The sequence below is a fragment of the Ictidomys tridecemlineatus genome, chromosome 6 (assembly GCF_052094955.1).
Source record: "Ictidomys tridecemlineatus isolate mIctTri1 chromosome 6, mIctTri1.hap1, whole genome shotgun sequence".
Lineage (NCBI taxonomy): Eukaryota > Metazoa > Chordata > Mammalia > Rodentia > Sciuridae > Ictidomys > Ictidomys tridecemlineatus.
In genome coordinates this window covers 174359936-174489482 of record NC_135482.1, presented here as the reverse complement: position 1 = coordinate 174489482, position 129547 = coordinate 174359936, and the positions used below count along the sequence as shown (strand labels likewise).

General features: G+C 46.0%; 2 long non-coding RNA genes across 2 annotated transcripts; both read right to left on the bottom strand.

The window, feature by feature from the left end:
• Window positions 1-60704: 60704 nt before the first annotated feature.
• LOC144365177 (uncharacterized) lies at window positions 60705-105206 on the bottom strand. Its single transcript, XR_013423449.1, has 2 exons — window positions 103775-105206; window positions 60705-62531 (listed from the first exon to the last, which is right to left on the bottom strand). It is a non-coding gene; the product is annotated as an uncharacterized LOC144365177 (long non-coding RNA).
• On the bottom strand, window positions 88584-95706 carry LOC120888487 (uncharacterized). Its single transcript, XR_005732157.2, has 3 exons — window positions 95481-95706; window positions 94230-94387; window positions 88584-93844 (listed from the first exon to the last, which is right to left on the bottom strand). It is a non-coding gene; the product is annotated as an uncharacterized LOC120888487 (long non-coding RNA).
• Window positions 105207-129547: the final 24341 nt, after the last annotated feature.

The window sequence follows — 129547 nt, the reverse complement described above, 5'->3', positions numbered from 1 at the left end:
CTGAGGTCCAAGAGCTAGGGAGTAGCACGCCTGGAATCCAAAGCCTGTCTTATCTCAAGCCTGTTGTGAATTGAGAGAAGATAAATCCATCCATGACTCCTGCGTTTTGGGGGGGTCCATGACAACACAGGGATGTTGAAGTCTGGACAAATTCTCCCCCAAACACACACACACACACACACACACACACACACACAATTCCCCCCCCCCCCCCCCCCCCCCCCCCCCCCGGAGCAGATGCAACAACATTCCTGCAGAGGCCCAACCCTGATGCCCGAGGGTTGGCATTAGACAGTCCTCTGAACTGGCGGCTGGTCATGGAGTTGTTTGTGAGCGCTCTCCCCTCGGCCTGGTCACAGGCCTCACTGGATGTCTTCCGCCTGTCTGTGCACAGGTGAGCAACACCTTGACAATATTTTAGGCCTGTACCAATGTCACCATTGAGAGTCTATTTCTGGTAACTAAGACTGTGACTAGCAAAGCCTCTCACTTCACCCATCAAAACCCATTTCTGACACTTGTGATGCTAATTTTCAAAGCCTTAGGGGATGACTGAATTCCAAAGAGCATGCCCTTCTGATATCATCCCAGATGAATGCTCTAGAGAGTGAAGTTTCTATTAGAGCAACTAAATGTCCCTAGAGGTGAGACTTCCACAAATACAAACTCATGATTCCATGCTCAATGTCTCACAGTTCTAAAGTAATTATGGATGTATAAAGTAAATCCCTACTCTTCACTGCTATCCCATAAAACCCATAATTGAGATTGTTTCATTGAATTGATAGAATAAACTATAAAATACCAATATTCTTTTTGACCAGGGAATCTTTTTTTTTTAAAGAGAGAGAGAGAGAGAGAGAGAGAGAGAGAGAGAGAGAGAGAGAGAATTTTTTAATACTTATTTTTTTTTTAGTTTTCAGCGGACACAACATCTTTGTTTGTATTTGGTGCTGAGGATCCAACCCGGGCCACACGCATGCCAGGCGAGCGTGCTATGGCTTGAGCCACATCCCCAGCCCCTTGACCAGGGAATCTTAAACTCATAACCCAAATGGGAAACTAACCAATGCCCTAAGAATGGCCAGCTTTTATGATGGGCAAGAAATTATACCAAGTGCTTAGACACATCTGTTTCTTTAATATTTCAAACAAAGTTATGAGCCAATATTTTAGTTCATTTGTGTTACTATAGCAAAATACCAGAGGCTGGATACTTTATCCAGAAAAGAGAGAGGTTTTTTTTGTTTTGTTTTGTTTTGTTTTGCTTTCTCACAGATCTGGAGGTTAGATCTGTGGCCACATCTGGTAAGAGTCTCATGCTGTATCATGATGATGGTGAATGGCATCATATAAAAGGAGCATGTTGGGCAAGAAGAGGAAACAAACCCGTGAAGAAACCAATGATATGGAGTGGCCTTACTTTATAACAACATCCTTTCGCATTCACTAATCCAGTCCTGCAAGATATAACCTATTTTTCCAGAGACAGGCATTAGTCCCTTATGAAAGTGGTGCCCCATGACCGAATCACCTGCTTCTGGGTTCTGGCACGTCTCAGTATTGTTCCATTAGAGACCAGGCTTCCAGAATATCAAACTGTTGGGGACATATCCAAAGGAATGCAGCCAGGGGCCATTATCATACACCCAGAGGAGGAGGTTGAGCTGTGAAGAGAGAGCAAATAATTTGTCCCAGATCACACAGCTAGGAGCTGATAGAGAGGCCATCAGGGTCTGGACTCAGGGACAGGGAGGTGTGAAGCCCCTGAAATCGCCCTCAGAACTGTGTGTGTTAGAGGGGGGCATCTGTGTTGTTCACCTTGCTTCAGCCAGGGCATGGGGAGAGTCGCGGTCAGGCTCTGTGACTTCTACCAGATTTCAAAGGTTTTCAGCACCACTGTCTACACCACTGTCTACACCGGCAACCTGGGAATCCAGAAGCCTCCCCTGACAGCTGCCTGTCCTAAGTCCTCCTCTAACCGGGCCCCAGGCAGGATGCTTCATTTCCTTTCTGCAGACAGACATATTGAGCTGGTCTATTCATTTAAAAGCAGAGCAGCATTGCTCTAATTTATGAAAAACGCGTCAGGTAAGAAAAATCACACCCGCGAGAAAATCAATTGATCCTGCGTATTTGTCATTTATTTTTTTCTGGTGTTTCTTTGGAACTGGACCCAAAGAAAACAGGATGGTTTCACGCTGTGAAAAATAAAAACAGGTCTTTCTGTTCATTTGTTAAACAAGAAGAAGAAGAAGAAAACTTTAAGGAGTTTTCCTGATAACCCCCCCACACACACACACCCGGCAAGCCATTAGGATTTGTGTGTAATTTCCAACTCTGGAGTCCTTTGCCATTCGAACAAATAACTTACTCCCATAAGATTTGCACCAAAGCAAAATGATCGTGTTTCCTTTGACTTTGGCATAGCGTTGACAGAAAGGAGAATTGAACTATCTTACTGGTGCTAAAGCAAACTGACTTGAAAAGGGAGGAGAGGGGACAGAGGAGGGGGACATTTTCTTAAAATACGTTACCTTCTATCTTCCTTCCGAGGTATCTTGTGTTTTAAGAGAATATATTTCAAGAATTAGACAAAAAGAAAATGCATACATATTTTTTTCATTTCCTACTCATTTGCATTTACCTTAAAATCTGCTAGAAATTTCTAGAGAAAAAGTTATATGTATACTGTAAGTTCTGTCCAGCCCATACTTTAGAAACTAGGCCAAGATGAACAAATGCCTGATTACCCTTCAGGGTCATTCCCCCCCCCCCCCATCGGCTTTTTAAAAAGAGTTTTTCTTGAGTACCGAGGCTTTGAGTGTAATGTGAAGATTTGCTTATATTATGCAGAAATTCATGCACTGGCCCCTAGAATGCTCATGTATGCAGAATTGAGAAGTATTTCGGGTTACTGTATCCGAACTGAGGGAGAAATTGGTGTGGAAATTGATTTTTCCAAAGTCTCCACATTTCGAATGCAAAACCCCTTTTTATCTGGTCACTTCTGGGGAGGTAACAGTCAGGAGCTAATGAATGAGAAGAGAGACCAAGACGTATCAGCTCCATGTTGGCCCTAACTCCACTTCCACCTCCAGTCCCGGTGGAAGCTTAATCATGGAGCTGAGCATCTAGGAAAAGCCTTCTCTTACGGCCAGTGGGTTGTCGGGGTGTTCTGGGGTCCCTTTCTTGGAGGCTGTCTTGGTCTTATGCTAATATATTCATGTCCTCTTGCCAGATCCTCAACCTCCTTGAGCGTTCCATTTTCCCATGCATGCGTAAACCACAGGGAAAGGTAGCATTTCAGGCGAGAGATCAGTAAGAGGAACTTTCAACATGAATGATTCCCTTTTTCTGCAAATGCCTGGTGCATTTACACTCTGCACGGTAACTATGCCTTTATTCCTACTCTAAATATTTCTTTTGAATTGACTCCAGTCTCCCCAGCTAGATTGAAAATCCATGAGAGGAAACAGCTTGTCTGACAGTTCTCTTTTATATTTTCAGCAACAAGCAGAGAGCTATGAATATAGCAGACAATGAGTCTTGATGGATTAATTCCTTCTTTGGAGGTTGCGGAAGCTTTTGTGGACGGGGTGTTTTCTCTGAGAGGAAGCTTCGTGAGGACAGGAGCTGTGTATTAATCACTTTTGCATCTTGCACAACATCTAGCTCAATTTATTGCTTAGAAATACCCAATAATTACCCCTGACGGAATCACCCTGTTTTATTCAGCTTTTTTCACTGCTGTGACTAAAAGACATGACAAGAACAACTGTAGAGGAGGAGAGTTTATCTGGGGACTCACGGTTTCAGAGGTCTCAGTTCATAACGGCTGGCTCCATCCCTCGGGGCTCCAGGTGAGGCAGGACTTCATGGCAGAAGAGTGTGGTGGAGGGAAGCAGCTCACAGGATGATCAGAAAACAGAGAGAGATTCCACGCACCAGATACAAAATATATACCCCAAAGGCACGCCCCCCCCCAGTGACCCGCCTCTTCCAGCCACATCCCACATTTCTACAGTTTCCATCCAATTAATCTCTATCAGCAAATTAAGGCACGGATTAGGTTAAGGCTCTCATAATCCAATCATCTCTCCACTGAACTTTCTTTCATGGTCTCACACGTGAGCTTTTGGGGGACACCTCACATCCAAACCACAACACACCCCTAAGAGAGGCTGAAATCCCTGGAGAGATGGTGGGTTTATTACTGAGCAACGAGGTTGCTATCAAGTGAGTCTACCTCCACGCACCCTCTTCCTTTCCGTTGTGAAGCACGGCAGCATGAGGCCACCACTAGATGCAGTGGTCTGACCTTGGACTTCACAGCTTCCTGAATGAACCAGGTTGTGCCACTGCCACCCTGGAGAAACTGGTCATTTGAACAAACAGGGTGGTGGTGGGATTCCGATTTTCTTCCTGGCATGGTCTGATCACTCCCTCCTCTTGGAGATTCAGCCTTCATTCGGCCTCCTGCCCTCTTCCTGGGCTTGTCTTCTCTTGCTCGTTGGTCTCCAGTCTCCACGATGGGAGCTCAGGCTTGCTGCAGGTATGTCTTCTATTTGCAGAGCCCCCAGGTGATCTCCTTCACCCTTGACAATTTCTAAATGTTATCTCCTACAAAAGAGACCTTTCTCTTTTTTTTTTTTTTGACCTCCAGACTAAAATACCCAATTGCCCTTATTTCCACTTATTCCATCCAAAACAACACCCCCGATTTCCCATCCCCACCATCCCTTTCTGTCCTGGAGGTTCCATCTCAGCGCATGATAACTCAGTTCCAATTGCTCGAAGTGAAGCCCCGGGGTTGACAGACTCCTCTCCTACTGCAGCACTGTCCTCAGCAAATCCTGGCAGTTGACCAGATGTTTATAAAATCGGATTATTCTCACCACCCCTGCACTCCAGGCTCTTCTTGGCTTCCACCATCACTGCCACACAGAGCTCCGTGAGGGCAGACACCTTTGCCTGGTTTAGTCATTGCTGTGCCTCAGTTCTGGGACTGGTGCCTGGCACCGCCTAAGTGCCCAGAAGCTAGACAACAAGTGACTCTTGCCTTGAAGATGGCAGTGATCCCTAATTCTGGATTTCTCATCCCTGGCATTATTCACATGTAGGGCCCATAATTCTTGGTGGCAGGAGCTGTCCTCTGACTGTAGGATGACTAGCAGCATCCCTGGTGCCAGGGTTTGAGCATGTCTCCCAGAAGTTCACATGTTGGAACCCTAATTCCCCAGTGGGGCAGTGTTGGGACCTAGTAGTGATGTTTGGGTTGTGGGATGGAGCCTTCGTGAATGCCTTTCTCAGAAGAGTAAGCTCTTGCTCTTGTGGAACTTGGCTTATTACTGAGCAATGAGGCTGTATAAAGTGAGTCTACCTCCATGTGCCCTCTTTCCTTTCCCTTGTGAAGCACAGCAGCATGCGGCCACCACTAGATGCAGTGGTCTGACCTTGGACTTCACAGCTTCCAGAACATTAAGCCCAAACGAACTTCTTCATAATTACACAGTCTTGGGCATTCTGTTATAGCAATGAAAATGAGCTAAGACACCTGCTTCAACCCACTGGATGCCAATAGCATCCACCACTTTCCCCATTTGGGACAACCAAAATCTTCTCAAGAAATTTCCAAATGTCCACTAAGTGGCAGACCTACTGCCATGGCTGGTTTACTCTTCACACTTTTGTTCCCATAATCTCTGAGTGGCCAGAGTGACAGTCTGCACATGTAAAACAAGCCACGGCTTCCCATCCACTGAGAGTAAAATCCAAGCACCGAACAGTACCTATAAGACCCCCTCCCTCCTCCTCTGACCTTAGCCCTCTGCACTTGCTGTCGCAGGCCCGCTTCTTGCTCATCCTTGGAACACTCCCTGCACCTGCCTGCCTTGGGCTTCTGTACATGGTCCCTCTGTCTGGAGCGTCTGGTTCCCAGATGCCATGTGGAAATTCCGGCCAATCTTCACACTGTCCCTCCTGTGGAGCGGCACCTTCCTCTCCGCCAACGCCCATCCCTACCTCCCTCTGTCTCTCCACCGTACTCACCACCTCTTGGCTGATGAGTGTGTCTAGAGTAGTGGGCAGCTGGGTGTTGGTTCTTGCAAACTTGTGGAGTGATTGACAGACGGATGGTGGGTGTCCATGGAAGACTGCAGAGGCCTCCACTCACCTCCTGCATCCTCTCTTCTTGGTTTTCTCTTGGTCCTATTCTAACACTGAACAGATGAGCAGAAATCAACCAATAGTATAAAACAAAGCATCACAAACAACCAAAAGCCTCACAGGGGAATATCTTCCAGAAACCAGTTTGGACCAGGCCCCTTCACATGCTAGGATTTGGGCCTTGGTTGGGGTGATCACAGTGCAGTGATCAGTTGGGGTTGGATTGCCTGGGTGCACCCCCTGACTTCACTGCTTACCCTGTGGGATTAAGAGCAAGTTACTTTTCCCATCTGGGTTATATTCCCTTGTCTCTAAAATGAACAATAAGAAGACACAATTTTCAGGGCTAATTACATGTGACTTATACTTGTAAAGTGCTTGGGCATGTAGTAACCCTGGGTCAGCGATTGCTATCATTATCAGCAGCTGTGTGGACACTGTTTTCATGACGTTTTGATGCCTGGTGATGTGGTGAAGCTTGGAAATTTTCTGCATCAGATTCATTAATTCATTCCTCATTTATTGACAGCCTACTGTGTGCTTTTCTAGGGACTGAGGACATGGGTCAAATTAGATAAACGGATTTTTAAAAATGTATTTGAGGATAAAGATAGTATCTAAAGAAAGAAAAAAACAATCAAGTAGTGGCATGTACCCTGATAAATGGGGGATAAGGTGGGGAGGCTGGGGAAGGGGGGCTGCTTTGGGTTTCAGGATCAAAAGTTGTTCTGAAGTGGGGGGGGGGTGGGTGGGAATGGGAAAGACAGTTGAATGAACTGGACATAACTTTCCCATGTTCATGTATGAATACACGACCAGGGTAACGCCACATCACCTACAACCACAAGGGTAGAAAGTTGTACTCACTGGAATCACCAGAAGGTTAAACCAGGGGAACGGCATTTTACAAAGCCCTCCCTGGTGCTGGTGGAGCATGGCCCACAGAGACACAAGCATGTAAATAAGGACACTGGCCGAGAGAGAGATGGTTAGTGACACATGGGGGAAGTGGAGGTGACGGTGATGGAGGTGCTGCTGTAATGTGGGGAAGCAGTCATCCGTTCTGTTACTGACGCTGGGTGTCACACATTTGCCAGGAATGGTGGCAGGGAACAGGACTGTCTTTCACCTGCCCTGGGAAGAGGGGGTGGCTGATCCCTTCAGCCCTCTTGTCCACTTTCTTTTTTTCCTTCTCTGTGGAGGTTTAAAAGTCAACTTATGATGAGTGCAGGAGGAAAGGGGGGAGGCAAGATTTCCTTGACTTCTAGAATGTTCTCCCATGGCTCCTGGACATATGAAGAAAATAAGCTTAAAGTGGTGTTTAATTTAAAGAGAGAGAGCAAGGCACCTGTGCTAGGGCTGACCAGGACTCCTGTTGTGACAACCATCCGATGCTCCACAGTGACAGTCACTGCATGTGAACATGTTTGTTTTAAGAATCCTGGAAAAAAAACACATGAAGACTTTCTCCAAAGGTTCAAAGTAGAAAGGCCCTCTGTGCTCGAATTCTGCAAATCCCATTACAAATGAAACTTTATGTTTCACATTTAATAAGTAGTCGCTGGGTTGGATGGTTTTCTTTTGGGATCCGGTGGACTGAAGGCCAAAGGCGTCTGTGTGTGTTTTTGCCACTCTAATTTACACCACTATTTATAGACCTGCCACATTTGGCACCCAGAATCCTTTCTATAATGAAGGAAAGAGGTGAAAGCAGTTGCTGGAGGTTTCTTTCTTCCTGGTCTTTAAGACCTGTCCCTGACAATAGGACATGAGTCCTCGAAACACTGGTCTTTTATGTGCCAGGATTCCCCCCATCTGCCTACACCAGGTCATTTACCGGGTAACCTGGTTTAGAGTTGTTGGATCAAGCATAGTGTTCTCAGGGAACTTTAATTTTAGGTGCAAGATGAACCATTTTTTAGTATAAGAATGTCCCAAATATCACAAGGGCAGATAGTCATTCTACAACTAAAATCCAAATTTAATTTAATTCAGATTTAACTGTGTTTTCATTTGCTAAGGTGGCAACCCTAGCATAGGTGGAAGGCTGTCCCAAAGCAAAGGCCACTTAGGCCATACATCTGCTAAGTCCTGGGACTGCCCATTTCTGGTCTCCTTCTCTTTTCTACAAAACTAAACTTGTCAACATTTAGCAAGAGGATATGGTCACTGGAGTGAGTAACTCTCTCTCCTTACCTGTTCCATAAGTGTCTCTATTGTACTCCCATGGCTCTATTCACACATCCATCTATCCACCCACTGACCAGCCTGTGTATCCATCCATCTATCCATCCACCTACTCATCCATCCATTTATCCATCTACCCACCCATCTGTTCAGACAAGTATTTATAGGACACCTTTCAAGTTCAGAAACCATGTAGCAAATCCATGATCTCCCTAAAAACATATTCTGTGAATGATTCATGTTCTGTCTTGGGGGCCAACTTTTTGGGAATATCGCCAGATCCCAGGAAGCAGCTGCGGTGATCAACAGTATAGCTCCAATTCCAGCATTGCCGGACATGTCCACCTCTATCATATGTAAATCACACGCCACCAGTTGCCCTGGAACCAATGTCAATCTCTGAGATGTGGGAAACCAAAAGCTAGATGGGACTGTCCTCCTGTACCAGTTAGGGAAGGATAACTGGGGTCACAAATAGACCCCAGTAATGTGCAGAGTCCCACTCAAAGTTCATTTCCTGCTTAGGTTATAGTGCTGAACTGGGGAAGGGCAGCCCTCCGCAGCACGGTCACGCGGAAATTCAGACTGGCAAAGACTCTGCCATCTTGAGAAGGTCATTCCCAAGTCCCCAGGGGTCATGGCCATTTCAGCCTGATAGAAGAGGACGAGGGCATGTGGAATCCGCAGGTGATGAAGACCGGCCTGGAAATGGCCTGCATTGTTTTTTTTCTCACTAGAAAACTCACAGGTAGCTTTCTACCTACCTGAGAAAAAAGATACCATCCATGGGTGTTTTAGTCAGTTTTTTTTTTCACTGCAGGGACCAAAAGGCAGGACAAGAACAAATTAGAGGAGATAAAGTTTATTTGGGGGCTCATAGTTTCAGAGGTGTCAGTTCACAGATGGCCAGCTCTGTTGTTCCGGGCCTCAGGTGAGGCAGCGCATCATGGCGGAAAGGTGTGGCACAGGAAAGCGGCTTGGGACATGGCACCAAGAAGCAGAGAGAGACACACAGCCCCCCTTACCATGGACAAAATATATACCCCAAAGGCACGCCCCCAACGACCCACCTCTTCCCATGACACCCTTCCTGCCTACCGTTACCACCCAGTTAATCCCCGTCAGCAAATTAACGCACGGATTAGGTTAAAGCTCTCATAACTCAATCATTCCACCTCTAAACTCTCTTTCATTGTCTCACACATGAGCTTTTGGGGGACACGCCATATCTAAATCATAGCAATGGGTCTAGCCACCATGCAACTCCTGGTTGCCAGGGAGACCTGGCTTTGCACTCCCAGGAAGAAGATAAGAATGTGGATTTGAGTAGCTTTCTGGATATCCGTTTCCTCACTTGTGAAATGTTCTATTGATTGCCTTTCAAAGCTGATTGGGAAAATCCTGAGTCCTCCTCATCCTCCTGTTTATGTCCTCCTTGTAAGATGGGATGGGATCCCCCTGCATCCTACCTGAATGCTGAGCTCACTCTCTAGGCTGGGAGCCCTGTCAGTCAAAGGCCAGTGGCTGGATCTTTTTCCCAGGGTCCCAGTAGCCACCACAGTGTTTGGCTTGCAAATGCTCAAGAAGTGTTAGCTTCCAGGAAATGGAAACAGAACAATTTAGGGCATGTCAGTGCTGCAAATATCCCATCTCGATCGATGTTCTGCTCCAGGCTGCAGACATGGACAGTTCCAGGCTTCCAAACACTGAGCTTCCTGAGAGCTTCTAGCCTTGGCTACTGGGTTCCTGGCTGTTGTGGAGGCGCCTTGCAGTTGCCATGGGAACTGGCCACTCACAAAGCGCCCTTCTCTTGGGCCCCTGAACTCCTCCCCTCCTCCCTGCTGCCTGTGCCTTCTCAGATGCTGCCATGGGAACTGCCCAGGTGCCAGCACCTCCCTCTAGCCCACGGGGGGGGCGTGGCCCGGGCAGAGTGCCTGGGGCCACAAAGTGGGGGCTGGGCTGCTGGGGCAACTGAGCCACCTTACCTATGTACGGCTGCTTCTATGGAGAAATGCATTCAAGTTCCAAAATCGATCATCCGGGAAATGTGCTACTGGAGCACATCCCAGCTAGTTAGAGAATAGTGAGAACCCAGGGAGCAGGCAGAATGGGAAAGCGAAAGAGGGATCCGTTCTCTTCCAACCTCAGAGTGGCTTTTTGGGTGGAGGGGTGATAATGGTCAGTCAAATGCTTTGACTCCATCTCTGGGATGGTGCACGGTTGGCAGGGTGATCACCATAAAGACCCCAGATTACGTCTTGGTCCCTGAAGCATTCTCAGATGGGAGCGTCTGCAGAAGATGAGTCCACCTGTGCATGTTTTCAAACATTTAACTAGTTTTAGATTTCTTGGATTCGTAAAAAGAGATGAAAGCCCAGGAATGTTTCTTTAACCTTTGACCAGTCTTGCCCAACAGCCACTTCTGCCCACACCCTTCATTGGTCCAAGTTGTATCCTGGCCTGGAGACTGAACTGAGGATCCCTGAGAAGCAGAAAACTTTACCTTTACTCTCGACACGGTTGACAAAGGAAATTTTGACCCTCACTGTCCGGGAGTAGGAGAGGTATGCTATGGCTTGTCATCGCGCCGACGGGGTGTTCTCTCCCTTGCTCCATGCGACCTGTGTCCACTCTCTAAGCCTTGGCCCACCATTATATCCACCTGTCCATGAGAGGTGACCAGCCGTCTGAAGATTCCAGGAAAACCATCCATCCCAGTACAAAGAGGAAAGACTTGGCCAGATTGACAGGCAGGAGCTGGCTCTGGAGCCAGGCTGGCCAGCCAAGACTTGCTGCCTCTCTACTCAGCTGCAGGATGATGAAGTTCACATCTTTCAAGCCTCCTTTCCCTCATCTCTTACAGGGAGAAAGGGATACCTATCTTACGGGATGAGAAAGAATGTGAGTTAAGCCCTTTCACACGGGAAGTGCTCAATCAATGACAGTTACTTTCTGGGGGCAGGCATTTCAAGAGTCACGATGTAATGGGTAAAAGCTGTATTGAACGTCTATCTGAAATGCGGAGGGCCCCAAGGAAGAGCATGCCATCACCTAGGGTGGCCACGGAAGTTTTCAAATTGCTCCCAGTTACTTATAGGACTCCCAGGTGGGACTCTTCTGCCTCTCACATCCACTGGAGGTGTGAGGAGGTGAAGGTAAGGTAGACTGAGACTGTACGGAGGAGCAAGAGAATCTGAGATGTGACTGTCAAGGAGACAGTGAGCACCCTTCCTCTCAACCCCAGTCCAGTTCATGTGGGAAGAACCTGGAGACGGAGGTTGTGAAGCCTCCAAGCGCACTGAAGCCGAGAGCTGGGCTGCCTAATAGAAAGGTATAGAAACTTCTGGAATATTCTAGTGTATTCTGGAGTGCTTTCCCTGTGAGTGAAGCCAGAGGGTAGGGAGAAGTATGCAGGATTCTGCTTGTGAGGAAAACTGGGGCTGCTGATGCATCTGTCTGTAAGGTGTCCCTCTGAGGAGGCCACAGTCATCCTGTCACTTTATCTGGATAGATTGACACCTCCAGAGAGGCCAGGAGTCCAGGCAGAAGCAAACCTCCTCCCAGGAAGGGTCAGGCCTGCTCTTTACTGTGATTTCTTCCCTGGAAACTCTGAAGAATGTGAAATGTGGAAAATTAGAACTCCCCCAGCCCCCAGCTGCTGTGTCCTCTTGGAGGTCATCTTTGGTGCTGAAGCTGTGGGAATGCTTTTCTTTCTTGTTCATGAAGCATGGTTCCTTGACTCCTGGGTTGTGTCAAGATCCCCGAGAAGCAAGCCCTGTGCTGAGAGCATCACATCACCAGCAATAATACTGAGCTAGAGTTGGGATGAGCAGGTCCCGACCACTCAAGAACATTCCTTCCTGCAGGACCCATGGCTCTTATTATGGTGCTGGGGATGATGCACATGGGACTGCAAAATACAATTATGCTTTTAGGGAACAGCTGATCCGGTGACACCAACTCTTCTATCATATAAAACGGTAGAGAATTAAATACCAGCCACTTCCTAGAGCTTCCTACCAGCCTCCTCCTAGAGGAGGAGACTTATTAATAAGGCCGTTCTGGGTCTATTGTCCTTTGGGAACCAGAACAGATATTCTGCCTTCATTCTCCATTGAATCATTTTCTACCACTCACCCCAGTGGGGGACTGAGTGTCGTCACTTGGGCCTTTTGCATCTTCTTTAATTGTTGCCCTCCACTTTGGGGACACTGATGAGTGACGATGACCCAGTGGCATTTATCTGAGTTCTTGAACACTGAAACTTCCTTAGCAGATGCATTATGCCAGAGTTTTATCTCACCAAACGTGGCCACTTGGCAGAAGGTGGACAGTGGGTTTATATATTTTGCATATTTTAATGCGCAATTTTTAAGTGTTTGATAAAATGGTAGATTCCTAAGTAGGAACCAAATATTCAATTCCGTGCCCCCCAAAATGGGCTTTTGTTACAATGGGGTAGATGAAATGATCAAACGAGTCTGCTGTAGAGGGCAGGAATCAATACCCCTCACTTTCTATCTAGCTGTGCCTTATCACAGAAATTCAAAATGTACAGAAAAAAGATATCATTTCCATTAAATATAAAGCAAAATTTATCTACATTTTGCAAATGTGGATATTGTGGTAATGAGAAAGAAGGTGTCTGGGACAGAGATGGATCATGGTCTGAGCTGGGAAAGGGGTCCTGGGACAAGCTTAGATGTTTAGATGCTGTGACCCACATACTACCATCCTTTTTGTGTTACCCACACGAGGCTTCATGGACGGGGATCAGACGGACTCTGGTGCACACTTACGAGCCCTAGGGTCAGGCAGTGGGGTGCTGGGGCAGGGAGCCCCTCAGAACAGTGCTTGCCTCCACTCTCCAGGGGCCTGCCGGGGCTTCTGGATCTCATTAGGCCACAGCTGCTCTGCAGCCTGGACCCCAGAGTGTGCGCCTGGTTTCCATCACTTGACTGTTGATTTGGCCTGTAATCATCATCAGAGGGCACATTCCAGGTTCGTGGTTTAAGAGAAAAGCATACTTGAGCCTACAATTGAGGAGGCGTTCTGCTTTGAGCATTTAATGATTCTCTGAGGCTCAGCAGCGCCCCTCCTTCTGTCTGCCTCTGACAGCCTGTAGCTTTCATTTCAGAGGCAGGCGGGCGGGATTCCTGGAGGCCACGTGACCCCCTCCCCAATCTGGATCCACCTAAGAGCTGAAAAGTGCAAACTGTGGCCAGATGAATGTGTGCTGTGTTATTTGTGACGGGGATCCCCAGGGAGTCCTTGGGCTCTACATCTTTGTTGGAAACACCCAATAAACCGCTGGCCTGAAGGCTCCCTGTTGTTTTAGTGCAGGGCTTTCAATGTAGTCTCCTCAGGCCGTCACCATTCCTTTGACCATGCTGCAGCTTGCAACCCCCCACCCAATGTGGCTTCTGTCCCCAGCCTGTACCCACAGAACCAGCTGGGCTCTGGTTTGCTCCCTGGGTCCAGGGATGATTTCTCAGGTTACTAACTCACTCTCCTCTGTCCACAAAGACGACACGGTCATCAGGGATGGAGGATCAGCTGGGTCCAGCCAGGCCCCCAATCTCCCACATGAAACTTTCAGAGTCGGCTGGCCAGGGCTCAAGGGGTGCTCAAAGCAAAAAGGCGGCTGGTCCTGGAGTGAATCGAAAGCCCTCCATGTTTCTCCAGGTAGCCACCAGCCTATGCAGGAACCACTAGCATCTGATCCTCATGAAGTGGCAGGATTTCTATTGGCCAGATAACCAGAAAATCAAGGTCTCTGAGTTAAACCGCTTTATAAGAGAGAAAATAATGCGCTGTAGCTACAGGGAGGCCCAGTGGTTGCTGAAGGCCAGAGGAGCCCACTGACTCACAGTCGGAGTATGCCCTTGTGGCTGAGCTCAGCGGAACGCAGATGGGCTCAGTGGACACATGCACAGAGGACCAGCGCTGGCCGTGGAGGCCGGTGACACACAGGGCTGGCTCCTGGCATGCAGGAATCTGGGGTCAATTAGGGATCAGCGGTGCCTGAGGATTTAAAACAATTGCAAGCAGCAGGATGAGATCTGGTTGCAGGGTGCACAGATTCAATTGTAATGTCCCCGAATTAAATCAGTGTCCCACCCTTGGCAAAGCCTTTTTCTCAACCAACAGGATGACCCATAGCCAAAGCTCAACCGCTGGAGGTGGTGATGGCCGATGACCAAACCCTAGTGATTGGGGGAGGGGCATGTATGTTCCGAATTCTGAATCTAATCTAATCTGATTCCACCCACACCTCACATTTTCAAGCTGCAGGTTTCCTTAATTCTTTGACTGACAAGAGAGTTAGGTCTTTAGATATTCTCTCATCATTTCTTATTGTTGTGTCCGCTCCACACAATGTTCACTTGATGGGAAGGCTGAGTTTTGAACTGCAGGCATCAGTGACGTCAGAGAACCCAGCAGAGAGGGGAGGAGAGGACGGGGTGGAATTTGACTCAAGGAAGTGGAAGAATAAGTGGGGTCTCTTCGGCATCAGGAAACCCAGGCAGGGGCACCGTGAGAGTGACCGAGCCCTGGAAGTTGGCATGCTCGCCCTTCAGTTGGTTTCCTGACTCAAGAGTGAGTCCTCAGTGTTCTTCGGCCTGACCCTCTTCTTGAGGGGAACTGCCTTTGGTCCCCCAACTCCAGTCATGTGGTTCAAATGGGGACTGTCATCCCTTTCCCAGTCTCTACTTCCCTGGCCACAGTCCAGTTGGTGGAAGAAACTTGATCCAGTTATGCTATCCAGGGTCCTTCCCTGAGATTTATCTGACCTGTAGCTAATGGGAACAGGGTGTCCTTTTCCAGGGAAGGAGAGGAATGCAGAAGCGGTTGAAGGTTGCAATAGTCAGTTTTCTGTTTCTATAACAAATGCCCAAGATGATCAATTCATAAAGAAAAAAGGTTTGTTTTAGCTCACAGCTTTGGGGGTTTTCAGCCCATGAACTCTTGGCCCTGTTGCTTTTGGCCTGTGATGGCATATCACAGTGGGAGCAAAATGAAGGAGGGAAACTGCTTACCTCATGGCCAGAACAAAAGGAGAGGAAGAGAAGCTGAGGTGCCATTACCTCTTTAAGGACACCCTCTCAATGACTTGAAAACTTTACATTAGGCCCTGCCTCTTAAAGTTTCTACCACCTGCCAGTAATAATAATTGTTCCCCAATAAGGCCTTTGGGGAACAAGTCAGATCCAACCATAGTTGTGGTCATGATTCCTGCATCTCGGGAAAAAGGGTCCACCGTGCTTGGTGAAAATAAAGCCAAAATGCAGAGGGAATGCATGTGGACTGATGCACCCTCTTTTTACAGCACGTTCTTGATATCACACTCACAGTTTCTTAGCATTCTACATTAGAATAGCACTACTGTTATTTCTGGGCCACAATTTTTGGCACTTGTTCAGTTTAGCAGCTCTGAACATGTCGGGTAGGCTTGGAAAGAAAACTTAGAAGACTTGACTATGAATCGTCCCAGACTTAGCAAGCTTCTGAGGCGGTGCTAAGGCTCAGACAAGTCTTCGCTTCATACCATCACCCACTTAGAAAAACAGGAGCAAGGAAGTGCTAGTTCCATTGGCACTTATTGCAATCCTTACCGGGAAAGGCTAGCAGCATCAAAGAGAGATCAACTCGAGATGACTTCATAATCTTTGTGAAGGCTGGGGTTTGTTGTCTTTATGGGGGTTGGCAACCCATAACCCCATCTCCAGGGAAAAGTAACCATGGGTGGTTCAGACCAGATCAGATTTCCTGTTCTTTCCCTTCCATCTTACCAGTCTCAATTCCATTCAACGACAACGATTGAGAACGTTGACCATCTGAAGGTGAGTTTCAATCTTCCAGACTTGTTAGCATCCCTAACACATGGGCTGCATCCTACTGTTCAGAAACCCTACAACAGATGCCCCCTCCCACAAAGGCCCTCTGACCTAGTCCATTTTTGTGTTGTTCTAATAGAATATCACAGACTTGGTAATTTATAAAGAGAAGAAATGGATTTCTCATGACTCGGGGGTCTGGGAAGTAAAAGGTGGAGGACTGGCATGTGGTAAGGGACTTCTTGCTGCATCATCTCATGATGGAGGGCGGAAGGGCAAGAGAGGGCTGAATTTGCTTGTGAAATGAGCAGCCCACCCTTGGGACATTTGATCCTTCACAAGGGCAGACCCCTCATGATCTAATCACCTGTCATGGGGTCCTACCTCCCATCACGGTTCCATTGAGAGTTAAGTTCCCAACACATGAACTTTGGAGGACACACATAGATCAGAGAGCATTTTCAGAACAAAGTGTTAACCGGAAGCAGCTTTCAAAGCCCTGTGTGACCTTTGGCACCTAGACTGCTCACCCTCACTCTCCCTGGCACCCACAGGGAGCTCACCCAACGAGCCTCCACAGTGAGAAGGTCCTACCATAGGTTCCAGCCCAACTATATCTGACTCACCTATTAAATTCCCACTCAGGTCACTCCTCCTTAAAACCTCCACCTCCAACTAACTCCACTGCACATTTTCGTCGCCTCTGTTTTTAAACTCTCTGGAGTAGGAACTCCCATGATTGTTTTAAACTGTAGCCCCACTGTATATCTGATTGTCCCTACAAAGACTGTAGACTTTTGGAGTCTGCCGGCAGATATGTCAAGGGTAGAGTGTCCCCAGTGAAGCAGAAAGGGCGAGCTCTCAGCAAGCTGCTCCACCCCCTGCTGTGGAGGCCACTTTTGGGCACTGCTGCTGTCTCCTCTGGTCTGCCTGGTGGCCTCTGCTGTCTGCCTTCCTTAGCTCAAAGCTGGCCTCACCAGAGGGCCCTCTGCTCACCTCTACTCCCCACCAGTCTTCCTCTGAACTCCCCTCCAATCCTAGGCATGCCTCTTATCCCCGGGGCTGTCACCTGTCCTTGCTGAGATGTCTGCTCCCCGACCTGCCAGGTGCTCCTAAGGTCAGGTAGGCCATTCATTTCCTCTTGGGCCCCCGCGAACCTGGTGGATAGCGAGGTCTTTACACTCCTTCGAGTAATGAATATAGGGATGAAGCAGACGTGCCTACACCCCAGGACAGGGTCCCCACACAAATCCCAATAAAAATAGAATTCAGCAGTAATAACACTACTGGCGGACAGCTTGGCGGGGTGTCCAGCCCTGTTCTGAGCTCTTTGTGATCCGCTCATCAACAGCACCGTGCATGAGGCAAGGTTGGTTATCGGCTCCATCTCAGAGTCCAGTGTGCTGGCCATGGTGCTCTGGAACCGCTTGCTACCAAGAGGTTTCTTCCAAGATGAATTAGCTCACTATTGTGGCTGTGATACATTATGGCATATTAGTGGCTGGAGTCAACCCAAACTCTTTCTTACAGTTCTGAAAAGTCTACAATCTGGCTGTTAGTGGGGCTGTATTTCTTCCACGGCTCCAAGTTCATGGTGGATCAGGGAGAATCCCCTTTGTGGCCTTTTGCAGCCTTTAGAAGGCCCCTGTTCTCCTTGGCTTAAGACCTCTGCTTCCTTTATGCATCCCTTATGACCAGCTATAACCCTCCAGCCTCCTCTGTCAGGCCCCTTGGATAAGTGGACACTGGGTCCACTTGGATAATTCAGGATGATAGCGTCCATCCCCAGACCTCCGACTTAATCCTTCTACAAAGTCCCTTTTACCATGCAAGGTGACACGCTCCCTGGCTTCTGGGATTAGGACATGGACGTCTTTGTTCTATGATAATAAAACTAGAAATACAGAAGCAGTTCATGTGGAAACGTGCTGAGAAGTATAGATCACTTTATATGTAGAAGATGCTAATAATTTTCCCCACCGTCTCCAGCCCTTGGTTGCTGCTCCATAAATACTTTTGAGTTATTGAAGAGTTATGAAAAGTAAGATGAATTGTCCCAGCTACCAGTTAAAATAATCTGCTTGGAGATTTAAAAATGCACTTGTTTATTATCTCTGAATTCTGTGAGTCCCCTTATTCTTGTTGGTTTATGATCTCATGAAGATATACATCGGAGTATCATGGAGTCGTTAGTTATCCCTCAGATGATCTCTATGACGCAGTATAACCATATTTACTATCTGAGGAAACAAAGTCATAGCGACTATCTTTGACTGAAAAAGTGTTGCTTTAAGTCTGCCATAAAAACAATGCTCAGATGCTTCCTGTCACAAAATGTGAATTGGAAGTTTGAAGTTTCGATTCCCTGGCCAGTCTTCATCCATTCAGTCACCAGGTTGGCATTTACAGAGTGTCTTCCGGGGACCGTGTCCTGGGCACATCCTGGAGGAGCGTAGGTGAACACAAGATTTATCTTCTGGAGAGCCGTAGTTCACAGAGGTCCAGGTAAATGAGCAGACGGTTGACGCCAGCCAGAAAGAGTATGGACTCGGTGGAAACAAGAAGGTCATTCCTTTTTTAAATGAGCTTTTGTGTTGCTGTGGCCAAAAGAACTGACAAGAACAACTTAGAGGAGGGAAAGTTTGTTTGGGGCTCACGGTTTCAGAGGTGTCAGTCTGCAGGTGACCGGCTCCATGGCTCTGGGTCCAAGGTCAGCCAGCACGTCCTGGGGGGAGGGCCCAGTGGAAAGGCAGCTGCTCATTTCACGGTGGGGTCAGGAAGGAGAGGAGTCAGGGATGGGTCACAGGGAAGAGAAACCGTCTAGGGCAGGGCCTCGGGGACCCACCTCCTCCTGCCACACCCCACCTGCCTACAGTCACCACCCAGTGAATCCGTTCAAACCAGGACGGACAGATTAGGTCACAGCTCTCCCAGTCTAATAACTTCAGCTCTGTGCATTCCCGCATCAGCATAGGACTATCTTTGGGGGTACACCTCATATCCAAACCCTAACATGACCATGGCCCGGCAGTGTGTAGGGAGGAGAGGTGTCCTGAAGCTGCAGGACTCTGAACGGATCTTTTAACCTGCACAGGACACTGATGGACCGTAATGGCCAGGCTGCTCTGGTAAGCCCCGCGGCCCTGCGGGGAGCAGGGGAGAATGCCCGGAAGGACCAGGAGATGAAGGCCAGGAGTGGCCTCGTCTCTGCTATAAACGGCTTCCCGGGTCCTGTCCGCTGCAGGCAGCATCACTCCATGCTGTACCTGTTTTCTGTTTCACGTCTTTCCATCCCCTTGGGTCTTAATGAATACAGAATGTGAAATAAGACAGGATGTCTTTCCCCAGCGGGTATCCGCGAGGCACCAGGCCTCGCCTCTGCCCTCGTATTGGAACCCAGAGGCATTCCCTGTGAACACCAGCCCTCTCCCTGCTCTTACGGGCACTCAGTCTTTGAGTGACGTTGCCAACAGGGTTCTGGGCATGGAGTCCCTTTTTCTCCAACCCTGGCTTCATCCCTACCTCTGACACCGAGAAGCTATAGAACTCAGAGCGGATCATTTAACCTCCCTGAGCCTCCCTTTCTCGGTGACAGTAATAGTCCCTTCTCTGGCTGTTGTAAGGATTAGAAGCCTCAATGTATGTAAAGTTCCCAGCATAGCTCCTGGAGCTTAACGGGCACACGAGCCCCGGTGCCAACTGCCTTCACTGGAAATTCTGCCCAAGGGAAGCTTTAATTACAGTTGCTTTCTTTCTCTCCACTCAAGGATTTGCTTCCAAGACAATTAACAGACCAGAGAATTCTGCTACCTATCAGCCGCTGGTAGCCAACAGACTCCCAATGTTGGCACAAACACCGTCTCTCGGAGCCGGGACACTCAGGCAGGTGCCAGCTTGTTGCTCGGTGGCTCCTGGTGCATCCAGATCCGTGACAGTTACACGAGACGTGTGCTTAAATATTTACCATGCTCAGAGCCACCCCAGCACGGCGGGGCTCAGAAGAAAATCTGAGAAGCAAGATGGTTTTGGCACTGGCCACTCCTAGCTTGGTGGAGCATATGCCTGGATGGGAGGTGTCCTCGGCAGACTGGGCAACCTGTTGCTTGAAAACATTAACAATAATGGTTTCCACTCGACTCAGGAATGAATTAGGCAAATCCGACTCCTTGTCAAACTCAGACATTTGGAATGGTTCCCTGGTAACATTTTTCCCCAATTGTTCAAGTATATGCCTACATTCCCGGTTGGATATACCTGCAAAATGCTAGAGGGGACGGGAGCAGACACACTTTAGTCCTAGTTAAGCATCTGACACAAGCCTTTTTTAATCTAACAAATGCTGCAGGAGCATCATCCCACCGTTCTTCTTATTTATTTTTTTGGTACTGGGGATTGAACTCAGGGGTGCTTTACCACTGAACCTTATCCCGAGTGACCCCCTGCCCCTTTTTAAAACTTAATTTTTATTAGAGGCAGGGTCTCACTGAGTTACTTAATGCCTCGCTAAGTTGCTGAGGCTGGCTTTGAATTCACGATGATCCTCCTGCCTCAGCCTCCAGAGCCACTGGGATTACAGGTGTGTGCCACTGCACTCAGCTGCTGCTTATTATTTTACACATAAGAAAAACTGGCACAGAGAAGGTAAGCAACGTACCCAAGGCTACACAGCTACAAGAAGCAGGACCAAGATTTGACTCTTGTCTCCTGACATGTAACAGCAAGGCCTGGTGGAAACACTGATCCAGAAATGTCCCAGCACCCTTCCAAAAGTCTTTCCAAGGAGATGGGCCACGAAAGGGTCCCACAGTGGCCATGATGCCCTGGCTTCATTGTCAATGGATGGGCATTCCTTCCAGTCAAGGAAGCCTCAATCCTGAACCTCCCCATTCATTTCCTCCACTGAAGATGGTTCAGGGTGGTGCTTGGCTAAGGATATAAACAGGACAGAATCAGATACCAAATACCAACCAGGCAGGCAGGGGAGACCGAGGCCCTCTCCAGGCCTTCACAGAGGGGTTCCACTCTCTTGGTGAATCCTTCCCAAGAACAAGGTAAGAAGAGTGGCCACTGACACAGGATTTCCAGGCCTGGAGCTATGGGGTAAGCCTGCTCCATGGGGAGGGGTCCCTGTGGCCCCCTGTGGTCTCAGGTGAGCTCCAGGTCCTGTGGAGTCCAGGGCCTTCACACCTGCAGTGGAGGTCCTCATCTCGGGGGGCAGAGACAGGCAAAGGATCCCTTTGAAGTGCCTTTCCAGGAATGAAGACCCACCTCCCCTGCTGCAGTTCAGAATTCTGATTTCACGGGGCTGGATTTGTGGTGTGGAGAGAGACGGCATTTTTAACAGGTTTTCTCGGCCTGAGAACTTTGGTGCGGGAGGTATGGGGGGCTGCATTTTGAAAACTGCTTCCCGGCATCTCCCTGTGGGGCGGCAGCAACGTGGCTGATGGCTCTTTGGAGGCCCAAGTCAATAAGCGTCTCATCTGGGCCCATGGTCACCCTGCGGAGGGCACTGAGGCCTCGGGGAAGGGCTGCTTTTGGACAGTGTCCAGAGAACATGCCTCAACCTCTCGGCTGTCCCCAGAGCCCAGAGGAGGTGGCTCCTAAAGAGAAGGATGGCCAGGTGCTCAGAACAGGACGGCTTCCTGCAGCTCGATGCCCCCCCAAGGGCTAAGAGTCTCCCTGGAAACCTGGAATCCAAGGAGTAACTTGAGTCCTTGAGAAGCAGGGTCTCCAGGTCAGGACTGCATTTCCTGCGCACCCCATGACTCTGCCTCTGGCCCTAGGGGCTGCCACCCTGGTGGTGTCTCTCCCTGCAGTAACACCTGCCCTGGGAGTGACAAGTCTCAATCTTGAGGACAAAGAACACCATTCCCCTGAGAAATACAAAGGAGGAGGGGAGGGGGAGGGGGAGAAGAGGGAAGGGGGAGGGAAAGGGAGAGGGGAGGGGGAGAGGTGGGGAGGGGGGAGGGAAACCTTAGTGAGTCCGTACATTTCTGAATGTCCCGAAAAGGAAAAAAACCAAAAACAAAACAGTGATACACAAATGCCTGAGGGAGTGATCCAAAGTGTTTCCCCTTAAAACGGGAGAAAGCTGACAGCTGAAAAAGAGCAACGACTTGCTGTCCCCCTCCCCACCCCCATTTCCATTTAGATTCTTATTTCTTTCTGGGTCTTTCAGGGTTATAACTGCCATCTCACTGACTAATAGAAAACTCCATTAGGCCCTTTCTTTATGAAGGGAATTAATGACTTTGTAAATTTAGTGCTTTGTAAACACAGGGAAAGCATTTTCCCAGGCTTGGCGGTCCCTTGGCCCCGGGGAGGCTGGAAGGGGAAGGCAGGGTTTCCCCCTGGCCTGCGGGAGGTGGCCCTACTTCCCCCCAGATGGCTGCTTCCTTTTGTAGAGCCAGGTCCCTCAGTGTCCCCAAATCCTCAAGAGAAGGCAGGAGAGAGACCAGAGCCAGGGAGAAGGAGATGCATCTGCTGAGCTGAAAACAACATATACACCACCTGGTGAAATTTTCAATTATGAAGGCATCTTTAAATTAAAAAGGTGAACCATAGGAGAGTCCAGCTTTGTTCCCGGGTTAGAGAAATGGGTTGCTGATAACAGCTTCAGCTCCCAGACGGATGACTTTCTTTGTTCTTTAAAGATGTTTAGGCCTGGCCAATGATCTAAAATGCTTGAAAGTAAAAAACAAAAACAAAAACTAAAAACTAAAAGGAGACACATTCAGGTGGAGGCCTGGGAATGGGCCCCAGAGTCAGGATTTTGGGTTTTGTGGCTGGTGTGAATAAGGAAAGTCACTCCTGTGTGGGAAAGCGAGGCTGGTGGAGAGGGCTCTTTTAATAAAGTCATGGCATTTCTAGAGGCTTCTGAGATCAGCTGGTGTCTTCCCAGTTCTTTTCTCCTAGAGAAAAACCACAGCATCAGTTTAGCAAATCCTCACATCTTCAGATCAGCTCCACCTGGAGTCTTGGGCTCTCAACTGTCATGGACTCACCCAGTGAATCCATTAATCCCTCCCAGCAGCTTGGCTTTAACGTTTGCGTTCAGTAAATAGTATCGAGACCTTTACTGTGGTCTTAATTTGGAGGCGAATCTTTGAGATTCAGGAATGGAAGACTTCAAAAAGTTTCTCAATGCTAGTAATAACTGCAGCCCAAGTATGTTGTGTTGGGAATAAATGAGTTTTTGAACCATCAAGCCATGACTTTCTCATTATTTATTGGTAGAGGTTTGAAAGCATTTGCCAGATTAGGGAAATGGTATTGCTGTTTTGTGTTTGTCCATTTTTTTGTTATTGTGACAAAATACCTGAGAAAATCAATTTAAGAGAGGAAAGATTTATTTTAGTTCATGGTTCCAAAATTCCGGTCCATGGTTGCCCTGGTTACTTTAGGGCCTATGGTGAGGTGGTACATCATGGCGGTGGGAACATGTAGTGGGGGAGGCTACTCACCACATGGCAGCCAGGAATCGGGGAAAGAGAGAGGGGGGGGAGGGGGGGGCTGGAATCCCTTTGAGGGCATGACCCCAATGAACCAACTTCCTTTCACTAGACCCCACCTCTTAAAGTTTCTACCAACTCCCGATAGTGCCGCAGGCTGTTCACCGAATCGTTCACAAGTAGGACTTTGGGAGACATTCAAGATCCGAACCATAACAGTGATACTTAGGCCCCTGGACCAAAAAAATTTCAAATTTGTAAACCTCTCCACCCCAATAATCCATTTAAGTTCTCTGTGAAATTAGGATATATTTCCAAAAATTAGAAAATCAGGAAAATAAGGCTTTGTGTTCAACATGCAGAAGTGAAAAATCTAGAAGGCACTAGTTAGGGTGCCTGAGTCAAAAGTGAACCAAGATTTAGAGAGAGAATAGAAAATGTCACCACTTGGGAAGCCTGGCAGAAAAATTGAAAATTCCCTTTTGCAGAAAAGACTTCAAATGCTCAAAAGCACTTTGACCCAATGCAAGGCCATAGACAGGATGTCTCCGATGTCTGCTTTATTTTATGTGTGTTCTACTCTATTCCAGAAAGGACTTAAGGTAGTTTCCAAAGGAGGAAATGCAAAAATATAGGTTAAATATTTTCTAAAAACAGTAGCAAGAGAAAATGGAAAGGCAAGTATGTTCACATAGCAGCATAGGGCCTGGGTGAGGTGAGGAAAAATGAAGGATGCATCATGCAGCTTTACATACTTCCTTCCAACAGGTCATGAGTTTGACTCTGTGAGTTAACAGAGTAAGGGAAACGGATGTGTGTTTAGCATAAAAGCAGATCAATTGATCTGGAGACCACTGTTTTTGGAAAGAGAGGCATTTCTCCTGCAGGCCTCTCCCCACTCTCTGTGTAATGAACTAAGCCACAACCCTAATGGCATCCTGTATCTGATGTGGCCTCCAGAGTTTAGAACTGTGGGTCCTACTTCGGACTTTAGTTTTCTTTTCTTGGTGCATAGTCTGTCCCTGACCACCCCCAATTCCTGTGTAGATTCTTATTCAGTTCTGGTCTGCTTTGGTCCAGGTCTTTCCGGGCAGCGAGCGTCCCTTTTCTGCAGAGGCCTCTCTACTGCAAACCCTAAGTAGACAGTATAGAAAAAACATCACCAGGGAACAGATGTTTCAATCTGCACATTGTAACTTGCATCCTGACAAGTATAAGTATCCACCTAAGTTCAGTAAAACAAAGTAGTATGAGGCGAGATCACCTGAAGTGACTCAATATCTGGGGACTGTACCTCTTCCAGTGCTGGGGATGAAACCCAGGACCTCAGGCATGCCAGGCAAGCTGACTACCACTGAGCTACACCCCAGCCTGGGACACTCAACCTTTGGAAGCCCGCCACCCTCAGCCTGTCCTGGGCGAGAGTCTACTCTGCTGGATCTTTGCAAACTTAAGACCTATCCCAGGTCTATCCACACAGAATGGGCAGTTTACTTGTAAATTGCAAGCACTCTACATTCTATCCTAGATATTTTTTCACTCTGCTCACACTCACACTCCATATTTGATGCTATGTGGAAGATTCTTCATGTGAAAGAATAAACAGGCTATTCCCTTTGACAGGAGCCTGACGTTTCCCCCGCCACGAGGACATATGGGCAACAGCCTTCTCATTCAAGGGCAATTAAAAACCTGGTCCCCTCACGCGGTGCTCCCGCACGGTGCTCCTGAGTAGGCAGGGTGGACGCGCCATCTAGTGGCTGCTCCTGGAATGTCCACACGCGACTCTATGGCGGGCTCCCGTGGCCTGGGGGTGGCGAGCACAGGTATGCTAGAGGTTAACCAAGCATCCCCAGGTGAATCTTTCCGTGAGGGTGGTTGCAAAGGTGCCTGGGCTGATGGGGGTGTCGAGCGTAGGCAAGAAACCCTTTTAATTAGGAGGTGACATAACCTTCTGGACAGAGCCCCTTTGTTGCAGGGTCCTCTCTGCTGCAGACACCTTGTCCTTGAAATCCTCCAGTGAGATGTGTCTCTACTCCCCAGAAGCCCTGGGACACCCCTTCCTGCCTAGCTCCCTACTTAGGTACTGCCAAATTTAATCTTGTCTCCTGTTGTCCAGCTTCCACTTTTGCAGATTTCCCTGGGCAAGTCAGAGGGGCCCTGGGGGTGACCCTCTCCAAGACCCCAGGATGACGGCCCTGGGTCAAGTTCAGAACCTGGCAGCTGGGGAAGGGGCACAGTTTCTAAGTTGGTGATGGGGGACTCCTGGCTTGACTTAGCTGGGCCATTAGTAGTATTCAGACCTGCTCTGGCAAGTGGGATGGGCGGCCCCTGTTGCAGGCCAGAGACCCTCTTCCTGAAAGGAATCAGGCCTCACTCTAAGGAGCTGAGCTGGCTGACAGCTTTCTGCTGTAGGCTCCTCAGACTAAGCCTCAGCTTCCAAACAGGGCTGTTCTGCTTAGGAGGGCCCAGGCCAGCCTCAGAGCAGGGTAGGCGCCCAGGGGCCTGCCACGTCTGCCCAGCGCAGACCTCCTCTGCTGTTGCTCTGTGCTCCTGAGTTCCCTGCTGGGCTGTTGGCTTCTCCCCTGTCCCTCCCACAGGAGTTACTCAGTTACACACTCTCTGTACCCTCTGCACCCTATCTCCATCTCCAGGCCTTTCCTTGAGGACCCTACCAATGGGCTGACTCAACCTATGGAAGTCAGGATCGTGAACCTTGTTAGGGAGTAAGACGAGAACTAGGGGTTCCCAGGATTTGCACACCCACTGTCATGGAGTGCAGACCTCCTGGCCATCCCAGGAGTCTTTGTGTCAGGTTTAGAGCCTCTGACTTGAGCCAGGTGAAGAGGATGTGGGCCGGGGTGAGGAATAGGGGAGCTGGGGGTGAGGGGATAGTAACAGAGCTTCAGACATCTAGAGACGGGGGTAGTTCTAACTTCTACTTCAGAGCTGACCCACAGCCTAGTACCCCACCAGCTCATAAATTTGGAGAAAAAAACCTAGAAGTACGCTGAGGCCCTTCAGGCAGGCTGCCCGGCTCTGGCCCTGTGTGGGCCTACACAGTGACGCCTTCAGAAGACAAAGCGACTCTACCTTGGCCATGCTGATCGCCTCGGCAGCAGGGGTGGTGCCCAGTTGCCCATCACAGAGGCTGGTGGGCACCACGCTATCTACAGACGGTCACAGTGCCCTCCAGGCACTGGAAGCAAGACCTTCCTGAAGGCTGTGGACACCGCCTAAACACTGTCCACCTAGAGACCGCAGCAAGGAGGTAGCCTCCTCTTGGGCCAGGATGTAGCTCAGTGGTAGAGCATTTGCCTAGCATGCGTGAGGCTCTGGTTTCATTCTCAATACTTAAAAAAAAAAAAAAAAGTGGGTGTCTCTCTCTCCAGTGGAACCCCCCCTTCCAAAAATAATTGGCCCATGTTTTCAGAGAGTTGACGTTTTCCATTAGAAGGTGGAGACAGGAGCCAGCAAAACAAGATTATGCAGGAAGGAGAGGTAGACCCAGAGCACTCCTCATATACCCGGTGCTGTTTTACTAACTCATCTATGTACAACTCCACGCTCAAGGTCTCATTTTTATTCTCATTTTATATTCAAAGAAAGGGATTCACAGAGAGGTTTAGTAACCCGTTGAAGACATATGGTTAAAAAGGAGAATTGCTGGCTTGGAGTCCAGCGAAGGAGGTACAAAGGACTGTGTTCTCTACTTGCGTGGGGCTGGCTCTGTGCTTGCTAATGCCCAGGAACTAAGACCCTGGGGTCTGGGAGCTCTGGGTTTATTCTCCTTCTTACTAGTTATATGATGTCAGGTTTCATGCCTCTCTTTGACTCAGTTTCCTAAACTGAGTGTAAAATGCTCATGAGCCTATACGATGGGATGTACCAGGTTTCAACGAGCTAATGGTGTCAAGAGTTTGGCCTACAGAAAGATGCTCACTGCGACATTGAACCAAATACGAAATCTCTGCATGTGTGCCATCCACAGAACTCCAAGTGGCTTCTTTATAGGACTTTCTGCCTCCAACTCCCCAGGCAGGCCAGCCCACACCAGCGCAGCCACACCAGGCCTTGAGACAGGAGACCTGCGTCCAGCTGGGGGGCTCTGGGGAAGCCCGGCAGGAGGTATTTTCTTGTGGGGTTTTGCTGGACCTGGGCCCAAGGCTTCCAGCGCTCCTGGTTGCCCTGTATTCTATTTTCGAGAGGTTTACATGCTGGCAGGCTGCCCACACCCCTGAACATTTCCACCAGTGCTCGAATCAATAATGCCCTTGTTTTCCTCAGAGGCAGCAGGCAGGCCGTGGGAGAAGGTTGAGGGCCTGCTGTCACCCCGCCAGGCAGTCTGGAGAGCCAGAGGGAGCACGAGCAGCCAGGTCTGCCAGGGAGGATGCGCGGGGTAGGGCCGCCTGCCTGACATCAGCTGCACCCTGGCACGCACCACGGACTGATGGGGAGCAGCAGAGCCCGCCTTGGAGACGGGTCCCTGCCAGTGGGTTAAAGCTCTGAGGAACACAGGCCCAGCCAACAGGCAGCGCCTCCGCTCACTCACGTTCACCAGTGCTGAACACCCGTTAGAGAAAAGCATTCCTCAGGGAGAAAGAAGAGGGAATCTCCGTTCTGGAGACAGGGAAGGGAAGAGGATGGTGGGTGAGGGCAGGGCCTGGGAGGCGGTAGAGAGTAGGTGGGAGAGCTTTAAAAACACGACAGGGGATAATCGGAAGCACGGTGTAACTTCATTATACTTTGAGTTCTGTTACGGTTAAGACGTGAGGTCCCCCAGGCCCCCCAAGCGCCTGTGACTGGACTATGAGAGCTGTAACCTAATCATCCCAGTTTGAATGGATGGACTGGTGGGAGCTCTAGGCAGGTGGGGCACGGCTGCAGGACATGGTCACTGCCACTGTGCCTGGAAGGGTGCATCTTCCCCGAGGCCCCTTTCCTTCTCTCTCTCTGCATCCTTCCTGGCCCTTAGGATTGTCCTCCGCCATGATGTTCTGCCTCACCTCGGGCCCAGAGCCATGGAGTCAGCAGACTGTGGACTGAGCTTCTATAACTGCACCAAAATAGACTCTTCCTCCTCTCAGTTGTTCTTGTCAGGTATTTTGGTCCTAGGGCCCGGTGCTGTAAACCTCACTGGCACGTTTCATTTCATGGGATCAACAAATACTCTAAGGCCTGGGGTGGAAATTTTTCTTTAACAAACCTAGGGCAAAATAAACACATATATACACACACGCACACATACACACACCCACACATATGTATGTATATGTATAATAAGGATATAATATCTATATAGGCACATGTGTGCATATACAGATTATATATATGTTATTAATATTATATACATTTTTATTATTCTGCAATATTGGGCATTGATCCCAGTGTCACACACATTCTAGATGAGACTCTGCGGCTGAATCACATCCCCAGTCCTGGTCTCTTCATCTTTATTTATTTATTTCAGTTGTCCATGGACCTTTATTTTATTTATTTATTTGTGATGCCGAGAATCAAACCCGGTGCCTCACACGTGCTAGGCAAGCGCTCTACCACTGAGCCACAACCATAGCCCTGGTCTCTTCATCTTAATGAACTTTCTAAACCATGATTTCCTTCATTCATGTCTGAGTGGGAGGCATGAGCCACTTCTGAAGACTAAAAATAGTCGCGAAGCCCTGACTCTCTGCAGAATCAGAACTCAGGTCACTTATGGTCTTTCCCAGAAACACACGCCTTACTGTACAAGTTCCTTTTTCTCAAAAAATGAATTTGCATAATTTTTCTTAAATGGTATTCTAAATGCACTAGAGAAGTTTGTTTTTAAAAACCTCCCTCCAGCTAATATTCTAAATTTTATTCTTGTTTCACTGAATAGACATTAAGTGTTTATTATATGCCAGGCATCTGTCTAGCCACGGGGTTAGAACATCAAATGAAATCGACAAGCTTTCTGCTTTTCTGGAGCTTTGATTTTAGATCAAGCATATTATTATTATTATTATTATTATCATCATCATCATCATAATCATCATCATTGGTGCTGGGGATGGAATGGGGGGCCTTCCTTGCATGTGCTGGACAAGCACTCGACCAGTGAGCTCTATCCACAGCCAGTTGGGCATATTTTTAAAAGGAGCCGACTAATTTTGTAGTGCAAAGGTGGAAAGTAGCTGAGGTCAGTATTAACCAGAGATGGACTTTCTGAGGAGGCCTTTCGGGAGGACATCAGAGTTGAGCCAAGGCAGAGCCAGCCACCTAAACACGGGGCAGTAAGTGACCTCAGCGGCAGGTGAAGGTCCTGTGGAAGGGATGTGCTCAGTCCAAGGAGCAGAAGGGCAGCCATGCCAGGAGCAGAGCGTGGGGACGCTCCAGAGAGGGTGACAGGGGCACTAGTCAGGCAGGGCTGAGCGAGTCAGGGTGAGGGCTTGGGTCTCGTGGTGGATGCCTCCTGGAGCTGCTGGAGGTTTGTAAGGTCAGAAGCGACTCCATCTGTCAAGGATGTGCTGCAGAGTAGTGTGGACAGAGGGGAGATGTGGGTAGGGGTTTAGTTCAGACGAGCCTGGTCTCCAGTCAGTCGGCAACGGAGCTGGGCATTGTGTTCTTTTTTGTTCGATGTGTACTTGAAAATGTCCGTACTGAAAGTCTACAGCCTGGCATGGTGGAACCTTCCTGCAATCCCAGCGGCTCAGGAAGCTGGGGCAGGAGAATCGCAAGTTCAAAGCCAGCCTCAGCAGGCAACGGTGGGGCACTAAGCAACTCAGCGAGGCCCTGTCTCTAACTAAACTATAAAAAAGGGCTGGGGATGCGGCTCAGTGTTTAAGTGCCCCTGGGTTCAATCCCCTGTACCAAATAAACAGATAAATAAATAAAAATTAAAAAAAAGAAGAAGAAGCAGCAGACCTGGGCTAACTGGGAGATGAAGCCAGCTGAGGGCCTGGATGTGGGGGTGATGGAAGGGAGTCACCATCTCCAGACGGGCCTTTTGCCACTAGATGGGACTGTCATCTATTGAAAGGCAGCAACTGGCTTGATTACTTGGAGAGAATGTATTAATTGTGTTTTTAATTTTCTGATGTTTGGCATCGTGGCTGCTGAACATGGAAGTGTCACATGAAGGGAGGACCCTTGAGCCACCCAGGGAAGAGAACTGCGTGACCCCGAACATTCAGACTGGCGGGAGAGAGAAGACATTTTTACTGAGTCAATGTAAGCTTCTGAGACCTGGGGTTATTCGTTCCGGCAGTTGGTCTATTCTGACTTTGACAACTGCCTTCTCTGAGTGGACAGAAGTCTCGTGGATAATTGAAATAATAAATGACCCCTAAATGACAGTGTAGCCAATGATTAGAACCCTGGCCAGACCAAGTCCCATGTGGGATCAGCTAACGAGAAGCAAATTGCTCCTTCCGCCCACTCCACGGTAAGAGTTGTTAACAAGCATGAAAATGACCAAAGACCGAGAACACAAGGAAAGAGGAGGAGGAATGAAGGGTGTTGAACAATGAGTATATTCCATAACTGAGAACATCACTCACCTACTGTATAGAGGAAACTGACGATAAGAAATAAAAGTTAACATAAGAAGTAAGATTTAAGAAGGTAACCCCCTGAATCAAGTATGCTTTGTTGAATAAACATTTAGTGAGCATCTACTATGTTGAGGAGAGCTTGGAAAATAAATTATACAAGGTGCCTCTGCTGAAGGAAATTATAATCTGGTTGTGGGAGATAGACAAAAATGAATGAATAAACCATGTGCAATGGCACCTGCCCATGATTCTAGCAACTTGGGAGGCTGAGGCAAGAGAAATTGCAAGTGCAAGGCTAGCCTCAGTAACTTAGAGAAAACCTATCTCAAAATAAAATGAAAAGGGCTGGGGGTGTAGCTTAGTGGTAGAGGGCCTCTGGGTTCAATTCCCAGTACCAACAACATGCGTGCATGGGCACACACACACACAAATGAATAAAGCAATAAGTGAAACAACTATAGGTTGGATCAGGGATGTGTTAATCAGCTTTCCATTGCTGTGACAAAATCTCTGATATAAACAACTTATAAGAAGGAAAAGTTTATTTTTGCTCATGGTTTCAGCCCATGGTTGCTTGATCTTGTTCCTTTGAGTCTGTGTCAATGCGGAGCATCATGGCAGGTAGCCCATGGTGGAGCAAAGCTGTAACCTCATGGCAGTCAGGAAGTAAGGAGAGTGAAAGGGACTGAGGACCAAATATCTCCCTCAAGGGCACACCCCAAAAGACCTAACTTCCTTCCACTAGGCTCCACCTCTTAAAGGTTCTATTACTTTCCAATAGTTCTACAGGCTGGTGACCAAACCCTTAGCATATGGGCCTTTAGTGGGTATTTAAGATCCGAATCTTATAATAGGGCTATCCCTACTGCTGAGGCTTTAATGGGGAGCAGAGCTAGGAAGCCCTCTTCCAGGGCCCCAGGGAGGAGAAAGGGAAAGCAGCAGCAGGGGCAGGGTGGCGGTCAGGCCTGGGAGAGTGAGTGGAAAGTGAGAAAGGGGGCCTGCCATGTTCCAAGCAGAAGGCATAGCATGTGTCCAGGCCCTGAGGCTGTGGGGCTATAGGTGTCTGAGTAGCTGAAGAGAGAAGAGCAGGGAGAGGGAAAGGGGCCTGGGGAAGGTGCATAGGAAGACAGAGTCCAGATCACGCAGGGCAGGGTCACAGTAAGAATTTTAGCTTTGTTCTGGTTTCGGTGTCTCACTGGTTCCTGGACTTTCTGGCTCAAAGGTCCCACCTCCGCCTTCCCCAGCCTCTCTGGAAGTTTTTAGACAGCCTCTTTCCAGGCTTGCCTGAGGGGTGGCCCTCTGCCTGAGGCTGAGGGGAGCCTGGGGAGGGGGGTCCCCTCCACCTTCCCCAACACCCGCTGCAGGAGGCAGGCCGGCCCAGACACAGGAGGCAGACGGGCCGGGTGCCTGGACCTTGTTGGGACTTCTGGAATTTTCCAGCCTCTTTGCCCCACGAGCCAGGCCAGCAAGTTGCTGCCCGGAATGTTCACACTCTGTGCTTTTGGGATCTGAAGGGCTATTGGCACTCACAGCAGCGGTGACCCTTCAAGTCCTGGAAGGAAGCCAGCATCTCTGGGAAGTCACCTGTCCTGGAAAACAGTTGGAAATTCCCCAGGCATATGGGGTATGAACCTGCCTCGGGGGTGGTCAAGGTAGTGGCCCTGTCAGGGGGTGACAGAGGGGACACCACGGCATGACTGGAGCCTGCCTTGGGACACTAGCTGGCAGCTGCCGCACCCGCCACCCTTAGGATCCCTCACAGAAGCCCCAACTTGTAGTTGTCACACAAGCCCCGTTGCTTTCAACAGGTCACCACCACTGGGCAGGGCTTGTCATTGGGCAGGTGCAGAGGTCACCATCCTGTGGCTCCTCTCTGAAGGCACAGCGTTTTTCTTCCCCACTGAATTAACTTCCCAGAGACCCATCCCGAGGGACCGGGTTTGCCCTGAGGACTGACAGGCTGGCTGCGGGAGCCACTGCGTACTCTGTCCCTGTTTCCTGATGGGTCATCTGCACAGTCGGCCTGACTTCAGCAGAAATCTGCAGTGGGTGACCCAGAGCCGCGTGAGCACCTGCAGCAGAAGAACTCGGAATCACACGTCATGGGTCTGGACTGGCAGGCTGGCACCGAGGTCCCTCCAATCTGCAGCGTCGCGGCTGCCACGGGTCACGTAACATGTTTGTAGCTTTAATATACAGCTTCATTTGCTTGAATATGAGCTTGGGTGCAGACAATCAAAGAATGGCTGGAGGTGGAGAATTTAATATGAGAATCCAGCCAGGGCGGCCAAGCCATATATGTGCTAATATTGCAATTTCAACCTTGGACTTAAGGTCAAGATTAATTTAGTGAAAAATATTATTTTGCAATGTAATAGACACCTTCTGAGTTGGAGATCGGGGAAAATTCAGGAAGATGGTGAGGTGTGAGGAGAGGGCAGTCCAAACAGCTAAAGTGAGGCATGTATTAAGGCAGGGTGCAACGAGAAGCAGTAGTTTTCTCTTAAAGAAAGTCAGAAAAAAATGTCTTTGTGGGTGATCTGTGTGTCCCTCTCAAATGTTAGTTTATGAACATTTAAGCACTTTTTTGTACCAAGGATTGAACTCAAGGACACTGTACCACTGAGCCACATCCCCAGCCCTATTTTGTATTTTATTTAGAGACAGGGTCTCCCTGAGTTGCTTAGTGCCTTGCTTTTGCAGAGGCTGGACTTTGAATTTGGGATCCTCCTGCCTCAGCCTCCAGAACCCCTGGAATTACAGGCATAGGCCACCACACCTGGCCCATATTTGGGTACTTTTGAGAAATAGCCACACAAGCATTAAAAAAATAAAATAAAAAAAACACCTTTTTGTTGTTGTTGTTGTTATGGAAAATGTCAGACACACATAGACAATGGTTCAAACTTCTGATTTTTGACTTTCTAATGCTGCCAAAGTGATATGCATTCAGTGGAAACTGTACTTGGAGTTTTGAACTTGGCTTTCTTCCCTGGGCTGCTATGCGAGACACTGGGCAGAGGCAGCGACAGCAGCTCCTAGTCAGCCCTGAGGTCAGAGGGTGGCCACTGAACTCTACAGGATGCTGTCTTGCCCAGCTGGGATGTTCAGTGGGTTAGATGGGCTAAATGAATTTTCAACTTGACAATATTTTCAACTTTGGTGGGCTTATTGGGTCCCACCGTAAGTTGAGGAGCAATTATATTAAACGTGAGAGAACAGAATAGCCATTGGAACACTCCACTTGTGAAAAGCCAGTTAGTAAATATTTTAGGTTTCTCAGGCCAGATGGTCTCTGCTTCAGCTATTCAGCTTTGCTTTTGTGGCACAAAAGCATTTACAGATAGGACCTAATGAATGAACAGTAACATTTTATTTGTGGACATTGACATTTGAATTCCATATGATTTTTACATGGTATACAAAATTACTCATTTTGCATTTTTTACCATTTAAAAATTTTTAAAAATGCCTAGCTGTCAAGCCATGCACAGAGTAGACGGTCCATGGTTTGCCCCCTCTGACATCCTATAAGGGAACCCTCTTGCCATCACTGAGTTTTAACAACTCATGGCTGATCTTGTTTCATCTGTCTCTCCATCCCTTCCTTCTCTTTCTGGATTCTTTGAAACAAACCCTAATCAACAAATTTATTTTATCCATATCCATATTTAGTATTTGTCTCTAAAGAAAGACTCTGATTTTAAGTATAAACTACAATATTATTATCACATCTAAAAATATAGCAACAATTCTTTAAAATCATCAAATATTCAATTAGTATTCAATTTTCTATCAAGAGGCACATGATGTGTGACTGTATCTCATTTGTGAGGCTAGCCGCTATGCACGATTATTCCCAAGAATCATTGGTTTTGATAAAAATCAATAGATTTGATTTTTATAGAGATTTCAGATTTATAAAAAAATTAAACAGATAGTATATAGTTCCTTCTCTACAGGGATCCCTGTAGAATGAACATAGTAGAGTTGTTGCTATTGAGGAAACAATATTGATACTTTTTAAAATTGAAGTCCATAGTTTGTATTAGGATGGACTATTTTTGAACATGTCTGTGGTTTTTATTTTTTTTGTATTGGAGATTGAATCCAGGGCACTTAATTACTGAGCCACATCCCCAGTCCCCCTGTTTTTGGAGACAGGTTCTACTACACTGAATTGCTTAGGGCATGGCTAAGTTGCTGAGGCTGGCTTTGAACTTGCGATCCTCCTGCTTCAACCTCCTGAGCTGCTGGGATAACAGCAGTCTGTTTTGATACGTGTATAATGTCAGGCATCCACCCCTCCGGTATCACACGGAATGGTCTCACTGCTCTCAGAATCCCTTGTGTTGCACCCACTCATCCATTCTTGAATCCCCAGCCCCCTGGAGACCTCTGAACTTTTTGCATTCTCTATAGTTCTCCTTTTCCAGAATATTATATGGCAGGAATCATGGAGTAACAGCCTTCAGAGGGACTTCTTAGAGGCGTGCATTTGAGATTCTTCCATGTCCTTTTGGGGCTTGAGAGTCCTGTTCCTTTCTGTTGTATGGAACAGTTTATCCACTCACCTAATGAATGATACCTTAGTTAGTTTCCAGTTTGGGGAATTCTGAATTAATTACTATACACATTTATAGGCATACTTTCCTGTCGGCATGTTTTCAGCTCAACTGGGTAAATATGAAAGGGATCAATCGTCAGATCGTATGGTAAGAATATGTTTAGCGTCTTAGGAAATGCCAAACTATCTGAGTAAGTGGCTGTGCCAGTGTACATTCCCACCAGCTGTGAATAAGAGTTCCTGCTGCCCACATCCTGGCTGGCATTTGCTATTGTCAGTATTTTTAGATTCTGGCCATTCTGATGGATGTGTAGTGTGTTGTGGTGTCTCACGGTTGTTTCAACTCGCATTTCCCTAATGCCATATGATGTGGCACATCTTTTCATGTATTTCTTTGAAATCTGTCTGTCTTTGATGAGATGTCTGTTCTGATCTTTTCCCCATTTTGAATTTTTTTTAATTAAAAAAAATTTGGGGGAGAGTCCTGGGGATTGAACCCAGGGGCACTTGACCACAAAGCCACATCCCCAGCTCTATTTTGTATTTTATTTAGAGACAGGGTCTCACTGAGTTTCTTAGTGCCTCGCTTTAGCTGAGACTGGCTTTGAACTTGGGATCCTCCTGCCTCAGCCTCCCAAGCTGCTGGGATCACAAACGTGTGCCGTCACGCCTGGCTTTTAATGAAAATTTAAGAGTTCTTCATATGTTTTCAGTGTAAGTCCTTTATTGGATAGATGTTCTGCAAATATTTTCTCAGTCTCTGGCTTGTCTTCCATTCTCTTGGTAGTGTCACAGAGAAGTTTTTAATTTTAATGTAGTCAAACATATCAATTTTTTTTCATGGACCTTTCATATTTAGTTCACTTGGTGTTGTGTCTAAAAAGTCACCCCCAAATGCAATGTTGCCTATATTTTGCTGTGTCATCTTCTAGGAGTTTTGCATTTTACATTTAGCTCTATGGTCTAGGTTGAGTGCACGTGAAATCTATAAAGCCTATGTCTACCTTCTCCTTTTACAAGTGGAAGTCCAGTTGTTCTATCATCTTTTGTTGAAAACACTGTCCTTTCTCCTTTGATGTACTTTCAGAGGTCAGTCAAGGGTATTTGTGTGGATCTGTGTCTGGGCTGTCTGTGCTGGTGATCTGTTTATCTGTTCTTTCATTAATACCACACAGTGATTCCACAGTGGCTTTTGCTGTGGCTTTAGAGTGGATACTAAAGTTGGGTGGTGTATTCTGTCTGTGGATTTTCCTTAGTACTTTGTTGGCTACTCTGGGTTTTGACTTTCCATAAAAAATTTAGAATAGGTTGCTTATATCCACAAAATAACTTGCTGGGGTTTTATTTTATTTTATTTATTTATTTTTTAATATTTTATTTACATTTTAGTTTTCGGCAGACACAACATCTTTGTTTGTATGTGGTGCTGGGGATTGAACCCAGGCCGCATGCATGCCAGGCAAGCGCGCTACTGCTTGAGCCACATCCCCAGCCCCGATTGCTGGAGTTTTAATTGGTATTGAATTGAATCTGTAGATAAAGTTAGGAAGAATCAACATTTTAATAATACTGAGTCATCCATGAACATGGAATATCTTATCTTTCCATTTATTTAGATCTCTGAATTCTTTCATTAGAATTTTATAGTTTTCCTCACATAGATTCCATATCCCTTTTATTAGGCTTATTATCTAAATATTTCATTTTTGATGGTAAAATAAAATAGCATTTTATTTCTGATTTCAAACTTCAGTTGTTCATTGCTAGTATAAATCTATTAATTTTTTAAGACTTACAGAACAGAGATATTCTATCATTCTTTTTCCACTTATTAACAGATACACATCTATAAAAATTTCTCCCATTAATTCTTCAGTAATCAAGAGATATGTATCATTTAGGGAAGAAATAGGAAAAACTTGATTCCTCCCCTTGACTCACTATTTTTTTTCAAAACTATTGGATTGGTTCCTTAACACCTCCAAACTTGGCCAATGAGCCTTTTTTTTTTTTTTTTTTTTAGTATCACTATGAAAGAATGTGTTAGATGTGTTTTAATAAACTGAATTTAGTATCCTTTTGGTAGCCTTTTGGGGGCCTTTTCAATTGACATTATGGTTTCTTTTTTTCCTAATGTGACAAGCTAGTCTGAGCTAGTCTTACAGAGATTCTTCCATAGACGTGATACTAGCCGGGAATCCAGTTTCCTTTAGTAGGAAATAACATTTAGAAGCCACTGAGGTATACATTTCTGTGTTTCCCATGGTCAGAGATAGGAATTAAAATCCATCATATATATATATTTTAGGTGTAGATGGACACAGCACAATGCCTTTATTTTTATGTGGTGCTGAGGATGGAAACTGGGTCCCGCCCATGCTAGGCGAGCGTTCTACCACGGAGCCACAATCCCAGCCCCTCCATTTTATTTTATTTAAGATAAAACATATGATGAGTTTCTATTCATTTATACATTCAATTTAACAACTATGGGATTTTTACTTAATCATACTGGCTTTTTTTTCCTTTGGTGCTAAAATCGCTTTATCCAACAATATACATGCAAACCAAGATTACCACAAACAATGTTTTCCCTGAAAAGTTTAGTGTCCTCTTCCCCATTCTTGTTCTTAGAGTATATCTCTAAGATAAGCAATCAAATAATTGTGGCTTAAAAGTACCTGGTATGGTTCAGTCTGTGTGGTTATGCCAACTAGAAGACAGGGAGCTAAATTGATTTGTTTCAATTTGGTTTTGATTTTAGGGATTGCTTTTCTAAAATTTGGACTTTTAAATATAGTAACGCACATTTGTCTTTTCATGTATCTTCTTAAATTTTTGGCAGTTTGTTTTTGGAATGAATTCTTAAGAAGTGGAATTGCTGCTTCAAAGGGCACATTTGTATGTGGTTTTGCTGGATGCTGTCAAATTTGCATCTGCAAACAATGTCCGTCGCCCCTCTGTGAAGGTTTGTCCCTTACATTTGAAGACTTATTAGGGCTTATTAAGTATTTTTCTGAAAACATGTGTTCATTTTATCCTGGCAAAGCCCTAATACCTAGGTAATATTCTTACCTGACTTTCTAGATGGTTCTGTGGTTTGAATATGGTTCATCCACACCAATGTTGAGGCTTGGTCCCCCTTGTAACAGTGTTGAGAGGTGGGGGGTCTTGAAGACACACTCGGGGTCAAGAGGGATGGGACTACGTGAACAGACCGAGGTTTTGCTGGGGATAGTAAGTTCTTGCTCTCTTGGATGAGCTTGCATGGGGGTGAGTGGCTCTCAAAGTAAGTTCCTTGCTTTCCTCTCCTGTGCTGGCTCCACCTCTGTACTGCTTCCCCTTCTTTGTCCCCACCCTGAAGTGGGGCAGCACAAGCAGAAGTTGGCACCATGCTCTTGAATTTCCCCACCTCCCAAACCACATACCTAAATAATCTCTTCCAAAGCACTCCACCACAGGTATTGTCATAGCGACAAGCTAAGCCAGAGGAGGCAACTGAGGCCCAAAGAGCTGAAGCGTCCTGCACACCACAGGAAGCAACCTGGCTGCAGCCAAAACGGACCTTTGCATGCAACACAGTGTTCCGCCCCTGGTGCCTGCAGCAAGGGTGGATGTCTGCTTTCTGGTCTTGTTTTTCCCCTCAGCTGGATTTACCCCTCCCACACACAGTCTGAGAGTGAGGGCATGGGCCTGGCAGAAGTCCCTTGGCTATTTGAGTCTTTCATTCATTTATTGAATAAATGGCGCTGGGCCAGAGGCATATGACAGTGAAGATGATGTTGGCACAGCCCTGTGTGAGCCGATCCAGAGCTTCCGCAGGGGGGAGAGACACTTCAGTGAGTAGACATTGACAGTGGAGTCTAAGTGCCAGGGTAGGGGAGTGGGGGTGCTGGGGAAACACAGAGGAGGGGCTTCACAGAGGAAGTGAGGTAAGCTGAGACCTGAAGAGTGAGGTTGAGAGGCATCAAGAGGAAACACAGGGGAAAAAAGAGGGTCCTGGGTAGAAACAGCTTCAAGAATCAGAGGCAAAACAGATGCTGGGCCCTGGGGAAATTGACAGGGTTTCTGAAAGACTGTAGGTGGTCGTGTGTGCCTTTGTGGTGAACCGAATGACAGGTATGTTCTTCAGAAGCACCGTGTCCGGGGTAACAACTTTTAGAACTTCAAATCTGTAACAAGATGATAAATATCATGGTCCTAGGGCTTTGGGCTGGTGTTACATTCTAGAACACTTCTGACATTAGGCAGAAATGCCTGTCTTTCCGAAGTCTTTTTTATCCATCTTTCTTCTTGCAGTCTGGTGGTAGCCACTATGGACAAGTACTCTGAATGATAAGCTAACCTTATCATTAGGTTGAAGGCAACCTAAAAATACACAGAATATTAAAAAATTAAAACAATGATTTAATGATTAGATACTAAACTTTGGACCTGTCTTTGGGAAGAGAGAGGGAGAAAAAGTGTTTTAAGAAGCTGAATTTGCACTTGTGGAACTAGAACTAGAACAAAACAACGGATATATTAATGGGCTGATAATTACACTGTACGTCCATCAATACGTCCTCAGGGGCATGAGGAATAAAAATACAGATCTTTGCCCCAGCATCAAGTGTATCTTGGATCTGCCTGATAGGGGCAAATAAAATTGGTGATTAAGATAAAGAGTAGAGATGGAGTAGACGACTTTGATTTTGTATAGGACAGCCATGAAAATAAAATTCTGGAGGCCATTGCATCCTGGTCACATCAGTAACCAAGTCTACCTCCCACTTGACAGTGTCTGCCTTGTTTCTCAGAATGATTCAGAAATGAGTGTGCACAGTTGGGGACGTGGAAGCACATTTAACTGAAACTTTGTGATAGATGAGTTAAGAAGATTGGAATTCAGTGTTATTATTGGTAGCAAGCCCTAATGAAGCCTTTCCCATCTGTAGACCCACGGCCCTTTAATTCAGCTCTTACCATCATGGATGGGTTGCATAGAGTGCCTGGATTTAGATATGAAATTTTGAAGCTTTGATTTGAAGCTTCATGACTCATTTCGATTCCACATTCCAGAATCATTTTCCAGAAACTCAAGGATCATTCTGTCCTCTCCCTAGACTCACTCATGACATCAAGGACTATCCAGGCAACATGGAATTTAAATTTGTATCTCCCACCCAGGTCTCCCCTGGATATCCACCCAGGGCTGTGTATCACTAAGGGGGTGCCCCATCACCACCCACCCCTCAAACCTGGCTCAACATTCCACCCTCCCAACCCACGCAAGTCAGAAGGGTAGGTGCTCTTATGGACACACCCCCTCCTGGTTCCCAGCAATCCTACTCTTGTTCCTGTTCCTTTTATTCCCTGTGTCATTCTGATTTCCATTCTCTCCTTCCCAGTGTCCCCTCTGCCCTCTGTCCCGGTCTCAGACATCATCTCCCCCTCCCCTAAGCTGACTTCTAATAGGTCTTCCTCTCTTCCTCGGTATTGGGACGTCAACACTCTATTATCCACACTTCCACCTAAACATTTTTTTCCATGTGTACATCTCATCATGTCACCCCACCTCCAAACTTCTGAAAGGGCCCCATCACTTTTTGGAACAGACTGGGTTTTTTTTTTTTTTTTTAAATCAGGGATTGAGTCCAGGGGTGCTTAACTGCTTAGCCACATCTCCAGCCCTTTTTAAAATTTTTAAATTTGAGGCAGGGCCTCACTAAATCGCCGAGGCTGGTCTTGAACCTTTGACCCTCCTACTTCAGCCTCCTGGGATTTCAGAGATGCACCACCAGGCCTGGCACACACTGGGTTCTTGAAGGGGGCTCTCAAGGCTGGCCATGTCAGCTCCCCATCTGCACTTCTCCTGGCCCATTATGCTCCGGCCACAGCGTTGTCTTCTCTGCACAGTGCGTCACAGCACTGGGTCCCCGTTGACCACTTCTTGGTCTCTGCCACTCCTTGTGGCTTCCCCGCCCTCTCAGCTCAGCTCAGGTACATCTCTCTCAGGCACATCTTTCCTGTCCTCAGCAGAGACCTCGTGTCTGGCCATCTGCTCCTAGGGATCGGCTCCTTTTGTGTTAACACTCAGCCCCAGCTTGTGATTATACATTCATTGGTGTCATTACTTGATCGCCTTGTGTCCCTCCCAACAGTCCGGGCCTTCATGTGGCCAGGGACTGTGTCTGCTTTTGCTAGCAGGGAGCCCTCAGCCTCATGCCTGGTGCCTGGCACAAGGTGCATGTACAATGTAGACTTGGTGAGCGAATGAATCAACTGACTCGCCTACAGAAAGGACCTTTGATGTCTCCGCCAACTCATCAGAACCAGCTAAAATAGGCAGCTTGGGGGGGGGGGGAGTTTTTGACGCCACAAAGCACTCTAACAGAAAAGAATGCCCTGAATCTTCTAAGGCTCACATAATAGGGAGACAGGGTCTGGAATGAATAGCTCGTCAGTTTAATGATTAGTTCGGTGTTTCTTTTCCTGTAGGATTATGACTAATGTGACATGACTGTAGATATAATTAGCCCAGTGTTCATGCCTTACCTTTAACACCGATCAGTTTTCATGGAAGCAAATCTTGAATCCTAAAGCCGTCGTTGAAATGCTTGCTGAAATTGGCAATGACATCATGGCGATAATGATGTGGAATATTTACGACTGAGCTTTTTGGTGTGAGCGCTAGTAATGCCTCCTCTGTTCAGTGTTAACAGAGCTCCAGGATAATCATTGGGATGGTTATTTGTTAAAACAATTTAGACACAGATTTAGAAGAGAATTAGGTGCCATTGAATGATAACCTGCTCTAAGCAGAGAACAATGAATACATTGAGATTGGTTCCCAGCAATTCAGAACGAATCCTGAACAAATAATAAACTAGGTCATCAGTTCAGACTACAGAGAATAAGAACATCCTCTGAGCCACTACGACCTCTGAAGCCAGTACTACTTCAGAAGGGAAAAAACTGTTAATTTCCACATATTGTGATTATCAGGGGAACCTCAGTCAGATTTTAGACATGTCACAAATAAATTGAACCCTGGCATCTCAGGTTAAACAAGAATCAATGTCACAGTGAGAAGAGGAGGAATATATTTATGTGTGTGCATGTACATGTATGTGTGTATATGCATGTGTGGGTATGCATATGTGCACGAGTGCATGAAGATGTATATGTGTATGCCTGTATACATACAAATGCATGCATGCATGCAGCCTGTATGTGTACACATTTGTGATGTGTATTTGTGCATGCATGTTCATAGGCATGTGTACACTGAATCCACGTATACATGTGTGCATGCATTGCATATTCGTGCATGTGTATACAAGTGTATTCGTGTTTGTATCCTATGTATTTGTATGTGGCATGCCTGCATATGTATGCATGTGTGAATATGTATGAATACTGGTATGTTTGTCAGCCAAGGAAAAATTTACAGGTGTGGTTTAAGCCTTTGATCTGAACACATATCTTGCACTGACAATAATAGGAATTGAAAACCCAGGCAAAGAGAGAATGCAAACCCATTCCCAGCTCAGAGGATAGATCAGCTATGCAAGAGAAGATGGAAACAGGCATTTGCTAGGCGAGTCTAAGAGGAGGAAAACATCTTGAAACATTAATAAGCCTTGCCTATTAAAAAGGGGGAGGGAACTGAGGAATGGAAGCTGGCACAACCCTCTCCATGCTGACGGATGTAGTGTTGCTCTCCAAGCAGTGCATGTGACCAAAGAAATATGCTTCCCCTCATTTTTATGCATAGAACATCTTACATCCAAATGGACCTTTTTTCCTGGAATTGGGGACACAAAGTGACCCAGCTAAATAAGGGAAGGAAAATTAGCCTTCATGGCAGCAATTATTTATTATCTCCAAGTACATTCATCTAGTTGAGCTCCAATTCACTACCATCTCAGTGTTTCTAATATTTTAAATAAGAAGAAAACCTCTCCCATCATTTTCATTTATCAGGCCATGCTGATGCCATAAAAGCAAATTCTAATTAATTTGGTCAAATCTTGACTATTTTGACTCGTTTAGGAGGTCAAGGAAACAGAGTGCGTTAGATTGATTTCTTTCTCCTGCAGATTCTCCAGGTTGTCTGTTATGGGGGTTTGTAGATAAACAGTCATTCCTATTTCCTAGCTTCTTATGCCTAAACCTTTTATCCTAATCTACGAAAGAAGATGTCTCTCAAATAAATCTAAGAGTAGCTGTCAAACCAAGTTGATAAGCAGGACCACTTGGAGAGCTTTTAAAATATGCAAATTCCCAGATCCTCTCCCATACCTATGGAATCAGAGATTCCGGGGCCAGGAGAAAAGGTCTCCAATTTCTGATACCTTCCCCCGGATCAGCAATTGGAAGAAGCCTCCAGCTTCTCTCCCAAAAACAGTGACCTAAAGGAGGTAATTAAAGGTTCATGTTTTAATATGTTGGAGGGAGGGAAATTAGCCTTCATGGCAACAATTACGGATCATCTCCAAGTCCAGTTCAAACTCTTCTACGTCGTTAGAGTGTTTCAAATTCTTTACTTGCGAGCAATCCTGGCCAACTCATAACTGGCCTTGGAAACCTTCAGTGTTCCCTGAGTGGCTCTGGGTGACCACGTCCCTCTAGGAAAATTCCACTCTGACCACTCTGCTCTGCTTTCTCAAATCCAGAGCATCCCTCCAGCCAACGATCACGATCACCTCTTCCATGAACATGGCAATGACTACATTAGCTGCTTCTCCCTCTGAGAATCCCCTGCGCTAGGCAGAGGAATATAATTTAACACTTAATTGTTTTCTAATTGCTTCCGATCTGTTCTGTTCCCTCACCCTATTATAAGCTGCTCAAGGGTGGAGACCATGGCTCCCTCACAGTGTCTGTAATAAGGCTGGTTGTTTGCCTGGTTCACCATGTGGCCCCAGAGGCCCAGACTAGAATGGAATCGGCTCTCCATGAAGATTTGTTGAATTAATGAATTTGTTGACAGAATGATCATTGGAACATTTAGTCAGAAAAACCTTGGCTGGGAAACACAGGACCCTTTAACATGCTCCATTCTATTCCATTGACATTTAATAAATATGTACCAAGAGCTTCCTCTGTGCCGGGCACTGTCCCTGGTGCTAGTGACACAGCACTGAGTGTCCTTTATTGATGCTCTAAGTATGAACTTCCAAAGGAGGGTACCACAGATGCTTTTGAGAATGGAATTGCTCTTTCAGTTCTTGGAGGCGATGGAAAACAGGACCGAGGTCATTTTGATTATAATCATAACTCAGAGAAACATTGGATGACAGTCCAGTGTCTGTGATTGGGTTTCACAATTATGCTGTGCCAAACAGCCCAATGTATGAGACAGAGCCACAGCCAGGACTGGCTTCCTTCCTTTCTGGAACCTTCCTCACCAACATTTAGAGGCCTTTACTGACGGGGTGGTATTGCTTCTTCCAATTTGGGGTTTTATTCTGTGTTAAAAGCTTCGCTCTTTAGCAGTGTGAACAAGATTTATTTGAGAGACATCCCCTTTCTGAGATTAGGATAAAAGGTGTAGGCATGTAAGAAGCCAGGAAATAGGAATGACTGTTTGCTTGTGGGTGCTTGATCTTCTTTGATGTCTTCTTCCTTCACGACCAAGAAAGAGGTCAAGACCCCTCCTCTAGGCACCTGAATGGATGCCACCTACGACTGGGTGACTCAGTCTATGGAAATAATAGTATTTGTTCTGCAGAAAGGAATCCTCCTTTTCTATTCACTGATACTTTGGTTTTTAAAATATGGTGGGTCCCTCTGTCCTGCTCTAGGTTCCACCTGCGAGCATACCTCCTTCTTTGCACACAATGAAGGCAGCAGTCGAATCTCAGCCTCACCCAGGGCCACTCTCCCCGCCGCACACACTTCAGCTGCCCTGACTGTGGTAATTACCCAGCGAAGCGATTGGGGGAGAAGCAGCCCACAGAGCTTTCTACTGCCAAGTAATTAGGGACAGAGGAGTTGGGCAGACCATTAGTGTCGCTTCGGGCAACAGGATCTTACAAACATTGTGGCAGGCACTTGATCTCAAGTCCTGTGTCTTTTCAAGCAGCAATGACGATCAGAAAAAGACAGGAAGGAGCTGAGACATGAATGAGGAATCAAAGGGAGAGAAATTCATCCAGACAGGAACGTGGAAGAGAGAGAGAAACAGAAGATACCTTAAGTTTAGGTTGTTTTCTCTTAACAAAGGAGACAACTCCTATGTTCATTTAAGGGATCAATGATGACTCGTTTGACCCTGTAGCTCTCCTTGGATACAGGAGTGGCCGCCACACAGGAAGGTAAAATTTGCTAGGCAAGTTGCTATGCAGAGGGCACTGCTAAGTTCTTTCACGGTGGCTTCCTAGCCTGGGGGCCATCTACTCTCATGCTGTCCCTGGAGGTCCTGGCATGGGACCTGGGGAGCCTCCCAGGTGCTTCATCTAAGGCACTTTCCTCAGGGGTCTGAGTCACTCTTCCCACCAAATGGTCTCATGCTGAAGTTTCAGTAATTATTCCAAAGAATTAGCAAAACGGCTTCAGTTTCAACAAAAGGTATGTGGTGAGACAGGATTGGGAAAGGCAGGAAAACGACTTGTTTTCCTGACATGCTCAAAATATATTTAAATATATTGATTTTCTGGTCTCCTTGAATAGAGGTGCCACTGCATTAGAGGTGCCAAGGCAAAATTATGAGCTGTCTCAGGGTGAAGTCCAGCACGGATTTCTGACAGCCTGCATTATCAGGATTTCTTGATGTGATATCATTAAATGTTTTCAGTAAGTGCAATTATTGTATTTCAAATTAAATAAGAGCTCATTTTTTTATGCCTTTTAAAGATGCAACAATGAAAAATAAAATGTTGACAGTCCACAATGGGATTTTGATCTCAGAAACTGGGACATTCAGAGACTCCTGAAATCAAGTCCAACTTGACTAGCTACCCTTCCTACCTACCTACCTACCTACCTACCTACCTACCTATCATCACCTATTATTAATCTACACCTAAACTCCATTAATCCCTCTATCCAAAGGGATATATTCCAAGGTATTCTGCAAACACCTGAAACCACAAATTGTACCCAACCCTTGTTTTGTCCTAGACATATATAATCAAGAAAAAAATTTGATTTATAAGTTAAGCACAGGAAGAGATTAAGAACAACAACTAATAATAAAGGAGGACAATTATGATGACATATTATGATAAAAGTTATTTAAAACTTTTGAAGTCTTTATTTCTGTAACTTTTCATTTAATATTTTCAGACCATGTTTGACTATGGATAACTTGTTACGAAGCTGGGACCTTTCGAGAAACTGAGTCAACACAAAGAGCCCCCCCTCTTCAAATCCTGATTCTTGTGATCAGGTCTGAAAGATTTCAGACATGTGGCTCAGAGTAACCGGAGTGAGTTTACTGAAGGAACAGGAAGGGAAAGGGGACAAACTCAAGGGAGAGACTGGGTCCTCTCAGAGACAGAGGGGTTGTGTGCCTCTCCGACACTCCAGTTTTATTTGGGATCCAAGAGAAGTTTCCAGGGAGTCCTGTCTAGGTCCACCTCTTGACTTCTGATGGACGAGTCCACACTGCCTTGGCAAATCGAGGTCACCTTGGCCTATGCTGACTGGTTCTAATTGGATTCTTAACCATATATTCTTACACATTTTATGATTAGGAGGAATTATCCTTATCTCCCAGAGTTTCAAGATTTGGTCACAAAAGTCTCCTCCTTCAGGGTCTCCTGGGTTCCTCTTATCAACATTATTTGGGGCCTGCATTTCTTTTGCAGTGAAGGGTAGTTTGCTGAGGAATGTGACATGTCCTGTCCACCGAGGTCAGGCAGGGCGACGAATGAATTGCTTCTTGGAAAAGAAAGCATGTGGGGGTCAGCACAGATGAGCCAGTTTTATAGAATTATTTTCTTAACCTTGTGTTTCTCCCATTTGCCTCTGTGTCCCCTAACCAACTGAAACCCTGGATAAGGGAGTACTACTGTATCTCTCCAACCTATCATCCATCTGTAGCCAATGTTTGTCGATCATTTATCATTCACCAACATCTCATCCATCCTATGCCTACATGTCTTTCTATCGTCTTTCTGCCCCTATTTCCCTATTTTGCAGTGCTTGTTTCCACACGCAAGCTGCCCCCCATCAATTCTGAACGTGCAGGTGCGTGATCCTTGACGTTGTTCCTCCAGGGCAGCAGGCTCGCCCCCTCCGTGTTCAGATCTCCTATAAACTCATAAAGCCCTGACCCAGCCAATCAACACCTCAGTGGGGGTTGTGCTAGCACTGCCTCCATTTGATTTGGTCAATGTAACTTGTCTCCGGGAACAACCTGTAACAATTCTATTGTGAAGTTCCTGCTGACAGGATGTTCTCCAGCGCAGCAGCGCCAAGACAGCCAGCTAATGACCTCCAGGCGCCAGCAGGCAGCTCCGTGAGATGACGGGAGGCCCACAAACGTCAGAAGTGATGGCCTACCATCTCCACTGATCACGCAGGGGCTCTGTTCCTAACTTTTTATGTCTCTCTTCTGTTCCTTTTTGGTCCCAGATAAAACAAAGGGATGTGAGACAGATTAGGGACTGAGGACAGAGGGTAGCAGATTGATGGACTCCGCTTCTATGTCTGCTGCTATAACAAAATGCCATAGACTGGATAGCTTAAAAACAACAAAAATTCATGGCTCACGGTGGAGTCTGGAAATTCCAAGACAAAGGTGCCAGTGGATTTGGTGCCTGGTGGGGACTTGTTTTCTGGTTCATAGATGGCACCTTCTAGAAGCATCCATTCATGGGGGAAGGGGCTTAGCTAGATTTCTGAGATCTCTTTTATAAGGGCACAAAGTTCTGCCCTGTTGACCTAATCAATCCTGAAGACCCCACTTTCTCATGGTATCATATAAGGGATTAAGGATTAGGGTTTAACATATGAATTTTAGGGGGATGCAAATGTTCAGACCATATAGCACTAGGTGGGCTGGTAACAACTCCCCACAACTCAATGTTTAAAAAAACAAAGGTTCTTGTCTTGTTTTATTGGGTTTGGTTTTTAGACTGCTTACTCTAAATGTTCATCACCAGCTGGCTGGCCTCTGCTCCGCGTAGTCTTCCCCCTGGGGCCTCCAATGTGGGAGAAGTTCCTGTGTGCAGCATGGCTGATTGACAGGAGAGACTCCCTTACTGGCTCTTGACATTTTCTCACAAAAGTGACACCACCACTGTTCCTGTTTCATTGCCCAAATCAGATCACAAAGTTACAAATAATTTCAAGAGAGATAGGAAATGCAGTTCTTTTTTAAAAAAATTTATTTGTTCTTTTTAGATATACATGACAATAGAGTATGTTTTGACCTATTTATGTACCTTATTCTAAGTAGGATCCCAGTCTTATAGTTGTACATAACGTGGAGATTCTCTGTGGTGCATTCATATATATGTTCATAGGAAAATTATGTCACATTCACTCCATTGTTTTTCTTATTTTTATTCCCCCCCCTTTTCCTTCATTCCCCTTTGTCTAATCCAGTGAACTTCTGTTTGTCCCCCTTCCCCTTGCTGTGTGTTAGCATGTCAGAGAGAATATCTGACTTTCCTGGGGGGATTGGCTTATTTCACTTAGCATGGTAATTTCCATATCCATCCATTTTCTGGCAAATGTTATAAAGTCATTCATTTGACGGCTGAGTACTATTCCCTTGTGTATATAGACCACATTTTCTTTATACATTCACTAGGTTGGTTCCATAGCTTAGCTATTGTGAATTAAGCTGCTGTGAACATTGATGTGGCTGTGTCATTGTAGTGTGCTGGTTTAAAATCCTTTGGATATATACAAAGGAATGGTGTAACTGGATCAAATGTGGTTCCATTCCAAATATTTTGAGGAATCTCCATACTACTTTCCATAGTGATTGCACCCGTTTGCAATCCCACAAGCAATATATGACTGTACCCTTTTCTACACATCCTCGACAACATTTATTGTTTCTTGTATTCTTAATTGTTGCCATTCTGATTGGAGTGAGATGAAATATCAGTGTGGTTTTAATTTGCATTTCTTTTATTGCTAGAGATGTTGAACATTTTTTCATATATTTGTTGATCATTTGTACTTCTTCTGTGAAATGCCTGATCAGTTCCTTGGCCCATTTATTGATTGGGTTATTTATTTATTTATTTTTGATGTTAAGTTTTTTGAGTTCTTTATATACCCTAGAAATTAATGGTCTATCTCCTATTCTGTAGGCTCTCTCTCTCCCTGTTCTTGATTTTTCCCTTTGCTATGAAGAAGCATTTTAGTTTGAATCCATCCCATTTATTGATTATTGATTTTCTTCTTGTGCTGTAGGGGTCTTGTTGAGGATTTCAGTCCCTAAGCCAACATGATGGAGTGTTGGGCCTACATTCTTCTAGTAGGTGCAGGGTCTCTGGTCAACTTGATCTTTGAGTTAGGTCTTTGATCAACTTTGAGTTAAGTTCTGTGCAGATTGAGTTTTGTGCAGGGTGAGAGATAGGAGTTCAATTTCATCCTTCTACATATGGGTTTCTAGTTTTCCCAGCACCATTTGTTGAAGAGGTTATCTTTTCCCCAGTGTATGTTTATGGCACCTTTGTCTGGGATAAAATAGCTGCATTTATGTGAATTTATCTCTGCGTCTTGAAAGGCTGGTGATGGAGGGGGTGAAGGATTGGCTCTTCACTGCATGAATAGAACCCAGGGGAGATTCCTGGGGGACAGTTTCCCAGCATAGACCTGCAGCTGCTGGGCCCTGAAGGAAATGCAGTCCTGCCATGTACCTAGAAGGAAAAATGAAAATATTTGGTGGAAGGTGCTAAAAACTATTACAGCTCAAAAAATGAGGTATCTGTTATCCATATCAGTCTATCTGTGTAGAGAATGAAACTCATACCACACTTTCTAATTTGCTGAATTCCATTTTACTATGCTGGGGATGTCTTTTCTCCATGTTTATTGCCCCCCTGTAACACCTCTTACTATAAAATGAACCCCAGTTAAGATGACACCTGGTATTCTTGGTACACTCTGAGCAAATCCTCAGCTCTTGAGAACCGTCTTCTATGTGGAGCACTGTGCCTGGTCAAATTTTATTAATTCTGTTTCTCAGCTCCTCAAGCCATGTTCTAAGACCCGTATGCCCAGGATGAGTGTGGAGACAGAGGTGGGGGAATAAGAAGCCCTGCTGGCCCTGTGGGTATTTGAAAGGCTGAACTGAGACCAAGTCAGTGCTGGCCTGGCCAGTTGGCTTTCCGAGTTGGGCCCTCTCTGCAAATGGTCTGCTCATTGGGTCGTACTGTGGGTCCAATCTCAATCTTCTCCAAACCCTTTCTCCTGACCGTCTCTGTCCCCACGGGTCTCGTGATTTCCAAATCTTATCACTTGTATTCTTTAGACGGATCTCATGGTTTCCAACCCCAGCCCAACATTTCTGCCTCATTCCAAGGACAGCTCTCAAGGGACAGCGTGGGGGATTTTAGGCACTCCCCAGTGTTTTCCATCAGCTTCACTCTCCTGCACTAAAACTCTCCAAAAAAATACAACCTGATAAAAGCAGTGCACCTCGGAGGGGTGCACTTTAAGACTCTCATTCCAACCAGTGTGTCATATCTGCTCAGGGACTCAATTATTCAACACTTTGGTTTGATGGTTCTGACAAAGAGCTGCTGTCTGACCTAGTCAACCAGCAAGGATGGGCCTGCAGGAGCTCAGGTCCTGACAGCTGTGAAGACTCCATGGAGCCTCTTGGCTTCTTGTTGGTCTAGAGAAGCAACGTGGCAGAATCACTTTCTCTTGATAAGTCGCGGAGTGAGTGGGAGGGCAGTGTATCTCTTCAAGCTAAGAGTCTCCAAATATGGTCCCTCCCTGGACCAGGGATTTATTACCACCTGAGAACTTGCTGGAAATGAAGACTCTGGGACCCATCCAGAACTACTGGGGGAAATTCGGGGGAGTCTATGCTTTAGCAAACCCTCTAGGACTCAGATGCTCACTGATGGTTGGGAACCACTAGTCTGAAGCTCTCCTGCTGTGGAGGTGTCTTTAAAACTCAGGCTTGGCACCTACCTCAGTCCCTACCCGAGTCCCATCTCTAACGTGCCTGCAGGAGTTTACACTTTAATAAATGACCACAGAAAGTTTATGGTCATCAGAGTTTGTAGTAAACACTGGTAAAAAGGGTAAGGTGATCAGAGCCTGGGGAGTGGGAGTTCTGGATCTGGGTCACTTGGGGAAATCAGAGAATTGCTTTGAGTGCAGGAAACAGGAAAGAATATAAACTGGGAAGTAGTGGGCAGCTGGTTAGAACTAATAGGGTCAGCTTTTGATTGTCCACCTGGAGGATTTATGGTCCTACTCTCTGAATATTCCCATGCTGCCCAATTATAATACCAAAGCTCCCACAGTTGGCTAGCTAGACACTGGTACCTGTCCCAACCTTTCAAATCTTTATTTTTTTCAGCACTTGGGATTGAACTCAGGGGCACCCAACCACTGAGCCACACCCCCAGCCCTATTTTGTATTTTATTTAGAGACAGGGTCTCACTGAGTTGCTTGGCATCTCACTTTTGCTGAGGCTGGCTTTGAACTTGCAATCCTCCTGCCTCAGCCTCCTGAGCTGCTGGGATTATAGGCATGTGCTCCCGCACCTGGTCCAACCTTTCAACTCTTCTTGACAGCTGTCTGCTATGCCCTCATGTGCTCCAGGACAGGCCCCAAGGCCTCTGCTCTGTCTTCTTATCCTGCCACCATGTTGCTCCCTGCTTCTGGGGTCCCTGTGGAACTACTGTGCTATGCCCAGCTGTCCTACTCTAACCACAGGGTGGGAAGGGACACTGCACTCCTCAGGTATAGATCAGGTCCTTTTCCCCCTGGACAGAGGAGAGGCCATGCTGAAATTCTAACCTGAGCTCTGATGAAGGCTCTGGGATATTTGGTAGGAGTACAACCCAGAGAAGATGATCCTTGCTTTACTGACCCAGACCTGCCCTGGCATCTTTACTGAGCAGGCTTCCTCTTTTTCTTCTAAACTTGCCTCCAAGTGGCTGCATTAGTCAGCTTTCTGTTATTGTGACAAAATACCTGAGATATCCGACTTATAAAGAGGAAAGGCTTATTTTGGCTCACAGTTTTGGAGGTTTCGGTTCATGGTCAGATGGCCCTGTGGCTTTGGACCTGTGGTGGGCAGATCATCACAGCAGGAGCACAAACATGTTGGAGGAAGCCCTCACCTCTTGGTAAGCCTGGAAGCAAAAGAGAGAGACAGGAAGGGGCCAGAGTCTCAACATCCCATCCAAGGGCAACCCCCATGACCAAGTCCTCCCACGAGGCCCCAGCCCTGGAAGGTTCCGCTGCCTCTCAGGGTGGGCGCTGGCCCTTTTACACATGGGCCTTTGAAGGACATTTCATATCCAAATTGTAGCAGTGGCTATGGTAAACATCCCCCCAATCTCTGTGGGTCAGCAGGGGGGACAGAGTGGACCTGAGACTTTGAGGGGAGGGGGAATCATCTGACAACAGCTGAGGTTGTCCAGGAAGTCCATACCAGGATGGGTGAGATGTGCAAGGGTCCTGCTGGAAGGAGGGTATGTGGGCTGAGCTTCCAGAGAGAGGCAGGCCTGGCACCCAGGAAAGGAGAGAGGGAGCGAGTCCTGGCAGCCAGAGCCCCCACCAGCTGCACCGTTTTGAGAGAGCTTCTGGTGTCAGAGTGAAGGCCACCATCTAAAGGTGTGATTGCTGCAGCCAGTCGGTCCCCCATGCCCCCTGCAGCAGGTGCTCTGGAAGGGGGCGCTGAATGGTGCACTCACTTGGCCACTGGAGTCTGCTCCTTGTGCTGAGCTCATCTATTTTTTATTCCTCTCCCCACTGTGTTCCCCGCTTTCCATTTCCTTCTTTGAGGACTCTGGTTTCTCAGGACTTTCTTCCTAAAGGGAAGCTGCAATACTGTGACTGACATGCATTGTCTTTTCTCTTCCCTGTGCATCTTAAATTCCCCTCTTTCAGCTATTGCCTCGGCAGATCTCAGTGGCTTTCCTGGTGGCTCCATGTCCCACTCCTGAGGGGCTGAGCTCTTGGTGATGGTACGCTCCTCAGACCAGGTATGCTGGGTGCTCACTCACACTTGCATTGGGCCAGAGAGGACCAAGAAGGACCAGGGAGATGGAATCTGTGGCGCACATATTCCTGCCTGGCCCGCGCACAGCAACACCCCATCATCCCCCACTGATTATCGTCACTTATGAGCACAGTTCCTCTTCTTGCCTATGGGTCAGTGGACAGAAGGTGTTCAGGGTGCCCCGGAGGCAGCTGTAACTTGGAACCCTTGTTTGCCCCTGGCAAGAGCACATTCCTTCTGGGGACTAGGATCTCTAGCCCTGCAGAGCCCAGAGTGGTGGGGGTAGGAAGCATGAAGTCCCCAGTGGGTCAGTGGGAGCAGGACCAGCTGGGTTTTTGATTTGTCATAAGAAACCACCACAAATCCAGGGGCATAAAGCAACACACATTTATTATCTGAGGAGTTCTTCAAATTAAAAGTCAAATGTGGGTCTCGACAGTCTAGGACCATGTTAGCAGGGCTGTCTTCCTTCCTGGAGGCTGTGGGGGAGGATCTCTTTGTGTGACTTTTCCAGCTTCCGGATGCAGCCTGCATTCCTTGTTCCTGGGCCCCTCCTCCACCTTCACAGTTAGCAAGGTTGCATCTCTTAGCCACGTGTTCAGTCCCAGGTCCCTCTCACCATGACCAGGAATGCTCCAATGCCAACGATCTAGGTGATTAGAATGAGTCCACGTGCCGCAGTCTGGCTGGGCACAAAACAACCGAGCTGCCACAAGGCACTTGTAGGTTCAAACAGGAACTCCTTTATTGCCTGAACTCCACCAGCACTCCACGCGCCTTTCCCGGGAACTCTCTCACCCTACAACCGGGATCCGTGTGAGCTCCACGGGAACCCGTGAGAACTCAACTGGGAACTCCAAAGTAGGAGCCGCCCTATTGCCGAACAGCAGGGGTCTATATACAACTGAACTCACAGCCTGTTTCAATCCAGCATCATCCAGTCACAGCAATTATACTCAGCTTCACTTAATTATCATCATCTTAATGGCTCGCTGGCGTCACCTCTCAACCACTCCTTCTGGCAATGCCAGGCACCATCCCGACTTGGCTGTGGTTCTCAACTTCCACCCAGATAATCCAGGATAATCTCTGACATCTCACCGGAACTAGATCACACCAGCAAAGTCCCCTTTGCCATTTTAGATAACATATTTATAGGTTCCTGGGTTTGGGGCATGGCATCTTTGAGAAGCCCTTATTCTGCCCATCACGGTGGGGCAGATGATAGGCCTCTGTCACATCTTGCCACATGAGCAAAGTGCTAGCTCTTTTTGTGGAGTGGTGGGCACTCAGGGGCTCTGCAGAGCCTGAACTCTAGAGTACATCTACCCAGATGTCTCCATCCCTGTTTTCAGTATCTCCGATTTTCAACTGAGGCCTTGACCTTGATATAACAGACCTTCTGCAACTGAGCATCTAGATGTCTGTGGAGCTCTGTGATTCTGGAATCAAACCCAGGGTCAGCTCCTGGACTGAGATAAGGATCTTTTCCTAAGCTACCAAAGAGGTCCCCTGGCTCTCACACTTGGTCTTTGTCCCAGTGTCTCATCATCCCTCTGCAGGGTGTCAGAACAAATTAGTAACACTCAGTCAACTTTCTGCCCTTGTAGGCAGTATTCCCTGCGTATGTTTCAATGCCCAGCAAGGGCAAGGGTGTCCCTCTTTGTCCAGGACATTCTTACTGGTTGTAGCCTTATGAGAGCTTCTGCAGTTGGGCTGTCATTTTGAGTCAGGTCTCTCTAGCCCTATATACACCACTCCAGTTGGGGTTCGACTTGGCAATAGGTGACCTCGTGTCCAAAATCTTAGTATCTCTTTCCCTGGTACCACCCGGGGCCAGTTTGCATTCTCTGAGAAGCCAAAGGCAGGTGAGGTGAGACAAATGACATGTATTGGGGGAGAGGAAGGTTAAAGAGGGAGACGAGGATCAGGCAGGAGGAGCCCTGCAGACAGCATGGGCAGCGTGACTCCTGACAGAGGAGAGAGGACAGGAAGGATTGGGTAGGGGCTCAGCCTGCAGCACGGTTCTGAATAAATGGTGACCAGGCTAGATGGGTGGCCCAGCTCTGGGGGTGGTGCCGCGCAAAGGCCAGGAGGCTCCAAGGTGTGGCAGCTGGAAGCTGTTGGTCCACCATGTTCCCAGCAGTGGGTGCTATTGAAGAGGGAATCAAAGGACGCACGTGTCTGCATAGCTGCCACACACTCTAGGGGTGTCGGTCCCCAGCCCCAGGGTCCCCGGAGACATTTACACAGTCAGATCCTATCAGTCATTTTCTCAGTCTGGGACATGGAGTTGTTGGAGGCCCCTCCACTGGGCTCGGCTGGCAAGCTCAGCGCGGTTTCCTTAGCACCTCCTCAACCAGAGCGCCAGTGTGCTTGGATCTGCTCGCACTCAGAGATGTCTTATTTTCTAACAAGTAACTTCACTGAAGGGGGAGTGGGAATTGCCTTGAGTCTTTTTATTTTAATAGCTGATCATCTTGTTTGGGTCCCCACCCCCCACCTGCCGATCATGATCCCGACAAGTGGACACTTACACTAGCAAAATTCACTGAGCACTTGTTCACAAAGCTGCGGGCAGGCTGCAGGAAAAGCACGAGGTAGCAAGTGCAGTGTCCTGGGTCAGTAGCAGCTAAACTCTTCTCATGCCTCGGTCAAGGACAGGGAGGGAGGACAGAGTCAAACAGAGGAGACCATCCGGAAGAACACTGATCTCTGGATACAGGACACACAGGCTGAGGCAACAACCCAGGGAGGGAACCTGGGGAGAAGCAGGCTGAGCTCTCTCTTGGATCTGCCAGGGCTCCCACGGGCCACACACCACCAGAGGCCAGAGGGGCGGAAGCCCTTGACATGGTCCAAACAGGCAAACTTCTCAGGGCAGAGAGCAGGTGCTGAGCAGCCCTGGGGTGGAGGACCACTAGCCAGTACCCCCTCCCCATCCTGTAAGTGAGGTACAATTCAAGGCCACACAAAGGGTTGAATAAAGAAGATAAGCAACTATTCATCCTTCATTCATCTACTCAGCAAATAGTTTTCTGGAGTCGGCCTACAGTTACAAGTGCTAACTTTGGTCCTTGTCTGAGGAGTTAGAACCATTGAATGAAATAAGGTTTGGGAGATGCTGCCATTCTATGTCCTTCAATGTCATGGCCTCCTATTGATGACAGATAATTGACATATTAACTACAGTTGCTATCCTGAGGAAAATCCTGCCTGCCTGTGAAGATGAGCCATGTCGGGAAGGGTCCGCTGACCCACGGAAGCCTGAAGCCCATGATTTGAGTTCAGAACTGGGTCTTAAAGGGTTTTTTCACTTTTGAGAACCTTCTATGAGACGACACTCACTCCCCCACACATGAATGGGTCCAGGAGTCCAAATCCTTGTGGTTTCAGCTACCCACGGTCAACCACAATCTAAATGGGAAATTATATATTTTGAGAAGGCCGTGGGCGAGAGAGAGGAGCTAGAGTGCACAGTCATGTAATTTGTATCACAGTACATTGTTAAAATGGTTCCATTTTATTGTGTGATTGTTAATATCCTACTCTACCTAATTGATAAGTTAATCTTTAGTACATGTCTGTCGCAGTCTGGCTGGGCACAATTCAGGAGCCACTTGTCAAAAGAAACGAACTTTATTTTTAGAACCACACACGCCAAACAAAACAGCTCCTCAGGAAAATCCCTCAGAGCCCAACTGCCACCACCGGCTTCCCACAAGCCTCTCCACCCTCCCACTCCTCCTGCTCTTGAGGCCGATTGGCTCGGTCACGTGGGCGGAGCCAAAAGAGTCCCCCAATGAGCAGCTCCGTGGTCTGAAAGGGCGGGGGAAACAGCCCAATGAGCATCACCGCAGAGGAGCCAATCAGCTGGCAGCTGGAAGTTTACTGGGGCTGCTGTGAGCCAATCATCAGCTGGCAGCTGGAAGTTTGCTGGCAGCTGGAAGTTTGATGGGGCCCCTCCGGCTGTGGCTCTCAACACATGTCTGTGTAGGAAAAAAAATCATTTACATAGTGTTTGGTGCTATCTCTGGTTTCAGACCTCCAATGGGGGGTCTTAGAACGTGTTCCCCCAGGATAAAGGGGGCTATTGTAATTTCTTCCGTCTCTGGCTTTCCACCTTGGCTGCTCTTGGGAATCACCAGGAGAGCCTTCAAGGATACTGCTACCTGAGTTCACCCCCAAAGATTCTGTTTAACTGATGTGATCGAGGCTGCTGCCTGTCGAGACCCCTGGGCACAGGTGGGGCCAGGAACCATGAGAGCCAGACCTGAAATCTTCATCGCTTGACTTTTTGAGAAGCAGCTATGAGCAAAGTGGTGAGAAGCTATTAGCGAACTGGAGGAAGAGAGTAGCATGGAGGGGGAAACGGGAGGCCAAAGCCCTGATTCCCTCAAGTGCAGCGGCACTGGAGTGGAGCTGTGTGAGCCTGCCTCAGGATTTGCTGTATTCTGGCGGGAGGCTGGGTCAGGTGCTGCTGCGTCTGATGGAATGAAGATGTTTTGCAGCTGCGAAGGGGCCAGGCCAGAGTGCACCAAGCAGCTTAGGAGAGGTGCCTTCTTGGGCAGGGCCCATCTGGGTGGGGTGAGTTGAAGGAGGATTCACCCCTGGGTTCTCCAGATACAGGGCTGGGTCCTTGATTTACAATTTTGATAGTTTCCTCATCCAGGGTATTTTGCATGGATTTTGATTTACATTTGAACATTATGTATCTGTTTTCTGGCACTTCTTTGAATTTTGCAACAAAAAGGAGTTCATGGCAATCCTGGTCCTTCTCTAGGGGAAGGGAAATGGCATTTATTTTAGTGCTATTGGGCACAGCTATTGGTTATGGGGTCAGATTTTGTTTAGGGCTGCAACAGACTTGGGGGTGAACCTCAGCCTCAGCTGTGTGACCTCTGGAGATCACTTACCTCTCGGAGCCTGTTTCATTCCTGCCTGGGGGGGAGGGCACAGTGAGGGTGACGTTCCTGAGTAGGATGTAGATGCAGTGGGGGCTGCAGGGCCTAGCACCCAGGGAGTGTTTCCCATTGGGCCTCTAGGTGACTGTGACTCTGGGTGACCGCATCACACCTGGAGCCTTTGCTAGTAAGCCGGTTCCCTGGTGGGTGGAGGTTTGCTGGAGGGCTGCCCTGACACCTTGGTCCTTTGTTCCCCCTGGCCTGGCCGCTCATGGTTGTGCCTCTCCTGTTGCTAGGTGCCAGTGATCCTCGGCAGCCAGAGCTCCGATCCAAGTTCCCTTTTCATCCACGGGTCCCCCACCCCCACCCCCAGACTCCCCGACACCATTGTCCCACTATGCTGCCTGCATCCCTGTCCCCAGGCTCACAGAAGGCTGCTTGTCTCCCGCCCACACCTGACGGCAGGCAGCCCAGCCAAGGGGTGACAGCGCTGCTGGCCTGCAGCCAGGGCACTTTGCAATAACATTAGTCATGCCTCTTCCAGAAACGGGCCTCACCAAGTTGCAAGGGTCTGGGTGGCCCTGGGAGGCTCTGGGAGGCCCAGGGTGTGTGTGTGTGTGTGTGTGTGTGTGTGTGTGTGTGTGTGTGTGTGTTCATTTCCTTCCCATGCTGGTTTTTCAACGCTGCCTGCTTTTTGGTGCCAGAGACCCTCTGGGTCAGTCTTGGGCCTGCCCCCTGAGACTCTGGCTGGAGGAGACTGGCAGCACTTTCCTCAGCAGAGATGGACACTGAGTGGCCCCCAGTGTGAGCTGCTGGGGCTGAGGGCTGCCTCTGGTGCCCAAATCCCCAGGCGCCTCCGTCCATGGGTTCTCGCCACTACTGATTTTCATATCCTCCCAGGAGGATCTGTGTTGTTGGAAAAGGCACAAGAGTAGACCCAGGTGCTCCCTGTGCCTGGATGAAATGGCCTTGAACTAGAGGCCTCTTCCAGAGCACCTAGAGCACACTGGATTTGGGAGGTGTCCTTTGCACTGGGGACCCTGACACTGGGGGTATAGCATTGGGGTCCTGACATGGAGAAACTCTTGGCATTGGGAAACTGGCACTTGGGTCCCTGTTATTGAGGGATCCTGGCACTGAGGATCCCCTAGCATCTAGGGATCTCTGGCTGGAGTGGGGGTGGTACTGGGGGTCCCTCTCACTGGAGGCCTCTGGCATTGGGGAGCCCTTAGCATTGGGAGCTCCTGACATTGGGGAATCCCTGGTGCTGGGGGATCCCTGTGTTTTGAAGCCAGGTTGTTGGTACAATGGAAGTGAGAGCTGAGTGAAGTAGGCTTTCATGTTGTCACCAAAGACTGGTGTGTTTTTGTGCTCCCAGGCATGGGGCAGGATTGCATTTTGTGGTTTTGTTGAACTTGGGCATGTTTTGGTGTCACTTCTGAGTGTGCACTTGAAAAACCTGTGCCTTGATTGGCAGCATTCTTTTTGTTTGCCATGGTAACTGGAAATATCCTAGATAATGATCCCCTCTTCATGTCCCTTTTGTCTTTTCATCAGTCGGATCCTGGAGTGAGGACAGTGAACTGCTGGGGATGGCTTGTTACCCCAGCATAACCCAGAACATCCCTACTGCTGCCCGGACCCCACCTCCCAGCTCCTTGCAGGCCATGAAGAAATCAAATTTCTGGTCCCTTTGTAAATCTGCAAAGGCTTTTCTTTGTGAGCATACAGAGGCAGGTCTCTGCAGCAGATCCAAGGAGCATTCTGAGTGAGTGGCAGCCATGATTTTTCTGCCTCTGTCTCACTTGTCTTTTTAAAACATTGATGAAATATTATTTACACCATAAAGCCCTCTATAGATAGGGTGAACCGACTTAGCACATTACAAACCCAGGACACCCTGTTGCATTTGAATATCACATAAACAATGTAGACTTTTTAGTATAAATACAGTTGGCCCACGGCAACCATGCATTCTGTATCCTCGGAGTCACCCAACTACAGATAGAGAAGGTGGCTGGGCTGGTGATGGTTGTCTCTGTATTGAACATGTATAGATTTTTTTTTCTTGTCATTATTCCATATACAATGCGGTAGAGTAATTATTTGCATTGCATTTATATTCTAGTAGTATAAGTAATCCAGAGATCATTTGAAGTATATGGAAAGATGAGTGTAGGATCTATGCAGGTGTTACACCATTTTATACAAAGGATTTGAGCATCCACAGATTTGGCATCCTTGGGGAGTCCTGGAACCAGTCCCCCTTTGGGACTGTTACCTCAAGTAATATTTGTGACATACTTAAAAGTTATTCAGTGTTTGAGATTCATATTTAACCAATGTCTTATCTATAAATCTTTCTTTCCTCTAAACTACCTTAGTTAGTGTTTTAACTATCACTTCTGCCTGGTATTGGTAATGATTGTGCCCCAGTCTGTCTGGCCCATTGGACTTTGGCTTCTTGAGGTCGTACCCATAGCCAATGCAACTTTGTATCTCACCCAGCACCCAATCTAGGCCCCCATAGTGCAGATATTAACTCAATGAAGGAGTTGATTTTGATGTGGCAGAAGGCTTTTCCCCTCAGGAGTAGGGTAGGGGGAAAGGCAAGTACAAAGGATTAGATATGTGTCCATTTTTTTCCTTGCTCCCTTCCAAAAGTCAGCAGAATCCAGCATTTTACATTTTGCATTGATCATGGTCCTGGCAGCTGGAGAGAAAAGCCTACCTTCTTTTGTAGGTTGTTCTCCATCATCACCTAGCAGACTGTGCTAGAACTGAGTCAGTGTCTCCAAGGTTTCTGAACCTCTCTGGGAAGGTATGCTATAAATCAATCCTTGCGTCTTAATTGGTGGGAGGTAAGCTGTCTCGGAAAGTGAACATTCTTCAGAGGGTCACATGCAGGGGGCTTGCCTGAGTTTTCAGATGCCAACTCTGCCAGAGAGTTCTGGGAACAAAGCTGTTGATGGCCACAGTACTACAGCAGGAGCTTCTGGGCTGAACATGGTGGTGCCTTTGATGTGGCACGAGCCATGCTTTTGACCTCAATAGCCCAGGTTGAGAGCCAGTTAGGATCCTGCAGATTGGACTTCCCTGGTTCCTGCCCAGCCCTTAGAGAAGTGTCAACTTCCTCGGAGCAGATGTCCTGTACTCTTCGCTGCCAAGACACTGCTGGATGTTTATCTCACTCTCCCTTGTGAGTCTGGGCTCCTCCTCCAAGCTGTTTTCATTCATTCTCCAGTTGCAGAAGCCAGCTTCCCTCCCCACCCGATCCCTCTGGTAGCCATGTTCTCCTCTTGGAGCTGGGTTGTTGTGGAAGGCAGAAAAAAAAACCCAATTTTAGAATCTTGTGAAACTTAAGACTACGATTGTTAGCAGTAGACGATATGCTTCGAGCTTGGCTTGCAGAAGTAAACTTTCATAAACATTTTTGTAGACAGTGAATTTCACTATGAACCCAGTTTCTTTCCAGCTCAGCCTTTTCCCATCTCCAAAACAACGTGTATCTCTGAGTAAGAGCATGATCACCGGAGCTGCCACGGGGGATGTTCTTGGTGTTTCTGATGTATTTTCTTTTTAATCTTCTTCTGCAAGGTCCTTGAAGATGGTACCTGCATTTAAATCCAAAAATTGGGCCAAAAATGGAGCTAGCAGCTCCCAACACGCTCCTGGGCCCGTGTGAATGTTGCTGAGCAGCGACATCCATGTACCAGACACACAGAAGACAAAGCCCTGCAAAGACAAAAAGGGAAAGGAAGGGGACTTAACTCGGATTTTCCACTCACGTACTAACTCCACTCCTGCACTTTACATGTCCTGTTGGAAAAGATAAAAAGCGGTGCAATGTCATGTCACCTGGTGGAATTAGCACTGGAGGAACCAGAGTCACTGTTCCAAGTTTCCTCCTGCAGGGCAGCCAGGACCCCCTCCACACAGAGGCCCGGGGAGGTGCCTCAGGAAGCCCTGCCCCACACAACACAGAGGACCCGCAGCCACAAGACCTCCCTGGGGCAAAGACGGGGTGCTTTTGGTGCCCATGGTCTCCCCAGCACTCCCACCGTGGAGGGCAGTGGTACAGGCCGGCTGGAGGGACGCCTGGTGAAGAAATGCACAGTAAGCTCTCTCCCTGAGGCTCTTTTCTTTCCCATGATCCCTTTTCCTCCACAGGGAACAATTCTGGATGTGGAGACAAGGAAAGAGTCAGGGAAAGGCCCCGAGGATGGCCCTGCCCCTGTTACACATCCCCGTCTCCCCCTCTCTCTTTTGAAGTCACATTTTCCTCTTGGCCTCTGCAGCTGTCCCTAGGTCTCTGTCCAGAGTCAACCAGAGCGAGGGACAGACCCATCACTGGTGACTTCCTGCAGTGTGCCCCGTCCCCAGGCCCTTTATCCAACACACGAGGAATTGCTACTGGAATTGAGAAGAAAAGGCAGAAAGTGGACGTCAGATGGGACCCCTCACACGGCGGAAGGAGGACACCAGACTTTCTGCACTTCAACGTTCTTGTGGCCTTTCCCCCAGCTCAGTCCCAGCCTCACCCCGTGTCCCTGCTTTGGCCACCAAAGGTAGTACTCCTTGACTCCCACTGTCTGTTCATTTGTTCGTCCTTCCTTCCTTCCTTCCTTCCTTCCTTCCTTCCTTCCTTCCTTCCTTCCTTCCTTCCTTCCTTTACTGTTTAAGTTGCTGTGATGCAACCAGCTCTGTGCCTGGGCTTGGTGGGGCTCTCTGGCATATAAGTCAGACATGGTCCCTATTCAGGTGGTGCTTACAACCTACTGGGCAAGGCACATAATGAACAAATACATATAAAATAAACATATGATTATAAATTGCAGTATAGAAGGGCCATGAAGGATAGAACAAAGAACACTAAAGAATAACAAGGAGGCTGAATTCAGAGATGTGTCTGTGGTTTGGTCGTGTGTAAGTGGGTTTGTGGATGTGAGTGTCTGTGGTCCTGGAAGGCTGAGACAGGGATGGGTACTTTTCTGGAAGAATGAGAATCTATCAGTCACAACAGACAGTAACAGCCGACCCCCAAGTCTCAGAGGCTCAACATGAAAAAAAAAAAAAAAAAACATCTTTTACTTCTCGCGCACATTAGTGGGCTGAGGGTCTGGGAAATTCCTCCCGGCAGCTGCCCTCCATATGCGGCTCAGCATTCCAGGAGGCTTTGATCTCGCAGCACATCCATGTTAACTTGTCCTCCAGCAGCACGACAGCAGGGAACAGAGTGTGGAGAAATGCAGGCGGCTCTTAGATGCCTCCGCTGGGAGGTGACACGTGTCCCTTCCACTGACATTTCTCCAACCAACGCACACCTCACACCAGGCCTAATTCTAAGGGGGACGTGAACCTGGAATAAGAAAGAATCAGGGGTCTGGGTGAGTTCTAGTAATGTCTACCACATGGGCCAAGTGTGTGGCGAAAGGCAGTCTGAGCAGGAAGGGAGCTCAGAAACATGGGGTGGCTGGAGGGTACGGAGCCAAGGGTAAGGGGTGAGGGTTGATGGAAGAGGTGAAGGGATCAGGTCTCCCACAGAAAGGGTTATGGATTCTGTTCCAAGTACAACTGAAGCAAGGGAGGCAGGGTGTGTGATTTATAGTGTTTAAAAAGGTGTTTTGGGTTATCATCTGGAGAAACAGATGACGAGGCTCTTGAAATAGTCCAGGCTAGCAATGGCCCTGGCTTAGAAGGAGGTGAGTAGAGGTGCAGAGAAATGGTAGCATGGAGAGATGTCTCAATGGCTGGGTGATGGATTGAAAGGGAAGAGAATATCAAGGAAGACAGCAATTTTTCTGGAAAGAGCAATTTAATGGATGAAGGAGCCATGTGTGGAGGTGGAGAGAAATAGTTTGTGGTGTGTGTGTGTGCGTGCGTGTGTGTGTGTGTGTGTGTGTGCGCGCGCGCGCATGTGTGAGTGCATGTCCGCTGAAGAGGAGAGCTCTAGGTTCAGTTAGGGACAGTGCAATTAGAGATACCTATGAGACGTCCCAGCAGGGATGTCAGGTGGGCAGCTGGTACAGTGTTTGAATCTCAGTATCAATATTAAATGAGCAAAAAAAAAACCCACACTGTCGCACTGACAGAGCAGACCCTACTACAACAAACCTGGATTCTCTCTCCTCTCACCCAAAGACCTCTCCCCAGGAGACATGCTATTGCCTGTGTTAACGGGAAAATGGAAAGAAAAGCGAAAGGCCAACAGATCAGGAACGACTGCTATTGAGAAGACAGTTGCTGTTCACAGTTCCCAACAGGAAGGGGCAAGCTGTGCATTGTGGACCCCCAGGAGTAGCCCTGAGGTCGGATCATTCAGAGGCAGAGGGAAACGGAGGAGCTGCGAGCAACAGTTTTCATCGTGGTTTCCAAGGGCGGACCAGGCAAGGCAAGGCAAGTGGGCTTAGGACGGGCGTGTGTGAACACGGAGGGCCCTGGAGCACAGCGTCTGCCTCTGGTTTTCTAATGTCGGGTCCTGGTTCATTAGGACAGGTAGATAGTAGCCCTGAACAGTGCAGGCAGCTGGGGGGAGGGCCTAGAATTAGGTTTTATTTGGAAAAAAAAAAAAAAGTTCCTGGAAGAGTTTTTGTTGCTCTCTCTAGGACTTGGCTACCTCTGGGAGGGGAGGTACTTCTAGGGTCTGCAAGTCCCCAGATGCCAAAGCATCAACAGAAAATAAAAGTTCCGCAGGGAACTGCCACCCTGTATCACAGACACCCATACCGCGCCCCTCCAAGTAGCCCAAGATCCACTAGTGCTGAAAGGAAGAATGTTCAACGACATTTTTAGAAGCGTTTGTTGTTGAGAGCTACCCCAACACCCCACCCAACGCATTTGTTAGTCATCAGCTCCAAAAGCCACACAGAACAACAGAGGGTAGAGACCCCTCCCCCAAACAGGTACCTTTCTTGGCCTCAGTGACTCTGTAACTGAAGTCAGCCTAAACCAAACACAGGAGAACGCTGGAAAAGCCTTGATTTTATATTTAATTTGCTCTTCCGAGAAGTGTGTTTTTTTTATATATATAAGAGAGATGTGTTGCCTGGGAGATACGGTTATCAGGCCAGATTTTTAGTTGCCTGTGAAGTAACTTGGACATTATAAGAAAAGGTCTCTTACGATGGTGTGAATAGAGAAGAGAACCTGGGGATGGATGGCAGGGCAAGTGTGTGGACACTGAGCATCCCTGCATGCTCTGGCTGCGGGTGCTGGGCTGCAGGGTTCACCATCTGATGCTGAGCAGTGTCCGAGCTAGTCGCATCAACATCTAAGTAGGTCAAGGTGCCCACAGTGTGACCCCTCTGGGGCAGGAGGCAGAACAGTTTGTTTGCTGCTTCCTACCGTGTTTGCTGCTCACTCAAATGTGCTGGCCCTTGACCCTGAGTCCTTCAGCTACTGTGCTTCCCCATCTGTGTCCGCGTGGGCAGTACCCATCATGGTCTGTCGTATCCTGTCATGCTGTGGGATTTGTGGCCAGACACTGGCACAAATATGCTGACACTCTGTGATATGAGGGCGTTGTGTGGAAGTCTTTCATCTCAGATCCAGGAGTCTCGTGTCTTCTGCCAGCAAAGTAAAACCTGGTAGCTCAAAGATGGGGGAAATCTCAGACCCTCTGTAGGTCTTGACATACGAACTCAACAATTACGTTCTAATATAAATATTATAGTTTACAAAGCAGTCATATGTCCGACACGGGGGCCTCATGCCTAGGTGAGAAAGGCACTTGGTAATGGACACGGATGTTGTAACAAGGAGACCAGCTTCTATTCAATTTGGTTCTTGGCTGCTGGACATTTATATATAAGACGATGTTCAGGAGAAGGAATGAAGCCAGATGTCATCAGAACACTCCGCTTTTTAGCATTTCTTATGATTACAGTGTTCCTTGGGAAATTAATGTTGATCTGCTTGAAAAATAAAAACCCCTAGGGCAAGAAGTGGTAACTGGAAAGGGAAAACCTAAAATTAGCAAAGATGGAGTGATTTTCCTGAGAGGAAACCCTACTCTGCATTAGTGGCCGTTTTCCCAGTGAATTCATTTTGAAGCCAGGGTGACCAATACCCTAAGGTCAGCCTCCACCCCAGAGCATGTCTGTCCCCATTTACCTGGGCAGGTTTTAGAGGGACCAGTGGGAATGGGGTAGGAGAATGCGGTAGTCTAGAGCTGAGTTCTTCCCTGCACCCTTCCTGCCTGACATTTCTGTCCTTCAATGGTGACAGTGACATTGTCTTTCCATCAGCAGGGAATGCAGTTGGCTCGCCGTTCACTCTGGAGAGCGGAGAACGTCACACTCCTCATTTCCTTGTCTTCTCAGCACAGCTCCGACGCACCTGTGTTCAATTTTAGCTTCAACATCTGTCCTGGCATTTCTGTGGGAAATTCATGACTGTGAGAGGGAGACCCCCAGGTGAAGGGATGATTCACCCTTTCCCTCAGTTGGAGAATCTCAGTCTCCAACCTGCCAGTGAATGGGTCTTGATGTGGCTAAAGTAAGCGATTGAATATTTGTGCAGACAGTCATTTAAAGTATCTTGGTTGGGAGTAAAATAATAAAAACCCCCAAACATCTCCAAAACCCAAACAAAACCCAAAAGACTTGTTTTCAACCATGGACCCAGGCAGACCAGACAAACTGGGTTTAAACGGGCTGGTTGCGACATCAAGCTAAGAAGGCGGTGATGAAAAATCACACAACCCAGAAAGTAGTATCCAGAAAGTGGAGCAGGATGGCTCTTTGACCTTAAGGGTCGAACTTTTATGCTGGAAAGAGGGACCCTGAGTTTTTTAAAATGGGGACATCAAAGGCAGGGATAAGATTTCAAGGGCAGAGTCTTGCATCCTGATGTCTTGTGGTCGGCAGATTGATGGTCGTCTTTGCAGGTCACACCCATCTCAGGTGCTGGGTGGGATCTTAGGCAGAGCCTGAGGGGAAGGTGCACCTGCATCCTGCGGTCAATCCCTGAGGGGCTGCTACAGGGAGTTCACAAGGCCAGACCCATCCCCTCATCTGGCTGCCAGGCGCCACAGTCCACACAGAGCCCCAGGACAGCTGTGACACCTTGTGAAGCTGCACAATAGCCCATCTTTACCTGGTTGCTAGGAGAATCAGAGTTGCAAAAGACAAAGGGGACAAGCACTGAGGTCCCATGGGAACTCCCGGGAGTCCAAAAGCCACAGCTACTGGCAAAGGGCCTTGCTAAGCCTGAAGCCACTAGCACCTTTTGCTGGGCGGTGCCTGCCCCTCTGGCTGTGTCTCCATGTCCTGGGTCTCCTCTTTGCTCTCTTGCTCAGGGGCCACCTTCTCTTCTTCTGGGTCACGTTTTCGATTTGTGCAGCTCTGTTTCTGACCTTTGGCGTCTCTTCCTCTCCCTGGGTTCTTTGCACACAGGTGTGTGATATCTGTGCGAGGCGCAAGCCTTTTAGGAAACCCAATACAGTCGGCCCAAAGCCCCAGAGGGGCTTGGAGACAGACGAACAGCCTTGCCCCATTATTTGATGTTTGGTACCTTGCTCACGTTGGCATCCTGTAAAGTATGAATAGACCCATTTATGGATGAGACGCTGAGCTCCCAGAAGATAAGTAACTCGCCCAAGGCCACACAGGTGACCTACCGTGAAGCCAGTCCGGCTCTAAGCCTTCATCCCTCCAGCATGGTGCCTGGGTAAGGGTGGCCGAGGGGGATGTGAGCTGGGGGAGGAACTTGGTCCTTGGAGGCAGCTCACCTGGGCTTGTGACTTGGCCCTGGGAGTCTCAAGAGTGGATCTCAGAGGGTCTTTGCAAGGATTAGAAGCAGCAATGGATGTAAAAGCACGGTGGGTGGCTGGCGCACAGTGAGTGCTTGGCCTGAGACCCTGGGTCACCCCCAAGTCTTCTCTTCACCTCACCCACACACCCCCAATCCATCAGCAGGTCCTGCCAATCTTATCTTCAAACATCCAAACTTCATCCCTCCTTACCACCTCCTCTACATCTAGGTTGCCATCTTTCACCAAGTGACTGCCAAATGCCAATGTCTCGGCTTGGCACAAGATCACGAGCCACCACACAGCTTTGTAGGTTCAAACAGCAATTCTTTATTCCCGATCTCACACCAGCCTCCACACACGCTCAGGGGAAATTCCCAATCTCCCGCACAATTCACGTCCTAAATACTTTCTCTCCAGGAGAACTCAGCGGGAACTCAGGCAGCAGGCACGCCCTACTCCCAGCAGGAATAACCTTCAACCTCCAACTTCCCTAAAACCCCTATTGTCTTAAACCGGGCACGCCCTAAACCCAAGGACCAGGATACTTCCTCAAACCTGCAGGATACACCCTAATCCTGGATCCACCCTGGTCATTGAGCAGGGTCACCTTTCTCAAACACACATGCAAGGTCGCAGCAAATTTCCAAGGCAAGTCCATTTAACATGGGGTACGCTGGCAAGGATTTCGATGCGTCATTCCTACTTGGCAATGGCCTTCAGCAAGTGACAGACTTCTAACTGGCTCCCAGTGTCCGCTCTTCTTCCCTTTCAGCTTATCCTCTTCACACCAGCTGGGGGTATCCTCAGCTAATGATCCTCCAGGGTCGAGGTCTCCGTTGGTATCCCACCCCGCTCGCTGCTCAAAGCCAATAGCAGAGGCCTCACCACGGGCCCCTCAGGCCCCCCGTCAGTGCTGGGTGAACTTCCAACTGCCCATGAGCCAAGTTCTTCCCAAGATGCAGCTCTGCCTTGGTGCCTCTGGGGTAGAACCTAAGACTCTGCATTTCAACCAAGCTTTCAAAGGATGCTGATGTTGCCAGTCCAAGACTGGCATGGACCCTCCAGAACTCATGTGGTCTGCACGGCTCACCTCCCTACTTGTCTCTTTCCCCTTGCTAAACCCACTCACCTTCACTGCCCTTCTTGCACCTCAAGACATCACGTAAGCTCTACCTCAGGGCCTTTGCACAACCTGTTTCTCTCTCTCTCTGGGACATTTTTTTTTTCCAGATACTCAATTGGCTCACTTTCCCTAGGTAGTGGCTCCAGTGTCACCCTCTCAGCAAAGGGTCACCTGTCTTCTGTTCATAAAATTATACTCCACCACCCTCTAGTGACACTCTCCATTTCCATTAACTGTTTTATTTTATCAGTAGAACATACAGCTGTCTACATCCTACATCTTACAAGTTTTTTATTTTTATTTTTGGCCAGTCTTTCCCAGCTAGAAAGTAAACTTCAAGAGGTCACACCATCTTCTTTTGTTCCCCGCTGTATTGTCTGCTCCTAGAAGAGTGTCTGGTACATCACGCACTTAATAAATATTCATCAAATACATTAGTATTTGAATTTTGTTCTTATTGTTGAGAAAGTGCTTGCTTAAGGTCAGTAAAAAACTAAACCAAAACAAAACAAAAAGCACCTCAAAACAACAACAAAAATCCTGTGGCTAGATAGCTCACAAGAGATTCAGCAATTTCTTTGTAAACTGGGAATAAGGGTGGCCGTGGGGGCTGTGAGCTGGGGGAGGAACTTGGTCTTTGGCAGGGGTCTGTGGCAGGGATTCAGGTCCCAGAGCTGTCCTGAAGCAGAACGTGGCGATCTGGAGCACAGACTGGGCGTGGGGTGCAAATGAGCAGCACAGCTGGGGCGCAGGCTCAGGGCCGGCTCTTGCACACCCAGCGTGCTCTCATCCTCTCCTTGGTCCTGCTCCTTTGTTGCACGTTCAGGTTCACTCCCCAGGCTGAGCCTGAGTCGCTGCGTGTGCAGGAGGCCCTTGGACCTGTCTGGTTTCTCCAGATCCTGGCCCTGAGTAGGGATCCGTCATGGGGGCAGCCCTTCGACCTCCTCAGGGAAGACAGTCCCCAGTCTCCCTCTCAAAGGCACAAGTTAGTGCCCAGCCTCTTTCTATTGTCTTGCTGGTGAGTGTTGCCTCCGAGCGTCCTTAACTGCCAGTTCTGAATATTTCTAGCTAATGATGTGGCCTCCCTAGCCGCATCATGAGCCTGTTTATTTTTGATCATCTCACTTTGGATAATCAGCTTCCTCTTCCTTTTGAATTCATGTCTCATTTGAAGTGCACACATGCACACACACACACACTCACACACACACACTCTCTCTCTCTTACACACACACATACACTTTTTCTCTCTCTTTTATACACACTCACTCACACACACACTCACACACACACATACACACTCATGCACTATCTTGGTATAAAGTTTCCCAAGAGAACATGCATTGGGGTTTTTCTAGGTTGGTTTGAGCCTTAATCTGCAATCCTAATCACCATAGTCCTGAATTTTGAAATCTCCAAAGATCAAAATCCCCAAATACGTACTATCTAGAAAGAATAATTTAAAAAATATTTAAAAGACATTTATTTAGATTTTAAGAGGGAATTTATTTGAGAAGCCTATAAAAACCTAACAGAGCACTTTATAGGCCACGTTGCACAATAATAATGTATTTTTGCAAGCACAGGTATTCTAACAATAGTCACATAGGTATATACAATATATGGGCAGATGAAAAGTATTTACAAATAAATAGGTCCCAAATTGAAATATACAGACACATATCCCTAGGGTGGTAATTGTGTGTCTCCAGCTTCTTAACTGTGGTCATACAAAATCCTATGTTAAGCAACCTGAGATTTTTGATGAGATTGGCCCCCAGCCAGGATGGGTCACCACTCTGTATGGAGTTGTCCAAAGAGCCAAGACCTCCAGAATTTAATCTTCATAAATGTGTGTGTATGAAAAGGACATCCCCTCCTTTACTGAGGATAATTCAACATTTTCACATACATGAATCCTGCTTACTTAAAAATGTGACGTTGTAGTAATGCACTTTCACAAAAATGCACAAAAAAGTCTAGAACTCTCTAAAAGTCTTTATGCAATTTACATGGCCAGTATTTGAAATGATGCAAAGATATTTTAAAGATTATATATGTATATAATATTATATATATCATTATATAATGATATATAATATATCATATATATCACATATCATAGTGAATTGTGAAAAAATGATACTAACAATTTAATACTAACAATTTAAAAATTCGTGGGAAAAAAAACTAAAAAAAAAGAAAAGAAAAAAGAAAGAGAAAAAGGAAACAAAACAGAATATTCTCCCTCAAAACAAAAAAAAAAGGAAGTTTGACATATGAAAAAGTGTATCTCAGGGATAGATGATGGGCAGGTGCATGGTGAGGGTCCTTGCAGGAGGCCAGAGGTGGCTTTTGCAGTCCCATTAATTATATTCTGAAGCCTTGCATCACTATTTTTTCTTTCAATGGCTCTCCTGAGAGAACACGTTCACATTCCTGCTTCATGTGGCAGACCTGGCCCACCTGGTCTGCTCAGATTTACAAACTAATCCCCCTTCTGGAAACTCCCTTGCAAACACCCTCAAAATAAAGCTTTCTGGGTTGCTAGGTATTTGTTCAACTCCAAGAGGCAGCTATCCTGTGTCCAACAGAAGGTGCGCTAATCCCTCCTCCAAGATTCAGCGCTCCACCCTTCTTACAGAGCTTCCCACCCCAATGGGAATTGATTTTTAGGATTTCAACATTTGGGATTATTCCATTTGGGATTGTGCTGTTGAGGTTTATGACCAGGTTTGACTGGACACTGTGGTCTAAGTGTTTATTGGTCTGTCTTCCCCCATTTGTCTTTCCCCCTGTCCAGAGGGCAGGGCCACGTGCTGATCTCTCTCACCAGTGAATTCCAAGCTCACAGCTCAGCACTTGGCACATGTGAACCGGTGGGAAGGAAGTCATGCATGGCCGCTGAGAATGGCTCTGCTTTGCAGGGTGATCAGCACTGGTCTCCATTCTCCATCACTTACGGGACGTTGAACAGGGACCTTGCAACTTTCATCCTGTATAGATCTTCAGCTCAGATCTCAGCTGTTGGATGAGCTGCCAGCAAATGAACCAGTAGCCTGCTGCCCCTTGACGGTGAAGTCCCCGGTGCCTTCTAGGAAGGCACAGCCAGAGAACCCCCCTGCAGCTCCTGGGTGGTCTCCACACGGGAAGTCTGCGCTCACTCCATGCCCCTTGGAGCATGCTGTCAGAATCAATAAACCAGGGATGGGTTTGCAAAGACCTGTCATTTCACCTATTACGAGAGCAAACCTTTGAAGCCAGATTTAAAGTTAGGTAGTTAGTGTAGTTAGGTAAATTGGGTCTAAAATCGAGTGAAATCTAAAATGGAGGCCATGCTGAGAATGACTCAGGGAAAACAGGACAACTCATGGAATGTTAATGAAGTCCTGAAAAGGCCCTAGGCCAAAGTCCACCTCAAAGAAGTGTTAACCAACAGCCCCAACAGATTTGGAAATAGCCCATCCCAGAGAAGTGATAATCCCATCCCAAAAGGTGATAATTAGGCCCACCTGTGTCCCACCCCTCAGGCCTTCCAACCTACATTCCATCACTGAAAGAACTATAAAAAGGGGAGACAACTGCACTTCCACGGATTCCACCTTCTGGGTCCCCTTCTTCCTCCGGGAGAAGTCTTTTCTTCTGTCCTTTAATAAATTTCTAATCTCTACTCTGACCTTGCCTCGGCGTGCTTCTTTGGTGTTATTCTTCAACATCGGGGAGCAAGAACTCGTCACCGGTCAACAGCGGTAACATATTGGAGGTCCCATACCGAGATATTCTGCACCGAGGTAAGCGCCTCTCTACGCACCCCATGTCTGTTTGAGGTGCATCTTTCTCTCTTTCTTTCTGGAGGGTAAAGTGGGCACCCGTCGGCTACTTAAACGCAACTAGTGCAGCCGCCACTCTACAAGACTCGGGTGAGAGGTTTCTCGGCCTAAGCAGCTCTCAATCACCTGTTCGGTACAGAGCAGGCATGTTGGGTTCTGCCAAAGCCGTTTCCAACTTTTCTGTCTGGGCCTGGAGAGCAATTGGCGTGAGTACACAGTGTCCCGAATCCCGATCTGCCTCAGATGCGTGGAGGTGGAGGAAGGAGTTTGGAACAACTGCGGAATCCCGGTCTGGGCTACTCTCAGACGTTTCCAAAGGTTCCTTTCTCTTGAGCCCCCTCCCGACAGCCCTCAGGGGTATCTAAGGTGATCAGTAGATGAATGGCACTGAGGGAAAGCCCCAATCACATTTGCCTCCGTATGGGCCATGCAACACTCCCAACCCCGCATCCATTCCTCCTGGATGCCTCCCTTCCTTCGTAGGTCAGAAACATTAGCAATTCAGGTTGTAGGACTGAGAAAAAGGCATGGGATAATTAGTAATATCTGCCCAGGTTCTCTAAGGTGCATAGGTAACTTTCAATAGTCTGTTTTACCACCCAATGTTTAAAATGAGCTGTGTTCCTTAAGCTGCTAAAGAGAAGCATTTTTTAGAATCAACTCTGGTAATCTGCTAGTCTACAGAGCAAAGGCGAAGGCGACAAAGAGCACACGATTCAATGGGTTTTTAGTGGTCGGGAGGAAAGCAGTAAGGCCCTTAAGTCTGAATCCTCCCAGGGTCTTTGGCACAGGGCAAACTGAGACCCTAGCACTTTGCTAAAGGGGACCAGAAACCCCTTGGCAAAGCCAGGTGAGAGACGGGTTTTCTGGACCGTTTAGGAAGCTCAAGGTTAGGGAGACGTCCCTAAGGAGAACAGTTTTCTCCGGCGCAGCGTGGGCGCCTGAGTCCTGTTTTCCTCACTCAGACAGGAGCTTCTCTCTCTCCAATACGCCAGGTGCACCACTAGCCTGCGTATTGAAAAATTGGGATAAATTTGAACCTCAGATGCTCAAGAACAAGCGCCTCATTTTCTTGGCCTGGCCTCAATACAAATTCTCTAATGGAGAAACCTGGCCACCAGAGGAAAATATCTTTTTACAGTTTGATAAAATTTACAAAAAGGAAATGGTGTGAGATGCTGTATATTCAGATTTTCTTTGCTCTAAGGGAAAATCCTAAATTATGCCAACAGTGTAAAGTAGACTTAGCTATGATATCTGCCATGGAGAGAAAAAATCTTGGACTCACTGAGGAAAAAGAATCAGAGAAAAATTTGGGCTGATCAAAGTACATACCCCCTCCCCCTTCAAGACCTAAGGCAGATTAAAAACTGACTCTACTGGAAGGTTAGGAGATAAGCCAGATTGCCTGGGATTGGATCTATCCAAAGGAGCTAATCTTGCAAGTGAAAGGGAAACTGAGGAATTCCCAGCAGCTGCCAAAGCCATTTTCGCTTTGGGGAAATTTCCTCATAATTTCCCTGCACTCTAAGGATTACTCCACCTAAATGCAGTAAAGTCAGTCACACTGAGACCCTTGATTTTACACCTATAGTTGCCCCTATGTGAGAACATCTGGTCCACTCATGGGAAATCTAAGGTGCCACTGATAATTAAATGGAAGTTCAAAACCTGGAGAGAATTTTTCTTATCTGGTCTGTTTTAAAGGTTATTATAGATTGTTTCTTTGGGATAATCTAGGCTAAATGTGTGTCTAAAAGATGTTTCATTGTAAAATCTGGTATCTAAATGAGTTTGAAGCATTGCATAATCTTGCAGTTAAAAGTTAGGGTTAGGTAATTGTTAAGTTTGTGATTTCAGATAATTCATACCAGAGAACTTAAATACTTAGGATAGAAAATTAAAAGAACTCTACTTCCAAGTTGGCAAGTAACTCCCAATCATTGTTTTATTTTTTCATCAATTTTGAACTGGGTAGCCTAAGGAGATTTCACTAGGTATACAGTGCATTGATTTGGGCAAGGATAGTAAATTATGATTTGGTATCTCTTTCTCTCAGTGTGTAGGATTTAGGAAAAGTGTTGAATTAAAACATTGGTCTGGCTTACTAAAATGACATTAATTAGCAATAGTCTTGGAAATTTTCAAAGCTTAATTTTAGATATACATGGTAGCGTGTGGATTTTTTCCAGGTGATTTAATGTAACTTTAGAAACTTCAGAACAAAGAAAGTAGCTTAATGATCCTGAAGGAACTTCTTCTGATGGTGGCTTTTATATTATCAAGAAAGATCCTATTTTCAGTTTTGTGTGAGCAAGTTTTTCTAGTGTAGGAAGATATAAAGATGAAATTTTGTAAATTGTATCTTATTTCTACTTCCAAACCTGAAAATTGTGACTTATGGTTAAAATGCCTTAGGCATGAAATTTCTGGTCAGAATTCTGGTTTTCCAGGTCCTTCTAGACCTCAGCCAGGGCTTACGCTGATATGCAAACAGAAGCAGCCTGGAGCTCAGGCCCAAGGAAAAAAAAGAGTAAAAGTGTCTTTTTATGGGAACTCAAACTGGATTAAACCAAAGAGTAAATTGTATGGCATTTACTAACTACTGCTGGTCAATTTTTTCTAGGACTTTTGCCTTTTCTTAGATTCTATATTCTTTTGAGCTCATGATTTTGTTCCTACAGACAAGTTAATGTTTTTCTGATAAGTTCTATTTTTGATCAACTGGAGTATTTTTTAAACATTGCAATGAGATTTCACCTGAGAAATCTACAAGGCCTTTTGTGTTACACTTGTGTTACGTGTTGTGTGTCGGTATGTCTGTGTGTATGTCCATATATCATGCAGTGATATGACAATTGACAGATGAGGAGCCCTCATGAAAAATTAAAAATGGATCCAAATATCTTTGATTCATGTGGTTCAAATGGCTCAATTTAAATTTGGTAAATAGATTAAAAAAAGAGATCTTAAATTAAGCTTATAAGTTATTCTAGGTGTTCAAAAAAGGCCCTAATAAATTTATTGTCTATGAAATAATCTGCTCAGATTCAAAGGTTTACAAATATTGTTTCAAGATGTGAACAGAAGGAGGTTAACAGATGAAAGAGAAACTAGAAGGTTCTAGATATGGATTTAATAGAGAGAAAATGTGTTTCTGGATTGAGTAATTAAGAGGGTTTAAGTAAGTGATAAAGAAGGTCTGTGCAAATTGGTTATAAGTGTAAGTTTTTGAGCAAAGTAATATTAAAGAAATTAAACAGCTGGTTAAACAAGTGCTGTTTTAGAGAATTGTGCTATGTTATTCCTTTAAAAGCTAAACTTAGTTAATATAAAAACATCAATGTAATTGGTGCCATTAATGTGTTCATATCTTACAAATATACAAGTCTGTAAGGTAGAAGCTTTAGAAAGAGCATTATATCAAGCAGGTATTCTCAAATTGTATGGTAATTTTAGGCTTAAAAGAAAAACATGTTGGAAGTTTATCATTTGTGTTCTATAACTGGACTTGTTATCAATAAGTTATGTAAAGTTCCATGTTACTTTTTACATTGAGATACAATTTAAATGTATTTTTAAGTTAATGAAAACTTAATGAGAGCCTAATCTATGTGAAGGTTTTATTGCAAAACACAAAAGTACTTTGCTACTTTTCTACAAAAGGTTAAAAACTTGCAGCCTTTCTTTAATTCATGTATTAGATGTGACATTATGTTGTGTTTGCTCAAGTTCACAACAATTTATGTAGGCTTTGTAAAATGATGTCCAAAAAGCAGAGATCAGCTTCAGAACTATAGTATTTAAGACTGTTTCTGTCAAGTGTGTCTGTATCTGCCAAGAGAGACTGCATGAAGAGCCCCACCTTGAGATAAGGCTCTATGTCCCATCTCACTGTATGTGAAAGTGACTATGAAAGAAGTAGGCCAGATTTCAGTGCATTTAAGGTTGTGTCCAAAAGTTGGTTTTTGTCATGATTGCCAGGATCTCAAACAGGGGATTATAATGTATAACTCTTTCAAAATTCAAGGTAGCTATTACATAAACTAAATGTTTTTATCCTAGTTAGTTTTGTTTTGTAGTTTGCTTTTAGATGGTCTAAGGATTGCCTGTTAATGTTTTAAAGAGGTACTGCTTTAAGAACTCACAACCTGGGTTAACTTAAGATAAGGAGTTATCATCTACAGGATAGAGAGATAGGTATTAAAGCCCAGTACTTAATATAAGGCTGTTGAAGTTTATTTGCTAGATGTTTAAGATTAAGTTTTAAAATTAAAGTTAAATTAAAGGGGCCAAGAAAACCAATATTTGGCTCTTGCCCTCTGAGTCAGTCTGAATCAGGGATAGGGTCTTCTCCAAAGGGCTCTGCAACTCTAGGCCACATAACCTCCTGATCAGGGAGATTAATGAGACCAGTGGAGGACAGAAAGCCAATCAGTGCATTTGCTGTGAAGAGGAGGGTCATCAGAAAAGGGAGACATCCCTGATGCTTCCAAGGGAAGCCACATGGTCAAGCAAGGCCTGGATCCATCCTAGCGCAAATGGCACTAGCAGAACTGAGAAGCTGCTGTGAAGTTCCCAAGGACTCCCAGAGACTCAGCTGACTCTTAACAATAGATGGGAACAAAGTCAGTTTGACTTGCTTCATCTTAAACACTTAGCAAAGACAGTCAAAGCCAAAACATAGCTATTCCTGGACATTTTAAATAATAATAGTTAAATGTAACCTCCAACAATAAGTAAACTGAAGGCTGCAAAAGAGATTCTTAGGTAGGAATGCCTGGTAACTATCAAAAGGAACTGCCAGAGTAGTTTTTAGTTTAAGGCCCACAGATATTCCTAACCTACACAGGTAGGCTTGGTGTTTGCTAGTATGGTTATCCAGCCCTAGGTAACAAAATTTAATAGACACAGGTCATACTAGTAAAAGGATTTTGCAAGATCAGATGATATTAAATTATTAAACTATATCTTAAGGGATGGACAACTATAACCCTAAAAGTTAAATGTTGTGTTTACATCCCTGACATTTCTGGCAATGTGACAAATATCCTTAAAGATTTACATGCTCAGATAGAAGCCATGTCCTCAGCAACTTTGTCATTGAAACAATATCTTAGCTCCTGGTTCTTGGTACTTCCTGGTGGAAACATTGTTAGTCTCTGTCTTTGCCACCATACTCATTGGCATATTCCTGTGCTATGGCATTTATTGCTGCATCAATATGGTTCCAGTACTAATGGATTCTTGTTTCTCTTATAGACCACCCATCACTTGAATGGCCCTCCAGCCTATTACTTCTCAATTGGACTTTTAGCATGGACCACTCGATAGACCCGATTTTTAAAGGGGACTCCAAACTGCTTGCCCCGACATCGCCCCTTTTTGTCAGCCTGAAGAAGCCAGAAAGATCTTCGCCCCCTTTCCTTACAGCAGTAAGGAGTTCCCAAATTAGAGGGGGGAATGAAGCCAGATTTAAAGTTAGGTAGTTAGTGTAGTTAGGTAAATTGGGTCTAAAATCGAGTGAAATCTAAAATGGAGGCCATGCTGAGAATGACTCAGGGAAAACAGGACAACTCATGGAATGTTAATGAAGTCCTGAAAAGGCCCTAGGCCAAAGTCCACCTCAAAGAAGTGTTAACCAACAGCCCCAACAGATTTGGAAATAGCCCATCCCAGAGAAGTGATAATCCCATCCCAAAAGGTGATAATTAGGCCCACCTGTGTCCCACCCCTCAGGCCTTCCAACCTACATTCCATCACTGAAAGAACTATAAAAAGGGGAGACAACTGCACTTCCACGGATTCCACCTTCTGGGTCCCCTTCTTCCTCCGGGAGAAGTCTTTTCTTCTGTCCTTTAATAAATTTCTAATCTCTACTCTGACCTTGCCTCGGCGTGCTTCTTTGGTGTTATTCTTCAACATCGGGGAGCAAGAACTCGTCACCGGTCAACAGCGGTAACACCTTTAGAAAATGAAGATTCCTTTAGACTCAGTAAACATCCGCAGGACAGGCAGAAACTGGCAGATAGAAAAAATCCGGCTGAGGCAGAGGGGGTGGGGAGAGCCGGGTGTCCGTCAAGTGAAAGTCAGGCTGTCACCTCCAGACAGCTGGGGAGTTCTCCAGGTTGAGTGATCTGGTGTAACTTGGAAGATCATGACAGATAAAGAGAACCCTGGAATGGGAGTTGGATTACCTGGACAAGCCCTGGAGCTTCATTTCATAATCAGAGTCCTTGGGGACCTCCTTGGATCTTGAAATAGGATCGTCCCAAATCTCCAGTTCTCCAGCTTGAGTGTCTAAAGTCCTTGTGGAGGACTTTATGGAAACTTAGGAAGGTTTTTTCTTGATTCCCCCTCTGCCTTCCTGAGGATGCCGACTCCCTTTCCCTGTGCAACAAACTGCACCCAAACTCAGCATCCGTGGTTGTCTTTCCCCCTGCCGGCCCCCCACGGAACTCACCCATTCTCACAAAGATCCGTAGACCCTGGGATGCTTCATCGGTGAGGCCAACAGCTTCATCTTGTTTCCATGGTGAGCGCGTGAGGTTCACAGTCAGCCTCCAGGTGTGGCTGAGGTGTCTGTGAACCCAACACTGTAACCTCCAATGCCACCTCCCGTTACCCATCGCAAGTGCTGTGCCCGAGACCCTGGGACTCCTGAGGTGCCCAGGCTGCCCAACCTCCGCTCTGCAACAGGGGAAGTTCCTCGCTGCCCTTTGCACTCGTCCCCTGTGGTCTCCACTGCCAAGGTCTCGGCTTGGCACCAGAATCACGAGTCACCACACAGCTTCGTAGGTTCAAACAGCAATTCTTTATTCCCGCTCTCACACCGCCTCCACACAGGTCCAGGGACAATCACGTTCTGCCGTCTCCCGCACAATTCACCTACCCCACGAGGCTCTCTCCAAAAAATCCCATTTTAATCTCACGAGAATTCAACGGGAACAAGCAGCAGGAACACCCTAATCCCAGCAATAATCTTCAATCTCCAACTTCCCTAAAACCCATTATCTTAAACTGGCAACGCCTTAAACTCAAGGAGTCAGTTACTTCCTCAAACCTGATCAGCTCTAAACCCGGATCCGCCTTGGTCCTTGAGCAAGGTCACCTTATTAAAGCATGCATGCAATGTCCCATCGAATGTCCTCTAAGCAGCATGGGGTACGCTTGGCAAGGAAATTTCGATGCGTCATTCCTACTTGGTAATGGCCCTCAGCACTCCACTCTGTGTGCGCACATCTTTCAGGCCCCTGAAACACTGGCGCTGGAGAAAAGTCCACTGTCCACCACGAGGTCCTGCGGGGGGGGGGGGGGGTTCGCTTCCCTCTGACCACACAAGCAGGACCCGAATGTATGTCTTCCTCTGCTCCCAGGGCAGGATCATCTCAGCAGGTCCTTCAAGGTTGGGCGGTCTGATAAACATGGTTGTGGCTGGTTTTGATCTCTGTCATGCTGGGGGGAACCTGGGGTGGATGCAGCTCAAGGTCACCCCAGGGCCTCCGTTGCAAAAGAACAAGTGAACACCTGGCTTAGCTGTCAGGAACCTGATTCCCGGGTGAATTCCAGAACAAACCAGCCACGTGACCTTAGGCAGGCCACTCGTCTTGCCGAGCTTTACTTTCCACTTAAAGTGGCCGCGAAGTCATGGATTCTCTTTTCTTTCACGGGTTGTGGGAGGCTCAAGTGAGCGAATAGAGCAAGGCCACAGACTTCAGTTTATAAAACATGATCTCATGATAAAGTGTTAGGAAAACAAAAAAACAGAAGGAGATTGCGTCCTAGTTTTCAGATTTGGGACTCTCCCCAGAGTCTGCCCAGCATGGAGGTGTGCTGGGGATCACTAAAATTTTGCCATTTTTTTATTGAGGGATCCTGGGAGTGAATTCCAGAATTGCTTACCTAAGCAGGGAGATTCCTTACCTTTGTGAGTGTTCAGTCACATTCTCATCAAAGAAGTGTTTAAACAGGTGACTGAACATTAGGTTTATTTATTCTTTTTAAAGGTTGAAATGTGCACCTGGTGCTGTTTTGGTGACTCTGTATCATGGGGGCCACCTCCTTTCTTTCTCAGCTCAGGCTGTCTGTGCACCCAGTGGACAGCATCTGTGCAGGACCCTCACAGTTACCCGTAGTGACCAGTCCACGTGATGTAGCCAGATAATCAGCAGGAGGTTTGACCCAGATTTCCCCTGAGTTGGGGTGCCCATGCTGGCACCCCAGACAGATTTTGTTTTCTGACTCCCAACACGAGCTATTTCCTCCTCTGAGATCTGTCACCAGGAGGGTCTGCAGAGCCCCCCTCACTATCTGCAGCATAGCGATTCCACTTGTGTCTGTGTTTCTTTTCTTTCTTCCCTCTGGTCTTATGACAGGAAATGGAGATTTGGCTTCGCAGCGAGGTGTCCCTTAGCCATCCACGTAGAGCAGTCAGTCGGAGGTAGCACCGACGACCCATTACTGTGTGACAAATTACCCATAAATGTAGTGGCTTAAAACAGCACAGTTAGTATCCCACAGTCTCTTCAGGTCGGGAGTCTGGGTGAAGCCTGGTTGGGTCTTGACCTCAGGTCCCTTCCCCAGAGCACGCCTGACCATTGTCTCGTAGCTTATCTGCTCAGGGCTCAGCTTGAACAGCCCGGCTCAGGGTCCTGCAGCAGGCTGCCCTCTGGAGCCACCATCTGATCCGAAGGTTCTACTGGGAAGGAGCTGTTTCTGAGCTCCTGTGGGCAGCTGCGGGCTCATGGCTTGTGCCAAGTTCTTACCAGCTGTTGGCTGGAGACTGTCCTCAGTTCCCTGCCATGTGGGCCTCTCCATGGGGCAGCCCCCACTGGAGAAGATGCATGAATAGCTGAGCACCAGGCAGGGGGGACCTGAGGGCTAATTTTTCTTTTTCTTCTCCTTCTCCTTCTCCTTCTTCCCTTCCCAGAAGTGCTTAACCACTGAGCCACATCCCCAGCCCTCTATTTAGAAGCAGGGTCTCCCCCAGTTGCTTAGAATCTCGCTAAATTGCTGAGGCTGCCTTTGAACTCTAGATCCTCCTGCCTCAATCTCCAGAGCCACTGGGGTTGCAGAGATGAGCCTCTGCGCCTGGCTGGGGGCCCATCTTAGAAGCTGCCTTGTGCAATATGCACGGTTGGTGTCCCGGGGAGGGTCTGGGCTGCACGCGGACCTTGTGCTGTCTGGGTCAGATCACCTACAGAGGGGATCTGAGCCCTGAGCCCTGAGCGCAGCCCCCCCCCCCACCTGGAGGAAGCAGAATCCAGGAAGGAACACAAGAGCAAGAAAAGGAGGCCCACAGGTTCCCATAGGTGGGACAGGATGGGAGGAGTGCTGCCAAAGGGACGGGAGTGAAGGCATCCAGACCAGGGAGCAACCGCCCTCTCTCCGTCTTTGGGTTTTAAAGAGGGGGTTTTCTAAGAAGAGGAGTCCTCCGATTTCCACAGGCCTTCCCCACCCCCAGACTGCATACAGTCCATTAGATGGCCGTCCTCCCGGGTCTCCTCTAGCTTCTGGCTGGTGGGGGGACAGGAACAGCTCAGGCAGAGGGCGGCCTGTGCACAGCAGACAGCCTCGGCCAAGGGAGAGGAGGGGGCTGCGTCTGCACAGCCCTTCCTGGGACCTAGCTCTGTGTGGCCGGCCTTTGGGTTGCTGAGTCAGTGCCAGAACTGCAGGAGCAAACAGTCTGACTGCACGGCTCCCCCAGCTGAATTCCCAGACAGGCAGCCAAACGAGAAAAGGTGCAGTTTAGCAAACAGAAACAAAGAAGAGGGGGAACGGCAGGCAGGCAAGGAATCAGCTACAGTGTGGGTTGTTTCCAGTCTTCCAGGGCCTTCCCTTAGCTTGGTGTATATGGTGTTCCTTCATTCATTTATTCAGTAAATGTTTTTTATTTTTTATTTATTTTTAAAAATTTTTAATTTTTTTAAATTGGCTTTATTTTTTAAATACATGACAGCAGAATGCATCACAATTCTTATTACACATATAGAACAATTTTCATATCTCTGTTTGTATATAAAGTATGTCACACCAATTCGTGTCTTCATACATGTACTTGGGATAATGATGTCTATCACATTCCTCCATCATTGCTAACCCCCTGTCCCCTCCCTTCCCCTTCCACTTCTCTGCCCTATCTAGAGTTTGTCTATTCCTCCCATGCTCCTTCTCCCTACCCAACTATGAGTCAGTCACCTTATATCAGAAAAAACATTTGGCATTTGTCTTTTTAGGATTGGCTAACTTCACTTAGCATTATCTTCTCCAACTCCATCCATTTACCTGCAAATGCCATGATTTTATTCTCTTTTATTGCTGAATAATATTCCATTATGTATATATGCCACATTTTGCTTACCAACCAAGAAAAGCCTAGGCCTGGAGGTTACACAGCCGAGTTCTACAAGACCTTTAAAGAAGAGCTAATACCAAATACTCTTCAATTTATTTCAGGAAATAGAAAAAGAGAGGCCACTTCCAAACTCATTCTATGAAGCCAATATCACCCTGATTCCAGAACCAGGCAAAGACATCAAAGAAAGAAAACTTTAGACCAATGTCCATCTAATAAACATAAATGCAAAAATTCTCAATAAAATTCTGGCAAATCGAGTACAAAAGCATATCAAAAAGATCGTGCACCATGATCAAGTGGGATTCATCCCAGGTATGCAAAGTTGGTTCAACATAAGGAAATCAATAAATGTAATTCATCACATCAATAGTCAGTATTGAAGAACACTTTTGATGCCTCAAGTCCAGCATAGATGCTGGGATATCATGAGGTCTTAATTCATCTTTTTGTTGCTATATCAAAAAACCCCGAAACTGGTAGCTTCTAAAGAAAATAGGTAGATTTAGATCATCGTTTTGGAAGCTGAAAGTTCAAGGTCCAGCAACCACATCTGGATAGCATCACATGGGGGAAACACGTGCAAGAGTGAGATGGCACATGGTCAGGGCAGAAGTAAGAGAGCAAGAAGAGAAAGCTAAAGGGTTTCTTCAGCTTGTAGTAACCAACCCGTTTCCTGGAGCTCTAACCAACTCCTTCCTGCTAGACAAGCATTAATCCTGCTGAGGTGGTGTCCCCCATGATGTAATTACTTTCTACCAGGCCCCACCTCTTAAAGGCTCCACCATCTTTTAACACCCTATGCTGGTATCCCGTAGTATACCAGTCTTCCAGCGCATGAAACCACGCCCAGATCACGGCACATGGTAAGCAGAGGCAGAAGGGTCCTGTGATCAAGGAGCTCACGGTGTAGAAATGAAGACAGGATTTCAGGGCCACACAAATACGTAAACATAGAGCAGGGGCACTGACAACCTTAGTTAGGCTTCTCTGTGCTCTCTCCTCAGCCAGGTCTGGAACTTAGATCATGCACTTGGCTCCTCTTCTGCCCTTATTGGGCCTGGACCACCCACTCTTTGCTATAATCCTGCTAAGTTAGTCTGGTAGGCGTTCCCTGCCCTTTGATATATGATAACCCTCGTAAGGGATCAAACGCTTCATCCCCACTCACTCCCTGATTGCCCGGGTCTGCCATAGGCGAGAATGTTGTTCAGTTGGGTTAGCAAGAAACCTCCCGTTCTCCAGGTCTCTTCTTTGTCATTTTTCATCTGCTCTCCCCTTAGCCCCGCTCATTGGCTGGAAATTTCCACTTGTCCTTCTTGTTTTGGAGGGAGCTCACTCTCCCCTCTCATGATAATCGCGACTCCTTTTGCAATAATCCTAAATAAAGCCTTCCTGACCATTTTAGCAGGTGTCACAGAATTGACTGACATAATTGCTGCAAGGGTGAAACCTGACTTTGTGGAAGCAAATGAACAGAATGAATCTTTCAGCACAAGTTTGGGAAATGACCAACCACATCCAAACTCTAGCACCACCTTCTTTTGGCCTCCCTGAGGAGAGAGCACAGAGAAGCCTGCTTTAAGCGGTTAGATCTCAATTCAAGCCAAAATAAACCTTTCCATTTTATAATTTGATTATCTCACATATTTTGTTACAGTAACACAAAACTGACTAACATAGCACACATGGAAAAGAGGAAGGTACAAAGTAGCTAAACACATTTTAAGAAGCTAATTCTCATAAAGAATCAGTCCATAAAAGGAGGAAGGTATCAATCCCCACCACTGCTACATTGACAGGATGGAGAAGTTAAAACTTAACCAAAACTTAGAAATAAAGCTAAAGGATAACTGCGGGGCCTTTCAGTATCATTCTGGAACTTGTCTAAGAGGCCTATGCAAAAAGGCCTAGCTTTTTTTTTTTTTTTTTTGAACCCAGGGCCTTGCACATGCAAAGCAAGCACTCTATCAACTGAGCTATCTATATCCCCAGCCTCCAATGACATAGCTTTCTAGGGAATTGTGCCTACAATTAACTATTGAGTAGGGACCAAACAGTGCAGAGTTAGACATTAACTTGTAGAAGATTGTTAAGTTGCAAATGATTTTTTGTCCATTAGAGATGCAAACATTTCTGCCCAATAGAAAAATAGCTTAAAGGGATAGTTTTACAGCCCTGTAGGACAGTAAATCTTTTTGTCTATCCAGCTTAGCAAACTTTCTTCCACATTCCTTTCCCAAGGGAGCATACAAGCTCCTGTTCCACAATCCTCTCTGAGCTGGGCTTTCCATCCTGCTGGCCCCTCGTCAGTCTCAGTGAAGCAAGTCTGTGTCAGGTGCTCAGAATATATTTGCATGAGAGTTATGTTTTTCCCCCTTTTTTATCTGTTCTTTTTAGTGCTACATGACAGTAAGAGTATTTTGACATTATACCTTACATGGAATATAACATTCTCTAATTAGGGTCCCATTTTTGATATCAAAGAGAACATTCAGCCTTTGGCTTTTTGAGATTGGCTTATTTCACTTAGCACAATATTCTCCAGTTCTATCCATTTACTGGGAAATGCCAGAATTTCATTCTTCCCTATGGCTGAGTAACTTCCACTCCTAGGTTTCTATCTGAAGGACTTAATATCAGCAGACCATAATGACGCAGCCACCTCGGTGTTTATAGCAGCTCCGCTCACGGTAGCCACCCAGGTGCCCTTCAACAGAGGGATGGAGAGAGAGTCATGTTTTCATCCTTTAAACTCCCAGTTGGACAGAGGTGGGTCTCGTGGCCACAGCCAGTGTTTCCTGCTCAGCCAGGGTTGGGGACTGTCAGTGTCCACCACCTGGTATGGTTTAGATGTCCAGACTGGATACCCTGCCGTCGGTGCTCTTCTCATGCTGGGCTGTTTCTGTCAGGGAGGGCCCTTCCTTCCCTCCCCAGGCTCGCAGCCTCGGTGTTGTCCTTCCTCCTTGGTTGGTGAGTTACTAAGCCCTGTCAATGCTCCCTGTGGCCCGTCTCTGGGAAGGACACCTTCTTCTCCAATCCATGGCCACCACTCGTTCTGGGTGCCAGGACCACGAGGACCTTATCAGATCCTGGTGAGTCTTCCTGTTTCTAGGATCTTCCTCTCCAATGCATCCCGCAAATTATTGCCAAGTTTGTCTTCAGTCACCACCCTGTTTAGCATCCCTGGGGACATCTACGGTTGTAATCCAGATTCAATTCCTGGTTTCCAAAAGCTTTGTGTGGGAAAGGCCATGTGAAGTGCTGGCCAGTTGTGTTTCCTCCTTCTTGGCATCCTCAGAAGGAGGACCTCCCCCACCAGGGGCTCTGAGCATGGCTGGCCAAGCCGTGAGATTCACTATTAAACTGATTAGACCACGAGGGGGCATCTGATTCCCAGGCAGCCAGCAAGGGGCCTGACATCAAGGGCTGCCCAAGAACAGCCAGGGCTGGACGAGCCTCAGAATCAATCTGATCCTCTCCTGGGAGTCTCACTCCAGATGGGAGCAGCAGAGGAGAGTCAGGGAGGGGCTGAGGATGAGTCACCCAATCTGGGCACCGCGGTGGCAGTCACGGGGGATAACAACAAGATGGCTGTGTCCTGAACTGATCTCCACAGTGTTGACCATGACCATTTCCTGTATTCTGATGCTTTGAGATCTGGGGCCTCATTGGCCTGACAGGGACTGCCTGTCCCACGAGTAGTCAAGTCTTAGAGATGGCAAATGGCTTGCATTCCCCATCCCATCCGAGAATGCCTTTCAGAAGCAAACCAACAAATCCAGAGTCCCTGCCCCTACTACTCCAGGATCACTGTGGACCTGCCCTAATCATCCCCAGGCCAGATTCACAACTAGGCATAGCCCCTACGCTCCGGGTCCCATGGGAAGTATTGACCTACAAATCCTGGGCCTGCTCAACTCGCATCCCCCTTCCCACCTCTGCCTTAGGCTCCTGCCCGCGGTTCCCCACCCTTCCTCTCGCCCTGGTGAGAAGGTGGTCCCCAAAGCATGGCACCCCCTGTCCCCTTGGGAACTGTAATAAACTAAAATCCCAACGGCCGTCTCTGCCTGATCTGTTGGCTTTACTAGACCTTGACATCTCTAAGTAGCTCTATTTTAAACCACTCAGTTCTCACACAGAGCGTGCCTGTCTCTAGAGCTTGGTGACATGCCTGTCCCAACTTTTCTTAGAGGCAGGGCTAGGTTCTCTTGCTGACGTACCCCTCGTTGTCTTAGTAGATTCAACCCCCTTCACTTAAGGTAAGTCAAGTGTCCCTGTGGCTTGCAATCTTAAAAAACAAAACAAAAACAAAAAAACCAACGCCATCCACAGGGATGCCACGGCAGATCTGTATCGATTCTCCTACCTTTTAGTCTACTGTGCTTCTCAGACCCTTCAAATGCAGCCAGATGGACTGTCTGTGTCTTCCCCTACGTTCTGTGCTCTGGACCTTGTTAACCCAGGGTCTCCCCCTAGGCATGCCCTCCTCCAGTCCCTCTGTGGGTTCAACCCCCTCTTCCTCCGAGGTCTGAATGGAGGTTCACCTCCAGTCATGGGAGTCTCCTGTGATGACTTTCATGACTTCACCTTCATGGGCAATTGCCTCTTTCTGGGAACACCTGCATCATCTACTGCCCGTATTCAACATTAACGTCTCAATATTCAGGAACTCTCTCTCCTCAAGGCTTTATGTTCTCTCAGTTCAGGGGCCAAGTGTTTGATATTTTGCATGATGACAGGATGCACTTGATACTGAATAAATCCTCACAGTCTCCCTTCTCATGAGTTGTAGGATAAAATCCCCAGAGGCTGCCACAGGGGTTACCTTGGAGCCAGGGTCAGGCCAGGTGGGGAGGCCAGGACGCTGCTCACTTCCAGTCTCGGCTGAATCCATCTGGGAGGGGGGAGAGGTCAGCCTGTCCCTAGTTTTCCTGAACTGAGAGCCTAATTCATTTCCTGTGATTCCAGGACACTTGGGACGATTTTTCTTTCTTTCTTAGCTCCTTTTCAGGCCTGGGAGGGAAGGTAAAGCACATTGGAAAAAATGGAGAACCCCAAGAGGGGAGGGGGCCACCAGTGAGATGGAGGGGACCATTCCCTGTGCAGAGGCTGGGTCTGGGCAGGAGGCTTGGCAATTAAGCGTGTTCTTCACAGTTTGGTCCTGGGCTGCCCTGTTTATAATAAAAACATTTGGCTTGAATTCCACAGGCTCCAACTCCTGTTGTAAATGTTGAAGCGTTTCAGGCTGCATTTCCCTTCGTCCCCTGAGAAATCCTTTACAAAAAGCACAAGGGCTGAACCAAATAGTTCCTGGGATCGGCTCCAATCGGAGGCATCACATTTAGAGTCTGAACTATGCATACAATTCAGATACTAAAAACCAAGCCCCGGATATACCTTTTAAATGGCAAACTAATTATTTGCATCCAAATCGACGGACTGTGTCTCTTTAAATGTTCTTTCCATTCCTAGTACATGCTGTAATCAGCAGATGGCCTACCTTCCCCCACCACTCCCCTTAAAACAGACCCTCCTAATAGCTAATATCCTGCAGTGACCAAAGCCATTAGAAGGATTAGCCATTACTATCCTGTCCAGCAAACACATAATGCTCATGGGAATTGCCTTTTTCCCCTTTGCTTGTTGTTTTTATGGATGAATCAGAGCCCAATGGTGGGTTGAAAAATCAAAACGAGGAGGGCAGAGGGTTATGTCCATTCTTTCCCAGGGTACCTCCCAAGCCAACTTCAGATTTGTGATTCCTTTGTTAAAATGATGGCAGATGTCAGCCTGGTGCATACAGCAAGCTCTAAAAGGACACAGACAGTACGCAGACCTCTGTCCCTAGTTACCATCAAATCTAATACTCATCCTTTCCCAAGTGCGAAAGCAAATCTGTGCTCTGCCTGTTCACACAGTCCTATTTGTGCTGTAAAAGATGAGCAATCAGCCGCCCAACCCAAAAGCCACGTTGCAGGGCCCAGGAATGCTCTGAAACACTGCCACCCAGTGGCGTTCGGCAGCACAGCGAGTGAGCAGGGAACCCAGCTTTCCAGGCTGAGGAGGCAGCAACAGCAACAGCAGCAGCAGCAGCAGCCGCCGGCAAGGGGCAAAACTGGCCCTGGAACAGGAAGTGGAGCTGCAGGAAAGCTCACTGTGTGGCTCAAAGACAGGAGCCAGTTTGGAGATGGCCAAATAGGGCAGGTGACAGAAACCCAGAAAAAGACAGCTGGCATGTAAAGAGAGGAATTAACAAATGTAATGAGGTGGTACATCTGAGCAGTCTCTTTTCTAAAGGGAAGAAACACATGCTTTCTCTAAGCGAGAACTGGAGAGAAATGATGGGAAGATGACTCAATGGAACTCCTTTTGGAGTCGGCCTTAATTTGGATGAGTCAGTCTTGCGCAAGTCTGGGTTCTTAAGGATCCTCAGTCTCTTCTGACTGTAGGGAAGTCACAGTACCTTGGTTTCCTCACCTGAAGAAGCTGAGTTAGACCTCGCAATGAAGCCCTAATGCTGTATGAATATGTTATCTGAGACACCAAGTAGGCAAAAAAAATGCAGAGATACAGAAAATGCAAGAGCTGGGTGATCCTCGCATCATTTGTGTGACTGCCCACTGCTCGAAGGGAGAACCTAAAAAAATATGTCACCCATTTTTACCTCTTGGTGGTTCAGGACTTGCTGAGACAGTGCATGGAACAAGTCACAAGGCGTTGGGTGCAGGTGATTCTCAGAAAGAACCTGCCATCCAACCTTTCAGCATCAACAGATGAAGGCCCACTCGCTCCTGGAGATCTGGAAGCTTCCAGCATATTCAGTGCATGTGGGGGAAGGGTCGAGAGGGAATTGGCATCGAAAAGGAGGTTGTACTCCATTAAAACTGAAGCTGAACCAGAAGCTAATGGGCTAGTAATTTAATACGTCACTCTTCTCAGTCATATTTTCATTTTAAAAAGAAAATTTCTGTTTGAGGGCCAAGCAATTCCAAAGAAATTAGATTCTGCTGGTTTGAAATGTAAGAATCCAGGCAGGCGGTCAGGAAAATGCGTTTCTCGGTTCCTTCCTATCTGATCGTCCCTGGCCTGCCTCAGTAGTGCCTACTTCTTGGGAAAAAGCATATGTGATCACTGTTTTAAAGACGGTTAGAATCACTTCCGTATCCAAGGTCTGAAGGAAGATTTGGGCTCAGGCTCCATTTGAAGAAATCCAGGTTGTATTTCCCCCAGCATTTAGGGTTTGATGGTTTCTGCTTATCTAAAGTGCTCACATTGCAAACACGAGCAGCAGGGCTGGGGATTTAAATTCTGTCTTGATGGGAATTTGAACTGAAATACTCTGCCCAGTGCCACTTTATAAGCTGGGAATCATCAAGCTAGCTACAAATACCTCGAGGGGTCCTTGCAGTTGCTCAACATAAATCAGCAAAATGACAGGCAATTGACTTTGAAGACAGCTCTCACATGGCTGAGTGGCTGGAGCTGCTGGAAGCAGATGAGGGCATTTTCCTGTAAACATGATTGTGATTAGCACCAGAGTAAACAGTGGATTGGGTTGTATCTGTCAGACTCCAGCTTGCTCTGGATTTTTCATTAGGTAGAAATCAACATGTGCCTCTGTATAGCAAAGTTGGCAACTCCAAGAAATAAGTTTGTATTTCCACACCTGGTGAATACTTCTGATTTCCCCAGAAGGGAAGCAGGAAGGGAACTTGATTCTGCCATGTTTTCATGGAGAGTTAAAATAGAGTGTGGGAATCAGAACCGGTAATGCAAAAGCAGTTCAGCCTGTGCCCTGTACTCTTATGCTGTCTAGAGAAGTTTGGCAAAGCTCAGATTTTGGCTTAAATGGAAAGGTGCATGTTGGAAAGGTTGACCTGATGCATATTGTATGAGGTCACCAACTCAAATGCTTCATAGGCCAGGAAAGTAGCATCTGTAGTTGAATTGCCCTGAGGGGCCAAGGCCAAGAGAATGGGCAGGACCTGTCCAAGGAGGCAGACTGACCTCACTCCAGCAGGCATTGTAGCCAACCAGGGCAGACAGCCCTGGGTTGTCATATCAACTGTTTTGTTCAAAAGAAGCAGAAATTAGGATTTTCATGGGAAACACTAGGCATGCCAAACCAAATAGGTCTACAAACCCAAAGCATCCACCCTGTTTGTAACCTTGTTCAGGGTTATTTCTAAGTCAGATCCTTCCCAACTCCTTCAGTTTCTACCAGAACACTGAGGCATTTGAAAAGAGGGGAGTGGGGAGTTTGCATTTAAAGACTCTCTTAGCAAAGGGAGTGCAAAATCTACCAGCCACCACCCACCCACCCTCCAAATTTTGTTTTTTTGTTTTGGATACCAGGGATTGAACTCAGGGTTACTCAATCACTGAGCAACACCCCCAGCCTTATTTTGAATTTTATTAGAGACAGGGTCTCATTGAGTTGCTTAGTGCCTCACCTTTGCTGAGGCTGGCTTTGAACTCGCTATCCTCCTGCCTCAACCTCCTGAGCCACTGTGATTACAGGCAATGTACCACTGTGCCCAGCTCTAGAATAAAAAATATATATATATTTTAAGCTTAGATCTTTCATACTGCAACTTAAACTGCTTTTTAGTACTGGAAATTGAACCCCGGGCCTTGCAAATGCTAGGCAAGCACTCTGCCACTGAGTTATATCCGTAACTCTAAACTTCTATTTATTCTCAATCCATGGAAATGAACAGTTGCCCAGCATCACTGGGATAATCATACCTAACACATAGAAATTTTAAACTCAATAGTCACTTAACAGAAGGAAGCCCTGGCAAATGTCTTGGAGGCCCACAAGGTAGATTGTGCTATACGAAATGAGAAGAGTAGCTTCGGTGGACCTAGGATGGAGAGGTTCTCTCCACCTCCTGGGGTCCCCAGCAAGGAGAGCAGGATGAGTGTAGGAAGATATGTGCGCCTCCTTCTGGTCAGCTCACACACAACAACCAATGGACTCTCTCAAGACAAAATACCAACTAGGACATTAAATTAGCCTCAAACAGTGTAGACATGGGAAGGGGTTCAGCAAAATGAAGACCCTGGAGGCTGGGAGCCAGGAACAGGTGTGTATGAGCTGGTTTTCAGAAAGGAATGAACCTGGGCCAGTGCAGAGGCAAGGGAGGGGCATCTGGATCAGAGTGAGCTGGGGACCAGGAGAGGACAGCAGCAAGCCCTGTTCAGAAATGATAGATGATTTCAGGCAGAAATGTTGAGATGTTTTGCTCTCTTGGGGCAAAAATAATAATAATATTTCTCCACATAGGGACTTTGTTCTCCTATTGAGTCAATTTCTTGTTTCAAAGCCACTCCCTTTCATATGGATTCCATTCCTTAGCTGTCTTCTCTCATTTGGAAGACCATTTCTCCCTACCTCTTCCCTCTGGGTAACCCCTACTCTAGGATGTCCCAGAAGGAGAAATGAGCCATCTGGGCTGGTTTGTGTTTCCCTGGGAGCCAGGAGGGGTGGAGGGGTGCAGAATCCAAGCCCAGAGCCCTGGGTGGGAGCTGCTGTGACCAGCAAACGGTGGTCCTTGGCAGTCTCCTCTGGAAAGACGATGCTGTCCTTAGATGCTCCTGGAGGTTGTGGAGAAGCTGCCATACGGGGTCATGAAGGTGAAACCGATTGGGAACAGGGAACAGGGACATCTGAGGCGTGGGAAGCCACAGGGCTCAGTGACCCACCCTGGAGTGAACTGGTGGCTCATCTGTGGGGCGGACTCCGAGGCTCCTGGGGCTGGAGTGCAAGTGCGCCTTGGCCTGTTGTCCGCTTGCTGATGGGTCTCTGCGCATGCGCGGGGAACCTCAATGCGCAGCAAAGACCCCGTCTGTGCATGTTCGGTGCGGAGAGTACGCGCTCCAGAGAGTGGAGGAGGGCGTGTGGGGGAGCCCCAAGTCCTGGGAGGACAGCCGAGGCCTTGGCATCTTGCTCCTTCATTCTGAGGGCATCAGAGAAGGGACCTGGGAAGCAGAGGGGTGGTGGCTGTTGGACCCCTGCAGATGGATGGAAGGAGGCTGAGATGAAAGTCCTCGAAGGTGAAAAGGGAATGCTATTCAGAGGGGAAATCACTGGGTCCTGGAAGGCAGCTGTTGAATTTTGTTGGAAGGAGAAGGAACCTGTCAGACAGCGCTGGAGGCTGCAGATGGGGTGCCCAGGGCGGGCGAGCATGCGCCCTGCACCCCACGGTCGGTCCATCTTTGGCTCTGGGCAGGCGGGACCAGCCCTGCTCCCCAGGGCAACAGCGAGGCTGGGGTGGCACTGGCCAGGAGGGCCATCCAGGTGCCCGGCATGGGCCCTGAGCACAGGGACAGGGACAGAGGACAGGGCTGCCCGGCGGGAACCTACCTGCGGGAAAGAGCCCAGCTCTAGAGGCAGCCGCCAAACAGCAGGGGCCCTTCCCAGGCCGCACAGGCTGCAGGGAAGCTCCAGCTGGTGATGCTTCAAAACAGGCATCTGCTTCTTCACTCTCCGTGGCTCCCAGGGAACTCGAGCCCTCCGAAGCCCTAACAATAATAACAGGTGCTGGGCAGAGGGCAGCGGCCAGGCGACCCGGAGCCTCAAAACATGCCACTTTGGTTTCTGTGCTTTCAATTTTCTCTTTCCCACGTGAAACTGCTCAGGACCCAGGGCAGCTCCGAGATCCAACCAGGAAAATATAGCAGCGCACAATATGTTGTTTTGGCAGGAAGCTATGAATTTTAGTAAGGAATGTCTGTCACAGGGGCTCATCCAATTAACTCACTTGTCGAGAAATCAGAATAAATAGTTTAGAGGAGCCGACTGCTGCAGCGTTGGCTCAGCCCTTCCTTTCTTTCTGATTTGTTTTCGTGCTTGGGCAGGTCTGCATTCACCAGGATGTACTGATTAAGGTTAGAGAAGTAAAGAAAACACGTCTTCATGTGGGTTCTATTCTAGAGAAAAAAAGGGGGTACTTTCCATGCATTTTGGACTAGAGAACTCTGGTGTTCCTCCTTACAGATCTGTGTTATGGAGTCAGGTGCAGTGTGGCACAGACCTGTAATTGCAGTGGCTCAGGAGGCTGAGGCAGGGGGATGGTAAGTTAGAGGCTGGCCTCTGCAGTTTAGTAAGACCTGTCTCAAAAAGTAAAATGATCTGGGATACCCATAGCTCAGTGATAAAGCATCCCTGGATTCTAATGCCAAAGTTCCAAAACAAAAAACGAAAAAAGCAAATTAGGAACGGTTATAGAGACAACCCTGGGAAATTCCCTTGGGTCTCAGACTCCGGGCTGTTATTGAGTCTGAGACAAGGCCTAGGCTGACCTGAAAGGAGAACCTTCCTTGCTCTGCTCTTCTTCCTGTGTCTCTCTGACTTCAGGTCCTTGCTATGGTGGAGATAAAAGCAAAGCCATTTTCAGAGTCTACACTCTAGAATTCAGAAGGAACATAATGTGATGAGTGAGTTTTATGCAGCCAGAGGGTGGTCAGCCAGGAGAAGACTTCAGCTGCCGGAGGAAAACCTTGGCCCACAGTGCCTACATGCCTTTTTCTAGCCCAGAGTTTCTGAACACTGCCTCCCCTCTAATCCGGAGGCTCCCGGCCTCCCCTTTCAAGTACTCACACCTCTGGGCTTTACCTGGGTGTTTCTCCTGTAGTGGAGGACAAGGCTGATCCAAGGCAAAAGTGTTGTTTAACTTTTGCTCTGGGAAGCAGAGTGCCTCCAAATAATGAGGACGGGAAGCAAGGGAGGACATATTCTCTGAAGCCTGCCACCTTCTCTCTAGACTGTCAGCCTGGAGTCACAGGCAGAGCCTTCAAGGGCTGCAGACCAAGTTCCCCTTTGTGTTCCGTGCTGCTTGCATTTCAAAGGCTTTACCAGCGGATCTGTGAGTCATTCCTGGAACCTTCAGGAGTCTCCATGGTGACGGGGTTGAGTGGGCCTGAGGGAGATAGGCATTCACTCTACAAGTTCCTCTGTGCTCATGTTTTTTTTCTTCTTTTTCAATAGGGACTGGGGCTGAGGTTTGAGGGGTTTTTTTTTTTACTTTTTTTTTTTTTAACAAATAATAAAATGGGAACTCCCCCAGCTCTTATTCTATTTTATCAAAACCCCGTTCTATATAAATATACATACATTCTAGTCTTTACCTGTCTCTGTTGAGACCATAAAAAAATCCTGTGTTTGTTGTGTTTATTTATTTTTTTCTTTGCAAGCGTTTTAAAAAAGGGATCTGGTTTTCCTTGTCTCCCTCAGTGAAAAGGCTCCGGGTGAACTGCTCTGGTCTGGAATGGAGATGCCTGTGGCCTCTGCCCAGGGCATGGAGGCCTCAATAGCCAACCTTGGTACCTGTAGAGGTTGACCTGGAGTCTGCAAACGTCCACTTGTGGTCATATATTCTTACAGTCTCCAGTGATGTCCACATGTGTAGATTATGCAGCGTGTTGCTTCATGATGAGGACGTGTTTCGTCACTGTGTGAACCTCCTAGAGTGCGCTCTTACAGACCTATGTGGTGCGGGCCACTCACTCAACATGGTCTCTTGCTGCAGTTCAGAGACTCAGTAAATGCAAGATGTATGGAGCTGCTGTCTTTGAACATGACATTCGGTTGAGTACACACTTTTTAGTCATTAGAAGTGCACTCTAAAATAACCATAATAAGTACAATAAATACATAAGCCAGTGACATAGTCGCTTATCATCATTACCAAGTATCACATACTGTAAGTAATTGTATGTGGTGTACTTTGATACAACTGCTAGTTCAGTGGGTGTGTTTACACCAGCACACAGCCAACATGGGGGTGATGTGTTGTGCAACGTGTTGTGTTGGATACAATATCTCTGGGTGATAGTGTTACGGAGCTGGGGGCTTTCAAGAAACTGAAGCAACTTGAAGACCCTTTCCTCAAACCCTAATTCTTGAAACCAAGTCAGAAAGATTTCAGATGTGTCACTTAGAGTAACAGGAATAAGTTTATTGAAGGGGTAGGAAAAGGGAAAGGGGATACTCCCAAGGAAGAAAGCGGGTCCTCTCACAGAGGAGAGGGATAGGGTGCCTAGCTGGCATTGCAGCTTTCCTGGGGATCCCAGAGAAGTTTCCAGAGAGTCCTGCTCAGGTCTACCTCTTGACTTTTGACGGACATCAGACTTTCAAGTACCCCACTGCCTTGGCAACCCTAGGTCACTTGAGCCGGTTCTAAGTAGATTCTTAACTATTCATTCGTATAGGTTTTAGGGTTAGGAGGAACCCTCCTTATCTCCCAGAGTTTCAGGATCTGGTCACAAAAGTCTCCTCCTTCAGGGTCTCCTGGATTCCTCTTATCAACATTATTTGGGGCCTGCATTTCTCCTGCAGTGAAGGGTAGTTTGCTGAGGAATGTGACATAGCCTGTCCACTGAGGTCAGGCAGGGCTGCAGGTAAATTGCTTCTTGGCAAAGAAAGCATGTGGGGGTCAGCACCCTGGGCCCATTTTATAGAATTATTCTCTTAACCTCGTGTTCTCACCATTCACACCTGTCTGTTCCTTAACAATAGGAGTTTTTTAGTTCCACTATAATCTTACAGGACTACCTACATATATGCCGTCTGTCGTTGACTGAAATAAATGACTCTGTTTTGGGCATGTTAGGTATAAGCGTTAATCTGAAAAATATTCTTGGGGATTATTCAAGTGGGACTAAATATTAAAAGTTGCCACCAATTTAAGGTGAACTGATCTTCATAAATATATTTGTATGATTTTGGGCAGGTTCAAGTCCTGTGTCACCTTTTATAGTGAGTTTTCCAAGTATGCCCGTGTCAGGGTGGCAATGAGCTCACAGTAACATTAAACCCAAATCCTGCTGATTAAAGCAGGACATTCAACCTCCTGGTCTATCCTCGTGTTTCTGGGCATCTCTAGGGCCATCTTGTTTGTACTTATTTTTCAGGGTGTGGCCATATTCCTTGGGTGACTCTGGCAGGCTCTGTGTGCCAAAGCTTTGCAGTGAGCTGGCCGTGTGTGTGTGTGTGTGTGTGTGTGTGTGTGTGTGTGTGTGTGTGTGTGTGAGCGGGCATAAAATGCCTTTCTCTGCTGTGTGAGCCCCTGAGAGGGAGCCGTATGCAAGGCTGCTTAGGTTTCCCTGGGCCAAACTTCTCATTTTTGCTTATAATGTTCTCCCTGCCTTGCCCCTAAAGTGGGCTCCTGGAATAAGTCAACATCTTTTTTTTTTTTTTTTAGTTTTTTCTAGTAGTTCAAGCTCACTTGGGCTTCCTTTGCATTCTTAGGACATAATTTCTTACATTTCTGGGAGCCATGGAGACCTCTGGAAAGATGATAAAGGCCCAAACCCTCTCTCAGAATAAGTGCACACACAGCTAACGTTCCATAGAGAGGCCCGGGTTTCCTGGGTTTCTGGTGAGAATCCTGCCTTAGGAGGAATTTTCCCTCACGGGGCGACTCGCCGCTTGCCAGACCCACCCATGAAGGGCTCAACCCCGCAGTGGGTGTGGCCCAGGCCCAAGCCCAGGGGACACAAGGTGCACATTTATTTTCCAATCTCATATTCATTCCCCTTGAGCTGGGCTCAAGTGAGCATGGGAAAGACATGATTTTCTCCTCAAGGCTGCTCTTCTAGGTCTCTCGTGGAATTCTGAGAGGCTGAGTACCAAGGCCACATTCCAAACTCCAGAGAGCACCGGACTTCAGCACCTGGTGTTCAAGGGTCCCAAGTGCAGTGACCCTGGGAAAGATATTTCTGGGAGTCTTAATCTAATGAGTTTTTTTTTTAAATCACACATACAATTAAATTTTTCTTCCTATTGTTTTCTCTGTTGTGAACTCAAATCAATCTCCCTAACTTTCCATTGTCCTGCTTGTTATCCTTCATCTTCTAGATGTTGGGATGCTACAGGTATTCAGATCCGGGGGCTGCTGTAGCAAATGAAGGCAGACTTGGTGGCTTAAAACAACAAAAAATCTCCACAGTTCTGAGGTCACACTTTGAAATCAGTGCGTGGCAGGGCTGAATTCCCACCGAAGATTCTAGCAGGATTCTTGAGTCTGTTCTAACTCTGCTGAGTCTGTCTGTCCCGTGATTGTGGCTACGACATCACTCCTGTCTCTGCTCCTCCTTCTTCCTGTCTGTCTCTATGTGCATCTCATGGAAGGACACTTGTCATTGGATTTAAGTCTTCTTGGCTAATCCAGGATGATTTCATTGAAAGATCTTTAACTTTCTTACTTATGCAAAAGCCCCTCCCCATTTTTACTAGGATTGAACCCAGGTGTGCCCTTACCACTGAGCTACATTCCCAGCCCTTTTTAAATTTTTCAGACAGGGTCTCGCTAAGTTGCCCAGGCAGGCAAACCTTGGATTTGTGATCCTCCTGCCTCAGCCCCCCACGTCACTGTGATTATAGGTGAGTACCACCACCGTGCCTGGCCTAGGACCCCTTTTCTAAAAAGTAAGGTTACATTCACAGGTTCCAGGGATTAGAATGTGGAATATCTTTTCCGGGCGGGGGTCGGGGGATACCACCCAACCTGCTACAATATTGCTTCCTTACATCTCTGTGTCAGATGCTGCCTGGAGCAGAGTTCACCGCTCCTTCCTGTATTTGTTTCTTTCTGATGGTTTGGATTTAAACTTGGACCCAAGTGCTCTATATGCTGCATTCCCAAGTCTGAATAAAGGGTGGAATGTATTTGAAATAAACTCAATGTCTTTGGCATTCCTTGACTATAAAAATAGCTGCCAGACTAATTAGAGTAAATAGTTTATTTCCCTTCGGGATTTCTGTTAGAGAGTATTTTATTTAAGTATGCAGGAATTACATAGGCATAAAGAAAATATGTTGGAAAGTCTTTTTCTTCTCAGAGCCTCAGTGTGTGAAAATAAATTGAATTTTATTTACAAGATAGCTCTCATATATGTATTTCATTATGTTTATGAGGAAAAGTAATACATGGTGGGTGTGTATGTGTGTATGCGGTACTAGTGATTGAAGTTAGGGGTGCTTTACTGCTGAGTTACGTCTCCTGCTCTTTCTATTATTTTTTTTATTATTATTCTGAGACAGGGTCTCACTAAGTTGCTGAGGCTGACTTGTGATCCTCCCGGCTCAGTCTCTTGAGTTGCTAGAATGATAGACATGTTCCACCTAGCTCAAAACAATATTTATTTATTTATTTATTATTTTTTTAATCTTTTTTTTTCTTTTTTTTTTTTTAAGAGAGAGAGAACTTTTTTTTTTAATATTTATTTTTTAGTTTTCAGCGGACACAACATCTTCGTTTGTATGTGGTGCTGAGGATTGAACCCGGGGCCGCACGCACGCCAGGAGAGCGCGCTACCGCTTGAGCCATATCCCCAGCCCCAACAATATATATTTATAAGAGTACAATTATATGTTTATATACAGGTCACCTTATTTCGATTGTGTGGCTATTTGTTGACACCTAATAGTGACTTCCATGTGCCCATTTAGAAGATACATGTACAAAGATGTGACATGCTTTATCTTTCTTTTAAAATATATAGCATGGTATGATGTTTCTAATAGAGAATAAATGAATATAATCATGTTTTACCCTACTTTAGAGTACAAATTCTAAGCTTTCACATTAAAACGTACCATGAAGTATTCCTGACCTCACAATCTGGAACAGTTTTATTTGACAGGGTTAGAAGTGGCAATGAGAATAAATCTGTCTTTGCAAGCCAGAATTTTTTTTTTTTTTTTAAAAACAACCTCTCCCTGTGTATGTAACTCACATGGTATGTAGCTTGCAATTTCCACAGCTGGTCATATTTTATTTATAAATGTTTGGAATCTGGAACCCTCAAACAGGGAAGATCTAAATTCTTTGTCCCTTATTCACAGTGAAAATTAGTTCAAGTTGCTTGATTTTCATTGTTTTTATTTCCTGTTCTCTTAAGTATAAGTCTCCTAGGCACAGGGCTTTATTAATCATTTTTGATCGTCTTATCCATTTTCCGAGGAACGCGCCACAGACGAATCACAAAAAAGAGTCAGGGAAAAAGCGAGCCCCCGGTCTGCGGAGCTCAAAGCATACCACACACATTAGGGAATGGCTAAAACACATTCAGCCAATCAAAACACCTCGTCCTGCCAGCCAAGTTTAAATGGGAGTGTGCCTTGCGAGCCTCGAGGTTGAAGATGCATTAACATCATGACTTTCAACTTCCCTTAGTAATAAAACCCAGCAGCAACACAGCGTCAATCAACAACATCAGACTTTGCTAAAAGAAAAGAGCCTGCACTTCAGCCCAAGGGAGCCAGAGTCCATGTCAGAGTTGAAAGGATGGTGGGGACAGTTGCCCTCCTGTTGATTTCTCCATTCCACAAGGACTTTGCAATTCTTTCTTTTTTCCTGAATGTATTTTTAGGTCATACACAAATAGCAAATTCATCAGCCAAAAAAAAAAAAAAAAAAAAGTACTAGCCAACTGATCAACCACAGCGTTAGTAAGTCTCATTGTTTCAAAGTACTTTGTGTTTTACTTTTGTGTGTGTGTCTTTTATTTTTAAACTCATTGTCAACTGTGTGTTTTTAAACTGAGTGGTTTGAAATGCAAAAGTGGTCCTGTATAAAAATGAACTATGACCTATGTTGTATCAGTGTGTTTTAACACTACATTAAGCTTTTTCTTTACTATCTGCTAATTGCAGATAGATGGGGAAATACTTAGTTATTAAGACTGGCTTTTCTTGCATATCTTTGTGAGAGAAATTTGCAGCTCTTTTTTTTTTAAATAAAACTGGGCCCAGACAAAACAGGGTGGAAGGAAGAAAAACTGACTCTAGATTCCCAAACCAACTGTGTAAAAGTACAGAAATCAGAGACCTCGGTGCTGACACATCTTTGCGGGTGTTGTGATGCAGACTTTTAAAAACATGATTTATTAAGTACCTTTAGTAAACCTGAGTTTTGGACCCTTCCTTTCAATTTGCCAGATACAAGGCAGCCATATAATTTATTGTTAGCTCTTTCAATTTGTCAGATACAATTTCTAGCTGGCTCTTCCAATTTGCCAGGTACAGGATGGCCCTATCGTTTATTGACCATGCAAGGACCTTCCTGGGAGTGGACAGGGGTGATGGACAGCAGGTGTAAGCCAGCGCTTTCTTGCAACAGTATGAACCAGGACATCTAGATATATGCAACTCTCTGACCCCCTTGGCCACTACCACCAAGGGCTTTTGAAGACTGCATAGGTTTTGGAAATGAGGCAAAATTTTACCTGCTCATTGTTCAGATAAATTCAGAAATTTTTTCTTCCTGGCCCATCAACTCTTGGTAACTTCCTGTTTCTGGACCCAAGGATGCTTTATTACGTAGAAGTGCTTTCTTTGCTTAGACTACTCCTGTTTGTCTTCCCCATCTCCACTGGTGATTCCATGGGACCTTGCTCAACAGTGCCTCCCCTGTCACTTAAGCTCCTAGAGGGATGAATTTGAATCCTTCTTAGGAAATTTACCTCCTCCTATTTTGATACATTTTTATGTGGAGTATTCATCGTGTTTACTACTGAACCAAGAGGAGGGGATGACCACAAAGCCAAGACCACACAGTTCTCATTGATAGAGTACCCCTCGTTTTAACTACTTTGCATGAGTCTTATTTTAATTCTGGAGTTTTGGCCATTTTATTTTTTTTTCTAAATTGCCGTAAGAAACAAACACACCAAAAGATTGAAAGTCTTGTCCTATTTGGCTCATGCAAGGAACAGGCTCATGCTATTAGGACTCAAATGCCAAATGTTTCCACTTAAGAGCTGTAAAGTCTTAGAGAAATTATTAACCTCTCTGTTGTACCTGTAAAATAGGAATAATAATAGTACCTACTTTCTAGGGTTGTTACAAGGACTGAGTCCTCATGGAACAGAGACTAACAATATTAAATACTCAATATCTTAGTGATTTTTATTGTTCAGTCTGCATATTTGTTGAGGCTTTATTCACATTTTTGAATTCCATTGAAGCTAAAAGAAACCAAGAGTTATCTGCATGTATAATATAATGAGGTCATATGTCCACCTGCTCATCAGGTACATCAAACGGTTGCCACTGGGGAACTATAGCCCTGATGACCCAGAGGACACTTGATGGGACAGAATGAAGAGTTCCCTTAAATAGGAAGGGTCGACCAGACCTTCCGCACTCTCTCAACTTGAGGGCAGAGAGTCGAGGTGCTGGTTGTCTACCCTGCTGTGTTCTTATCTGTAGAACAGGGACAATAATAATGCCTACTCGTGGGCTGAAGTAAAGATGAAGTGAGATCACCTATGGCAACCACTGGGCATAGAGTCCAGTGCACGCAAAGCGCTTGCCGTCTACGAGTTGTCGTTCCTAGCAACTATCCTGAAACACGAACCCATGGCTGAAGGCGGTGTGTGCAGTGTACTGGGGAAAGTGCCCTCGTATTTCCCCCAACCCCTGGAACCTGATGGCTAGCTCCACCAGGGGAAGTTCAGCCACACACTGAGAATGCAAAGCCGCTTGGGTAAGGACTACCTTTCCCCTCTCTGGGAACACGCAGGGTGGAAAAGCCAACATCAACAGCTGGGAGAGTAATTAGGTCAATTCTGATGCAAGACTGACCATTAGCAACAGAAATGATGGCAAATTAAGGCCACTGGCAGGCAGGCTGGAGAGAGCCAGGAAATTGTTAGTAATTGCCAAAGAAAGGATGTGAGCTCCCTGAGACCCTGCTGGGAGAGGGGGGCTGAAGGCACCCACAGTCCTTCTGGATGGGGGTTCAGAGCCCGTGGACTTTCATTAGCATGGTTATTGCCTCCTGTATCCCTAAAATGACCCGCCAGATTGTAGTCACCTAAAGAATTAAGGGACACACAGTACTGAGTTACATCTCAGGGAACAAAGTTAGTTCGCTTCCAGGTGCATCTACATCTAACTCCTACCTCTGTGCTGTTCCCACGTCTCCAAGGAGAGAAATCCCGCCTCCACCTTTTGTTGCCAATAATATGTAATTTTTCTTTATCCATATCCTTATTTTTGCCTCTTCCTTGTTCAGCTGTGTTCATGCAGTGATAACTAGCGTGGTTGCTCTCTCTTACAGCAAGTGCGTCTTCAGAGAGTCCATTTTCACCTAGATCTTAACCTTCAGAGTTTATTTCCACTTGGACTGTGGCTATTAAAGTAGAAACTGTGCCTTGTGACCTTCAGTCAGGGCGCCAGCTGTGTCTCCACCCTTTCCCCTGGGGTTTGGAGAACCACACAGCCTTTCTGCAATAGCCTTGTTTCTGGAATTCAAACCTCCTTCCCAGCAGGGAGTGACTAATGTTAATAGCCACCTCATGCACCAAGGGTTACTGGGCAGAGCAAGTGCTCATTGGAGACTTTCAAACACTGACATCTGTCCTTGGAACCAAGGTTGAATATAGTTGTTTTTTTTTTTTTAAGTTCCAACTTTGCCCCAATTCCTCTTCAGCTCCATCTCCTTTACTTCTCCAAGGATGTGATAAGAAGATTTCAGAAGTGAGCACAATGGCGGTGTCCATTACATCCGGGCCAAGTTCCATGAGTAATAAATGATGTTACAGGAGGCATGACTTCAGGGTGGAACAAACTCACCATTGGCAGAAGCTGCCCACCATCACCATTTTTTGCTCTGGCCAAAGTAGATTTCCTTGGCAGCTTAGGAAGGATCCATACTGGGGATGGGAAGGCAGTGAGAGAACCTTCTCTAGCATTCCCCGAATCTGTCAGAGCCAGCTTTATTATGTGCTACCACTTCACCCAGAAGTCTCGGTGGGACTCCAGTTTTTTGAGGTGGCCACTGCTCCCAGGTTGATGGATTGGAGGAGGCAGGGAGCTGGACTCCCCAGCCAGGAACTAAAGAAACTTGAGACTCCTATAATAATCTGTCCTGGGATCATCACAGTCTCTACCCTCTTGGTTTGCCAAAAACATGACGTGACAGCCAAGAACAGTCGTTCTTCACTCCCTCCTCCAAAAGACGAGGACTTTGACGCTCTGTCAAGTGACAATTCTGTGATTTAAAAAATGGACGGAGAGGGACATAGGGAGAGGAAGAGAGAAACTATGAGATGGACTCAGAGAATACACAGGAGAGGATGCTCTCTTAAAGTATGCTGTGGATGAGGTCCATGTACCGACTTTGGTTTTAGGAATATCGGTAAAAGATCCAAGTAATTTTGTTTGTAGGACTGTGTTTTTCTAGCAGATCCAGGAGGGGTCGCATGTGAGGGGATTATGGGAGGGTCACGCATGTGAGGGGATTACGAGCTGACTCCTCTCAACAGGGCAGCCTGGGACAGTTTGTGGCCTTCCTGGAGCTAAACTGAAAGGCGGACGAGACAGTGGGGCTGGGGCACTGGGGATGGCCCTGGTTTACATTCAAACTGGGTTTGTGGTTGACTTTATATATATATACATATATATATATATATATATATATATATATATATATATATATATATATATATATATATATATTTCTGCCAGGAAACCTGGAATCTCGGTTGCCTGGCTACCTGGCCAGTGGTGGGGTGGATAACTTCATTTTATTGTATTCTTGTAGTTGTCTCCATTGTGGACAATTGGAAACGGGAGGGAACAATACAGGGACAACCAGAGTTCAATGTCCTTTTGTTGCTGACATCTTCCTCTTGGAAAAAGACATTGATTCATGGCTGAACAATTCCTACAGACAAAGATAAAAACATCCTTTTAGTCGCTTAATTCCTTTCTGTTTAGGGGAACTGAATGGTTTCCATAGGCTATTCAGAAAATGGCTGCTAGAAATCAGTTAAAAAAAAAAAAAGAAAGAAAGAAAAAGTTAATGTTTTTATTTCTTTCTCCTTCTCCCCACAGACGAGTTTAACATTCTTGCTTGAGGCCATATGGAGTGGATTCGCCAGGAGGAAATGACATACCTCTCTCTGTTTCTACTCAACAGGCTTTTTACTGTGTAAGTGGTCCCTTTGAAGTGGCCTTTTCCTTACCTCGGATTCTGACATGAATAATTGTTTAATTGCCTTTCAGTCTACACAAGATAAGGAACCATGTCTCAAAATTGTCTAATTCTCTTAACTGAAACCATATCCAAACCACCAGAGCAGTTTTGGAAGAAAAGACTTCCTCACACATGTGAAGCGTTTCATTCTTTCCCAAGTGCTTCGCACCACATTATTTTGTTAAACTGGATAATGTATAGGAAAGTGCTGTGTAAATTGTATCACAGAACAACAACAACAACAAAAGGCAGGATTTTTAGGGCAATTATCCACTTGATTTTCCATGTAGGAAACGGAGGCCGGGTGAGGGAAAGTCACAGCCCCAAGTTACAGTAGGGAGGTTGGCCCTGGCTGAGGTCTGTTTTGAACCCTGGATGGGCTCCCTCCTCTGCAGAGGATGCCCCTGACAGGGGGTGTTAAAAGAGAAAATGACAGCAAATCTTGTTTTGCAGGTTTAATTGGCTTTCTTTGCCATTCTAGAATCCCGCAACAGTTTGGACTAAAAATGCTTCAGCATGCTCACCACATGGGCAGGTGGTATTTACAGTGAGAGAAAAGGAAATGAGATGCAGAAAACTGAAGTCAGGTAGAGACGGCCTGATTGGTGCTTTCAAAGGAGGGCCACTGGTGACTGGCTGAGATGGGCCACTTCTTCCGAGAGGAGCCTACATTCTGTTCACACATCCGTTAGGCTGCACTGGATTAGGCAGGAAGAAACTTTCAAACCAAACAATTCTGTGAGAGCCTTCCCCAGTGGATGGTCTGGGTCCTCACCAGAAGCTTCCCAGAGGGTAGGGCCTGAAGCCCTGTCCTTGGGGCATTTCCTGACCTGGTTTCCGTCCCACTGAACCTGCTGTCTACCTTCAAACTAGTGACTTCACTTTTTAATCTAGTTCAGTTGCTGCCCATGAGTCTTCCACAGACTTATTTTTGTCAGACTGGGACAGAGGAGTTGTTGCTTTCCTGAGCGGGTGAAAATTTCATCTATCCATCCATCCATCCATCCATCCATCCATCCATCCATCCATCCATCTATCTTTTACTTAAAGAAAAAAAATATTGTCTCTGGAATGAGCTCACAATGCATTACCATATTTTTAAAAAGGTGCTAAACCCCACCTCTCTTGGTGGGATATTCCATTCAGGTTCCTGTTTGTTGGGAGACAATCTGGGACCTCACCTCTGGTGGCTGTAGAAATCACAGCCACTGAAACTCCCACCACTTCCCACCCTCCCACCGCTGGTCAGGGTGGAGCCCACCCCAAGAGGCAGCAGGACACAAGGTACAGGATTTTCTTTTCAAAGAAAAAAAATTCAAACAAATCAAATTGTACAGAGTTTGAGGAAAGAACGATTAGAGAATCAGGCAGCCCCTAGGACCAGAAGGGGTTCACAGCAAGTCAGCTGCTGCCATATGGTAGAACAACATTTATGAACAGAAAAAGGGAAGTGAGGTACAGTACAGAGAATGGAAGTGGGGTACGGAGACTGCTAGTGGGTCCCCAGGCTTTTGCCATTGGCTGAGACTTAGCGATTTGTTACCAAAGCAAATTTCTAAGTTGGGTTTTCAGTTTTTCCATGTGCTTACTCGGGTGGCAGTTCATTATGCAGGACTCTAAGGAGGCTCCTAAAGCCCACGTTTCCTTTGACTCAACACCCCCAAGACCAGAGAACCCTGCAGGGGAGGAGACTTACCCTGGGAGAAGGGGCTTCCTCATGGGAGGTGAAGACTTAAAGAGGCTTTCAAGGGCATCGAAGGACACAGTCAACAGAATGGAAAGGTGACCCAGACGAATAAGAGACGATATTTTCAAATCATGTATCTGATGATGGATTTGTATTTAAAATATGAGGAACTCCTGCAGTTTAACACAAGAACCACCAACGATGAAAAAAAAATCAGCAAAGAGTTTAAATAAACATTTCTCCAAAGAAGAAAGCTCCCACCACTTCCCACCCTCCACTTGTCAGGATGGAGCCCACCTCAGTAAATAAACACATCTCTAATACTAGGGGAACACAGATTGTGACTACAATGAGCTCTCACCTCATACCCGTTAGGGTGGCTATTATAAAAATAATATTAGAAAATATTGTAGAGATAAAGAACCTGGAACCCTTGTGCATTGTTAGTAGGAAGGTAAAATGATGCAACTGCTGGGAAAAAAAAAAACATATATAAGTTATACATCCAAAAAGTGAACCATAGTATTCCCTATCACTCAGCAGTTTCTGTGTGTATTTATGGCAGAATTAAAAACAAGGACTCAAACAAATATTTATACACTTATGTTCATAGTAGCATTATGCATAATAGCAAAAGGTGGAAATGAACCAAATGTCCACTGATGATGAATGAATAAACAAAATGGGGACTTGTTGTTTACTGAGACAGCATTTCAGTTGGGAAATTGTATCTAACTGAAAGTAAACACTATGTAGTTTTTTTTTTTTCTAGTTCATTTCACTCAACAAAACGTTTCTGAGAACCATTCATGTTTTCAAGCAGTGTCAGTCATACATTCCTCTGTATTACTGACTGTTCACTGTATGGATACACACAAAAGAAAGCATGGTGTGTGACTCCTCTTATAGGAGGTACCTAGAGTCATCAAATTCATAGGGACAGAAATGAGGATGGTGGTTGACAGGGTCTGGGGGAAAAGAGGGAGTGGAGGGAATGTTTAATGAGGACAGAGTTTCAGTTTGGAATGATGATAAAGTTCTGAGATGTGTTGGTGGTGACAGTGGCCAACAGTGGAAATGTAGCTATTGCTACTGAACCTAAAATGGTTAAGATGGTAAGAAATGAACATTAAAAGTGTATTTTTAATCACAATTTAAGTCAACTCTGGAGAGAGAGAGAGAGAGAGAGAGAGAGAGAGAGAGAGAGAGAGAGAGAGAGAGAGAGGAATTCCTAGTGAGATGGAGGCATCTGGAGGAGAGAGGCTCTGGAGTCCTGTCTGGGGAGGATGCTCTCTGGGTGCTGCTCCGTGGAGGCGGAGGCGGACTTGCCCCTTGGAAGAGGAACCCACTCCTGTTCCGAGCTCTGTGATAGAAGATCCATTCAGGACCCCTCTCCAGAGGGTGCTTGGTCTGGGAGATAGAGGAGGATAGGTCTGGCCCTGCTCATGTCTCAGATGGGTCATCTCCTGTCCCATTGAGATGGCAGAAAGGACAGACCATGCCCATCAGGGATTGTAGGAGCGACTTCCCAATTCACATCCTCCCTCCAGAGGATAAGGGACGATAACAACCTGTGAACAGAGAGTTCGCTGCTCTGGTTTGGGTAGTGTCCACGAAGACTCGTGTGTTAATGTCTTGGTCTTCAGCCTCGTGCTATTGGAAAGTGGTGGAGTCTTTAGAATATGCGGCCTGTTGGGAGGTCTTTAGGTCCTTGGGAATGTATCTCTGAAGGGGATTGGAGGTCCTCAACTTCTCCTTTTTCTCCTTTGTTTCTTGGTCATCAAGTGAGCAGTTTTCTCCACCATGTGCTCCCCACCATTACTATCTAGCAGTACCATCAGCAGCCCAAAAGCAATGAGTCTGCAAGTCTTGAACTGGAAACTCCAAACCACATGCCAAAATAAACCTTTTCTCTTTATTAATCAACCACCTCAGGTATTTTATTATAGTGATAAAATACTGATGAACACAACCACAGAGCTGTCAAATGAAAGAAGCTTTCCTTCTTTCTTTCTTTCTTTTTTTTTTTTCCTTCTAGGACTTTTTGAACTTAAAAAAAACCAACAAAAACCCACCACCAACAACATAGCAATTGCTTCCAAATCCTCACATATACTCAGTCATATGTTGCATAATGACATTTGGTCAATGATGGACTTCACATATGATGCTGACTCCATAAGATTATAATGGAGCTGGAAAACTATTGTCTAGTGCTGTGGTGGCCGTTGTAGCATCACATGCAGGACTCAGTGATTTCTCGTGTGCTCATGGTGGATGTGTAAACAAACCTACTGGGCAGTAGCCACATAAAAGTCTAACTCATATGATTACATACAGTCCCTGATCATAGTGATAAACAACTAAGTTGTTGGTTTGTTTATTGACTTCTACTTATTTGCATTGTTATTTTGCAGTGTACTCCTGTGACACATGTGCTGTGTCACATAGCAGCTGCCTCATGCACCTGTTTACTGGTCTCTGTGTCACATCATTTTCTCTTGTGCTTCTTTATAATCACGTTTCCTTCCTCATGGCCTTGGGGAGCACTAGGCAATATGATATGCCAAGTAGCCTAGATGTGTGGGGTGCTGTACCCCTGGAGCTCCTGTGTGCACACTCCACGATGCTCCCACAACTACAGAATTGCCCCATGGAGCGGTTCCCAGAATGTCTCCTCCTCGCCAAGTGACACAGGACTGTATACAGTTTTCCACTCCATACTTACTAGCCTCCACTGTAACTTTTGCTAATTTCTTTGCCGGCCATATTGCTGCTTCTACTGTTATTCCCTTTTGATGAAGTTTTCTTCAGGATGGACTATGTCTTCTCATTGGTAGGGGAGATGCTTTCTCAGATCAGATATATCCCCCTCCAAAAAAAAAAAAAAACATTTTTTTCACACCTGAAGGATATTGTGACAAGGCATAGAATCCTAGGACAAAGTCGCTTTTCCTCAGCATTCCAGGAACTGACTACTCCACTGTGTTCCTGCGCTGAGTGTTGGTGATGAAGGGTGACATGAGACTGATTCACATTCTGTGGTGGTGACTTGTTCCCCCCCCCCCTGAAGAGAGAAGTCTTTCTTTATTGTTGATATTTTGACATCTCACTCCAATGTCGTTAGGGGTGGATCTGTTTCAATTTTGTTTTTAAGTGCATCCCGTTGTGTCTTTCCAGGCTGCTTTCAATTTGAGGGCTTCTGTTTTAGGAAATTCTTCTCTGTCATTTCTTTAAAGTGTAGTTCTGCCCTCTTCTCTTAAATCGCTCCTTCTGGAACTCTTGAAAGAGGACTTTCTGACCTCCTGAGTCCATAATTCTTAGTTTTTGTTCTAACTTTCCATGTCTTTACCGCTGTGTGCTGTTTTCTGGGCGAGTCCCCCCTCCCTTGCCTGTGTTCTTGGGATATTGAGTTGCTCTCTCCACGATGCTACATACTGACCCCATTTTCACAGACGGGTGGCCGAGGGAGGGGTGGGCACAGCTGCCTCATTCTGTGCTCTGTTCTATTCACGGTGACGATGGGAAGCCACCAGGGTGGCTCTGTTCTTTCTCTCCCAAATAAATACCCTGCCTCCTTGGGCCCAAGCCATCCTGCTGCTGGATCCCACCCACCAGATGGCTCACATATTGGAGGCTGTTTCTACCTTCTGCGGAACGACCCTTTGCACACATCCTAAGCTGTGTTTTCTCCTCTTCCATGTAAATCTTTTAGTGTTTTTATAGACTTCCAGCTTTTAGTTCCCCAAGCGCCTCTCCTTTCTAGTTTTCTGAGTATTGCAATGTGTATTTTCTATTATGTCTGAAACCCTAGTGCTGGCAAGGTGGCTGTGGTGTGTTTCCGTCATTTTGAGAAAAAAAGAGGGCTTCAGATAAAGCCTGGAGTTCAAGGTCTAAAAGAGAGAAAGCGAGGCCTAGTGGTTAAGGCAGGGGCAGAGACTCCAGAGGCCTTCTCCTTCACAGTGGCCTGTGAGGAGGTTGCAAGGAAAACCTTTAGATTTTTAGTCTGTGAGTTTATTTGCAGAGAACTGTCCAATTAAGCAGAAAACCATTGGCCTGAGGATGCATCTCTACTGTGACTTCTTACGTAAGGAACTGTCATCTAACCTGGTAAATCAACAAACGGAAACCTAACTTTTGTAACCCATAACCAGACTCAGCCAACCACATGCAGCTGAGCTTCAGCCAGGCTCCAACAGCCAACAGATCAGACCAGGTCCAAATAAGGTAAATGCCCTACCTGGAACCAATCAAGTCACGTTTGCACTTTGATAAAATTCTGCAGCTCATGCTGCTGACATGGAGCTCTCTGAATTTCTTCTGAGTGCTGCCCGATTCATGAATTAATCTTGGTTCAAGTAAGCTCAGTTATATTAATTTTGTCTGAAGCTTTTATTTTAATAGAACGGACATTCTCTGAGCTCAATAAAAGCTCATGCTATAGCTGGCTGTGTTTACTCAGATCATCTTTCCCCCAGGTTCTAGCTAAAGACGTAGTCAGGTGGATTCCCATCCCTTCAAACCACAGTATTTAAAACCTGCAGAGAGGATCATGCCTGGGTTCTTCCGGTGGAAGAGGTGCTTTGTGATTATTTTATGTGGAACTCTTCCGGCTGGCATAGGACCCAGATGCCAGAAGCACGGCTGAGGGTCACTGTTGTCTCATGCTCATGTAATGGAAAATGGTTGAACACAAAACCTGCTGAAGCTCCTCCGTGTGCTGCTGTACGTAGAGCCTTCCTTGGGGCCTTTGAGACAACTTCACTGGGGAGTTATAGCACTTTAAAACTTTGAAGGATTTAGCCTTTCTTCTATTGTGGCTTCTATCCCCACCTTATTTTGGTCTTGGGGAAACACAACCATATCCAGATAACTTATTCGGAGTTAAAAGACATTTTAACTACCTAGAAAAATCACTCATCATGATATCTGACTAATGATTCCAGTAAGAGCTCCAAACAGGGAAAAATAATTTAAATCCTCAAAAGTGGTCTATCATTAGATTGGCGAATTTTTAATGTATCAAAAATTGACGTAAACGAGATGGCCATTATTTAGAGTTGAATAATGGGTTATATCAATAAGTCTGTTCGTTTTCTTATTTTTAAGAGTCTTATTTATGTATGTAATCTTCATTGTCATAGAAAATTTAATCATGACTGTTTTTTTTTTTCTTTTCTGAATATTGAGTTTTTAAGTTGTTGCTGATCCTCAAATGGACTCCTGGCAGGATTGTTGCCTGACTCTTGCCTCAAATCCAGTTAATCAGGAAGTTTGTTCATCATCCCTTCTCCAATCCTGTTCTTTTCCCAAAAGCCAACCGCTTCCCACTGGGAGGTTCCAGGAATTTCACTTCCTCTCCTGGGTGGAGCCACTCAGAGCCTTCCCTGCTTCGGAACACAGAACTGGTTGCAGGGGGAGAGGGCCCAAGCTATCAACACAGGAGCATTTGGAGGACATTTAAGATCCAAACCATAGAAATGTGACCCTCAGGAGGCCCGTAAGGATGAAGCTTCAGGTGTGCCTTGGAGAGGTTGGGCAGGAATGTTCTCTTCCCTTCTGGACTAGAGTAGGGAAGCACACAACCCTAAGAGTGGCTGGAAGCAGAGGAAGTCTTAAGGGAAGTAAGCCTGAGAATTGACCTCAAAAAGGTCCAAGGGAAGAGCTGGGGAGAAAACAGGTTAGTGCTGAGCTACTGGATCAACCCTCATCTTCCGGGACTGGAACCAATCAGTCCTTTTCATCATTTGAGCCATTCTGAGTGCTTCTAACTGACGTACCGCAGTGTCATTCACCCTTTACGTTAGGGCTGTGGGCTGGGGTTTGAGATGAGGGCTAAGGAGCTGAGGGTGGGTCGAAGTCAGTGAGCTTGGCCTCTGACTGTGGAGCCTGTTCTCCAGGGGAAGGTCCTTCAGGGATGCACTGATGGCTGAACGAGGAAGACGTTCCTTCTGAGGCCCTTCATGCCCAGATAGCAGCACATGCCAGAGGGGCTCTGCTCCACCCACATAGGGGCCCTGATTCCTGAGCACTGTCTCATCTCCATTTAGCTGAAAGTCTGGGAAAATCAGGCCCTCCTGGAAAAGTACAACACATCCCTTTCCCCTGAGCCTTGGAGTCCAGTCTAACCCGAGTCCACGAGGGATGAGAGGGCTGGGGCAGATGGCTCCTGCTTCCCAGCCACAGTTCCACCACTGTCACAGAGAACAGATGTGACATTGCCCAGTGGCCTTTCCACTAAGCATCTGACACGTTTTCTTTTGAAGACTGCTATTTTTCTTATATTTAATATCCTTATTAATTAGGAAAATTATCTTTTGAGGATATAACTTGCAAATATATTTAAGTGTGCCATTTGGATTTAAAATTTCTTTTTTCTTTCTTTCTTTCTTTCTTTCTTTCTTTCTTTCTTTCTTTCTTTCTTTCTTTTTTTTTGTGGTGCTGGGGATTGAACCCAGGCTTTGTGCATGGGAAGCAAGCACTCTACCAGCTGAGCTACATCCCCAGCCCAAGAATTTTTTTGTAATTTAGAAATCTACATATTTAAAAATAATGTAAAATATCCACCTTACAGGCTCATGGATTTAATATGTAACATTTTTGTGTTTGGCTTCTTTAACTTAGCATAATGTTTTCAATATCCATCCTTGTTGTAGCATGAATCAGTAAGTACTTTGGTCCTTTTATAGCCTAATAATATCCACTGTTTATTTACGATACTTTTTTTAATCCATTCACAAGTTGATGGACATCTCATTTGTTTTCGCTTTTAGGCCACACTATGAAAAACAAACATTCTTTTACTGGTTTTAATGTGGACAGATCCTTGTTTTCCCTGGGGGACTGGGGAAAGGATGCTGAGGGTGGTGGGACACAGCCTTGCTTCCTCGAGAAGGGGTCTGGCAAGGGTCTACTTGACTTTCTGCCACCGTGAAGTTGTCCTGCTTTTGTGACCAGAGTTCTCAGCTGCCAAGTCCCCACTTCCACTCCAGGCAGGGTCACAAAACCCAGAAGTCATCCGAAGACGGCAGAGGCTCTGGGGCCTGGAGTGTCTGCTATCTCTCTTCCATGTTACTCGGTTCCTCTTGTCACTGTTGCCATGGGGAAGCCACAGTACAAAAAATAAATAAATAAATGAATAAGCGAGCTGCGTGTTACCTGGGCTAAATGCACTCGCTGCTTGGTGGCAGGAAGCCAAGTATGGCACACACTTTCTTGGTTGACATTTGACTACTGCAGTCCCTCTCTGCAGCCCTTTGTCTACCTGGTCTGCACCCTGAAGATGAAGAAAAAAATGAAAAAAAGGATATACATCTTTGACTTGCTGACCATCATTCTATATCTTAAGTATGGGACTAGTTATCAACAATGGAAAATAAAACTAGAAGAAATGTCCCTATGAAGCCAAATTTTGCAAAGAATAAAGAAGGGAAATTTGAAAATTCTGCTGCCTAGTGCTTTCACCATGCTCATTTCCAACCGCCCGTTGTCATGTGGCCTTCAGGACAACCAGCAACATCTACACCCATGAGGCCCTGGAGCAGGGAAGAGTCAAGGTCAAGAACTTCAGAGACAGGTGGACTGATGTGTCCTTCTACTAGCAGGACATCATCACCCTCCAGGACCTCACCAGTTTGGACAAGTTCCATGTCTCCAATTTCTTTTGTTAAAAACAATGATCATGAAAATTACAGACTCTGATAAGAGAAGGCCAAAACAAGACCCTTCTTATTATTTGAAAAACACAAACGTGGATACCTGAGAAATCCTGCAGGGGCTCGACAAGGACTTCAAAGCACATGAGATTCTCGAAGCCACCATGGAAGTCTCAGAAAGTGGACAACACTGTCTCTGGGCAGATGGCCTGGGGCTTTGATACACCTTGGAGATGTGGAGATGGCCTTGGAGAATGTGGAGAGTGACCCCCACCGACTGCCTCGAGGAGTAACTCCGTGCCACCACTGTGTTTGGGGCCCTATGAGGCTCAGATTGTCCATCGGAAGTTCTGGGAACTTCCAGCAGCAACAGGGCCAGACACTGGGGAGCCTGTTAGAATCACGATGAGACCCTCACACTGGACAGAGCCAACGATTCTGCAGGATTAGCAGAGGGTTCCTCACCAACACTCTGCTGCCTCCTACTTGTGACTAAGGAGGTGGCTTTACTGCTCTCAGGGCCTGTCCTTGTGCTCAAAGACTCAGATCCACAATCAGCAACTCATCCTGCCTTCCAGGCCAACTTTCCGTCCCTCCTTGACCCCCTGTCCTTTTGTTAAATGTGTCCAAAGAGTGAAAACAAAGAATACCTGGTAGCTAATAGACACACATTATTGATGACACATTAGTGTACAACTCGACAGTTTACAAATCATATTAGTCTACTTTATTTTCACAACATCTCCATAGGATTATTCTGAAAAGCTGCTCTTCCCCTCATTTTACATGAAGAAAAGGGACCAGGAATGCATTGCCCCTGGTTAAACAGATGGTTAAGTAGAAATAGCAAGTTAAATGCGAACGGGAAGTGTGTATATATTTAAAAGTTGTATTCTCAGCATCATTTATGGTACTTGTCACCTAGATAAAGTGCATGTTCATTGAATGAATGAACAAATCAAAGAATGGGGTTGGAATCATAAAAAGAATAATGGGTTTGTTTTTCATTATTGCTACAGTTTGAATATCACTTGTCCTTTCTGAAACTTGTGTTGAGATTTAATCCCCATGATGAGGTTTTAAGAGGTGGGATAAGGTGGAACCTTTAAAAGGTGACTTAGGGCTCTGCCCGTGTTAATGGATTGTGGCGTTCATGTGGTGAATGGGTGTGGGTTACCTGGAGAGTGGGTGCACACTAAAGCCAACTTGCCTGGGTCTCTCACCCTTCCTTTTTCTTGCTATATGACGCCCTGCACTGCCTTGGGACTCTGCCATCAAGAAGGCTCTCACTACATATGGCCCTTCAACCCTGGAACAGAACCATGAACCAAAATAAATGTCTTTTCTTTAAAACCTACCTTGTATAAGTCTGTGGTACTGTGTTCTTAGCGGCAGAAAATGGACTGAAGCAATAATCCACTCATTTTTTCAAGCAAATATTTACCAAATGCCTGGTATGTGCTAAGTATGAGCTTAAGTGCTCAAATTCAATACTCTTTGTGAAAGCATCCCAAGTGCAAAAGAAAAAAAAAAAAACAACAGAATTGTTGATACCTCTAATGTTCTATTGCCTTTTTAAAAGTTTCAAACAGCTTATATTTAAAGTCTTGAATTGACTTGCTAAGGAGGTTCCTTGTGTTAAAATCCATTTTATATAGGCTACACGCAGTTTCACCTTGTTTACCTTGAGAATGGGCACTTCTCAGGTAGAAAGCCATGCCAATTGTTTTATATTATAAGTGCTTAGTACAGTCTGACCTTCTCAGAAATGTTGAATTATATTCTTCTCAATCTAAGTCTCCGGAAGTATGTTAGGTTGTCTGGTCATTCAGATTTATGGTGAGCCATTAAGAGTTGAATTTACTATTTCAGTACGCATCATAGTAGGCAAAAGAAATCTATAATTCTAAGGTGAAGGCAATATATAGATTTGAGACTGTCAGACTGTTGAGTAACAAGAGAGTAGAAGGAAGATCCGTCTGCAGGAATGAGGGGCTAACTAATCAGGAGATGGCCTGACTTGTAGCTCCCCAGGGATGGGGTGTAGACCAGAAAGAAGATAGGACCCAGTAATTTAGCTTCTTATATTAAATGGAAACTTTGAAAGATTAAATTCATGGAATTGATTAATAAACATTGTTTCAAGATTTAAAAACTCAGCAGGGTTCAATTTCTTCTTGCCCTGCCCTACTTGGGAAACAGAAAAGTGAAATGCATGTTCAGTGTGTTTTGGTCAAGTTTGGCAAAGTCAGCCCTGAGAAATTTGAAGAGGAAGAGCTTTGGAGTGAGACCAACCAGGGTTCAAATCCTGGCTCTGGCAATTTAGGCAAGTTATTTAGTCTCTCTGAGATCCATTTTCCTCATCTGAAAAACGGATATTATTTACTTTAGTAGGGTCAGGGATGTAGAAAATGGAGGCTGTTATTTTGTACCTTTTATGAAAGTAGGAAAAATTGGGGCTCATTAGAAAAAGTGTTGTCACACTTATTTCCTGCCTTTCTCAAAAGAAAAAAGGATGTCTCCTAGAGTGTTAATGGTTCAGAAAGAAAAACGAAAATGAGGAACACATGGTACTTTTCAGAGACTCGAGATTTCTTACTCAAATTTAATCCTAATTGCATAATAAGAATGGAACCCTGCCCTCTTGTATCTCTTATTGCTAGATTTACTAGCTTTCATCTGAGAAAACAAGGGAGGCTTTAGTTCATATCCTTGAATGCCAACCCAAATGTCTCATGTTTCTGATGATGTTCTTTGGGGCCTTGAACAAACTAGCAATAAAAGAGATGGATGACTGTGGATTATTCATTCATCAGTTTCTATCTTTCAGAATCTTTAAGAAGAGTTTTTTTTTTTTTAACTCTTCTCTCATAAACTTGGTTGTTTTCTCTTGGGTGATTTTTCTTGTGTTTGAAATGTCCTGTCACATGTCAATGGAATGACTTGCTCTTTGCTCCCAGCACTCCCACTGGCCACTCCCCACACCCCACACGGGAGTGAATGGCGGACAGCATGCGAGTCCTAGAGCTTGACCCGGATGAGTTGAGGCTGCTCTGGGCAGAGCCCAGGACATCAGGGTGGAGCCTGGGCCTGGCCTGACACTTGGACCTGTTCCTTCTCTGCATTTTTTTTTTTTTTTTGATTAAAACAGCAGGGCGAATGTTTGCAAATATTGTGCAATAGAAGTAGCAGTCTTGCATAATACTAAAAAAGTTGGCATGAGGTTTACAGACAATGAAAACAACTTAGGCAATGTAAATTGTTTTCAGCTGAAGTACCTGATAATTAGCCACATCTTATTTTTTAATTCATAAAAACCTAACTTTTTTTTAGTACATAAAAAGTCAACTCTGTGATACTCTAAATACCTAAAGTGACATTGGTATGTTTAAACCTCGTGTTTATCTTAAACATCCCTGTGTCTTATTTAGGAACCTTAGTGAGCTTATCAGTCCTTCAGAATCAGGGAAACTGACAGCTGAAGAGTCTCACTTCCCTGGGTCTTGGGAGAAATTCCCAAACTTTTCACTTTTGTGTATCACTCTTTTCATATCCTGCAGTCAGTCGCAAGACATATTTATTCACAATGTAACAAGCAGAAGAATTTTTTTAAATTTTCCTGTTTTAGAGGAGAACATTGATGTTCAAGGCAATTGACAGATTTTGTTTCATATATTCATTAGTGATTTGGATGATGATGATGAGTTTGTAAAATCACTGAGTCTAGAGGAGAAACTACATGTATTGGATTCAAGATGCAAAACAGTTGAGGTAAATTTAATCTTTCAGTATGAAAATGAAATTATAAATGTGTCAGAAGAAAGTAAAAAATAATGTTGCTATAATTTGGAGGGAAGGTGAAGAAGGACTTTATAATTGGGACTCCCAGAACAAAAATCATGATGGAAAATATTGGTGGAGTTGAATACTCCATACCACACGCGCGTGCGCGCACACACACACACACACACACACATACACCTCACACACAAATTGAATGATGAAGGTATGATTTGGTATACTTTGGCATTTTTTAAAATAAAAAAGTAAATGATAAACAAACAAAAAAAGGTAAACATCTTTATAAAGAGCTCTTACAAAAAAATAGATGGATCCATATGTTAACAACACACAAACAGCAAATTCACAATGGAAAAAAATGGCTAATGAACATAAACAAAATGTTTACTCTTCCTGGGACCAAAAATTTAAAATTTAAAACAATAAAATTCCCCAACCTAATAGGAAAAAATAAAATAGAATGAAAATACCCAGTGTTGTTGGCAAGGATATATGGAAAATAAGCACCTTCATATGATGGCATTGAGAATTTAAATTAATACAACCTTCTGGAGAGCAATTTGGCATTATGTATCAAACTGCTTTTAAAAAGGCATAATATCTGACTCAGCCTAGGGATGAATTCCCAGCAAGTAATTGAACGAGTTGTCAAAGATCCAAGCACAACAAATTTTCTAAATCACTATGTTTTTGTTTATAATAGTGAAAAATAAGAAACAGCTTAAAATATTGACAATATAGGGTCATATATATCATAATCAACTCATAAAAACATTACCAATGCTATGAAAAATTTAATAAAATTTTATTTAAGAAAAATGCATATACACTAGTGAATACATGTACACACATACACACCAGGGGGTGTGTGGAGAGAGTAAGGGAGTATGTCACTGTTCCTAATGCTTTTTACATAGCAATGCATTTAAAAATCTTCACTGCTTTATTATAGCAGGGGATATCATAAAGTCCATTTCACTAAAGAGGACACTGAGGCAGAAAGAGGAAAACACTTGCCTGAAGCCAGATAGCTGGCAAGTGACAGAGACAGGATTCAAATCTAGGTCCTGTGCTCTTGAGTCCTGGCCGTGGACTAACCCTGCTATCCCAGGTGAAATAATATCCCCTCTGTGCTCTGCTTGACACAGGTACAGGCTTGGGAGACACACTGGCCAAACATTGGCTGACCTTGGGTAGGGATGATTGGAGGGGTTTTCTATTAATTAAAAAAAAAACGGAATCAATATTTTCTAATTTTTCTGCACTTAACACAAGTTACTTAGTGGTAAAACATTACAAGTTTTTTTTTTTTTTTAAGTTGAAAAGTTGAGGAAATATTCATTCTTCCCTGCCCTCCTGTTCCACTCCTTTGGTAATTTAAAGGTCACAATAAAACTAAGGCGGCCTGGCTCAGCTTCCCTTAAACACAACTGAGCTAAGTCCTTGATTGTAAGCCTCACAAAAAACACAATATGTGTGGGAGGGATTTTTGCTTTTTCCATTTCATTTCATATCTTCCTGAACATTCTGTGCCTGTCAGTTTTTTCTCTAAAGCAATGATTCCACAAGGCCCAGCATTCCAGAGACCTGACGCCCAGACCCTGAGTTCAGGCGCATGGTGTGAGGCCCATCTTCCCACCACTGTCAGCCTGGCGTTGCTTAAGATCCTTGTTATTTACGCTCAGTGTTTTCTCAAATCCCAGAGGACACTGGTGTGAGGAAAATTCTTGTTTTTTTTCCTCTAATTCAACACAATTGTGCCTCTTGAGATTGTAACAAATACCGAGAGGGACTAGAAATAGTACAGTGTTTCCTGGTATTAAAATATATAAATTTTTAAAAAGAGAGGACCGTAGGAGTTATTTTTTTCTGAAATTGGCATCAGCTTTAACTCCTTGTTCTCATTTGGAAGGAGGTGGACCTAATTAGATTCTTCAGCATAATAGTGATGGTGATGGCTCCTGTAACTCTCTGGGGACTGGTCCTGGGCCCCACCTCATGCAAAGTGCTTTGCACACACTAGTTTAATGACTGCTCTTAGCAGACACCAGTGAGAAGTAAGGGCATTCCCACTTTTTGCAGGGCCTGGTGGCTCAGTCGCTGGACCATAGTCACAGAACTCGGAAATGGAAGACCTATAACTCAGGTCTATCCAATCTGCCCAAGTTCAGTCTCTGCCTGACCATTGAGAGACCAGAGGTAACTACTGATGATGTGGAGACCGAGTGTCACTTCTCACTCCTCTACCCACCCTAGAAAGCACCAGAGTCAGAGATGTGTTCTTTGTTGTTTGTGGAATGAATGAATGAATCAATCAATCAATCAATGAATGCATGCATGAACAGGGCCACTACCAAAAAATGTCAAAGACTGTGGACAATTAGAAAAAAAAAAGACGTGAACATACTTTATATACAGAGATACAAAAAATTGTGCTCTATATATGTAATAAGGATTGTAATGCATTCTACTGTTGTCGTGCATTTAAAAAATTAATAAAATCAATCAATAAAAAGACCCAGTATGTAAAGTTACTCTTTTTAATTTAGAAAAGATATTTCTCTTAAACAGCGGAGTAGGAGGTCTGGGTATTGGTGGTGGCTCTGATTCTCTTTTTAAACAGGAAGGTCCTTGAAGTTCTGGAGAGAGAAGGCTATGAGTGGTGTAGAGAAGGAACAACTCACCCTAGATCCCAGTCTGGACTCCAGAGCAGGGAATAGCAACCGTTTTCTGGAAGGGGTCAGGCGGTAAATGTTTTAGGCCTTGGCAGCTAGGAATTCTTTATTGCTACTCTGCAGTTCTGCCTCTGTAATATGAAAGCAGCCATATGCATATGAACATGTGCCGCTGTATTTCAATTAAACTTTATTTATGGCCTTTGAAATGTGAACATCAAATAAATTTTATGTCATAAAAATCTTCTTTAGATTTTTTGTGGGGTGCTGGGGATCAATCCCAGGCCTTACTCATGCTAGGCAAATGTGCATATGCTCTGCCACTGAGCTACACTTTTTAAAAAATTTTTGCTATTTAAAAATGTGAAAAAAAAAAAAAGAAAGAAATTCTTCACCATGGTCATATAAATGCAAGCAGCAAGCTGGGTTTGCCTGGGGACTGTAATTTGCCCACTGCTGCTCTAGAGGCCAGGTACACAGGAAGAGGGACCTGTCTATCTTTTCTTTTATGTTGGCTCAGCTGCTGCTGTGGATAGATATTTGTGTGCCCTCAAAATTCATATGTTGAAGTTAATTACCAAAGCGATGGCATGAGGAGTTGGGGCACTTGGGAGATGACCGGGTCATGGGGATGGAGCCCTTATGATAGATTCAGCGCCGTTATAAAGGAGGCTGTAGGACATGTGAGGACACAGCTAGAAGGCTCCATCTATGAAGCAGAGATCAGCCTTTGCCAGACCAGGTCTGCTGGTTCCTTGACCTTTGATTTCCCAGCTTCCACCAGTGTGAAAATGTTCTTGGTTTATAATGTTACCCATGTCTAAGGTGTCTCATGAAAACAACTCACACCAAGATAATAAGGTGTTTCATGAAAGTAACTCACACCCTTGGAATGGCAAGCTTTTATGAAAAGTGCTCCATTGTCCCAGATGTGTGACTTTGGAAGCCCTCTATGTATCTATTTGCTCTTCCAGAAAATGAGGGTAAGAATAGTCCCTGGGACTAAATTAAATAAGATCATCCGTTGAAAACACATAGAATGGCACAGAGAACTCTCACTAAACATTAGCTATTATATTAGCCATTACCATTATTACTCTCGTGATTGGTGCTTTAACAAGGATGCAGAAAGATGTCAAATCCCTGCACCAGCTTGGCCCATTTGTTTCTTCCAGGGATAGCAATGATGTTGAGGGCATAGTCGGAGTCCCCTGGGTTCATCTCTTGTCCTTCCCAAATTGCTCGTTTTAGAGTAAGAAACTCTTATAGAGTTTGGAAGGGATCTCAGAGCCTTCTGGTATACACCCTGCCACCATCCAAGGAGGGAATATTATCTGCAGCTGTCATTACAAAGAGCCAAACTTTTGTTTTGCATTTTTAAAATAAGATGCTAGTCAGGTACAGCTACAAGAGGAGACACAAGGAGAAGTTCAGAAAGAACAGACTTTATTATACTCACAGGTCCTAGAGATGGGGCCACAGCAGGCCACATACAGCCAGCCATGTACAGTCACCTGGCAAAGACACCAGGATGGTCAGCAGACAGCAGACAAAAGTGAGAGGAAGTTTTGGTCATGGCCTTTATTGGCTTCTTCTCCAGAAAAGCAAGGCAGGGCAGGATAAACAGTTTAGGATGGGTTAGGATAATTATGGCAGACGTTGGGCTAACTAGACTGGTTTCTAGTTGCCTGGCATCTGGCCTTGGAATGAGTAAGGCAGAGGAAGATTGCCATCTAGGGTGCGTGGGGTAACTAGAGGAGTTCAGCTCTGCACTGGTGAGCTTGCTTATCAAAGGCATGATCCTGAGTCAAAGGCTGAGTCAAAAAAAAAATTGAAAATATTTACAATCTACCCTCTCAAATGAAATTTCAAAAGCATCTAACCTCATTAAGATTTCTGGACTCACCCTTGGTTGCCTCCCATACCTAACCAACACTTCTGTTCCTTTGACTTTATTCCCTTCCACCCTGACATTCTCCTACATGTCTGGTTGACCTCATGTCCCCATTCTTCCTCCTTTATCACTTCCTCCAGAAGTTCCTGACCACTTGTAGCTGGCTTGACTTTGAAGTTCCTGGAGACAGGTGTTAGGGGACAGACAGATGAGGATGGTGAGAACATGAGGTTAAAGAGTAATTCTATAAAACGGGCCCACAGGCTTTCTTTGCCAAGAAGCAATTTACCCGCAGCCCTTCCTGGCCTGAGTGGACAGGATATGTCACATTCCCCAGCAAACTACCCTTCACTGCAGGAGAAATGTAGGCCCCCAGATAATGTTGGTAAGAGGAACCCAAGTGATCCCGAAGGAGGAGACTTTTGTGACCAGACCTTGGAACTCTGGGAGGTAAGGACAGTTCCTCCTAACCCTAAAATCTGCAAGAATGTATGGTTAAAAATCCAATTAGAACGGGCCAGCATGGACCAAGGGGACTTAGAGTTGTCATGAGAGTGGGGACTTAAAAGTCTGATGTCACCATGCTGTCAGCCAAAAGTCAAGAGGTGGATCTGGCTGGGACTCTCTGGACTTCTTCTCTAAAACTAGAGTGCAGGAGAGGCACTCTGTCCCTCTCTTCTCTGAGAGGACCCACTTTCTTCTTTGAGAGTATCCCCTCTCCCTTCCCATCCCTTCAATAAACTCACTCCCGTTACTCTGAGCAACATGTCTGAAATCTTTCTGACTTGATCACAAGAATCGAGGTTCAAAGAGGGAGTCTTCACACTGCCCCCGTTTCTCGGAAGGCCCTCAGCTCCATAACACAGGAAACAGACCTTAGTCACCTTTGAGTCCCCATCTCCTTGCCTGTGCAAGCGTTCAGCCAGTGCTTGTAGGATCAAATGGTACCCTGCACGCACACTTGGCCCTCACTGACCGACTCAGTCTTCTCGTTTGCAGTTCCTTTGGACTTTCTCCATGAGACACTCATGGCTGTACCCGTATCCTAACCTACATTGGCTTCAGTGCCCCACAGCACTGAGTGTCCAACCCACCAGCAATTAAAAAACATAACGAGGGTGCCAAAGAACATACGTGAATAGGGTCAAGCCCCTGGCCTGGGAAGGCTTCCTGATGAACGCTGGAGGAGTGTTTCCTTGGGCTGAGAGAAAGCAGTGAACTCAGAGGATAACAGCCAGAGCCCAGTGAGGTCAGCACAGAGGGAGAGAAGGAGAATTTTCCATTCTAGTTCAGCCATGACGAAAGTTGTCAGGAATCAGTGCAACAATTACGGATTTGAACTTATTTGCATGAATAGATCTCTTTGCAAATCTGGGCCTTTATTTCTCCTTATGTTCCTACTTAGGTTTTCACAAAACTTCAACAGTTACAATTGCAGAGAAAAAAAAAAAGATCCAAAGCATGTTCAGTAGATTTTGTTCATTTATTTAACAAACACACAACAGTACTTATTTATGCCAGGCAACTGTTCTAGGAACTTAATATGTAACCATGATGCGATGCGGCTTATCATACATTTATTCATTCATTTAAGAAGAATAAATTGGATAACTTCTGTGAATCCACATTGTGCCGGGACCAAAAGGCACTAGATGTAGTTATTGGTGGTGTTGTTTTCCTCTCATGGGTTTAGCGGGAGAGAAGAACAAGCCAATCAATAACAACACTTGTAGATGGAGTGATAGCAGCAGGCACAGTGTGGGTCAAGGAAGGGGGACAGTGTGGAACAAGGAAGGGGGACATCTAATTTAATCTCTAGTAGATGATGTTTAAATGGTCTTAAAAGATGAGCGAGGGTTTGTAAAATGAGGAAAAAGAGCCACAAAACAGGAACAACCTGGGCCCAGCATTGAGGGGAAGGCCAGTTTACCTTCCAGAGGACTGTAGGCAGGTCACGTTCCACAAGCCTCAAGCCCAGGGTGTGTATCTGAGGGTGAGGGGGAGTCTTGTCAGCTTGGGCTGCCATCATGAAGTACCAGAGACTGGGCAGAAAAAAAAAGTCAAACAAAACACCCAGAAATTTAATTTCTTGCAGTCCTGGAAGCTGAAAGTCCAGGATCAAGGTGCAAATTCTGTTTCTGGCTGGCCTGTGGCTGCTTCACACTGTAGCACACGTGGTCTTTTTTCTTTGTGCCCAACCCTCTGGAGTCTTTCTCTTCTTATCGGGACACCAGTCCTATGAGATTAGGTCCACACTTTTGACCACATTGAACCTTCATTACTTCCCTAAACCATCTCCAAATAGAGTCCGATTTTGTAGTACTGGGGGTGGTCAGAGCTTCAGTATATGAATTTGGAGGCAGGGGGACACCGTTTGGGCATAACACATGGGGAGGCGGATGGAGAGCAGTGAGGGCTGAAAACGTAGCTGCTGAAATAGTCCAGGCAAGAGAGATAGAAGACCCAACAAAATCAACATGGAAGGAGTGGGAAGGCAGCAGGAGATGCCTGAAATTTTTGGAAGCCAGAGCCAGCAGGTAGAGGCTGCCAGCTGGCCATAGGACTGGGGTGGAGTGTTAGGAGGACGATAGGGGAGGGAGAGGGTGGAAGGGAGAGGGTTCACTCTAGGATGCCTTCAAAGTTCTGGGTGGAGGCATGGAGATGCCTCCCTGGAAGAAGAACACAGGAGAAAAAGGACTTCAGTGGCAGGAAGATGTCCCATTGGAGGTGCCCTTGGAAAAGCACGGAGAGACTGGGCAGGGAGCTGGGTAGGTCAGTCTGAGGATCTGACAAAATGTCTGGCCTGGAGCCTGGGGAATCATGGGTTTTATGGGTCACTGGAGTCAAAGGCTTAAACAGAGTCACCTAGGGAAAGGGAAGCTGGCAGGAGGATGGAATCCCGGAACTCAGGAGAAAGATCAGAAGACAGGGAGCCGACACTATGAAGTGAGGGTGTGCTATGTGTCAGGCACTGTGCTAGATGCTCCGCGTGGGCTGTCACCTCACTGAACTCTTACAGAAGTCCCCTGACGTAGGCATCAGGCACACAGTGAACATGACACTATGTGCCAGACGCTGCTCTGAATGCTTCGCAATAGCTCATTACATCTTCACAAAGCCTGCTGTCTACACAAGAGGAATTGGAAGCACACGTGAGTGATGTGTTCAAGGTCAGAGAGCTAACGTGGAACTTGAACCCATGTAAAGTTACACCAAAGCCTGAAGTTTTCACTGTGCTCTATTCTGCTATTCTGTGTGTATTGCACGAATTTTAGAATTGAGTAAAACCAGGATCAGAGAGTTTGGGAAATTTGTGCAAGATGGCGTGGCTAGCAAATACAGAGTCGGTTTCCAAGTTTAAAAGCTTTGAGCTTTTTAATAACTTGGTGCAACTTCTTCACAAGCTAAGGGAGGAGAGAATTGCAGGGACAAATGTGTTAAAACAGAAAGCACATGTAAGATTTGACAACACGGAGGGTCCAGTGGTGCCATGGGGAGGGGTCAGGGTGTAAAGTCTTGGGGAATGAATGGCTGACAAGGAATGCAGACAATTCTTTCAGGAAGTTTAACCACAGAAAGAAGACAAGACATGGGAAAATAGCTATAAAAAGGAATGTGGTATGTAAAACTGTATAAAGATGAGAAAGACCTATAGGTATTTGTGTGCTGAGAGATAATCGAAGAATGAAGTTACTGGTGGCATGGAATTGGTTTCCAATCTGTGTGTTCAGGAGACTTCAGTTAGGGTCTCTGACTTTGACCAACTTTGAGCCTTTCAAAGCTGAGATGCCCAGCCTGTAAGTCAGTGATGTCACTAAAGCACAGCCAATAGCTGCTGAAGTCCATCTTGGCTGGGACTGGGCAGGGCTCTGTAGTAGACTTGCCTTCCTTGACCTCACTAATTGGGAAAGTAAGTTTTGTAGCCATCATGTTGTTGCTGAGGGTATATTCTACCAATTGATCACAGATGTGTTGTAAGCAAAATATAACTAGATTTTAGCATCGTGTTTGGATATGGAGCCAGAAGATGAGCTTATGCTGATCTGGGCATTCCCTCTGCCACTGAAGATGAGGGCAAATCCTCTAGTCACTTCCATATATTCAGTAAAGCACTTTCCCTGGAACACAGCAGATGCTCAATTACCATCTGGTGAAATAAACTAAAGTGGGTTCAAATTCCTATCCTATCACTTATTAGCTAGTTTGAATATTAAATTTCTCTCAAAAACCCATATGCTAAAGGCTTGCTTCCCAGTCTATGGTGCAGGTGTCAGAACTTTGGAGAGGTGGGACCTAGGAGAAGGAAGTGAGGTCACTGGGGATGTGCCTGTTATCATGAGCCAGCTATGCCATCAACATGGACCACACATGTTTGCGCCTTTCCGCAATGTCAGAATTTGTTGAATAGCAATAAATTCACAGGTTATTCCATTTCCATTGGTGGCAGTTCACCAAATACTTTGTGGGTCACCTAAGAATCACTAGCTGGGCAATCATAGGTTCTTTTATTCCAATCTTAATTTGTAATAATACTCAATATAACTTAATTTGTTATAATACTCAAGTCACAATCATACTTTACAGTGTGTATATATATATGTTACAGAAAGGTTAAGAAAGCATTAAGGCCACCATAAAGGTTCAGAAGGCTAAATTGAGAGTAAAGACAGATACAAATGCAGGGAGTCACTGTTGGTGGTCAGGTAAGTTTATGAACCAGCTAGCTTTTCAGGTAAAGAGCTGTTAAAGCAGAGGAAATGAGTCTAGGTCAAGGTCCAAAAGGATGGCAGTTGCAGACCATTAGCTTGAGATATCAGTGTGAAGTGGGTCCTGCATAGTTGTCACAGGTAGGAGAAACCATGCTCTGTTGAAGCCCAAAGACAGAGATTTGGAAATTCATTGCTGGGACAATTTTCTTGGGCAAGGCTCCTGAGGGGGAGTGACTAGGTGATTGGATCAGGGTGCTGCCATGTCCAGGGGTTCAGGTACTCCTCCTTTTATGGGTCTTGAGTGAGGCGGTTGCTTCCTAACGTGTTATGGTATGTTCAATAAGGTCTTGGGCCTGGTTTTTGCCGTATGAGTTTGATCCACCCATGCATGCATTCAGGTGCTTCTGATTAATTCAATAAGTTCACAGGTGACCATTGATTTATCAGTTTGTGTTTATGGTTGTGCCAGGCAGATGGTCGTTTCTTACTTGTACAAACAAAGTGTGGAGTCATTCAGTCTCTACACTTAAACTCAAAATGGAGTCGCTGATGGCAAACTACTGCTTTATAGAATAGAGTAACACAGTTTAGGCATAATCCGAGAACTCCTGCTCTATACATTGTGGACTAACTCAGAGCAGGGCACAACTTGCTTTCCATACTCTTGAAAGAGATGTTAAGACCCTCTTCCAAGCCCCTTCTGGTCTTTCCCTTCACTTTCCAGATGCCATGAGCTGAGTAGCTTTGCTCTACTGTGCACTCTCCACCATGATGTTCTGTCTTGCACAGGTCCAAAAGCAACCAATATGTCAACTGACCATAAACTGAAACCATGAGCCAAAATAAGTCTTTCCTTCTTATAAGTTATTTAACTCAGCTATTTGTTACAGCAACAGAAGGTTGACTAATGCATACCCTTCCACTTCTCTGGAAGCTAATGACCCCATCTGTGAGCTAATGACTTTCAAATCTCAATCACTAACCGTATCATCTCTCCAAAAGTCCAGCCCTAGCTAACTAGCTAGGTGCCTCCTGGACTCTTCCACTTGGACATATCATAAGTAACTCAAAATTACAATGTCCCCCACCTGAACTCATTGTCTTCTCTTCACAAACCTGCTCCTTTTCTCAGAACACTACCTTCATTAATGGTAGCACCATCTGTCTATGTACCCAAGAGGAAGACACTAAATGTCATTCTTTCCTCCCTTCCATTTATTTGCTTATGAAACCCTGCTGACTGTAGCTCAAAAATGTCCCAAATTTGTCATCTC